This window comes from Pristiophorus japonicus, unplaced genomic scaffold (genome assembly GCF_044704955.1).
Source record: "Pristiophorus japonicus isolate sPriJap1 unplaced genomic scaffold, sPriJap1.hap1 HAP1_SCAFFOLD_630, whole genome shotgun sequence".
NCBI classification, from domain to species: Eukaryota; Metazoa; Chordata; class Chondrichthyes; family Pristiophoridae; genus Pristiophorus; species Pristiophorus japonicus.
The window spans coordinates 3,327-147,505 of NW_027254542.1; the positions used below are offsets into that span (position 1 = coordinate 3,327).

Sequence of the window (144,179 nt, forward strand, 5' to 3'; positions counted from 1 at the left end):
TTTTGATTTCTAGGTCTAAACCTTTAATATAAATTGTGAACAACAGTGGTCCCAGATCCGATCCTTGTGGAACACCACTACCCGCCTTCTGTGGCTAAGAAACGCTAACTTTTGATTTCTTTGATTTCTGTCTTGAAGCCAGCTAGCTAACCATTCTGCTAGTTGTCACCTGACTCCGCATTCTCTGACCTGTCTTGAGGCTCTTCTTGTTCCTATGTAACAATCTATTTTTTTTAATTTTATTCATTCCAGAATGTCGACATCGCTAGCAAGGGCACGATTTGTTGCCCATCTCCATCTGCCCTTGTGAAGTTGGTGGTGAGTCACTTTACGCAACCGACTGGCTCGCCAGGCCATTTCAGAGGTCAGTTAAGAGCCAACGGCATTGCTTTGGGTTTGGAGTCACATGTAGGCCCAGACTGGTAAGGACGGCAGAATTCTTTCCCGAAAGGAGACAAGTGAACCAGATGAGGAGTTTGTTACAATGGTCATCATTATTGACAGTTTTAAAATTCCAGATAAATTCATTGAATTTAAATTTCCCCACTCTCGTGGTGGGCTATGAATTCTTCTCTCTGGATTATTAGTCCAGTGACATAACCATCATGCTACTATGATTGACCTCCATCTGTGTAATGCGCTCAAGGGGCTGAATGACACCTCCTATTCTTTTGCAACAGGTTGAGGGAAGAAATGGTGTACCCTGTTCCTACGCAACAGGATCGGGAGATTGATTAGCCTCCTCCTGTTCCTGTACAACAGGTTCGTGAGTCGCAAATACCTCATCCTCAACCTATGTAGCAGTTTCGAATGGCTAAATGGACTTCTAGTCTTCTTATAGATAAGTCTCAAGAAGCTGAATGGCTTCCGCCAGTCCTGTGTCTCAGGCTCGAGGGGTTAATGGCCTTCACCTGTCCTTGTGCAACAGACTGGAGAGGCTCAATGGCATCCTTCTAATTCTGCTCCACAGCTTCGTTAGTTTGGCATTGCCTTCTGGTCAACTATGTGAAAGGTTCGAGCGACCGAATGGAGTTCAACATTTCTTGTAAAACAGGCGCACACAGCTGAATGTTTCCTCCTGCCCTTTGCAATTGGTTTGAGGGGTTAAGGGACTCTATGGCCTCCACCTGTCCCTGTGTAACAGGCTCGATTGCTTGCATCTTTTACAGTGCGAAATGTTCAGATGATAATTCGGAAGGACTATAGCCACTTGTGCAACAGAAATTGCAGGGACCACAGTTAGCCTTCTCTGAAGTATTGCTTTGATGCAAATTTCACTGTGCGGCCCAGGCTCAAATGTTGACTCTGGTGGGAGTCGAGCACAAAAACTTTGAATGTTTAATATGCCAAGAATTAAAAATCTAACGTGCTATCCATTGCGGCACAGAGTCGCCAAATTTTGCATCAATACAAAAGTAAAATAGTATTGATGCGTAATCTGAGCCAAAAACAAAATCTGGAAACACTCAGCAGATGAGGCAGAATGCGCGGAGAGAGAAACAGAGTGAACGTTTCAGGTCGATGAACTTTCATCGCCACTGGATCAACCTCCGCCATCTAAAACGGATGCTCTGTCAGACCCGAATCATCATGTTTCTGTTTGAAAGGGATATTTTGTCATAGTCTCATAGCACCTTTCACCATGGAAGGAGGCCTCTTCGGCCCAGCGTGTCCACACCATACAAAAATTGCTATCCCGCCTAATCCCACTTTCCAACTCTTCTTGTATCCATGTAACAATCTATTTTTTTTATTTTATTCATTCAAGCATATTGACATCGCGAGCAAGCCGTTAATGGACTTCTCCTGATCTTATGTAACAGACTGGAGAGGTTCAATTGCCTCCTACTATTTCTGTGCAACAGGTTCTTTGGTTTGGCATTGCCTTCTCGTCATCTATGCAACAGGTTCGCGCGACCGAATTTGTTGCAGTCATCCTCAGTATTGAATATCCATCTAATTTGGCGTCATCCGCAAATTGAGAAATTGTGTTTTTGATTCCGAGGTAGAAGTCATTAATATAAATTGTAAACAAAAGTGGTCCCAGCACCGATTCTTGTGGAACAGCACTAACCACCTTCTGCAACTCTAAAAAATTAGCTTTGACCCCTACTCTCTGCTTTCCGTATTAAAGCCAGCTAGCTATGCATTTGTCTAGTTGTCTCCAGACTCCACATTCTCTGACCGCACTTGCGGTTCTTCTTTTTCCTGTGGAGCAATCTATAGATCCTATTGTTTCTTTTATTCATTCTATTATGTGAAGGTGATGGTTAGCCACCTTATGAAAATGAGTTTCTCGCTCGGCCTTTTCAGAGGGCAGTAAAGAAACAACCACGTTGCTCTGGATCTGGAGCCACATTTGGGCCCAGACCAGTAAGGACGGCAGATTTCCTTCACTAAAGGAGATTATTGAACTAGATGGGTGTGTTGCGTCAATGGTCAACATTATTAATACTTTTAAAATTCTAGATGTATTTAATTGAATTTAAATTGTCCTACTCTCTTGGTGGACTGTGATTTTCTCTCACTGGATTACTAGTCCAGTGCCACAGGCCTCCGGCTGTGTAATGTGCTAGAGGGACGGAATGTCATCCCCCGCGTCCTATGTAACAGGTTCTAGGGGTTAATTAGTCTCAACCTGTTCCTGTGTAACAGGTCGGTGTGTCTGAAATGCCTCGTCCTGATCCTATGCAACATCTTCTATTGAGGGGAGAGCGGAGTGGGGGAGGGGAGGCGGTGGGGAGGACGGTCGCAATCCAGAGAAATCTAGAATGCTAAAGAGAAATGAAAATGAAGCAATGCCGGTAAATGATTGTTGTAATGTAACCACATTATGTCAAGAAGGGACAGAGTATACAAACAAAAGAGTGCACTAAAAAATAGGATCCTGATAAGAAAAAAAGCGATAAGATAAATCGGGCAATAGAGCAAAATAATGTTACGATCTCTAATAATGTTAAAAAGACAAATCCAAAAGCATTTTATCTGAATGGACGAAGCATCTGTAATAAGATAGAAGAATTAACAGCGCAAATAGATGTGAACAGATACAATATCGTTGCCATTACAGATATATGGTTGCACCGTGACCAGGGTTGGGAATTGAATATCAAATGATATTCCGTATTTAGGAAGGACAGGCAAAAAGGAAGAGCGGGTTGTGTTGTGTTGTAGGTAAGGAATGATATCAGCGCAATAATGAGAAAGTTATTCGGCTCAGAAAGACAAGATGTAGATTCAGTTGGATGGCGCTAAGGAGAATGAAGGACCAGAAAAGATTGGTGTGAATTGTCCATAGGCCTCCAAACATTTGTGATAGAGTAGAGGATAACATCAACAGGAAATTAGAGTTGGATGTAACAATGGTACTACCATCATCGAAGGTGACTTTAAAGTACATGTAAATTAAAGTAATAATAATGTGGCCGATGAATTCCTGTCGTTTGTACGAGATGTTTTTTTAGCACAGTATTTTGCGGTGCCTACTAGGGAACAGAATATCCTAGATTGGGTCTTGTGTAATGAGAAGGGGTTAATTAACAGTTTAGTTGTCTGTGGTCCTTTAGCGAAGAGTGGCAATAACACGATTAAAGTCGTTATTAAGATGGAAAGTGAAGCAGCCCAATCCGAATCTATGGCCCTAAATCTAAGCAAAGGAAGCTACGAATGCATGGGGAATGAATTGGCTATGATAGACTGGGAAGAGTCAATAAACGTTATGTTGGTGGATGGGCAAGGACTAACATTTCAGGAACGAATGCATCAATTGCGGCAGTTATACTTTCCTTTCTGGTGTAAAAAATCAAAACAGGATGCTGGCCCACCATGGTTAACAAAATAAATTAAGGATAGTATTAGATTCAAAGAAGAGTTATACAAAGTTGCCAGAAAAAGTACAAGCCTGAAGATGGGGAACAATTTAGAATTCAGCAAAAATGTGCCAAGAGATTGATTGAGAGGCGGGAAATAGAGTATAAGAGTGAACTTGCAATGAACATAAAAACCGGCTGCAGTGGATTCTACAAGTTCGTAAAAAGGAAAAGATTAGTGAAGACAAATGTAGGCCCTTTACAGACAGAAACGGGGGAATTTATAATGTGGAACAAGGAAATGGCAGGACAATTAAATAAATACTTCGGTTCTGTCTTCACGGAGGACATAAATAACATCCCATAAATGCTTGTGAACCTAAGGTCGAGTGAGCAAGAGGAATTAACGGACATGATTATTAGTAAGAAAATAGTGCTGAGGAAACTAATGGGAATGAAGGCCGATAAATCCCGAGGACCTGATGATCTGCATCCCAGAGTACTAAAAGAAGTTGCAATGGAAATAGTGCATGCATTAGTTGACAACTTCCAAATATCTATAGATTATGGAACAGTTCCTGCAGTTTGCACGGTGGCAAATGTAACCCCACTGTTTTAGAAATGGAGAGAGAGAGAAAACAAGGAACTACAGTCCGGTTAGCCGAACAACAGTTGCAGGGAAAATGCGAGAATCTATAGTAAAGGATATTATAACGGAACACTTAGATAATACCAAAGGGATTAGACAAAGTCAACATGAATTGATGAAAAGAAAATCATGTTTGACAAACCTACTCGAGTTTTTGAGGATGTAACTGATAGAAAAGTTAAGGGAGAACCAGTGGATATAATGTATTTGGATTTTCAGAAGGCCTCTGATAAAGTCCCACGTAAGATGTAGTGTGCAAAATTAAAGCATACATGATTGGGGGTAATGTACTAGCATGGATTGAATATTGGTTAATGGACAGGAAACAGGATCGATGGGCAGAGGGAACTGGTGTCCTTCTAAAATAGTCTATTGAAAGCATACATGCAGGTGCAGCAAGCAGTTAGGAAGGCAGATGTTATGTTGGCCTTCATTCCAAGAGGATGTGAGTAAATGAGTAAAGATGTGTTACTTCAGTTCTACAGGGCCTTGGTGAGACCGCACCTGTAGTATTGTGTGCAGTGTTGCTTTCGTTACCCAAGAAAGTATATACTTGCCATAGAGGGAGTGCAGCGAAGGTTCAACAGATGGATTATTGGGATAGCAGGACTGTCGTATGAGCAGAGATTGGGTCGACGCGGCCTGTATTCTGCAGAGTTCAGAAGAATGAGAGAGGATCTCATTGAAACGTATACCATTCTGAAAGGTTTGAATAGACTGGATGCAGGGAAGATGATTCACCTGACTGGGAAGGTTATAACAAGGGGTCACAGTCTCAGGATCCGGGGGTAGGAAATTTAGGAAGGAGAAGGTGAGATTTTTTTTTCATTCACAGAGTGGTGCAGCTGTGGAATTCTCTTCCACAGAAGGCTGTGACGGCCGAGTCACTGAATATATTTAAGAGGGAGATAGATTTCCAGACACAAAAGACATCAAGTTATATGGGGGAAAAGCGTGAATATGGTGTTGAGATAGAGCATTAGGAATGATCATATTAAATGGCGGTGCAGGCTCGAAGGGCCGAATGGATTACTACTGCTCCCGTTTTCTATGTTTCTACGTTCTAGGATCTAAATAGACTTATACTCTTCTTGTAGAGCAAGCTCAAGGAACTGATCGGCTTCTGCCTCTCCTAAGGCTCAGATTTGAGGCGTTAATGGCCTCTTCCTTTCCCTGTGCAACAGTGCAGTGCGGCTGAATGGCTTCCAGCTAATTCTGTGCAACAGGAAAGTGTGCCTCCTCGTCATCTATGCAGCAGGTACGAGCGGCCGAAGGCGTTCTACTATTCTTGTATAAAAAGCCCAAGGATCTGAATTACTTCCTCTTGTCCTTTGCAACTGGCTCGAGGGGCTAATGGAATTCTGCTGTCATTCTGTAACAGGTTCGATGGCTTACTCTTATTCCTGTGTAATAGACTCAGGGTCTAAGAGAACTCAATGGAAAAGTGGGTAGGATTGGAGCCACTTGTGTAGCAGGAATTGCAGGGAACGCAGTTTCCCTTCACTGAAGTATTGATTTGCTGCAAAATGCACTGAGCTGCCGAAGAAACAGAAGATCATGACCTAAATTCCGACTAAAATCAGACCTATCCAGACTAATGCCACTTTCCAGCTCTTGGTCCATAGCCTTTTAGGTTACTGGAATTGAAGTGCATATTCAAGGACTTTTAAAGGTGGTCAGGACTTCTGCCTCTTAATCACTTTCAGGAGTGAGTTCCAGACTCTCACCACCCCTGGGTGAAAACAGTGTACCTCAAATTCCGGAAAACCTCCTACAATTACTTTAAATTTATGACGCCTGGTTGTTGACCTTTCTGCTAAGGGAAATGGATCCTTTCTATGCACTTGATCTAGGCCACTCATAATTTTATTCACTTCAATACGGACCCCCTTAGCCTCCTCTCTTCCAAAGAAAACAAATCCAGCCGATGTAATATTTACTCAGAGCTAAATTTACGATCCGCCTCAATCGAACATGTATGCTCACGAGTGCTGCCTGATCATTCCTGCAATACGGTGACCAGAGAAACATGCAATAATCTATCTCTGGCCCAACTACAGTTTTACACATTTGAAGCATAACTTCCGCGATCTTATATTCTGTGGCTCATCTAATGAAGGCAAGTATTCCGTGTTGCTTCTCAACATAGAAACATCGAAAATAGATTCAGCAGTACGCCATTCGACACTTTGAGCCTGCATTACCGCTCAATAAGATCATGGCTAATCATTCCCTCAGTACCGCTTTCCTGTTTCCTCCCTACCTCTTGATCCTTTTAGCCATAAGGGTCACAATAACTTCCTGTTGAATATATCCAATGCACTGGCATCAACAACTATTTGCGGCAGGGAATTCCACAGGTTAACAACTCTCTGAGTGAAGTAGTTTCTCCTCATCTTCGTTCTAAATGGCCTACCCCTTATCCTAAGACTGTGTCCCCTGGTTCTGGACTTTCCCAACATTTTGAACATTCTATCCGCATCTAACCTGTCCAGTCCTTCGGAATCTTACATGTTTCTATGAGATCCCCTCTCATCCTTCTAAACTCCAGTGTATAAAGGCCCAGTTGATCCAGTCTCTTTTCATATGTCAATCTAGCCATCCCTGGAATCAGTCTGGTGAAACTTCGCTGCACTCCCTCAATAGCAAGCACTTCCTTTCTCAGATTAGGAGACCAAAACTGAACACAAAATTCCAGGTGAGGTCTCACCAATGCCCTTTACAACTGCAGTAAGACGACCCTGCTCCTATACTCAAATCCCCTAGCTATGAAGGCCAACATACCATTTGCCTTCTTCACAGCCTGCTGTACCTGCATGCCAACTTTCAATGACTGATGAACCATGACACCCAGGTCTCGTTACACCTCACCTTTTCCTAATCTGCCGCCATGCAGATAATATTCTGCCCTCGTTTTTTTGCCATCAAAGTGGATAACCGCACATTTATCAACATTATACTGCATCTGCCATGTATTTGCCGACTCACCTAACCTGTCCAAGTCAACCTGCAGCCGCTTAGCGTCCTCCTCACGGCTCACACCGCCAGCTAATTTAGTTTCATCTGCAAACCTGGAGATATTACACTCAATTCCTTCATCTGAATCATTAATGTATTATGTGAAGAGCTAGGGTGCCAGCATTGAGCCCTGCGGCACTCCACTAGTCACTGCTGGCCATTCTGAAAAGGACCCGTTTATCCCGACTCTCTGCTTCCTGTCTGCCAACCAGTTCTCGACGCTTCGGTTTGTCTTCACAAAGGAAGATACAGATCACCTTCCGAATGTACTCGTGGACAATGGGTCTAGTGACAATGAGGAACTGAAAGATATCCTTATTAGGTGGAAAATTGTGTTGGGGAAGTTGATAGGATTAAAGGCCGATAAATCCCCGAGTCCTGATAGTTTGCATGTCAGAGTACTTAAGGAAGTGGCCCGAAAAATAGTGGACGCATTGGTGATCATTTTTCAACAATCTCTCGAATCTGGATCAGTTCCTATGGACTAGAGGGTAGCTAATGTAACACCACTTTTTAAAAATGGAGGGAGAAACAAAGCGGGTAATTATAGACTGGTTTGCCTGACATCCGTAATGGGGAAAATGTTGGAATCAATCATTATGGAGCCCATTTCGAAAGCAGTGACAGGATCGGACCGAGTCAGCATAGATTTATGAAAGGGAAATCGTGCTTGACGAATTTTCTGGAATTTTTTGAGGATGTAACTAGTAGAGTGCACAAGGAGGTGTATTTGGTTTCAAAAGGCTTTTGACGAAGTCCCGCACAAGAGATTGGTATACAAAATCAAAGCGCATGGTATTGGTGGTAATGTACTGACGTGGATAGAGATCTGGTTGGCAGACAGGAAGCAGAGAGTCGGGCTGAACGGGTCGTTTTCAGAATGGCAGGCAGTGACTGGTGGAGTGCCGCAGGGCTCAGTGCTGGGTCCCAAGCTCTTTACAATATACATTAACGATTTGGATAAAGGGATAGAGTGCAATATCTCCAAGTTTGTGGATGACACTAAACTGGGTGGCGGTGTGAGCTGTGAGGAGGACGCTATGAGGCTGCAGGGTGACGTGGACAGATTAGGTGAGTGGGAAAATACATGGCAGATGCAGTATAATCTGGATAAATGTGAGGTTATCAATTTTGGGGGCAAAAACACGAAGGCAGAATATTATCTGAATGGTGGCAGACTAGAAAAAGGGGAGGTGCAGCGAGACCTGGATGTCATGGTTCATCAGTCACTGAAAGTGGGCACGCAGGTACAGCAGGTGGTAAAGAAGGCAAATGGTATGTTGGCCTTCGTAGCTCGGGGATTTGAATATAGGAGCAGGGAGGTCTTACTGCAGTTGTACAGGGCCTTAATGAGGCCTCACCTGGAATATTGTGTTCAGTTTTGTTCTCCTAGTCTGAGGAAGGACGTTCTTACTATTGAGGGAGTGCAGCGATGGTTCACCAGACTGATTCACGGGATGGCAGTACAGACGTTTGAGGAGCGACTGGATTGACTCGGCCGGTATTCACTGGAGTTTAGAAGGATGAAATGTGATCTCATAGATATATTCAAGAGGGAGTTAAATATGACCCTTACGGTTAAGGGGATCAAGGGGTATGGAGATACAGCAGGACAGCGGTACTGAAGGAATGGGCAGTCATGATCTGATTGACTCCCGGTGCAGGATCGAATGGCCGAATGGCCTACTCCTGCACCTATTTTCTTTGCTTCTCTGTTTCTATCCACGTAAGTACATTACCCCCAATACCATGTGCTTTGATTTTGCACAGAAATCTCTTGTGTGGGACCTTATCGAAAGCCTTTAGAAAGTCCAAATACATTACATCCATTCGTTCTCCCTTGTCCACTCTGCAAGTTAAATATTCAGAAATTTCTGGAAGATTCGTCAAGCTTGATTTTCCCTTCATAAATCGATGCTGACTTGGACCGACCCTATCACTGTTTTCCAAATGCGCTGCGATTTCATCTTTAATTGATTCCAACATTTTCCCCACGACTGATGTCAGGCTAACCGATCTATAATTACCCAATTTCTCTCTCTCTCCTTTTTTAAAAAGTGGTGTTACATTACCAACCCTCCAGTCTATGGGAACTGATTCAGAGTCGATAGACTGTTGGAAAATGATCACGAATGCATCCACTATTTCTCTGGACACTTCCTTACGTACTCTGGGATGCAGACTATCAGGCCCCGGGGATTTATCGGCCTTCAATCCTATCAATTTCACCAACACAATTTCCCATCTAATCAGCATATCCTTCAGTTCCTCCTTCGCACTAGACCCTCAGTCCCCTAGTACATCCAGAAGGTTATTTGTGTCTTCCGTCGTGAAGACAGAACCAAAGTATTTGTTCAATTAGTCTGCCTTTTCTTTGTTCCCCATTATAAATTCACCTGAATCCGACTGCAAGGGACCTACGTTTGTCTTCACTAATTTTTTTCTCTTCACATATATATAGAAGCTTTGGCAGTCATTTTTTATGCTTCTGGCACGCTTCGTCTCGTACTCTTTTTTCCCCTCTTAACGAAACCCTTCGTCCTCCTTGGCTGAATTCTAAATTTCTCCCAGTCCTCAGGATCCCTGATTTTTCTGGCCAATTTATATAACTATTCTTGGATTTAACACTATCCTTAATTTCCCTTGTTAGCCACGGTTGAGCCATCTTCGCCGTTGTATTTTTACTCCAACATGGATGTATAATTGTTGAAGTTCATCCATGTGGTCTTTAAATGTTTGCCATTGCCTATCCACCGTCAATCTCTTCAGCATCATTTGCGAGTCTATTATAGCCAATTCACGCCTCATACCATCGAAATTTCCTTTCCTAAAGTTCAGGTCCCTAGTTTCTGAATTAACTGTGTCACTCTCCATCTTACAAACAATTCTACCATGTTATGGTCACTCTTCCCAAGGGGCCTTGCACAACAAGATTGGCAATTAGTCCCTTCTCATTACACATCACCGAGTCTACGATAGCCAGCTCTCTCGGTGGTTCCTCGACATATTGTTCTGGAAAACCATCCCTATTATACTCCAGGAAATCGTCCTCCACCGCATTGCTACCAGTTTGGTCAGCCCAATCAAAATATAGATTAAAGTCGCCCATGGTAACTGCTGTACCTTTATTGCACACATCCCTTATTTCTTGTTTGATGCTGTCCCCAACCTCACTACTACTGTTTGGAGGTCTGTACACAATTCCCACTAACGTTTTCTGCCATTTGGTATTCTGCAGCTCCCCCCATACCGCTTCCAAATCATCCAAGCTTATGTCCCTCCTTATCATTGCATTAATTTCCTCTTTAACCAGCAACGCCACCCCGCCTCATTTTCCTTTCTGTCTATCCTTCACAAGCATCTTATCTACCTGCCCTGCTACCATCAAGGATTCTGTGGACATTCACTCCAAGGTCATTTTCACCACTACACTTATCAGTGGCCTAACATTTAATGTTTATTCGCTTTCCCAATAAGCACTCCCCAAATGCATTATCTAACACTTCTACGGGTTGAATTACATTAAACCCCTGACCAGTTCTTTGATATCTACCTGCAATGTACAGCTTTCTTCCTCATTATCAAGCATACCTGGTTGGACAAACTTTTAGTCACCTGTGCTAATTTGTATTTAGTGACTCGGTGTCAAATTTGTATCGCATAATACTGTTGTGAAGCGCCTTGGACGTTTCGCTAATTTCAAATTGCTAATTATATATAAGTTGTTGTTGTTTAAAATGAGTGTCACATAACGTTATATAGAGATTGCATCACAGAAAGAGACAATTGTACCTAACTGGTGTTGCTAGAGTTAATGCTGCACACTACCCTACTTCACTTGATCCTATCAGCATATTGTTCTATTGCTATCTCAGTCATGTGCTTTGTTAATTCCCTTTAAAATGAATCTGTGCTATTCGCCTCAACTACTGCTTATGAAGCATCTTCCACATTCAAACCACTCTTTGTAAATAAGTTGCTCTTGAATTGTCTACTGAATTTATCGGTGACCTCCCGTTCAGAACTCCTGCAAAATAGCAAACATTTTCTCCACATCAACTCGATCAAATACCTTCATCATGTAAAAAATATATGCCACTTGTTTTTCGAGAAAGAAGCTCTCCAGACTGTTCAGTTTTTCCCGAAATGTAAATTCTTTCAGTTCTGACCGACATTTTTCCTTCTTTGCTGTAAGATTCTGTGATTCTACGATTTAATGTTCACATCGTCTGGGAGATGCAATAGGGCAAGCATGCAGGCGGACTCTCTGATAAATTTTACCAACAATTCGACTATTAAAGCACCTGTACTGGGGAGCTGCGATGGCCGAGTGGTTAAGGCGTTGGACTCGAAATCCAATGGGGGTTTCCCTGCGCAGGTTCGAACCCTGCTCGCAGCGATTCTGCAAGTGCTCCTTTTTTTATCGACTCACGGGGATCTCATTGGAATCTGATCCCAATTCCCTCCACTGCCCTTTATTACACTGATTGACGCGAAGCTGTTGTTCGAACTGGAAACATTAATAGTTTATCGATATTAATTGTTGGTTTGTTGGACACTATCTCCAAAAATCAGTGAGCAATAAACACAGCATGAACAAATGCCTTTTAATAAAGATAAGTGCATTGTTTGGGAGGAACTCACCTTTCGTTAATGAGTGCGAACGTGGTTTGGTTTTATAAAGATGAACGAGATTTGCCAAAATGACCACGGCAGCGTTTGACTTTGCAATTTTCTGATTACATCAGTGTTTGCATCAAAGTAGATGCCTTATCCATTAAGCGACGTGGCCCCTGCAGTTTCCAGCAGACGAATGTACAGCAAAATTCTAAAGGGTCAAAGTGTAATAAAAAGGCAAGCATGAAATCTCGGTGCCGCAATGCAAGGAGTATTCGGAACCCAGGAGAGGGTTCTGAGCTAGTTAGAGTGGGTGAGAGCTCGGATCACAGGACACCAAGAAAAAATGCAAAAAACAGGAGGCAATCGAGCAGACGAGCACTGGGGTAAGTGGAAACGACAAAGTGTTAGGAAGGGACAATATGTATGAATATAAAGGGGCTGCAGGAGGGGTCAAAACTAAAAATCATGGTTTACAAACTAGTATTAAAACACTCTACCTAACCGCACGCAGCATTCGAAATAAAATAAATGATTTGACGGCACAAATCATCATAAATGGGTATGATTTGGTGGCCATTACAGAAACGTTGCAGGTTGGCCAGGACAGGGAATTAAACATACAGGGGTATCTGACAATTCGGAAAGATATACAAGAAGGGAAAGGAGGTGGGGTAGCTCTGTTAATAAAGGATGATATCACGGCAGTTGTGAGAGACGATATTGGCTCTAATGAACAAAATGTTGAATCAATGTGGGTGGAGATTAGAGATAGTAAGGGGAAAAAGTCACAGTTAGGCATAGTTTATAGGCCCCCAAATAATAGCTTCATGGTGGGGCGGGAAATAAACAAGGGAATAATGGTGGCATGTGAAAAAGGAATGGCAGTGATCATGGTGGATTTAACCGAAATATCGATTGGTCAAATCAAATCGCACTGGGTAGCCTTGAGGAGGAATTCATAGAATGCATACGGGATTGTTTCTTAGAACAGTATGTTACAGAACATGCAAGGGAGCAAGCTATCATAGATCTGGTCCTGTTTAATAAGACAGGAATAATAAACGATCTCCCAGTAAAAGATCCTCTCAGAATGAGTGATCACAGTATGGTTGAATTTGTAATACAGATTGAGGGTGAGGAAGTAGTGTCTCAAACGAGCGTACTATGCTTAACCAAAGGTGACTATAGTGGGATGAGGGCAGAGTTGGCTACAGTAGACTGGAAACACAGGCTAAACGGTGACACAATTGAGGAACAGTGGAGGACCTTTGAGGAGCTCTTTCATAGTGCTCAACAAAAATATATTCCAGTGAAAAAGAAGGGTGGTAAGAGAAGGGATAACCAGCCATGGATAACCAAGGAAATAAAGGAGAGTATCAAAATAAAAACCGATGCCTATAAGGTGGCCAAGGTTAATGGGAAACTAGCAGATTGGGAAAATTTTATACGACAGCAAAGAATGACGAAGAAAGCAATAAAGAAAGGAAAAATAGATTACGAAGGTAAACTTGCACAAAACATAAAAATAGTTAGTAAAAGCTTTTACCGATATATAAAACGGAAAAGAGTGACCAAAGTAAATGTTGGTCGCTAAGAAGATGAGAAGGGGGATTTAATAATGGGAAAATGTGGAAATGGCTCAGACCTCAACCAATTATTTTGCTTCGGTCTTCACAGTGGAACACACAAAAACCATGCCAAAAATTGCTGGTCACGGGAATGTGGGAAGGAAGGACCTTGAGGTAATCACTATCACTCGGAGGGTAGTGCTGGACAGGCTAACAGGACTCAAGGTAGACAATTCCCCTGGTCCTGATGAAATGCATCCCAGGGTATTAAAAGAGATGGCAGACGTTCGAGCAGATGCATTCGTTATAATCTACTAAAATTCTCTGGACTCTGGGGAGGTACCAGCGAATTAAAAAGCAGCAAATGTAACGCCTCTGTTTAAAAAAGGGGGCAGACAAAAGGCAGGTAACTATAAGCCGGTTAGCTTAACATCTGTCGTGGGGAAAATGCTTGAAGCTATTATTAAGGAAAAAATAGCGGGACATCTAGATAGGAATAGTACAATCAAGCAAACGCAACATGGATTCAGGAAGGGGAAAGCATGTTTAAATAATTTACTGGAATACTTTGAGGATCTAACGAGCATGGATGCTAGAGGTGTACCGATGGATGTGGTGTATTTAGATTTCCAAAAGGCTTTTGATAAGGTACCACACAAAAGGTTACTGCAGAAGATAAAAGGTACGCGGAGTCAGAGGAAATGTATTAGCATGGATAGAGAATTGGCTGGCGAACAGAAAGCAGAGAGTAGGGTTTAATGGATCCTTTTCGGGTTGGAAATCGGTGGTTAGTTGTGTGCCGCAGGGATCGGTGCTGGGACCACAACTGTTTACAACATACATAGATGACCTGGAAGAGGGGACTGAGTGTCGTGTAACAAAATTTGCAGATGACACAAAGATTAGTGGGAAAGCGGATTGTGTAGAGGACACAGAGAGGCTGCAAAGAGATTTAGATCGGTGAAGCGAATGGGCTAAGGTTTGGCAGATGGAATACAATTTCGGAAAATGTGAGGTCATCCACCTTGGGGAAAAAAAAAACAGTAAAAAGGAATGTTATTTGAATGGGGAGAAATTACAACATGCTGAGGTGCAGAGGGACCTGGGGGTCCTTGTGCATTAATCCCAAAATGTTAGTTTGCAGTTGCAGCAAGTAATCAGGACGGCGAATGGAATGTTGGCCTTCATTGCGAGAGGGATTGAGTACAAAAGCAGGGAGGTCCTGCTGCAACTGTATAGGGCATTGTTGAGGACGCTCCTGGAGTAATGCGTGCAGTTTTGATCACCTTTCTTTAGGAAGGATATACTAGCTTTGAAGGGGGTACAGAGACAATTCACTAGGCTGATTATTATGATAGATTGCGTAGACTGCGTCTTTACTCGTTGAAGTTCAGAAGGATGAGGGGTGATCTGAAAGCAACATTTAAAATAATGAAAGGGATAGAGAAGATAGAGGAAGAGAGGTTGTTTCCACTGGTCGGGGAGACTAGAACTAGGGGGCATAGCCTCAAAATAAGGGGGAGCCAATTTTATACCGAGTTGAGAAGTAATTTCTCCTCCCAGAGAGTTGTGAATGTGTGGAATTCTCTGCCCAAGGAAGCAGTTGAGGCTAGCTCATTGAATGTATTCAAAACACAGGTAGATACATTTTTAACCAATATAGGAATTAAGGGTTACTGGGAGCGGGCGGGTAAGTGGAGCTGAGTCCACGGCCAGATCAGCCATGATCTTGTTGAGTGGCGGATCAGGCTCGAGGGGCTAGATGGCCGACTCCTGTTCCTAATTCTTATGTTCTTATAATGAGGGATTACGCAGTGGAATTAAATTTAGATCAGTTCCATACTTTGCACTACAAACCAATCAGCGGCATTGAGCCTTTCACTGATTGAAATACGAGAAGTCACAAATCCCCGGAGTATATGGAATTGTTCATTTAATGCTGGAAACACTCGGCAGGGCCACCAGCTCTCGGCAGAAGTAATGTTTTGCAGCATTGCTTCATTGTATTACAGGTTTGGTGTGAGTTTCGTCCCTGAATGTTTAAGCTGCTCTAAAATACTTGCAGCGCAATCGCACCACCAAAAATGAAATAAATGGCCCGTAATGGGTTCGATCTCGCCACTTCCCAAAGCAGTTCAGAGCAAATTAATTACTTTTAAAATGTGATCACTTTGTAGTGCAGGAAATGTACAGCATTTCAGCCAATAGTGCCCGTGGATGCCGATCAAGAGCTTTCCAGCCTAATTCCCACTTCCCAGCTCTAAGTGCGTCCTTTGGGTTACAGCAATTTAAGTGATATCCAAATATTTTTAAAATGTGTCAGGGTTTCTGCCGCTACCACCCATTCAGGCATTGAGTTCGCTACTGCCACGACGCCCACGGTAAAGACATTTATCCTCACAGCTCATCTAACTCTCCCCCGAATTCATCATCATAGGCAGTCCCTCAGAATCGATGAAGACTTGCTTCCACTCTTTGCACCTGTTCTTAGATAGCTGTACAGTTCCATACGGGAACCACAGTCTCTGTCACAGGTCAGACAGACCGTCGTTGAGGGAAAGGATGGGCAGGGAGCCTGGTTTGCCGCAGCTCCTTCCGCTGCCTGCACCTGATTTCTGCATGCTCTCGGCGACGATACTCGAGGAGCTCAGCACACTCCCGCAGTCACTTCCTCCACTTAGGGCGATCTATGGCCAAGGTACTCCCAGGTCACAGTGGGGATGTCACACTTTATCAGGGAGACTTTGAGGGTGTCTTTATAACCTTTCCTCTGTCCGCCTTTGGCTCATTTGCCGTGGCCGAGTTCCGAGAAGAGCGCTTGCTATGGCAGTCTCGTGTCTGGCATATGGCATGCCCAGCGGAGCTGATCAAGTGTGGTAAGTGGTGCAATGCTGGGGATGATGTCCTGGACGAGGACGCGAATGTTTGTGCGTCTGTCCTCCCAGGAGATTTGCAGGATCTTGCGGAGACATCTCTGGTGGCATTTCTCCAGCGGCTTGAGGTGTTTACTGTACATAGTCCACGTCGCTGAGCCATACAGGAGGGTGGGTATTACTACCGCCTTGTAGACCACGAGCTTGGTGAAAGTTTTGAGGGACTCATCTTCAAACACTCTTTTCCTCAGGCGGCCGAAGGCTGCACTGGCGTACTGGAGGCGGTGTTGGATCTCATCATCAATGCCTGCTCTTGTTGATAGGAGGCGCCTGAGATAGGGGAATTGGTCCAACCCGAAATTAGTTTAAATCGATTCCTCCTGTTTTTTGACCACTCTGCAAAGGGAAATAGGACCTTCCTACCAAATCTATCTAGAGCCTCATAAAGTTATGCACCTCAATATAGTCTCCCCTCAGCCTCCACTGGTCCAAAGAAAACAGACTCAGTATTTGCAATCTTTCCTCATCACAAAAATGCTCCAGTCCAGGCAACTTTTTTTGTAAATCTCCTCAGTACCCTTTCCAGCGCAATCGGATCTTTTTTTTTTGAAATGTGGTGACCAGAACTGCACACAGTACTCCAGCTGCGGCCTAACCAATGTTGTATACAGTCAAGTACAATGTCCTTGCTGTAATCAGCAGAGTTACAGACCGAGAGCTGGTAAGTGGGATTAGGCTGGATAGCCTCATGTTGGCTGGCGCAGATACGATGGTAAGTACTGCAGGGATTCCAATTCGACCAAGTTGATTTCTTGGACTAATTTTGATCGCGTAGATGGAGCGGAATTTTATCAGATTTTTTTTCCCACAATTAGCCTGGTTTTTTTCTGTTTTTTGCTTCTCCCATGAATTTGCATGGCTCGGGTTGGGGTGGTGTGTATAATTTTTCGGTGCAAGGTGTGTAGAAGTTGTCTGGGGCGGACTTATTGGTCTGGGCGTTCTTTATCTTTCCGCCATTGTCATACTTCACAGGTTCATATATAGCCTTCAGGGTTGTTGATCAAAGGGCCCTGTGGTTCTTTGTCGGCTGGCATGTATACTATGGGCTGAAGTGGCCTCCTTCAGCGCTGTGGATTTCTAGATTTCTATTTTCTTTCACAGCCCCAGACTATTCCTTCACAGACCCAGAAAGCTGCAACACATATTCAGACGGCTCTTTCACAGTCCCAGACTCTACATTCACAGATTCACAATCTTCCTACACAGTCCCAGACTCTACCTTCACAGATCCAGGCTTTTCCTGCACCGACCCAGACAGCAGCTAAACAGACCCAGGCAGCTCCCGTACATAGGAGTACTGATCCTACACTGAGCCAGACATTACTGCACAGATCCATACACTCCAGTGCAGACAGGCAAAGCGCATACACCGCATCAAAATGCTTGTGTACAGACTCAGACAGTTCCTTTCACAGACCCAGCGTCACATACACAGGAGCAAACATGTCCTCATCAGCCGCAGACAACACCAACACATTTCCAGAGAGCATCGACAGAGACACTGACATTTCCTTCGCGAAACAGGCAGCTCCTGTACAGAACCAGACAGGTGCTACACTGAAGCACGGATTAACAGCACAGGCACAAAGTTTAAAACACAGCCCCACACAGCTCCTATCAGAGACATAGGGATCTCCAAGACAGATTAATTCCCTCCTACATAGACATAGACAGCTCTACTCTGGCCAAGGCATCACCAACACAGATCCAAGAGCTCCTACACAGAGATAAGCAGTTCTTACACGGGCGCAGACTGTTCCAGCAAAAGACCAGACTGCTCCTACACCGAGCCAGACAGCTCGCTTCGGAGATGCAGACATCTCATTTAAAGATCAAATGGTAATGAATCAAAAATCTCAATACAGAACCACACTGACCCAGGGAGATCAACCACAGACCGACACACTCCAACACAGACTCAGGCTCTCCGGCACAAACACAGACAACTCTTGCACAGACCCAGTCAGCTCCAAACCGAAAACATGGAGCTGCAATACAAACCCCGACGCTCCTACACAAACCCGGACAACATTTAAACAGACACAGTCAGCTCAAAACCTGACACAGGCAGCTGCAACACAGACCCAGACTGCACCTAAAGAGACCCAGAATCTATTACACAGAAACAGAAAGCTCTTACATTGACCCAGACACTCCTACCTATACTCAGAGAGCTTATCATTGAATCCAATGCATAATCCTGCAGATAACTGAATTAAATAGGCTTACAAAGGACAGCATAGCGTATACTGCCTTTCTGGCTATTCTGAGCATGCCAGCGTTTATGTTCCACCCGAATATTCTGGAGTCTTTCTTGATTTAAATCTTTCAGCATAGCCATCTATTCCTTTCTACCTCATATGCTTATCTAGCCTCTCCTTAAATGTATCTATACTATTCGCTTGAACCACTCCTACGCTTTTCAGTTCCACATTCTCATCACTCTTTCCAGAAAGAAGTTGCTTCTGATATCTCTGTTTGATTCCTGGATTTCTTGATGACAATATTATATTGGTGGCCTCCAGTTATGCTCTTCCCCACATGTGAAAACATTCTCTCTGTAAACACTCGATCAAAATCTTTCATAATTTTAAATAAGTCTATTAGGTCAACCCTATAGATCAATCTTCAAGAGAAAAGAGACCCAGCTTGTTCATTATTTCCACTTATGAATAACCTCCCATTTCTGGTAGCATCCAGTAAATCTTCTCTGCACACTCCCAAGTGCCTCTATATCTTCTTTATAATAGGATGACCAGAACTGCATGCAGTACTCTAAGTGTGGTCTAACCGAGGTTCGATACAGGTTTAGCATAACCTTCCTATTTTGCAATTCTATACCACTAGAAATAACCTTCACTGCTTAGTTACCTTTATTTTGCCTTGCTAAACTCTGTCACAATTTTTGTGATTTGTGTATTTGTACTCAGAGATCCTATTATTCCTCTACCCGACCTAGAGTCGTTTGTACCAAGTAATAAGTGACCTCCATATTCTTCCCACCAAAATGTAATACCTCACATGTATGTGTGTGGAACTTAATTGAAAATTATATGCCCATTCTGCGTGTTTATTAATGTTGTCCTTAATTTGTTGCAGTCCTCCTCAGTATAAATTTCCTCCAATTTGGTATCATTGGCAAATGTGGAAAATCTGTTTTTAGTTCCAAATTCTAAATCGTTAATATAAATTGTGAACAATAGTGGTTCCGGCATTGATACTTTTGCAACACCTCTACCCATCTTCTGCCAATGTGAATATCTGCCTTTTATCTCCAATCTCTGATTTCAGTGTTGAAGCTAGCTCGCTATTCATTCTGCTGCTTATCCCCTGACGTTGCTGAGCAGACTATTATTGGGTTTCATAGCGAAGGTCTTTTGAAAATCTAGATACCTTACACGTATTGCATGATCAAATGTGTACCCACTCTATAACCTCTTCAAAAATTATGAGTTTGGTCCAGCAGGACTTTCCCTTTTGAAATCCATGCTGATTATTCATTTTTATACTTTTGGTTTCTAGATGTTCTTCTATTTTCTCCATTAGTAAGGGTTCCATTATTTTCCTATATAAGTGACAATCATACCCCTTGACCAACGAGCTGATTAGCTGAGATAAGCAGGGAGTACATCATTTAATTCCCGCTGAAAGCGATTCAGCCATTCCCGCTTTCTATTGTGTAATACAGCGACATCAAGTTGTTGTACTGTCAGTCTCGGATCAGTCTTTGTCTGTTTAAAAGTTTTGCGCTCTCAGTGCTGCTTCATTCGGTGTGTGTTTAAACAAATGCGACGTGCTAGCTGCCGTGGCTGGGTGGTTAAATCGTTGGATTAGGAATGTAATCGAATTGCTTCTGATTAAAACGAGCCCTGTTCACAGTAAATCAGTAGGTGTAGGCATTGGCACGTAATCCGCTCTGTTTTGAGGTCATTTGAGGTGTAATTGTTCTGAATTATTTTGCAGCACCTTTTAGGCCACCTGTTCCGTCACGCTCAGCCAATCATCGACTCGTGTGAGTCCAGAGGATTGGGACATTTTTAAAATCCAGCAAAGAACGACGAAAAATATGATTAAAAGAGGGTAGATTATGAATGTTAACTTGAACGAAATATAAAAACAGATAGTAAGAGTTTCTACAGGTATGTAAAAAGGAACATAGTGGCTAAAGTAAATGTTAGTCTCCTGGAGGATGAGACTGGGGAATTAATAATCGAGAACAGGGAAATGGCAGAGACTTTGAACAAATATTTTGTTTCAGTTCTCACGGTAGAAGTCATTAAAAACATCCAAATAGTGGATAATCCAAGTGCTATATGGAGGGAGGAACTTAATACTATCATTATCACTAATGAAGCAGTATGAGGTAAAATAATGGGACTAAAGGCGGACAAGTCCCTGGACCTGATGGCTCTTATCCTATGGATGCATTGGTTGTATCCACAGGATATAAGCCATCAGGTCCAGGGGTCCTATGGAGGACTTGCTTCCACTCCCAAAGTGAATTCTTTGATGGCTGAGCAGTCTGATACGAGAGCCACAGACCCTTTCACAGGTGGGACCGACATTCGTCAGGGGAAGTGGTCGGTAGGGCTGGTTTGACGCGCGCTCCTTCTGCTGAGTGCACCTGGGCTCTTCATGCTCCTTGCATCGAGCCTCAAAGAGCTCAGCGCCCTCCCCGATGGATTTTCTCCACCTCGGGCGATCTGCGGCCAGGGAACCCCAGATGTCAGTGGTGATGTCACAGTTTTCCAGCGAGACTTTGAGGGTGTCCTTATAACATTTATGCTGTCCTCCTTTGGCTCGTTTAGCATGAAGGAGTTCCGCATAAAGCATTTGCTTCGGGAGTCTCGCATCTGGCATGCGTGCTATGTGGCCTGCCCAGCGAAGCTGATCGAGTGTGGACAGTGCTTAAATACTGGCGATGTTACCCTGGTCGAGGACACTGATGTTGATGCGCCTGTCCTGCCAGGAGATTGGCAGGATCTTGCGGAGATATTGTTGGTGATATATCTCCAGCGACCTGAGGTGCCTTCTGCACATCGTCCATGCCTCAGACCCATACAGGAGGGCGGGTATAACCACAGCCCTGTAGACCATGAGTCAGGTGGTAGATTTGGGGGCCTGGTCTTCAAACAGTCTTTTCCGCAGGCGGCCGAAGGCTGCACTGGAGCACTGGAGGCGATGCTGAATCTCCACATCAATTTCTGCCTTTGTTGATAAAAGGCACCCTCTCATTTCCAATGAAATTCTTCCAGTCACACAGCCTTCGTTCAATCAAAAAATATCTAAATTATGAACCATTTATTTATTTATTTAAAACAAATCAAATTCAATTTTTTTTAAATAAAAATTAAATGTATTTATTTTCTTAAAATGTTTAATATATATATATTTGTAAATTGGCTTTCAGTCTGGGCTGGTTTTACGTCCCTCCCTCCTTCCTGCCTGTCTATCACCTGTGGTTTCAATAACCGTCTCTGCCCCGCGTGGTCATGAGCCACACTGCACAATTGCCTTCAGTGATGATAGAAATCTCACTTTATTCTTTTAAAAGGGAACTGAGGTCAGTCAAGCGTCATTCTGCATCTGGGTAAAAGGGATGTCCTTGCAGTCCCCGATCATTCTGTATCTCTTTAAAAGGGCAGGTTGTCAGTTCCGGTTCATAATCTTTCCCTTTAAAACGGATGTTCTCATAAACCCGGGTCATCTTGTATAGTTTGAGAAGGAGTATGATTTCAGCTGCAATGACCGAATTGTTAAACTGTTGTGTTCCAAGATGCATTGGGGTTGCCTGCCCCGAGTGCGCACCCAGATCGCAGTGCATCTGTATACTCAATCGAAATATGCTCATCTTTTCCTCAATCCACTCCTTGATTTTTCTCGCAATATACACAACAACACATTGAATGACGATGGCAGCGGCCGCTTGGTCTAATGGATACGGCGTCTGACTTCGATTATAACCGCGAATTTATCACACTGTTGCAGATTCGTATCTTGCCGCGGTCAATTAACTCGCTACGTGAAATTTTATATTTGTTGCGATTCTGCCGAACATCCAACCGTCTCTTCTCGTCACTCACCTGAAGTAAAGGAAGGCTGTTTGCTTTAAGAACATTGTCGATCTGCATGCACGGGCAGAGTATGCTGTGAAGTGGACTTTCTTTCACATTATTTATGTTGGGTTACAAAAAGCAGGAGATTGGAAGGCTGAGCCTTGGCTGAATAAGCGACGAGGTGGCCGAAAAGTTAAGGCAATGGACTACTAATCAATTTTGTTCTGCACGCATGGGTTCGAATCCCATCCTCGTCGCAGTTTATTCAGTTTTGACTCCCCTGGTCACTTTGTCAATCACATTCACCTCATCGCCGAATTTCCCTTTCACTGACAAGGATGCTGCACTTTGATCATGTCATGTCTCAAATTAATAATATATTCGTCAAAAGGATAACATTTGTAGGACTATGGAGAGGGGGACTAATTCGATCGGTCTCTGAGGGACAGCACAAGCACGATGGGCCTAATATCTTTTCTCATTACCGTCAGAATCTGAGAGCTGCGCTTTTCACTGTCGGCGGCTCGTTGGTCTCGGGGTATGATTCTCGCTTTGGAATGATCACATTTGAAATGCGAGAGGTCTCGGGCCAAATCCTGAACGAGCCCCGCCATTTTTTACTCAAATTTCCGCTCCTCACAGCCGCTTGGCATGTGAGAAAACAGACATATTTCACATTAAAACGTGTGATTTTGCGCCGATTGTTCCCACAGCGTCCAAATCCCAGAGCAAAGTGAAACTCACACAACTGAGTAAAGTTAAAGTATCTCAGAGGTACTCGGCTCTGTGATTCGTTGGATAACCTAAACCCGTGTTTAGTTCCGGCCAATAATTGATCAGTATATCTTCCTGTCTGTCCGCATAAGCTCATCTCAATGGGGATAAGCATACATTCAGCGTCAATCTCCACCTCTGCCCTGAATATGAGTGCGTCTTGTTTCTCTAGAGCTGAAATGATGTGAGAAGCTGGCTTTTGAATTAGTCTCTTGGCTGCCGAATTGAGAGCGGACAGGAAATCAATCCGGGCTGGTAAAGCTTCCTGGTCTGATTAAAAGGCGGTGACACCTTATATTGTAGGCACGTTATAGTCTTCTGGCCTCAACATTAGGTTCAACATATCGGGTGATAAGCACCGCTCCCATTGTCTGGTAATGATTCTGCTATTCCCACTAACACGTCCTCTGGACCATCCTTTGTTACGTTATCGCCCGATTAACACCCACTTTGCCTTTCTCCATTGTGCCATTTATTATTTAATCACTCCTGCGTTCCACTGTATCACAGATGTTCCCATTTGACCTTTCTCGCTGCGTATTATTTCCAGGCGCTATTTTTGTTGAAAAAATCTGTAATCTTGAACTTTTTCCTAAAATATAGGAATGATTATCCGACAGAACGTGAAACCGGGTTCTTAATCCACAGAATCTGCACGACCTGCTGAGTTTTGCATATTTATCTGTTTTTATTCATTCTGTTTCCGTGTCCCTTTTAAGGTGATGTGCTGTCTGTCCAGGATCATTCTCTGTCTATTTAAAATGGTGTGCTATCAGCTCTGCATCATTCTGTGTCTGTTTAAAAGCGATGTGCTGTCTGTCCCGGAGTTCAAATTTCAAATTTCAAAAACTGCCTTTTGAGGGTGCAGGAATTTTAGTTTGTTTGTGTGTTTGTGTAAGCCAGTGTGTGTGCTAACGTGCTGTGCGATCTTACTGTCATGTGAGAAGAATGCATTACATGCAGCTTGAAACCGTACTGATTTGATTGAACACTCCTTCGTAGACTCTCTGACGGTAGAAGAATTTGCTGTGGGATTTTGCTATTCCACATCTGAAAGAAGGGAAAATGCACAAGTTAGAAATATAGAGATTTTATCGAGGGCTTGCGTGTGTGCTGTGTGATATGATGACATCGTCCACCCTTATTTTCAAAATCAAATCAAATAAAATAAAATCAAGACAAGACATGACTGACTGACTGACTTTGTTATATATAAATATGTATATTTATATCCAATCCAACATTTTTAACTTCCAAAATAAATGTACTTTTTCTGTTGTGCCTGCACGGGGCTCTATTACATTTGACCTCTTTCACATCACAAGCAGCTGCTGTCAGATCCAACAGAAAGACACGCGCGACTTTAAAAGATCGCCTTTGTAGCCCACAGCTTCCCTCGTGGCTTGTCTTCCGCCATGGGCTTACTGTGTTTGGGTATTTATTGACTGCACCCCCTCATTTCGAATCGAATTCTTCCAGTAACACAGCCTTCGTTCATCAAAGATATATGGATTGTGAATCAATTATTTATTTATTTAAAACAAATCAAATTCAATGAAAAAATTTAAATGTATTTCTTTTGTTAAAATGTTAAATATATGTTTATTTAAAAATTGGCATTCAGTCTGGGCTGGTTTTACGTCCCTCCCTCCTTCCTGCCTGCCTGTCTATCACCTGCAGCTTCAATAACCGTCTCTGCCCTGCGGTCCTGAGCCCCACTGCCCAATTGCCTTCAGTGATGATAGAAATCTCACTTTATTCTTTTAAAAGGGAAGTGCTGTCAGTCCAGGCTCATTCTGCATCCTGGTACAAGGGATGTCCTTGCTGTCCCGGACCATTCTGTGTTTGCTTAAACGGGCAGGTTGTCAGTTCCGGTTCATAATCTTTCCCTTTAAAACGGATTGTCTCATCAACCCGGGTCATCCTGTATAGTTTGAGAAGGAGTATGATTTCAGCTGCAATGACCGAATTGTTAAACTGTTGTGTTCCCACTTACATAGGGGTTGCCTGCGCCGGTGCACACCCAAATCGCAGGGCATCTGTTCATTTACTCGAAATATGCTCATCTTTTCCGAAATCCACGCTTTGATTTAGCAGTTGCCCCGTATTTGCACTCGATATACACAACAACACATTGACAGCTGATGGCAGAGGCCGCGTGGCCTAATGGTTAAACCGTTTGATTTCGATTGTAACCACGAAGTTATCAGATTACAGATTCGAGCCCTGCCTCGGTCAATTCGCTTGCTGCCTGAAATTTTATATTCTTTGTTGTGATTCTGCCAAAAAACCAACCATCTCTTCCAGTCACTCAGCTGAAGGAAACGAAGGCTGTTTGCTTTAAGAATCTAATCGCACGTTTCCATCACTGTCGATCTGCATGCACGGGCAGAGCAATCTGTGAAGTGGACTTTCTTGCACATTATTTATGTTTGGATACAAAAAGCAGGAGATTGAACGGCTGAGGCTGCGCTGAGTGAGAAATGAAATGGCCGAGAGGTGAAGGCGATGGATTGCTAATCCACTGTGCTCTGGCACGCATGGTTCCGAATTCCATCCTCGTAGGTGTTGTGTTGCAGCTTTGACCCCCCGAGTTGTTTTGTCAATCACATTTAACCTCATCGCCAAATTTCCCTTTTACTGACAAGGATGCTGCACTTTGCTCATGTCATGTCTCAAATTAATAATATATTCGTCAAAGAAATAACATTTGTAGGACTATGGAGAGGGGGACTAATTCGATAGTTCTCTGAGCGACAGCACAAGCACGATGGGCCCAATATGTTTTCTCACGACCGTCAGAATCTGAGAGCTACGCTCTTTACTATCGGTGGCTCGTTTGTCTCGGGGTATGATTCTTGCTTTGGGATGATCACATTTGATATGCGAGAGGTCTCGGGTACAAATCGCGGACGAGTCCCTCCAGTCTTTCCTCATAGTTCCGTTTCTCACAGTCGCTCGACATGTGAGAAAACAGACATATTTCACATTAAAACGTGTGATTTTGCGCCAATGTTCCCACAGCTTCCAAATCGCAGAGAAAAGATTTAATACCCTTCCCACTGAACACTGCGGGCAGACGGTCATCTTGGTAGCGGATTGGTCATTGTGACTTCACTTTCTAAACAACAGTACAAAAGACAATGGGTTATCAATAAATGGTAAATGAATTAAACACTCTGCAATTACATTGTAAATAATAGGAAATAAAATGCTGGGTAATAACTGGTGCAGTTAATAGCTTATCTCTATCAAACATTAAGAATGATGTGCTTTGTTTGCACACAAACACACACAAAGCATCGACTCTGTGTGCATTCTTTTCAGTTGTTGCACTTAACCTGATGCAATTTTATTTCTTCGGACTTTAGGAACCCGCCGGAAGCCATCCAGCGGTGTTTGCTGTTTCAGTGTCTCAAGAGACAGCGCACCGTGGCTCCTCCCACTGCCCTTGGGAATGGGGCAGCTATTTAAAGGGACAGAGACTCTCTTTTCTCTGCCGATTTATATTTAAAGGAACAGTCCAGTTTATCTGAGAGTGTCGGCAGACTTCACGAACCGAGCTGCCATTACCATTCGCTCCCTTCTGTACTGTGCTGTGATTGTAAAGCTGTCTATTTCAATGACTTGAGCCTTTCTAAAATGTAACATTGTTTTTATAATCCATTTGACTTGCTTGTCTAATTTGTCAAAATTTCAGAATTGTGCAGTGTGACGAAGTTTTTGTTTAAAGTTGGAGTAAAATATGTTTCAAAATATTCTTTCCAACTCTCCCTCACCGCCCCCCGACAAAAAAAAATATGTAGAACACTCTGCAATACTGACTGGGAAGGTGCCATGGTCGGTCCGTGATCTGAGCTGTTAGTTGATCTCAGCCAAGGCTGCAGTTCAGGGGTTATAATTGTCCTCAGTAGCACTGGGCTAAATATGAGTAAAAATTAGCCACTGCAATTGCTCTTAATACTGATCCAGTGACATCAATTTGGAGTGTATGGATGTCATTTGAGGGTAGGATTGGACTTGGCTCTGATGCCTACCACAGTGGAAATCCTGCTGACACTCACTGAGTCGACTGATGGTGAGGCACCCGAGGTTAACAAATGTCTGTGGAATTGCACCCAGCCAGATTCAGCACTACCTGGAGAAAGTAACTCGTCGTTGATTTTAGACAGTAAGGATGGAGGGAGAATGTCTAGAATAAGGCATTTACAACTTTGGAGGGACAGGAGGGGACAGAATGTCCTAAAGAATCTCGACTTGTCTGTTCTGAATTTCTATCCTGTACTTAAAGTAACAAATTTTGTAACCTCAATTTGCAGGGTATTAGAAGGGGAGGATCTGCAGCTTGGTAACTCAAACCAAACATCACGTCAAGATTTGAGAGATTCACCGGATTCATCAGGATCACCTTCTCATCATCCTATGGAAAAACACCAAACTCAGCGGGGAGAAATAGGACAAATGTTCTGTGTGTGGATGCACCTTCAACCAATCGTCGAGCATGTGAGACTCGTGTGCCCAGCTGACTGAACACTGTAAATGTGGGGACAGTGGAAATGGATGCAGATGCGCGTCAGGTGGAAACACATAAGGGAGAGAGCGTTTACCAGCTGAGTGTGGAAAGAGATTCAGTCTCTCATCTCACCAACTGACATTCGAGGCCTTAGATAACAGACTTTCTCCTGTGAATATAGAGCTGTGTTATTGGGCCATGATGTTTTTACTTGTTCATCTAGTTGACTGTAAACCTTTGCCAATTAGTTGATGTGATCGCTTTACTTGTAGATATTATTAAAAATACATTTACTGAGTGGCTTCAAATTTAAATTGAAACCAGCTTTGCAGGTGTGATACTCTATTCAGAAATTGAAGGTGACAGAGATGCTGTGGACACACGAACATTCCAGTATGTGTAAGTGAGTAACAGACTGGATTTTGTGTTTAGTGATCCCGGGCATGTTAGCTATCCCTACCCTGGACATCAAGGCACTCTGGACGGTATGTGGAACTGCCACTTGTCCTGAGAGTAACCAAAGTTCTGAGAACTGAAACAATCTAGAGTTAGAAAGTAGTAATGGCGCAAAATAAAGCAGTCAATAACAAGACATCAATTCGTCTCCCCTTATCATGGAGACATCAAGTATCGACACATTGTTATTTGAAATATCAAAATAGTAAACTCCAGCCCAGTTTTATTGGTGATTAACATCAGCAGAAACAATACCAACTCACCGAATGAACACTATTCCGTCAGGATGGGAATAACAGCAGTAATAATAGGAGAACCCAACCCCTGCAGTCACTTGCGAAATCGCAATTCAAATGACTGAGTAAATCCCTACCCACACTTCCCCAGCGTGAACTCGATGGAGTTTCAGCAAGTTGGATGACTGAGTGAAATCTTGGCCACACACAGAGCAGGTGAATGGTCTCTCCCCAGTGTGACTGCGATGATGGATTTCTAGATCGGACGGGGAATCCCTTCCCACAGTCTCCCCATTTCCATGATTTCTCCATGGAGCAGGTGTCCTTGTGTCTCTCCAGCTTGGACGATCAGTTGAAGTTTCGTCCACACACAGAACACGTGTAGTTTCTCACCGCTGTGAATGGTGCGATGCTTTTCAGGCTGTGTAACTGGTTGATGCTCTTTCCACAGTAAGTGCACTGGAACATTCTCACTCGGATAGGATATGTGTGTCTCGGTTCTTTTCCAGTCACACTGATGTTTGTAATATCTTCTCACATACAGAATAGAAAAGTGTTTCTCCTTCCACATTCAAAGGCCGATGGTATTCATCATTTCCAGCTAAAATGGTTGGGTACAATTCGGTGAGTGAGAATAAAATCAATGAGTTGCTGATTTGCTCTGCTGGTCACTGGGCCTTTTGTGCTGGCCCAATTGGGTGAGCCCGGTCTGGCCCAATAGTGTGAGCCCGGGCTGACCCAATGGGGTGAGACTGTGCTGGCCCAATAGGATGAGCCTGTCTGGCCCAATAGTGTGAGCCCGGGCTGACCCAATGGGGTGAGACTGTGCTGGTCCAATAGGGTGAGCCTGGGCTGTTCCAATAGGGTTTGCTTGGGCTGGGCTGACCCAATAGGGTGAGGCGTGCTGCCCCAGGGTCACCAGACAACCATCAGAACAACAAAGCTCCCTTTCAGGGGCCACTGAGCTGGACATAAACATGTGGCCAATCAAACTGACAGACACCCTGAAGCCCCGCCCACCCTTTGTCCCTGCACAACCGCCCTGACCAATATGGCGGCCGCTGAGCAAGCTCCCACCACCGGGGAAAACAGTTACTGCCAAGAAAGGCACCAGGAAAACGGTCACTAACACAACACCGAAGAGCGGCAAGAAGCGCAGAAAGTCGAGGAAGGAGAGTTACTTCATTTACATCTACAGGTTCACCCTGACACTGGCATCTCCTCCAAGGCCATGGGCATCATGAACTCGGTTGTGAACGATATTTTGTAGCACACCGTGGGTGAGGCTTCCCGCCTGGCCCATTACAACAAGCGCCGCACCATCAGCTCGCGGGAGATCCAGACCGCCGTGCGCCTGCTGCTGCCCGCACGCCGTCTCAGAAGGAACAAAGGCGGTGACAAGTACACCAGCTCCAAGTAAAACTGTGCGCTATCCTGAGAGGTCAATCCCAAACACAACGGCTCTTTTAAGAGCCACCCACAACTTCTCTGAAAGAGGTGCACAAACGCATCTCCCTTTAAACTTATATCACTAATTATTTCCTGAACAAGTGTGTGACATCCTTTGGAGTTCCAACTGTAGATTGAGTTTTTAATTATCAGAGAAGCAGCTTCACTCTCAGACCTGTTCATTTACACCGCCTGCTGAATTAAAAGCATGTTCAGGTGCTGAGACACAGATTTCAGTCACACATTCTCTCTCACAAGTACTTATCAAGTTTAATTTTCAATTCCTGTTGCGTCAGTCCGTTTATTAACCTACACTCCCGCAGTGGAACAATCCAGAATGGGAGTTCTTACAGAGACCAGAACCGGGGCCGTTTGAACATTCTGTCTAATATGTCCTTACTGTACAGTATAAATGCACACGAGGCCCATACTTGAGAGAAGGTCACTCTGTGACCAGTAGCATTTATTAGCCAGCACTGAAGTGATGAAGGTGGGTGGAACTTCCCCTTTTATACCTGAAAATCCAGGTTAGGAGTGTCTCCCACAAGTTCACCCCCTTGTGGTCAATGTTCTCACGGTGTACAACTTAGGTCAGTTTATACATGGGTTACAATGACAGTTGAATATATGACATCACCTCTCCCCAAAGTCTTATTGCGATCACAGGTTAAGTCTCGCTGGTGGTTTACGCTCCCTTGTAGAGCGCCTGAGTTGGGGCTCCAATTTTGTGTGTTAGCCTGAGTGTCTGCTGTTTGCGATGCCTCGGCCTGTCCGGACTGCCCACAGTGATTGGGCTCTCCTCCGCTTGATTCCGATGTTCGGTCACCTGTGGAGTAGTGAACTCGATATCGTGTTCTTCCTTTGCTTCTTCTATGGGGTTGTTGAACCTCTTTTTTGTTTGATCCATGTGTTTGCGGCAGATTTGTCCATTGGTAAGTTTAACGTTCAGAATCCTATTCCCCTCTTCGGCAATCACAGTGCCTGCGAAACAATTGGGCCCTGCAGCGTAGTTGAGGACAAAGACAGAGTCATTGACATCAATACATCGCGCCCTCGCATTCCCGTCATGGTAGTCACATTGTGACTGGCGCGTGCTCTCAACAATTTCGTTCATGGTGGGGTGTATAAGGGATAACATGGTTTTGAGCGTCCTTTTCCTTAGCAGCTCTGCGGGTGGAAGCCCTGTGAGCGAGTGTGGTCGGGATCTATTGGCCAACAGGAGGCATCATAAGCGGCTTTGTAGGGAACCCCCTTTGATTCTGGAAATCCCCTGTTTGATTATCTGCACTGCTCCTTCCAACTGACCATTTGAGGCCGGCTTGAACGGTGCCGTTCTGACAAGGTTGATACCATTTCCTGTCATGAAGGCCTGGAATTCAATGCTTGCAAAGCACGGGCCATTGACCAAGACGTCCGGTAGACCATGGGCGGCGTACATTGCACGTCGTCTTTCTACCATGGTAGAGGATGTGCTTGAATTGACAATGTCACACTCGATCCATTTTGAGTAGGCGTTTAATACAACCAAAAACATTTTTCTCATGAAAGGACCTGCGTAGTCCACATGAATGCGTGACCATGGTTTGGCGGGCCAGGACCAGTGGCTAAGGGGGACTTCCCTGGGCACATTGCCCAGCGGGGTACACGTATTGCATCTGTGAACACAAAGGTCCAGGTCTGCATCTATCCCTGGCCACCAAACGTGTGAGCTGGCAATTGCCTTCATTATGACAATGCCCGGGTTCTCATTGTGGAGTTCTCTGATGAACATCTCTCTGCCCATCTGGGGCATGACTGCACGGTTTCCCCATAGTAGGCAATTGGCCTCAATCGAGAGTTCATCCTTGCGCCTGTGAAATGGTTTGAATTCCTCAGGGAATGCCCCGTACGTGGCTGCCCAGTCCCCATTCAGGACACAGGACTGCTAACCCATTGTGCTCTGCACACATGGGTTCGTATCCCATCGTCGTCGTCGCTTTGTTGCAGCTTTGACTTCCCTTGTCGTGTTTCAATCACATTTAACCTCTTCGCCAAATTTCCCTTTTACAGACAAGGATGCTGAACTTTGTTCATGTCATGTCTCAAATTAATAATATATTCATCAAGAGGACAACAGCTGCAGGACTCTGGAGAGGGCGACTAATTAGATAGGTCTCTAAGGGACAGCACAAGCACGATGGGCCTAATACCTTTTCTCACAACCGTCAGAATCTGAGAGCTTCGCTCTTCACCGCCTTAGGTCTAGGGTTATGATTCTCGCTTGGAGATAATCACATTTGAAATGCGAGAGATCTCGGGCCAAATCCCGGACGAACCCCGCCATTTTTTACTCAAAGTTGCGTTTCTCAAAGCCGCTCGACATGTGAGAAAACAGACATATTTCACATTAAAACGTGTGATTTTGCGCCGATGTTCCACAGCGTCCAAGTCCCAGAGCAAAGTGAAAGTCACCCAACTGAGTAAAGTTAATGTATCTCAGAGGTACTCGGCTCTGTGACTCGTTGGATAAGCTGAACCCTTGTTTTGTTCCGGCCAAGACTTGATCAGGAGATCTACCTGTCTGTACGCATAAGCTCACCTCAATTGGGATAAGCATACATTCAGCGTCAATCCCACCTCTGCCCTGAATATGAGTGCGTCCTGTTTCTCAAGAGCTGAAAAGATGAGAGAAGCTGGCTTTTGAATTAGACACTTGGCTGCCGAATTCAAAGCGGACAAGAAATCAATCCGGGCTGACCAAGCTGCCTGGTCTGATTAAAAAGCGGTGACATCTTATATTGTAGGCATCTTCTCGTCTTCAGGCCTCAACATTAGGTTCAACGTATCGGGTGATAAGCACCGCTCCCATTGTCTGGTAATGGTTCTGCTATTCCCAGTAACACCTCCTCTGGACCATCCTTTGTTACGTTATTGCCCGATTACCACCCACTTTGCCTTTTTCCATTGTGCCATTTATTATTTAATCACTCCTGCGTTCCACTGTATCACACACGTTCCCATTTGACCTTGCTCGCTGCGTAATTTTTCCAGGCGTTATTCTTGTTGATAAAATCTGTAGTGTTTAACTTTTTCCGAAAATATTGGAATGATTATCCGACAGAACGTGAAACCGGATTCTTCCTCCACAGAATGTGGATGCCTGCCGAGTTTTACATATTTATCTGATTTAATTCATTCCATTTCCGTGTCCCTTTTAAGGGGATGTGCTGTCTGTCCGAGATCATTCTCTGTCTGTTTAAAATGGCGTGCTATCAGACCCGCATCATTCTGTGTCTGTTTCAAAGCGATGTGCTGTCTGTCCCGGATTTACAATTTCAAATTTGAAAAACTGCCTTTGGAGGGTGCTGGAATTTTAGTTTGTTTGTGTGTTTGTGTAAGTTTGAGTGTGTGCAAACGTGCTGTGCGATCTTACTGTCATGTGAGAAAAGTGCATTACATGCAACTTGAAACCGTACTGGTTTGATTGAACACTCCTTCGTGGATTCTCTGACGGTAGATGACTCTGCTGTTGGATTTTGCGATTCCACATCTGAAAGAAGGGAAAATACACAAGTTAGAAATATAGCGATTTTAGCCAGGGCTGTGTGACATGATGACATCCTCCATCCTTATTTACTAATTATATCAAATCAAATCAAGACAAGACAATACATGACTGACTGACTGACTTTGTTAATACATGTACATATATGTGTATATTTAAATATAATCTTTAATTTTTAACTTCCAAAATAAATATACTTTTTCTGTTCTGCCTGCACCGAGCTCTATTACATTTGCCCTCTTTCACAGCACAAGCAGCTGCTGTCAGATCCAGCAGAAGGATACACGTGACTTTAAAAGATCGCCTTTGTCGCCCACATCTTCCCTCGTGGCTTGTCTTCCACCATGGGCTTAATGTGTTTTGGTATTTATTGACTGCACCCTTCATTTCCAATGAAATTCTTGCTGTCACACAGCCTTCGTTCAATCAAAAAATATATAGATTATGAATCAATTATTTATTAATTTAAAACAAAATTAATTCAATTTAAAAAAAATAAATGCAAATGCATTTATTTTCTTAAATGTTAAATATATATATATTTCAGTCTGGGCTGGTTTTACGTCCCTCCCTCCTTCCTGCCTGTCTATCACCTGTGTCTTCAATAACCGTCTCTGCCCCGCATGATCCTGAGCCCCACTACTCAATTGATAGAAATCTCACTTTATTCTTTTAAAAGGGAACTGCTGTCAGTCAACGGTCATTCTGCATCTGGGTAAAAGGGTTGTCCTTGCAGTCCCGGATCATTCTGTGTCTGTTTAAACGGGCTGGTTGTCAGTTCCGGTTCATAATCTTTCCTTTTAAAATGGATTTTCTCCTTAACCCGGGTCATCCTGTATAGTTTGAGAAGGAGTATGATTTCAGCTGCAATGACCGAATTGTTAAACTGTTGTGTTCCAATTTGCATTGGGGTTGCCTGCGCCTGTGCGCACCCAGATCGCAGTGCATCTGGATAATCACTCGAAATATACTCATCTTTTCTTAAATCCACTCCGTGATATTGCAGTTGCCCCGAATTTGCGCCCAATATACACAACGTACAACAGACCATGCTCGCAGAGGCCGCGTGTCCGAATGGATAAGGCGTCTGACTTCGATCACAAATCGCGCAATTATCAGAAGATTGCAGGTTCGAATCCTGCCGCGGTCGACTTCCATCACTGTGTGAAATTTTATATTCTTTGTTGCGATACTGCCGAGAAACCACCCATCTCTTCCAGTCACTCACCTGAAGTAAAGGAAGTCTGTTTGCTTAAAGATTCTAATGCCACGTTTTCATCGTTGTTGATCTGCATGCACGTGCAGAGCAAGCTGTGAAGTGGACTTTCTTGCACATTATTTCTGTTTGGATACAAAAAGCAGGAGATTGAATGGCTGACGATTGGCTACAGAAGAAATCTCAATATATTCTTTTAAAAGAGAACGGATATCAGTCAAGGGTCATTCTGCAAATGGGTAAAAGCGATGTCCTTGCAGTCCCGAATCATTCTGCGTCTGTTTAAACGGGCTGGTTGTCAGTTCCGGTTCATAATCTTTCCCTTTGAAACGGATTTTCTCATAAACCCGGGTCATCCTGTCTAGTTTGAGAAGGAGTATGATTTCAGCTGCAATGACCGAATTGTTAAACTGTTGTGTTTCAATATACATTGGGCTTGCCTGCGCCGGTTCTCAACCAGATCGCAGTGCATCTATATATTCACTCGAAATATGTTCATCTTTTCTTGAATCATTCCTTGATATTGCAGTTGCCCCGAATCTGTTCGCAATATACACAATAACACAATGGTTGGCGTTGGCAGAGGCCGCGTGGCCTAATGGATTAAGGCGTCTGACTTCGATTTTAACCGCAAAATTATCAGAAGATTGCAGGTTCGAGTCCTGCCGCGGTCAACTTAGCTTGCTGCGTGAAATTTTACATTTTTTGTTGTGATTCTGCCGAGAAACCAACCATCTCTTCCAGTCACTCACCTGAAGTAAAGGAAGGCTGTTTGCTTAAAGAATCTCATGACACGTTTTCATCATTGTCGATCTACATGCACGGGCAGAGCAAGCTGTGAAGTGGACTTTCTTGCACATTATTTTTGTTTGGATATAAAAAGCAGGAGCTTCAATGGCTGACAATGCGCTGCATAAGTGACAAGGTGGCCGAGAGGTTAATGCGATGGACTGCTAATGGGCTCTGCGTAATGGGTTTGAATCCCATTCTCGTCGTCATTGTCTTACAGTTTTGACCTTCCTGGTCGTTTTGTCATTCACATTTAACCTCTCCGTCAAATTCCCCTTTTATTTGCAAGGATGCTGTACTTTGCTCATGTCATGTCTCAAATTAATAATATATTCGTCAAAAGGATAACATTTGTAGGACTATGGAGAGGGGGACGAATTAGATAGTTAACTGAGGGACAGCACAAGCACGATGGGCCTAATATCTTTTCTCACTGCCGTCAGAATCTGAGAGCTACACTCCTTGCTGTCGGCGACTCGTTGGTCTAGAGCTATGATATTTTGCTTAGGGATGATCACATTTGATATGTGAGAGGTTCGCGGACGTTCCCCACCATTTGTTACTCAAAGTTCCATTTATCACAGCCGGTCGACATGTGAGAAAACAGACATATTTCACATTAAAACGTGTGATTTTGCGCCGATGTTCCCACAGCGTCCAAATCCTAGAGCAAAGATTTAATCCCCTTACCACTGAATACTGCGGACAGACATGGTCACCTTGGTAACGGAATGGTCATTCTGTCATCACTTTCTAAACAATAGCACACAAGACAATGGGTCATCAATAAATGGTAACTGAATTAAACACTCTGCAATTACATTGTAAATAATAGGAAATAAAATGCTGGATAATAGCTTGTGCAGAAAGTATCTTATCTCTCGCAAAGATTAACAATGATGTGTTTTGTTTACACACACACACACGCACATAGCAACGACTCTGTGTGCATTTTTTTCAGTTGTTCTACTGAACCTGATGCAATTTATTTCTTCGGACTTTAGGAACCTGCGGGAACCCATCCGGTGGTGTTTGCTGTGTCAGTATCTCAAGAGGTTGCGCACCGTTGCTCCTCCCACTGCCCGGGGGAATGGGGCAGCTATTTAAAGTGACAGGGACTCTCTTTTCTCTGCCTATTTATACTTAAAGGATCAGTCCAGTTTATCTGAGAGTGTTGGCGGACTTCACAAACCGAGCTCCCATTAACATTCGCTCCCTTCTGTATTGTCCTGTGATTGTAAAGCTGTCTATTCGAGTGACTTGAGCCTTTCTAAATTGGCACATTGTTTTTATAATCCATTTGACTTGCTTGTTTAATTTGGAAAAATTTCAGAATTGTACAGTGTGACGAAGGTTTTGTTTAAAGGTGGAGCAAAATGTGTTTCAAAATATTCTTTCCAACCCTCCCTCAACCCCCCAAATTTTAGAACACTCTACAATACTGACTGGGAAGTTCCCAATGTCGGTCCTTGGTCTGGGCTGTTAGTTGATCTCAGCCAAGGCAGCAGTTCAGGGGTTATAATTGTCCTCAGTACCACTGGGCTAAATATGAGTAAAAATTAGCCACTACCCTTGCTCTTGATACTGATCCAGTGACATCAATTTGGAGGTTTGTGGATGTCATTTGGAGGTAGGATTGGATTCGGCTCTGATGTCTACCACAGTGGAAATCTTGCTGACACTCACTGAGTCGACTGTTGGTGAAGCACCAGAGGTTGACAAATTTCTGTGGATTTGCACCTAGCCAGATTTAGCACTTCCTGGAGAAAGTAACTCGCAGTTGATTTTAGACCGTGAGGATGGAGGGAGAGTGTCTAGAATAAGGCTTTTACAACTTTGGAGGGACAGGAGGGGACAGAATGTCCGATAGAATCTAGAATTGTCTATTCTGAATTTATATCCTGTACTTTAGTAACAACTTTTGTAACCTCCATTTGCAGGTTATTAGAATGGGAGGATCTGCAGCTTGGTAACTCAAACCAAACATCACATCAAGATTTGAGAAATTCACCAGATTCATCAGGATCACCTTATCATCAGCCTTTGGAAAAACACCAATCACAGCGGTGACAAACAGTACACATGTTGTGTGTGGATGGAACTTCAATCATCCCTCAACCTCTGAGACTTGTGTGCCCAGCTGACTGAACACTTTAAATGTGGGGACAATGGGAATGGATGCAGATGTGTGTTGGGTGGAAACACATCAGGGAGAGACCGTTTACCAGCTGAGTGTGGAAAGAGATTCAGTCTCTCATCTCACCAACTGACATTCGAGGACTGAGATAACAGACTTTCTCCTGTGAATATAGAGCTGTGTTATTGGACCATGATGTTTTTACTTATTCATCTAGTTGACTGTAAACCTTTGCCAATTAGTTGTTGTGATCGGTTTACTTGTAGATATTTTAAAAAATACATTTACTGAGTGGATTCTAATTTAAATTGAAACCAGCTTTCCAGGGGTGATACTCTACTCACACATTGAAGGTGAGAGAGATGCTGTGGACACACGAAAATTCCAGTATGTGTAAGTGATTAACAGACTGGATTTTCTGTTTAATGATCCTGGGCGTGTTAGCTATCCCTACCCTGGACATCAAGACACTCTGGACGGTATGGGGAACTGTGACTTGTCCTGAGAGAAACCAAAGGTCTGAGAACTGATACAATCTAGAGTTAGAAAGGAGTAAAGGCGCAAAATGAAGCAGTCAATAACAAGACATCAATTTGTCTCCTCTTATCATGGAGACATCACTTATCGACATACTGTGTTATTTGAAATATCAAAATAGTAAACTCCAGCCCAGTTTTATGGGTGATTAACATCAGCAGAAACAAATCCCAACTCACAGAATGAACACGATTCAGTCAGGATGTGATTAACAGCAGTAATGAGAGTAGAACACAACCCCTGCAGTGAATTGCGAACTCGCAATTCAAATGACTGAGTAAATCCCTCCCACACTTCCCCAGTGTGAACTCGCTGGAGTTTCAGCAGATCAGATGACTGAGTGAAACCTTGGCCACACACAGAGCAGGTGAATGGTCTCTCCCCAGTGTGACTGCGATGATGGATTTCTAGATCTGACTGGGAACTGGATCCCTTCCCACAGTCCCCACATTTCCATGATTTCTCCATGGAGCAGGTGTCCTTGTGTCTCTCCAGGTTGGACGATCAGTTGAAGTTTCGTCCACACAAAGAACACATGTAGTTTCTCACCGCTGTGAATGGTGCGATGTTTTTCAGGCTATGTAACTGGTCGAAGCTCTTCCCACAGTCAGTACACTGGAACATTTTCATGCAGAAAGGGTATGTGTGTATCCGTGCTTTTCCAGTCACACTGATCTTTGAAATGTTTTCCCACAGACAGAACAGAAAAAACTTTCTCGTTCCACATTCCAAAGCCGATGATATTTTTCAATTCCAGCTTACATGGTTGGGTAAGTACGCAAAGTGAGAATATAATAAATGAGCTGCTGATTTTCTCTGCTGATCACTGGGCCTTTTGTGCTGGCCCAATAGGGTGAACCCGGGCTGGCCGAATAGGATGAGCCTGGGTGGCCCAATAGGGTGAGCCCGGTGTGGCCCAATAATGTGAGCCCGGGCTGCTCCAATGGGGTAAGACAGTGTTGGCCCAATAGGGTGAGCCTGGGTTGGCCCATTAAGGTTAGCTTGGGCTGGGCTGACCCAATAGGGTGAGCCGTGCTGGCCCAGGTTCACCAGACAACTATCAGAACAACAAGGCTCCCTTTCAAGGGCCACTGAGCTGGACATAAACATGTGACCAATCAAACTGACAGATATCCTGAAGCCCCGCCCACCCGTTGTCCCTGCACAAAAGACCGTGCATGCGCCGTGAGACCGCCCTGAGCAATATGACGACCGCTGAGCACGCTCCCTCCACCGGGGGAAACAGTTTTACTCGTTGGAGTTCAGAAGGATGAGTGATGATCTTATAGAAACATTTATAATAATGACAGGGATAGACAAGATAGAGGCAGAGAGGTTGTTTCCACTGGTCGCGGAGACTAGAACTAGGGGGCACAGACTCAAAATACAGGGGAACCAATTTAAAACCGTGTTGAGAAGTAATTTCTTCTCCCAGAGGGTTGTGAATCTGTGGAATTCTCTGCCCAAGGAAGCAGTTGAGGCTAGCTCATTGAATGTATTCAAGTCACAGATAGATAGATTTTTAAACCATAAGGAAATTAAGGGTTATGGGGAGCGGGCGGGTAAGTGGAGCTGAGTCCACGGCCAGATCAGACATGATCCTGTTGAATGACGGAGCAGGCTCGAGTGGCTAGATGGCCTACTCGTGTTCATAATACTTATGTTGTTATGTTCTTATTAGTTACTGCCAAGAAAGGCGCCAAGAAAACGGTCAGTAAAACACCACAAAAGAGCGGCAAGAAGCGAAGAAAGTCGAGGAACAAGAGTTACCCCATTTACATCTACAAAGTGATGAAGCAGGTCAGCCCGACACCGGCATATCCTCCAAGGCCATGGGCATCATGAACTCGGTTGTGAACGATACTTTGGAGTGCAGCACTGGTGAGGCTTCCCACCTGGCCCTTTACAACAAGCGCTGCACCATCAGCTCCCGGGAGATCCAGACCACCGTGCACCTGCTGCTGCCCGGGGAGCTGGCCAAGCACGCCATGTCGGAAGGGACAAAGGCGGTGACCAAGTACACCAGCTCCTAGTAAAACTGCGCGCTGTCCTGAGAGTTCAAACCCAAACACAACGGCTCTTTTAAGAGCCACCCACAACTTCTCTGAAAGAGCTGCACAAACGCATCTCCCTTTAAACTTAAATCACTAATTATTTCCTGAACAACTGTTTGCGAACCTTTGGAGTTCCAGCTGTAGATTTAGTTTTGAATTCTCAGATAAGCAGCTTCACTCTCAGACCTGTTCATTTACACCGCCTGCTGAATTAAAAGCATGTTTCGGGGCTATGACTCAGATTTCAGTCACACATTCTCTCTCGCAATTACTGATCAAATTTATTTTTCAATTCCTGTTGCTTCAGTCCCTGCAGTATAACAATCTAGAATGGGAGTTCTTACAGTGAACCGGGGCAGTTTGAACACTCTGTTTAATATGTCCAAACTATACAGTAGAAATGCACACGAGGCCCATACTTTGGAGAAGGTCACTCTGTGGCCAGTAACATTTATTAGCCAGCACTGAAGTGATGATGATGGGTGGAGCTTCCCGTTTTATACCTGAAAGTCCAGGTTAGGAGTGTCTCCCACAAGTTCACCCCCTTGTGGTCAATGTTCTTACGGTGCACAACTTAGGTCAGTTTATACATGTGTTAAAATGACAGTTGAATACATGACATCACCTCTCCCCAAAGTCTTTTTTGGATCATTGGTTAAGTCTCTCTGGTGGTTTACGCTCTCTTGTAGAGCGCCTAAGTTGAGGCTCTAGTTGTTGGGCGTTGGCCTGAGTGTCTGCTGTTTGCGGTGCTTCAGGACTGTCCGGACTGCCCACAGTGACTTGGCTCTCCTCCGCTTGGTTCCGATGTTCGGTGACCTGTGGAGTAGTGAACTCGATATCGTGTTCTTCCTCTGCTTCTTCTATGGGGTTGCTGAACCCCCATTTTGTTTTATCCACGTATTTGTGGCAGATTTGTCAATTGGTAAGTTTAACTATCAGAATCCTATTCCCCTCTTTGGGCAAGCACAGTGCCTGCGAGTTATATAAGCCCTGCAGCGTAGTTAAGGACAAAGACAGAGTCATTGACATGAATACATCGCGCCCTCGCATTCCCGTCATGGTAGTCACATTGTGACTGGCGCCTGCTCTCAACAATTTCTTTCATGGTGGGGTGTATAATGGATAACTTGGTTTTGAGTGTCCTTTTCATTAGCAGCTCTGCGGGTGGAACCCCTGTGAGCGAGTATGGTCGGGATCTATTGGCCAACAGGAGGCATGATATGCGGCTTTGTAGGGAACCACCTTGGATTCTGAGCCTCCCCTGTTTGATTATCTGCACTGCTCGTTCCACCTGACCATTTGAGGCCGGCTTGAACGGTGCCGTTCTGAGATGGTTGATAACATTTCCTGCCATGAAGTCCTGCAATTCAATGCCTGTAAAGCACGGGCCATTGTCGCTGACCAAGGCGTCCGGTCGACCATGGGCAGTGAACATTGCACGTTGACTTTCTACCTTGGCGGAGGATGTGCTTGAATTGAGAATGTCACACTCGATCCATTTGAAGTAGGCGTCTACTACAACCAAAAACATTTTTCTCATGAAAGGACCTGCGTAGTCCACATGGATACATGACCATGGTTTGGCGTGCCAGGACCAGGGGCTAAGGGAGGGCTTCACTGGGCGCATTGCCCAGCTGGGCACACGTGTTGCATCTGTGAACACAAAATTCAAGGTCTGCATCTATCTCTGTCCAACTAACTTGTGACATGGCAATTGCCTTCATCGTGACAATGCCCGGGTGCTCATTGTGGAGTTCTCTGTTGAACATCTCTCTGCCCATCTGGGGCATGACTACACGATTTCCCCATAGTAGACAATCTGCCTGAATCGAGAGTTCATCTTTGCGTCAGTGAAATGGTTTTGATTCCTAAGGGAATGCCCCGTACGTTGCTGCCCAGTCCCCATTTAGGACACATTTCTTGACTAAAGACAGTACTGGGTCTCTATTTGTCCACATTTTGATCTGACGGGCTGTCACAGGTGAGCCTTCGCTTTTGAAAACTTCAACAGCCATGACCATCTCAGCAGCATGCTCGGTTGGCCTCTCGGTGGTGGCTAGTGGGAGCCTGCTGAGTGCATCGGTGCAGTTTAAAGTGCCCAGTCTGCGCTGAATTGTATAGTCATAGGCGACCAAGGTGAGTGCCCCTTCTGTATGGCGGTCAATGCATTTGCATTTATGGCCTTGTTGTCGGCCAAAAGGGACGTTCGGGGTTTGTGATGTGTCTCCAGCTCAAACTTCCTGCCAAACAGGTACTGGTGCATTTCTTTACATCATATATCCATGCAAGCGCTTACTTTTCTACCATCATTCTGCCTGGGACAGACATCTGGAGGCATAAGCTACCGGCTGTAACTGACCATTGGCATTCACATGCTGCAACACACAACTGACCCCATAGGACGACGCATCGCATGTTCAAACAAGTTTCTTACATGGGTCATATAGCGTTAACATATTGTTGGAGGATAACAAATGTTGTGCTCAAACTTAAGCCCTTTCCTGGCTATCCCCCCCAGATCCATTCACGATCTTTGTGCAGGAGCACGTGTAGCGGCTCTAACAGCCTGCTCAATTTGGGAAGAATGTGACCAAATTAATTAAGGAGCCCCAGGAATGAATGCTACTCCGTCGTGTTACGGTGTCTGGGTGCTCTCTGGATCGCTTCCGTTTTGGGCACAGTAGGTCTGATCCCGTCTGCTGCTACCCTCATCCACAGGAATTCTACCTCAGGAGCTAGGAAGATGCACTTCACCTTTTTCAGTCACAGACCTACCCGGCCATCGCAAGTAGGGTAGGTTTACCGCCTCGCAGGCCAGAAATGATTTATGGTACCTTACAGCAGGATTTTATAACAGCAAACCTGTTGCACTGTCTGTCGGCGGTGACCAGTTTATAAGCGACAATGTCTGAGGATCATTTCCGATCAGGAAACTAACCACGTAATTGCAGAGATTCAATGTATATTTCGATCTGGGACAATTGTGATCCATAGAGCATTAACCTGCCCTTACACTGATACTGTGGGTGGCTGAGAAAAGATCCTTTGTTTTATTAGATTAAATCCTGTCCGCTTTACTTGCTCTTGGACACACTGGTGGTTTTCTTGGGCAGCAGCACAGCCTGCATATCAGGCAGCATCCCGCCCGGAGCGATGGCCACCTTTCCCAGCAGCTTGTTGAGCTTCTAGTCGTTGCGGATGGACAACTGCAGGTGTCTGGGGATGGTGCGGGTCTTCTTGTTGCCGCGGGCCGGGTGGCCGGCCAGCTCAGGATTTCAGCGGTCAGATACTCGAGCACAGCAGCCATGTAGACCGGGGCTCTGGCACCCACACGCACAGCTTAGTTCCCCTTTCGCAGGAGCCTGTGAACACGGCCCACAGGAAACTGCAGTCCGGCCAGGGAGGAGCGAGACTTGGCCTTGGCCCGAGCTTTCCCGCTCGTTTTTCCTCTTCTAGACATTTCCACAATCTACACATTCATGGAAAGAATGAGAAACTCGTCCCACATCTGCGTTATACCTTCTGGAGGAATGCAGGGAGCGAACTTGTGATTCTGCGGTGAATTGCATTGGTCCTTTCCGCTGACCAATCGCAGTTTGTTTAGCCCACCAAATAAAGCTGGGCGGAAATAAATGTTCTGATCACTCAGTCTTCGAAGGATTTAGAAATTCAAAAATCCCGCCAATAATTGTTAAAATTGCGGATTATGTTCGTAACTTCCCCATTAGCCAAATATTTCCAAACACTTTTTGTTTCCCTTTGGCTTCATTCACATTTCACTTGCAAATTCCAGGCTGTTACAATCAGGACTAAATTCGGGTTCAGTTTCAAACTATATGTAATGGGAGGGAATCACTCCCCACTCATTCTGTAACGGGACACATTCCAGCTCAATCTTTGTAAAAGTTGGATTACATAGATTATCGATCGATCCGCCGCACAGGCAGCAGTGAGACCAGAACTGGGAGTCCTTCTGTGAAAAGGGAAGAGGGTCAGAGTGTTCAAACTGCCCCGGTACTGGTCTCTGTAAGAACTCCCATTCTGGGTTGTTACACTCGGACTCGAAGGTTAATAAACGGTTTGACTCCTAAGTAGAATGTTCTTTTGAATTGAAGAAGGCGTGAGAGAGAACGAGGTGGCTAAAGTCTGAGTATCGCCCTAAAACAAGTTTCTAATTCTTTGTCAGGCGCTGCAAATGAACGGGTCTGAGAGCAAAGGAAAAGGGCGACCAGGGACCGTGTTTGTAGAATAGGGCGGGAAAAGCAAGAACCGGAAGTAAAATCAGTTATCTGAGAACTTAAAACTAAATCTACAGCTGTAACTGCAAAGGGCCCCACACACTTGTTCAGGAAATAATTACAGCAAATTGAGTCGAAAGGGAGATGGGTTTGTGCAGCTCTTTCAGAAAGGTTGTGGGTGGCTCTTAAAAGAGCCGTTGTGTTTGGGTTTGATCTCTCAGGACAGCGTGCAGTTTAACTTGGAGCTGGTGTACTTGGTCACCACCTTTGTCACTTCCGACACGGCGTGCTTGGCCAGCTCCCCGGGCAGCAGCAGGGGCACGGCGGTCTGGATCTCCCGGGAGCTGATGGTGCGGCGCTTGTTGTAATGGGCCAGGAGTGAAGCCTCACTCGTGCTGCGCTCCAAAATATCGTTCACAACCGAGTTCATGATGTCCATGGCCTTGGAGGAGATGCCGTTGTCGGGGTGAACTTTGTAGATGTAGATGGAGTAACCCTCCGTCCTCCACCTTCTGCTCTCGTTGACGCCCTTCGGTGATGTTTTCTTGATTACTTTCTTGGTGGTAACTGTTTTCTGGGCGGGGAGTGGGCTCAGCGGCCGCCATCTTGGTCAGGGCGGATCTCACGGCGCAGGTGTGGTCCTTCATGCAGGGACAACGTGTGGGCGGGGCTTCAGGGTGTATATCAGCTTGATTGATCACATGTTTGTGCCCAGGTCAATGGCCCCAGAAAGAGAGCCTTGTTGTCTGGTGAACTTGGGCCTGGGCTCATTCTATTGATCCAACTCTCGCTCACCCTATTGGGCCATCCCATGCTCACCCTATTGGGCCAGCAGAGGCTCACCCTATTGGGCCATCAAAAGCTCACCCTATTCATCATCATCATAGACAGTCGCTCGAAATCGAGGATATCTTTATCCAACTCTAAAAGTGAGTTCTCAGGTGACTGAACAGTCCAATACGGGAATTACACTCTCTGTCCCAGTTGGGATAGACGGAGGTTGAAGGAAAGGGTGTGCGGGACTGGTTTGCTGCACACTCCTTCCACTGCCTGTGCTAGATTTCGGTTTGCTCTCCGCGATGAGACTCGAGGTGCTCAATGCCCTCCCGGATGCACTTCCTCCACTTAGGGTGGTCTTTTGCCAGGAACTCCCAGATGCCGGTGGGGATGTTGCACTTTATCAGACAGGCTTTGAGGGTGACCTTGAAACGTTTCCTCTGCCCACCTTAGGATCGCATGCCATGTAGGAGTTCCGACGAGAGCATTTGCTTTGTGAGTCTTGTGTCAGGCTTGTGAACTATGCAGCCCGCCCAGCGGACCTGGTCGAGTGTGGTCAGTGCTTCAATTTTGGGGATGTTGGCCTGGTCAAGGACGTCAACGTTGGTGCATCTGTCCTCCAAGGGGATTTGCAGGATTTTGTGAAGACATCGTTGATGGTATTTCTCCAGCAATTTGAGTTCAAAGCTTTCAGCAAGCATATGTTGTGCAGGGCTGTGTAATTCGCCCCCTCTGTATGGCTCAGAGATGTGGACGCTATACAGCAGACATCGCACCCTATTGGGCCAGCACTGATACAGCCTATTGGGGCAACCGGGCCTCACCCTCTCGGGCCAGCCCTGGCTCACCCCATTGAGCCAGCACAGGCTCACCCTATTGGGCTAGCCCAGCCTCACCCTATCGAGCCAATCCAGGCTCGCACTATCGGGCAAGCACAGATTCACACTTTCGGGCCAGCACAGTCTCACAATATTGGGCCAGCACAGGCTCAGCCTATCGGGTCATCACTGTCTCACACTATTGGCCCAGCACAGGCTCACCCGATCGGCCCAGCACAGTTTTGCACTATTGGGCCAGCACAGTCTCACCCTCGCGGGCAGCACAGGCTCACACTTTTGGGCCAACACAACCTCATCCTATTGGGCCAACCCAGGCTTAACATATCGGGCAACACAGTCTCACCCTATTGGGCCAGCACAAAAGACCCAGTGGCCAGCAGAGAAAATCAGCATCTCATTGATTTTATTCTCACTTTGCACACAGCTGCTGCAGGTCTGAACCCAACCATGTGAGGTGGAAATGATCAACATCCTCGGCCTTTGAATGTGGAAGCAGGAATGTTTGTCTGTTCTCTCTGAGGCAAAATATTTCAAACATCTGGGAAAGCACCTCGACACACAAACATCCGAGTGAGATTGTTCCAGTGCACTAGAAAGAGCTTCAACCAGTTACACAACCTGAAAAAACTTCGCACCATTCACAGCAGAGAGAAGCTACACGTGTTGTGTGTGTGGACGAATCTTCAACTGATCGTCCAACCTGGAGAGACACAAGGACACCCACACCATGGAGAAACCGTGGATATGTGGAGACTGTGGAGAGGGATTCAGCTCCCCGTCTGATCCAGAAATTCATTGTCACAGTCACACCAGGAAGGCCATTCACCTGCTCCGTGTGTGGGTAGGGTTTCACTCCATCATCTGCTGAAACCCCAGCGAGTTCACACTGGTGAAGTGTGGGAAGAGCTTAATTCAGTCATCTGAATTGTGAGTTCTCAAGTGACTGCTGGGGTTGGGTTCTACTGTCATTACTGCTGTTAATCACATTCTGACTGAATCATGTTTGTCCTGTCAGTTGGGATTTGTTTCTGTTGATGTTAATCATTCTGAAAACTGGGCTGGAGTTTAATATTTTGACATTGCAAATTACACAATGTGTCATTATTTGATATCTCTATTATAAGAGGCGACTATTGATGTCCTGTTACCGAATGCTCCATTTGGGGCCTTTTCTCCTTTCTAATTCTCGATTATTTCAGTTCTCAAGCCTTTGGTTACTCTCAGGGACAAGTCCCATATCCCCACACCTTCCAGAGTGCCTCTCTTTGTCTTGATGTCCAGGTTCGTGATAGCTAACACGCCCGGGATCACTGAACACAAAATCCAGTCTGTTAATCACTTTCAGTGACAGGACTTAGCATGTGCCTACAGCAGTTGTTGAGATAAGCGACTGCATCTCTTTCCACACTCAGCTGGTAAACGGCCTCTCCCTGATGTGTTTTCACGTGACGTGCATCTGCATCCATTCCCACTGTCCCCACATTTGCAGTGTTGAGTCAGCTCGGCACACGAGTCTCACAGGCTCGACGATTGGTTGAAGGTGCATCCACACACAGATCATGTGTCCTGTTTCTCCCCGCTGTCATTGGTGTTTTTCCAAAGGCTGATGATAAGGTGCTCCTGATGAAACTGATAATTCCCTCAAATCTTGACGTGATGGTTGATTTGAGTTTCCAAGCTGCAGATCCTCCCCTTCTAATAACCTGCAAATGGAGGTTACAAAAGTTGTTACTTTAAATACAGGATAGAAATTTCCACTGTGATAGGCATCAGAGCCGAGTTCAATCCTGCCCTCAAGTGACATCCACTCACTTCCCAGTTGATGTCACTGGATCGGTATCAAGAGCAAGGGCACTGGATAATTCTTACTTATATTTAGCCCAGTGGTAGTGAGGACAATTCGAACCCCTGAAATGCTGCCTTGACTGAGAACAACTAACAGCCCAGATCAAGGACCGAAATTGGGAGCTTCCCAGTCAGTATTGCAGAGTGTTCTAAAATTTGTGGGGTTGGGGGAGGGTTAGAAAGAATATTTTCAAAGAAAATTAAATCCACCTTTAAACAAATCCTTCGTCACAATGCACAATTCTGAAATCCTTTCAAATTAGAAAATCAATTCAAATGGATCATCAAAAACAACTGAGACATTATAGAAAGGCTCAAATCACTGAAAATAAACAGCTTTACAATCACTGCACAATACAGAAGGGAGCGACTGTTAATGGGAGCTCGGCTTGTGAAGTCCTCCGACACTCCGAGATAAACTGGACTGTTCTTTTATGTATAACTAGGCAGAGAAAAGGGAGTCCCTATCCCTTTAAATATCTGCTCCATTCCTCCAGGAGCAATAGAGTACGGTATCTTTATATCCTGACGCAGCAATACCTAATAAAACATATTGGATCAGCTTAAGCACAACAACTAAAAAGTGTGCACACAAAGTCTTTGCTACATATATATGTATAAGTATGTGTGTGTGTAAACTAAACACATCATTCTTATTGTTTGCTAGTGAATTCCACAAAGATAAGCTATTATCTTCGCCAGTTATTTTTCAGCATTTATTTCCTATTATTTACAATGTAATTGCAGAGTGTTTAATCCCTTTACCATTTATTGATGACCCATTGTCCTGTGTGCCCTTGTTTATAATGTGATGTCACAATGTACATTCCGTTACCAAGGTGACCATCTGTGCGCAGTATTCAGTGGTAAGGGGATTAAATCTCACCGAGGGTAATGAGCAGCCTCCCATCAGTCTCTGCACTTTATTGTCCAGTGATCACCTCACCAACACACAGAAGCTCCTCATATTTACCTCCAGTGTGGATGACTTGTGTAAGTGATGTTGAAAATGAAATTGTAGGGGTTGAAACAGAAGTTGGGGGAGGTGGGTTTAGAGAGAAGGGTGAAAGAGCAGTTGGTGTGAGGGTTTGAAAGAAATGGGGTGATAGAGGAGTTGGGGTGAAGGGTTTGGAGAGTAGGGGCGAAAGAGTAGTTGGGGAGAAATAGTTGGAGAGTAGAGGTGAAGGAGGTGTATCAGTGAGGAGTATTTACTGCCCATTAATTGCCTTTGTTGAACTATCATCGGGTTTATTTTCCCTTTAAAATGTTTTGTATTTTGTGTTCCACCGAAGTTAGACATGGGACTGCAGTTCCTTGCAGGCACTGGGCTGTTTCTGGTGAATTAATGTGGGTAGTGATAATTGGGAATATATTTTAGCGGGATAATTCTGTGCTGAATGCATTGCTGGGCTGCGGGATTGTCCACAGTCCCAATGATGAGGTGCGGTTGACAACAAATCCAGGATTCCCTTACATAGTGACACCAAATCCAGGGACCACTTACATTGTGACACCAAATCTCACATGTCCTTACTATACCGTATAAATGCACACGAGGCCCATACTTGAGAGAAGGTCACTCTGTCACCAGTTACCTTTATTACCAAGACCTCAAGTGATGAAGGTGGGTGGAGCTATCCCTTTTATACTTGAAAGTCCAGGTTAGGAGTGTCTCCCACAAGTTTACCCCTTGTGTTCAATGTTCTCAAGGTGTAGAACTTCGGTCAGATTATACATGGATTACATTGATAGTTGAACACATGACATCACCTCCCGGCAAAGTCTTATCGAGATCACAGGTTAAGTCTCTCTGGTGGTTTACACTCCCTTGTAGAGCGCCTGAGTTGGGGCTCCGGTTGTTGGGCGCTTGCCTGAGTGTCTGCTGTTTGCGGTGCCTCAGGCCTGTCTGGACTGCCCACAGTGACTGGGCTCTCCTCCACTTGGTTCCGGTGTTCAGTCACCTGTGGTGGAGTAAACTCTACGTCGTGTTCTTCCTCTGCTTTTGCTATGGGGTTGCTGAACCTCCTTTTAGTTTGATCCACATATTTGCGGAAGATTTGTCCATTGGTAAGTTTAACTACCAAAACCCTAATTCCTCTCTTTGGCAATCAGAGGGTTTGGAAACCATTTGGGCCCTGCAGCTTAATTAAGGACAAAAACAGTGTATTGACATCAATAATGGCGCCCTCGCATTCCTCTCATGATAGTCACATTGTGACTGGCGGTTGCTCTCAACAATTTCTTTCATAGCAGGGTGTATAAGGGATAACCTGGTTTTGAGCGTCCTTTTCATTAGCAGCTCTGCGGGCGGAATCCCTGTGAGCGAGTGTGGTCGGGATCTATTGGCCTACAGGAGGCGTGATAAAACAGCTTTAAAGGGAACGCCCTTGGATTCTGAGCATCCCCTGTTTGATGATCTGCACTGCTCGTTCCGCCTGGCCATTTGAGGCCGGCTTGAACGGTGCCGTTCTGACATGGTTGATTCCATTGCCTGCCATGAAGTCTTGGAAATCAATGCTTGTGAAGCACGGGCCATTGCAGCTGACCATGACATCCGGTAGACCATGGGCGGCGAATATTGCCCGTAGACTATCGACCGTGGCAGCCACATATATGAAAGTGACAGTAACAGAATAAAATCCCCACTTGCATAACAGAGAGTGACAGGTAAAGTGTAAATCCCATGGGCACATATCGGAAAACTGAAAGGCAGTAAGTAAAATTGTTACTTGCATCGCAGAAATTGATAGGGGCAGAGTAAAACCCACAGCTACATCAGAAAAAATGACAGGTAGAAGGCAACATCTTCACTCACATATCAGAGAAATACAGGTAAAATGTAAAATTGATTCTCAAGTTCATATACCAGAGACTGCCAAATATAGATGAGACTCAGACTAACATAGCAGAAACTGAGAGGCACAGATTAAACCTGAACATACACCAAAACCTGACAGTGACTGAAAAATACACACACTTGTATATCAGAGACTGAGAGATACAGTATAAAACCCACACTCACATATCAGAGACTGACATGTTAAAATCCATAATCCCACAACATAAATTGACAGATACAGTGACATGCCCATACTCATTCACTAGTATTCAGTACAGGTTAAAGACCTCTTTTCCATACCAGAAACTGACAGATACAAATGAAAGCCCACTCTCAATTAAGCAGAAAAAGGCAGCAATAGAGGAAGGCCCATAATCACCTCTCAGAACTTGACAGGTACAGAATAAAACCGAGACTCCCATAACAGAAATGGAGATACTGAGAAAGGCCCACACTCACATATCTGAGACAGAGTAAAACTCAGACTCATTTACCAGAGACTGACAGATTCAGCATAACCACTCACCTCCACAACAAAAATTGACAGTGAAAAATTAAAATGAATACTCTATCAGGAATTGGTGGTACACAGTAAAATAATACTAACACACTGGAGAATGATGGGTGTGGAGTCGAGCTCACATTCAGATAACGGAGATGGACAGGTACAGCACAAACCACACACTCATACACCAGGAATGGAAAGGTACAGAATGAAACCCACAGTCAATGACCAGAAATTGACAGGTACAAGATAAAACGCACGATCTTGTATCAGAAACTGACATACAGAGTAAAACACTCATTCACATAGCAGATATGGGCAGATACAGATTCAAATCCACCATAGCAGACACCCACAATATTAATTCTGTATTTACCTTTCAATGGATCAGAGAGTGAAAGTGTCAGTATCTATCCTATAATCACCGGTCAGCACCACACTGACACTGCACCGGAGATTGAAAGTGGCAGTGTCCAGCTTACACTCATCTGTCAATCAGAATCTGTCACATAGTGTCTGAGAATGAGAGAGGCAGAATCTATCCAACACTCACCTGTCACATAGTGTCAGAGAATAGGAGGGGCAGTATCTATCCAACACTCACCTGTCACATAGTGTTGGAGAATGAAAGAGCCAGTATCTATCCAACACTCACCTGTCACATAGTGTCAGAGAATGGGAGGGGAAATATCTATCCAACACTCACCTGTCACACAGTGTCAGAGAATGAGAGAGGCAATATCTATCCAACACTCACGTGTCACATAGTGTCAGAGAATGAGAAGCAGTATCTATCCAAAACTCTCCTGTCACATCGCGTCAGAGAATGAGACAGGCAGTATCTATCCAAAACTCACCTGTCTCATAGTGTCAGAGAATGAGAGGCAGTATCTATCCAACACTAACCTGTCACATAGTGTCAGAGAATGAGAGAGGCAGTATCTATCCAACACTCACCTGTCACACAGTGTCAGAGAATGAGAGATGCACTAATCTATCCAACACTCACCTGTCATATAGTTTCAGTGAAAGAGAGAGGCAGTTTCTTTCCAACACTTACCTGTCACACAGTGTCAGAGAATTAGAGAGGCACGAATCTATCCCACTCATCTCCCATATTGTCAGAGAATGAGAGAGGCAGTTTCTATCCAACACTTACCTGTCACATAGTGTCAGAGAAAGAGAGATGCACGATACTATCCAACACTCACCTGTCACATAGTGTCAGTGAATGAGAGAGGCAGTATCTATCCAACACTTATCTGTCACATAGTGTCAGAGAATGAGAGAGGCAGTGTCTATCCAACACTCACCTGTCACATAATGTCAGAGAATGAGAGAGGCAGTACCTATCCAAAACTCACCTGTCACATAATGTCAGAGAATGAGAGAGGCAGAATCTATCCAACACTGATCTGTCTCATAGTGTCAGAGAATGAGAGAGCCAGTATCTATCCAACACTCACCTGTCACATAGTGTCAGAGAATGAGAGAGGCAGTATCTATCCCCCACTCACCTGTCTCGGAGTGTCAGAGAATGTGAAAGGCAGTATCGATCCAATACTCACCTGTCACATAGTGTCAGAGAATGAGAGAGGCAGTATCTATCCAACACTCAACTGTCACACTCTCTCAGAGAATGAGAAAGGCAGTGTCTATCCAACACTCACCTGTCACATAGTGTCAGAGAATGAGAGAGGCAGTATCTATCTAACACTTATCTGTCTCATAGTGTCAGAGAATGAGAGAGCCAGTACCTATCCAACACTCACCTGTCACATAGTGTCAGAGAATGAGAGAGACAGTATCTAACCAACACTCACCTGTCACATTGTTTGAAAGAATGACAGAGACAGTATCTATCCTCCACTCACCTGTCACATAGTGTCAGAGAATGTGAGAGGCAGTATCTATCCAACACTCACCTGTCACATAGTGTCAGAAAACGAGAGAGGCATTATCTATCCAACACTCACCTGTCACATTGTGTGAATGATTGACATAGACAGTATATATCCTCCACTCACCTGTCACATATTGTCAGAGAATGAGTGAGGCAGTATCTATCCCACACTCACAGGTCACATAGTCTCAGAGAATGAGAGAGGCAGTATCTATCCAAAACTCACTTGTCACACAGTGTCAGACAATGAGAGCGGCTATATCGATGCAACGCTCACGTGTCACATAGTGTCAGAGAATGAGAGAGGCAGTGTCTATCCAACACTCACCTGTCACATAATCTCAGAGAATGAGAGAGGCAGTATCTCTCCAACACTCACCTGTCACATCGTGTCAGAGAATGAGAGAGGCAGTATCTATCCCCCACTCACCTGTCTCGGAGTGTCAGAGAATGTGAAAGGCAGTATCGATCCAATACTCACCTGTCACATAGTGTCAGAGAATGAGAGAGGCAGTATCTATCCAACACTCACCTGTCACACTCTCTCAGAGAATGAGAAAGACAGTGTCTATCCAACACTCACCTGTCACATAGTGTCAGAGAATGAGAGAGGCAGTATCTATCCAACACTCACCTGTCACATAGTGTCAGAGAAAAAGAGAGGCAGTATCTATCCAACACTCACCTGTCACATCGTGTCAGAGAAAGAGAGGCAGTAACGTTTAAAATTCTGACGGCTTTGGACAGGTTGGATGCAGGAAGAATGTTCCCAATGTTGGGGAAGTCCAGAACCAGGGGTCACAGTCTAAGGATAAGGGGTAAGCCATTTAGGACCGAGATAAGGAGAACCCTCTTCACACAGAGAGTGGTGAACCTGTGGAATTCTCTACCACAGAAAGTAGTTGAGGCCAATTCACGAAATATATTCAAAAGGGAGTTAGATGAAGTCCTTACTACTCGGGGGATCAAGGGGTATGGCGTGAAAGCAGGAAAGGGGTACTGACGTTTCATGTTCAGCCATGAACTCATTGAATGGCGGTGCAGGCTAGAAGGGCTGAATGGCCTGCTCCTGCACCTATTTTCTATGTTTCTATGTTTAGTATCCATCCAACACTTACCTGTGAGATAGTGTCAGTGAATGAGAGATGCACAAATCTATCCAACACTCACCTGTCACATAGTGTCAGAGAATTACAGAGGCAGTATCTATCCAAAACTCATCTGTCACATAGTGTCAGAGAATGAGAGTGGCAGTATCTATCCAACACTCACCTGTCACATAGTCTCAGAGAATGAGATAGTCAGTATCTATCCAACACTCACCTGTCACTTCGTGTCAGAGAAAGAGAGAGGCAGTATCTATCCAACACTTACCTGTCACATAGTCTCAGAGAATGAGAGAGGCAGTATCTATCCAACACTCTTCTGTTACATACTGTCAGAGAATGAGTGAGGCAGTATCTGTCCCACATTCACATGTCACATAATCTCAGAGAATGAGAGAGGCAGTATCTATCCAACACTCACCTGTCACATAGTCTGAGAGAATGAGAGAGGCAGTATCTATCCAAAAATGACTTGTCAAACAGTGTCAGAGAATGAGAGAGGCAGTATCTATCCAACGCTCACCTGTCACATAGTGTCAGAGAATGAGAGAGGCAGTATCTATCCAACACTCTCCTGTTACATAGAGTTAGAGAATGAGAGAGACAGTATCTATGCAACACTCACCTGTCACATAGTGTCAGAGAATGAGTGAGGCAGTATCTATCCCACACTCACATGTCACATCGTCTCAGAGAAAGAGAGAGGCAGTATCTCTCCAAAACTCACTTGTCACACACTGTCATACAATGTGAGAGGCAGTATCTATCCAGCACTCACCTGTCACATCGTGTCAGAGAATGAGAGAACAGTATCTATCCAACACTCACCTGTCACATAGTCTCAGAGAATGAGAGAGACAGTATCTATCCAACACTCACCTGTCTCGGAATGTCAGTGAATGAGAGAGGCAGTATCTTTGCAACCCGCAACTGTCACATCGTGTCAGAGATTGAGAGAGGCTGTATCTAACTAACACACACCAGTCACATCGTGTGAAAAAATGACAGAGACGTTATCTCTCCAACACTCACCTGTCACATCGTGTCAGAGAATGAGAGAGGCAGTATCTATCCCCCACTCACCTGTCACACTGTCTCAGAGAATGAGAAAGGCAGTGTCTATCCAACACTCACCTGTCACATAGTGTCAGAGAATGAGAGAGGCAGTATCTATACAACACTCACCTGTCACATAGTGTCAGAGAAAAAGAGAGGCAGTATCTATCCAACACTATCCTGTCACATAGTGTCAGAGAAAGAGAGGCAGTAACGTTAAAAAATTCTGACGGGTTTCGACAGGTTGGATGCAGGAAGAATGTTCCCAATGTTGGGGAAGTCAAGAACCAGGGGTCACAGTCTAAGGATAAGGGGGTAAGCCATTTAGGACCGAGATAAGGAGAAACTTCTTCACCCAGAGAGTGGTGAACCTGTGGAATTCTCTACCACAGAAAGTAGTTGAGGCCAATTCACGAAATACATTCAAAAGGGAGTTAGATGAAGTCCTTACCACTCGGGGGATCAAGGGGTATGGCGTGAAAGCAGGAAGGGGGTACTGAAGTTTCATGTTCAGCCATGAATTCATTGAATGGCGGTGCAGGCTAGAAGGTCTGAATGGCCTGCTCCTGCACCGATTTTATATGTTTCTATGTTTAGTATCCATCCAACACTTACCTGTGAGATAGTGTCAGAGAATGAGAGATGCACTAATCTATCCAACACTCACCTGTCACATAGTGTCAGGGAATTACACAGGCAGTATCTATCCAACACTCACCTGTCACATAGTGTCAGAGAATGAGAGTGGCAGTATCTATCCAACACTCACCTGTTACATAGTGTCAGAGAAAGAAAGAGCCAGTATCTGTCCAACACTCACCTGTCACATAGTATCAGAGAATGAGAGAGGCAGTATCTATCCAACACTCACCTGTCACACAGTGTCAGAGATTGTGAGAGACAGAATCTATCCTCCACTCACCTGTCACATAGTGTCAGAGAATGACAGAGGCAGTATCTAACCAACATTCACCTGTCACATAGTGTCAGAGAATGAGAGAGGCAGCATCTATCCAAAACTCACCTGTTACATAGAATCAGAGAAACAGAGAGCCAGTATCTGTCCAACACTCACCTGTCACATAGTGTCAGAGAATGAGAGAGGCAGTATCTATCCAACACTCACCTGCCACACAGTGTAAGAGAATGTGAGAGGCAGTATCTATCCAACACACACGTGTCACAGTATCAGAGAATGAGAGAGGCAGTAACTGTCCAACACTCACCTGTCACATAGTCTCAGAGAATGAGATAGTCAGTATCTATCCAACACTCACCTATCACTTCGTGTCAGAGAATGAGAGAGGCAGTATCTAACCAAAACTCACCTGTCACATATTGTTAGAGAATGAGAGAGGCAATATCTATCCAAGACTCTCCTGTTACATACTGTCAGAGAATGAGTGAGGCAGTATCTATCCTTACTCAAATGTCACATAATCTCAGAGAATGAGAGAGGCAGTATCTATCCAAAACTCACCTGTCACATAGTATCAGAGAATGAGAGAGGCAGTATCTATCCAACACTCACCTGTCACAAAGTGTCAGAGAATGAGAGAGACAGTATCTATCCAACACTCACCTGTCACATAGTGTCAGAGATGGAGAAAGGCAGTATCTATATCACACTGAACTGTCATTTCGTGTCAGAGAATGAAAGAGACAGTATCCATCCAACACTTACCTTTCACATAGTACCAGAGAATGAGAGAGGCAGTATCTATCCAACACTCACCTGTCACATATTGTCAGAGAATGACAGAGGCAATATCTATCCAACACTTACCTGTCACATTGTATCAGAGAATGAGAGAGGCAGTATCTATCCAACACTCTCCTGTTACATAGTGTCAGAGAATGAGTGAGGCAGTATCTATCCCACACTCACATGTCACATAATCTCAAAGAATGAGAGAGGCAGTATCTATCCAACACTCTCCTGTTACATAGAGTTAGAGAATGAGAGAGACAGTATCTATGCAACACTCACCTGTCACATAGTGTCAGAGAATGAGTGAGGCAGTATCTATCCCACACTCACATGTCACATCGTCTCAGAGAAAGAGAGAGGCAGTATCTCTCCAAAACGCACTTGTCACACACTTTCATTTAATGTGAGAGGCAGTATCTATCCAGCACTCACCTGTCACATAGTCTCAGAGAATGAGAGAGACAGTATCTATCCAACACTCACCTGTCTCGGAATGTCAGTGAATGAGAGAGGCAGTATCTATGCAACCCGCAACTGTCACATAGTGTCTGAGATTGAGAGAGGCCGTACCTAACTAACACACACCAGCCACATCGTGTGAAAAAATGACAGAGACGTTATCTCTCCTACACTCACCTGTCACATCGTGTCAGAGAATGAGAGAGGCAGTATCTATCCCCCACTCACCTGTCACACTCTCTCAGAGAATGAGAAAGGCAGTGTCTATCCAACACTCACCTGTCACATAGTGTCAGAGAACGAGAGAGGCAGTATCTATACAACACTCACCTGTCACATAGTGTCAGCGAAAAAGAGAGGCAGTATCTATCCAACACTCACCTGTCACATAGTGTCAGAGAAAGAGAGGCAGTAACGTTTAAAATTCTGACGGGTTTGGGCAGGTTGGATGCAGGAAGAATGTTCCCAATGTTGGGGAAGTCCAGAACCAGGGGTCGCAGTCTAAGGATAAAGGGTAAGCCATTTAGGACCGAGATAAGGAGAAACTTCTTCACCCAGATAGTGGTGAACCTATGGAATTCTCTACCACAGAAAGTAGTTGAGGTCAATTCACGAAATATATTCAAAAGGGAGTTAGATGAAGTACTCACTACTCGGGGGATCAAGGGGTATGGCGTAAAAGCAGGAATATGGTACTGAAGTTTCCTGTTCAGCCATGAACTCATTGAATGGCGGTGCAGGCTAGAAGGTCTGAATGGCCTGCTCCTGCACCTATTTTATATGTTTCTATGTTTAGTATCCATCCAACACTTACCTGTGAGATAGTGTCAGAGAATGAGAGATGCACTAATCTATCCAACACTCACCTGTCACATAGTGTCAGAGAATTACACAGGCAGTATCTATCCAACACTCACCTGTCACACAGTGTCAGAGAATGAGAGTGGAAGTATCTATCCAACACTCACCTGTTACATAGTGTCAGAGAAAGAAAGAGCCAGTATCTGTCCAACACTCACCTGTCACATAGTATCAGAGAATGAGAGAGGTAATCTATCCAACACTCACCTGTCAACAGTGTCAGAGATTGTGAGAGACAGTATCTATCCTCCACTCACCTGTCACATAGTGTCAGAGAATGACAGAGGCAGTATCTATCCAACATTCACCTGTCACATAGTGTCAGTGAATGAGAGAGGCAGCATCTATCCAACATTCACCTGTTACATTGTGTCAGAGAAACAGAGAGCCAGTATCTGTCCAACACTCACCAGTCACATAGTGTCAGAGAATGAGAGAGGCAGTATCTATCCAACACTCACCTGCCACACAGTGTCAGAGAATGTGAGAGGCAGTATCTATCCAACACACACGTGTCACAGCATTAAAGAATGAGAGAGGCAGTAACTGTCCAACACTCACCTGTCACATAGTCTCAGAGAATGAGATAGTCAGTATCCATCCAACACTCACCTGTCACTTCGTGTCAGAGAATGAGAGAGGCAGTATCTATCCAAAGCTCACCTGTCACATATGGTCAGAGAATGAGAGAGGCAATATCTATCCAACACTTACCTGTCACATAGTCTCAGAGAATGAGAGAGGCAGTATCTATCCAACACTCTCCTGTTACATATTGTCAGAGAATGAGTGAGGCAGTATCTATCCTTACTCACATGTCACATAATCTCAGAGAATGAGAGAGGCAGTATCTATCCAAAACTCACCTGTCACATAGTATCAGAGAATGAGAGAGGCAGTATCTATCCAACACTCACCTGTCACATATTGTACGAGAATGTGAGAGGCAGTATCTCTCCAGCACTCACCTGTCACATATTCTCAGAGAATGAGAGAGGCAGTATCTATCCAACACTCACCTGTCACAAAGTGTCAGAGAATGAGAGAGACAGTATCTATCCAACACTCACCTGTCACAAAGTGTCAGAGAATGAGAGAGGCAGTATCTATCCAACACTCACCTGTCACATAGTGTCAGAGATGGAGAAAGACAGTATCTATATCACACTGAACTGACATTTCGTGTCAGAGAATGAAAGAGACAGTATCCATCCAACATTTACCTGTCACATAGTGTCAGAAAATGAGAGAGGCTGTATCTATCCAACAGTCACCTGTCACAAAGTGTCAGAGAATGAGAGATGCACTAATCTATCAAACACTCACCTGTCACATAGTGTCAGAGAATGAGAGAGGCAGTATCTATCCAACACTTACCTGTCACATAGTGTCAGAGAATGAGAGAGACAGTATCTATCCAACACTTACCTGACACATAGTATCAGAGAATGAGAGAGGCAGTATCTATCCAACACTCACCTGTCACATATTGTCAGAGAATGAGAGAGGCAAAATCGATCCAACACTTACCTGTCACATTGTATCATAGAATGAGAGAGGTAGTTTCTATCCAACACTCTCCTGTTACATCGTGTCAGAGAATGAGTGAGGCAGTATCTATCCCACACTCACATGTCACATAATCTCAGAGAATGAGAAGGCAGTATCGATCCAACACTCACCTGTCAAATCGTGTCAGAGAATGAGAGAGGCAGTATCTATCCAACACTCACCTGTCATATATTGTCAGGGAATGAGAGAGGCAGTATCGATCCAACACTCACCTGTCACATAGTGTCAGAGAAAGAGAGAGGCAGTATCTATCCAACACTTACCTGTCACATAGTCTCAGAGAATGAGAGAGGCAGTTTCTATCCAACACTCTCCTGTTACATAGTGTCAGAGAATGAGTGAGGCAGTATCTATCCCACACACGCATGTCACATAATCTCAGAGAATGAGAGAGGCAGTATCTATCCAAAACTCACTTGTCACACAGTGTCAGACAATGAGAGAGGCTGTATCGATCCAACGCTCACCTGTCACATAGTGTCAGAGAATGAGAGAGGCAGTATCTATCCAACACTTACCTGTCACTTAGTGTCAGAGAATGGGAGAGGCTGCATCTATCCAACACTCACCTGTCACAAGGTTTCAGAGAATGAGAGAGGCAGTATTTATCCAACACTCACCTGTCACATATTGTCAGAGAATGAGAGAGGCAGTATCTATCCAACACTCACCTGTCACATAGTATCAGACAATGAGAGAGGCAGTATCTATCCAACATTCACTTGTCACATTGTATCAGAGAATGAGAGAGGCAGTATCTATCCAACACTCACCTGTCACATATTATCAGAGAATGAGAGAGGCAGTATCTATCCAACACTTACCTGTCACATAGTATCAGACAATGAGAGAGGCAGTATCTATCCAACACTCACTTGTCACATTGTATCAGAGAATGAGAGAGGCAGTATCTATCCAACACTCACCTGTCACATAGTTTCAGAGAATGAAAGAGTCAGTATCTATCCAACACTCACCTGTCACATAGTGTCAGATAATGAGAGAAGCAATATCTATCCAACACTCACCTGTCACATAGCCTCAGATAATGAGAGAGGCAGTATCTATCCAACACTCACCTACCACATCGTGTCAGAGAATTTGAGAGGCAGTATCTATCGAACACTCACCTGTCACATAGTGTCAGAGAATGAGAGAGACAGTATTTATCCAACACTCACCTGTCACATAGTATCAGAGAATGAGAGAGGCAGTATCTATCCAACACTTACCTGTCACATAGTGTCAGAGAATGAGAGAGGCAGTATCTATCAACACTTACCTGTCACATAGTATCAGAGAATGAGAGAGGCAGTATCTATCCAACACTTACCTGTCACATAGTGTCAGAGAATGAGAGAGGCAGTATCTATCCAAAACTCACTTGTCACACAGTGTCAGACAATGAGAGAGGCAGTATCTATCCAACACTCACCTGTCACATATTGTCAGAGAATGAGAGAGGCAGTATCTATCCAACACTCACTTGTCACATTGTATCAGAGAACGAGAGAGGCAGTATCTATCCAACACTCACCTGTCACATAGTGTCAGAGAATGAAAGAGTCAGTATCTATCCAACACTCACCTGTCACATAGTGTCAGAGAATGAGAGAAGCAGTATCTATCCAACACTCACCTGTCACATAGCCTCAGAGAATGAGAGAGGCAGTATCTATCCAACACTCACCTACCACATCGTGTCAGAGAATGAGAGAGGCATTATCTATCCAACACTCACCTGTCACATAGTGTCAGAGAATGAGAGAGACAGTATCTATCCAACACTCACCTGTCACAAAATGTCAGAGAATGATAGAGGCAGCATCTATCCAACACTCACTTGTCACACAGTGTCAGAGATTGAGAAAGACAGTATCTATATCACACTGAACTGTCATTTCGTGTCAGAGAATGAAAGAGACAGTATCCATCCAACACTTACCTGTGAGATAGTGTCAGAGAATGAGCGATGCACTAATCTATCAAACACTCACCTGTCACATAGTGTCAGAGAATGAGCGAGGCAGCATCTATCCAAAACTCACTTGTCACACAGTGTCAGACAATGAGAGAGGCTGTATCTATCAACAGTCACCTGTCACAAAGTGACAGAGAATGAGAGAGGCAGTATCTATCCAACACTCACCTGTCACATAGTATCAGAGAAAGAGAGAGGCAGTATCTATCCAATACTTACCTGTCACATAGTATCAGAGAATGAGAGAGGCAGTATCTATCCAACACTCACCTGTCACAAAGTTTCAGAGAATGAAAGAGGCAGTATCTATCCAACACTCACATGTTACCTAGTGTCAGAGATTGAGAGAGACAGTGTCTATCCAATACACACGTGTCACAGTATCAGAGAATGAGGGAGGCAGTAACTGTCCAACACTCACCTGTCACAAAGTTTCAGAGAATGAAAGAGGTAGTATCTATCCAACACTCACCTGTTACATAGTGTCAGAGAATGAGAGAGACAGTTTCTACCAACACTCACCTGTCACACTGTGTCAGAGAAAGAGAGAGGCAGTATCTATCCAACACTCACCTGTCACATAATATCAGAGAATGAGAGAGGCAGTATCTATCCAACACTTACCTGTCACATAGTTTCAGAGAATGAGAGAGACAGTATCTATCCAACACTCACCTGTCACATAGTGTCAGAGAATGAGAGAGACAGTATCTATCCAACACTCACCTGTCACAAAGTGTCAGTGAATGAGAGAGGCAGTATCTATCCAACACTCACCTGTCACACAGTGTCAGAGATTGAGAAAGACAGTATCTATATCACACTGAACTGTCATTTCGTGTCAGAGAATGAAAGAGACAGTATCCATCCAACACTTACCTGTGAGATAGTGTCAGAGAATGAGCGATGCACTCATCTATCAAACAATCACCTGTCACATAGTGTCATAGAATGAGAGAGGCAGTATCTATCCAACACGTACCTGTCACATAGTGTCAGAGAATGAGAGAGGCTTTATCTATCCAACACTCACCTGTCACATAGTTTCAGAGAATGAAAGAGGCAGTATCTATCCAACACACACGTGTCACAGTATCAGAGAATGAGGGAGGCAGTAACTGTCCAACACTATACTGTCACAAAGTTTCAGAAAATGAAAGAGGCAGTATCTATCCAACACTCACCTGTTACATAGTGTCAGAGAATGAGGGAGACAGGATCTATCCAACACTCACCTGTCACACAGTGTCAGAGAATGTGAGAGGCAGTATCTACCCAACACTCACCTGTCACATTTTATCAGAGAATGAAAGAGGCAGTATCTATCCAACACACACGTGTCACAGTATCGGAGAATGAGGGAGGCAGTTACTATCCAACACTCACCTGTCACATAGTCTCAGAGAATGAGATAGTCAGTATCTGTCCAACACTCACCTGTCACTTCGTGTCAGAGAATGAGAGAGGCAGTACCTCTCCAACACTTACCTGTCACATATTGTCAGAGCAAGATTGATGCACTAATCTATCCAACACTCACATGTCACATTGTGTGAAAGAATGACAGAGGCAGGATCTATCCAACACTGACCTGTGGGATGGTGTCAGTGAATGAGAGATGCACTAATCTATCCAACACTCACCTGTCACATAGTGTGAAAGAATGACAGAGACAGTATCTATGCAAAACTCACCTGTCACATCGTGTCAGAGAATGAGAGAGACAGTATCTATCCAACACTCACCTGTCACATAGTGTCAGAGAATGGGAGAGGCAGTATCTATCCAACACTCACCTGTCACATAGTGTCAGAGAATGAGAGAGACAGTTTCTATCCAACACTCACCTGTCACATAGTGTGAGAATGAGAGAAGCAGTATCTATCCTACACTCACCTGTCTCATAATATCAGAGATGAGAGAGGCAGTATCTATCCAACACTCACCTGTCACAAAATGTCAGAGAATGATAGAGGCAGCATCTATCCAACACTCACCTGTTACATAGTGTCAGAGAATGAGAGAGACAGTATCTACCCAACACTCACCTGTCACACAGTGTCAGAGAATGAGAGAGGCAGTATCTATCCAACACTCACCTGTCACATAATATCAGAGAATGAGAGAGGCAGTACCTATCCAACACTTACCTGTCACATAGTTTCAGAGAATGAGAGAGACAGTATCTATCCAACACTCACCTGTCACATAGTGTCAGAGAATGAGAGAGACAGTATCTATCCAACACTCACCTGTCACAAATTGTCAGTGAATGAGAGAGGCAGTACCTATCCAACACTCACCTGTCACACAGTGTCAGAGAATGAAAGAGGCAGTATCTATCCAACACTCACCTGTCACATAGTATCAGAGAATGAGAGAGGCAGTATCTATCCAACACTTACCTGTCACATAGTTTCAGAGAATGAGAGAGACAGTATCTATCCAACACTCACCTGTCACATAGTGTCAGAGAATGAGAGAGACAGTATCTATCCAACACTCACCTGTCACAAAGTGTCCGTGAATGAGAGAGGCAGTATCTATCCAACACTCACCTGTCACACAGTGTCAGAGATTGAGAAAGACAGTATCTATATCACACTGAACTGTCATTTCGTGTCAGAGAATGAAAGAGACAGTATCCATCGAACACTTACCTGTGAGACAGTGTCAGAGAATGAGCGATGCACTAATCTATCAAACACTCACCTGTCACATAGTGTCAGAGAATGAGCGAGGCAGTATCTATCCAAAACGCACTTGTCACACAGTGTCAGACAATGAGAGAGGCTGTATCTATCCAACACTCACCTGTCACAAAGTGTCAGAGAATGAGAGAGGCAGTATCTATCCAACACTCAGCTGTCACATCGTATCAGAGAAAGAGAGAGGCAGTATCTATCCAATACATACCTGTCACATAGTATCAGAGAATGAGAGAGGCAGTATCTATCCAACACTCACCTGTCACAAAGTTTCAGAGAATGACAGAGGCAGTGTCTATCCAACACTCACCTGTTACATAGTTTCAGAGAAAGGGAGAGACAGTATCTATCCAATACACACGTGTCACAGTATCAGAGAATGAGGGAGGCAGTAACTGTCCAACACTCACCTGTCACAAAGTTTCAGAGAATGAAAGAGGCAGTATCTATTCAACACTCACCATTTCATAGTGTCAGAGAATGAGAGAGACAGTATCTATCCAACACTCACCTGTCACACAGTGTCAGAGAATGTGAGAGGCAGTATCTATCCAACACTCACCTTTCACATTTTAGCAGAGAATGAAAGAGGCAGTATCTATCCAACACTCACCTGTCACATAGTTTCAGAGAATGAAAGAGGCAGTATCTATACAACACACACCTGTCACAGTATCAGAGAATGAGGTAGGCAGTTACTATCCAACACTCACCTGTCACATAGTCTCAGAGAATGAGAGAGGCAGTATCTATCCAACACTCACCTGTCACATAGTGTCAGAGAATGACAGAGGCAGTATCTATCCAACACTCACCTGTCACATAGTGTCAGAGAATGACAGAGGCAGTATCTATCCAACACTCACCTGTCACATAGTGTCAGAGAATGAGAGAGGCTGTATCTATCCAACACTCACCTGTCACAAAGTGTCAGAGATTGAGAAAGACAGTATCTATCCAACACTCAGCTGTCACATAGTGTCAGAGAATGACAGAGGCAGTATCTATCCAACACTTACCTGTCACATAGTGTCAGAGAATGAGAGAGGCTGTATCTATCCAACACTCACCTGTCACAAAGTGTCAGAGATTGAGAAAGACAGTATCTATCCAACACTCAGCTGTCACATAGTGTCAGAGAATGAGAGAGACAGTATCTATCCAACACTCACCTGTCACAAAGTGTCAGTGAATGAGAGAGGCAGTATCTATTCAACACTCACCTGTCACACAGTGTCAGAGATTGAGAAAGACAGTATCTATATCACACCGAACTGTCATTTCGTGTCAGAGAATGAAAGAGACAGTATCCATCCAACACTTACCTGTGAGATAGTGTCAGAGAATGAGCGATGCACTCATCTATCAAACAATCACCTGTCACATAATGTCATAGAATGAGAGAGGCAGTATCTATCCAACACGTACCTGTCACATAGTGTCAGAGAATGAGAGAGGCTTTATCTATCCAACACTCACCTGTCACATATTGTCAGAGAATGAGAGAGGCAGTATCAGAGAATGAGGTAGGCAGTTACTATCCAACACTCACCTGTCACATAGTCTCAGAGAATGAGAGAGGCAGTATCTATCCAACACTCACCTGTCACATAGTGTCAGAGAATGACAGAGGCAGTATCTATCCAACACTCACCTGTCACATAGTGTCAGAGAATGACAGAGGCAGTATCTATCCAACACTTACCTGTCACATAGTGTCAGAGAATGAGAGAGGCTGTATCTATCCAACAATCACCTGTCACAAAGTGTCAGAGATTGAGAAAGACAGTATCTATCCAACACTCAGCTGTCACATAGTGTCAGAGAATGACAGAGGCAGTATCTATCCAACACCTACCTGTCACATAGTGTCAGAGAATGAGAGAGGCTGTATCTATCCAACACTCACCTGTCACAAAGTGTCAGAGATTGAGAAAGACAGTATCTATCCAACACTCAGCTGTCACATAGTGTCAGAGAATGAGAGAGACAGTATCTATCCAACACTCACCTGTCACAAAGTGTCAGTGAATGAGAGAGGCAGTATCTATTCAACACTCACCTGTCACACAGTGTCAGAGATTGAGAAAGACAGTATCTATATCACACCGAACTGTCATTTCGTGTCAGAGAATGAAAGAGACAGTATCCATCCAACACTTACCTGTGAGATAGTGTCAGAGAATGAGCGATGCACTCATCTATCAAACAATCACCTGTCACATAATGTCATAGAATGAGAGAGGCAGTATCTATCCAACACGTACCTGTCACATAGTGTCAGAGAATGAGAGAGGCTTTATCTATCCAACACTCACCTGTCACATATTGTCAGAGAATGAGAGAGGCAGTATCTATCCAACACTCACCTGTCACATAGTTTCAGAGAATGAAAGAGGCAGTATCTATCCAACACTCACCTGTCACATAGTATCAGAGAATGAGAGAGGCAGTATCTATCCAACACTTACCTGTCACATAGTATCAGACAATGAGAGAGGCAGTATCTATCCAACACTCACTTGTCACATTGTATCAGAGAATGAGAGAGGCAGTATCTTTCCAACACTCACCTGTCACATAGTTTCAGAGAATGAAAGAGTCAGTATCTATCCAACACTCACCTGTCACATAGTGTCAGATAATGAGAGAAGCAATATCTATCCAACACTCACCTGTCACATAGCCTCAGAGAATGAGAGAGGCAGTATCTATCCAACACTCACCTACCACATCGTGTCAGAGAATGAGAGAGGCAGTATCTATCCAACACTCACCTGTCACATAGTGTCAGAGAATGAGAGAGACAGTATCTATCCAACACTCACCTGTCACATAGTATCAGAGAATGAGAGAGGCAGTATCTATCCAACACTTACCTGTCACATAGTGTCAGAGAATGAGAGAGGCAGTATCTATCCAACACTTACCTGTCACATAGTATCAGAGAATGAGAGAGGCAGTATCTATCCAACACTTACCTGTCACATAGTGTCAGAGAATGAGAGAGGCAGTATCTATCCAAAACTCACTAGTCACACAGTTTCAGACAATGAGAGAGGCAGTATCTATCCAACACTCACCTGTCACATATTGTCAGAGAATGAGAGAGGCAGTATCTATCCAACACTCACTTGTCACATTGTATCAGAGAATGAGAGAGGCAGTATCTATCCAACACTCACCTGTCACATAGTGTCAGAGAATGAAAGAGTCAGTATCTATCCAACACTCACCTGTCACATAGTGTCAGAGAATGAGAGAAGCAGTATCTATCCAACACTCACCTGTCACATAGCCTCAGAGAATGAGAGAGGCAGTATCTATCCAACACTCACCTACCACATCGTGTCATAGAATGAGAGAGGCATTATCTATCCAACACTCACCTGTCACATAGTGTCAGAGAATGAGAGAGACAGTATCTATCCAACACTCACCTGTCACAAAATGTCAGAGAATGATAGAGGCAGCATCTATCCAACACTCACCTGTCACACAGTGTCAGAGATTGAGAAAGATAATATCTATATCACACTGAACTGTCATTTCGTGTCAGAGAATGAAAGAGACAGTATCCATCCAAAACTTACCTGTGAGATAGTGTCAGAGAATGAGCGATGCACTAATCTATCAAACACTCACCTGTCACATCGTGTCAGAGAATGAGCGAGGCAGCATCTATCCAAAATTCACTTGTCACACAGTGTCAGACAATGAGAGAGGCTGTATCTATCCAACAGTCACCTGTCACAAAGTGACAGAGAATGAGAGAGGCAGTATCTATCCAACACTCACCTGTCACATAGTATCAGAGAAAGAGAGAGGCAGTATCTATCCAATACTTACCTGTCACATAGTATCAGAGAATGAGAGAGGCAGTATCTATCCAAAACTCACCTGTCACAAAGTTTCAGAGAATGACAGAGGCAGTATCTATCCAACACTCACCTGTCACATAGTGTCAGAGAATGATCGAGGCAGCATCTATCCAACACTCACCTGTCACACAGTGTCAGAGATTGAGAAAGACAGATCTATATCACACTGAACTGTCATTTCGTGTCAGAGAATGAAAGAGACAGTATCCATCCAACACTTACCTGTGAGATAGTGTCAGAGATTGAGAGAGACAGTGTCTATCCAATACACACGTGTCACAAATCAGAGAATGAGGGAGGCAGTAACTGTCCAACACTCACCTGTCACAAAGTTTCAGAGAATGAAAGAGGTAGTATCTATCCAACACTCACCTGTTACATAGTGTCAGAGAATGAGAGAGACAGTATCTACCCAACACTCACCTGTCACACAGTGTCAGAGAATGAGAGAGGCAGTATCTATCCAACACTCACCTGTCACATAGTATCAGAGAATGAGAGAGGCAGTATCTATCCAACACTTACCTGTCACATAGTGTCAGAGAATGAGAGAGACAGTATCTATCCAACACTCACCTGTCACATAGTGTCAGAGAATGATCGAGGCAGCATCTATCCAACACTCACCTGTCACACAGTGTCAGAGATTGAGAAAGACAGATCTATATCACACTGAACTGTCATTTCGTGTCAGAGAATGAAAGAGACAGTATCCATCCAACACTTACCTGTGAGATAGTGTCAGAGAATGAGCGATGCACTCATCTATCAAACAATCACCTGTCACATAGTGTCATAGAATGAGAGAGGCTTTATCTATCCAACACTCACCTGTCACATATTGTCAGAGAATGAGAGAGGCAGTATCTATCCAACACTCACCTGTCACATAGTTTCAGAGAATGAAAGAGGCAGTATCTATCCAACACACACGTGTCACAGTATCAGAGAATGAGGGAGGCAGTAACTGTCCAACACTATACTGTCACAAAGTTTCAGAAAATGAAAGAGGCAGTATCTATCCAACACTCACCTGTTACATAGTGTCAGAGAATGAGGGAGACAGGATCTATCCAACACTCACCTGTCACACAGTGTCAGAGAATGTGAGAGGCAGTATCTATCCAACACTCACCTGTCACATTGTATCAGAGAATGAAAGAGGCAGTATCTATCCAACACACACGTGTCACAGTATCGGAGAATGAGGGAGGCAGTTACTATCCAACACTCACCTGTCACATAGTCTCAGAGAATGAGATAGTCAGTATCTGTCCAACACTCACCTGTCACTTCGTGTCAGAGAATGAGAGAGGCAGTACCTCTCCAACACTTACCTGTCACATATTGTCAGAGCAAGATTGATGCACTAATCTATCCAACACTCACATGTCACATTGTGTGAAGGAATGACAGAGGCAGGATCTATCCAACACTGACCTGTGGGATGGTGTCAGTGAATGAGAGATGCACTAATCTATCCAACACTCACCTGTCACATAGTGTGAATGAATGACAGAGACAGTATCTATGCAAAACTCACCTGTCACATCGTGTCAGAGAATGAGAGAGACAGTATCTATCCAACACTCACCTGTCACATAGTGTCAGAGAATGGGAGAGGCGGTATCTATCCAACACTCACCTGTCACATAGTGTCAGAGAATGAGAGAGACAGTTTATATCCAACACTCACCTGTCACATAGTGTGAGAATGAGAGAAGCAGTATCTATCCTACACTCACCTGTCTCATAATGTCAGAGAATGAGAGAGGCAGTATCTATCCAACACTCACCTGTCTCATAATATTAGAGATGAGAGAGGCAGTATCTAACCAACACTCACCTGTCACAAAATGTCAGAGAATGATAGAGGCAGCATCTATCCAACACTCACCTGTCACACAGTGTCAGAGATTGAAAAATACAGTATCTATATCACACTGAACTGACATTTCGTGTCAGAGAATGAAAGAGACAGTATCCATCCAACACTTACCTGTGAGACAGTGTCAGAGAATGAGCGATGCACTAATCTATCAAACACTCACCTGTCACATAGTGTCAGAGAATGAGCGAGGCCGTATCTATCCAAAACGCACTTGTCAAACAGTGTCAGACAATGAGAGAGGCAGTATCTATCCAACACTCAGCTGTCACATAGTATTAGAGAAAGAGTGAGGCAGTATCTATCCAATACTTACCTGTCACATAGTATCAGAGAATGAGAGAGGCAGTATCTATCCAACACTCACCTGTCACAAAGTTTCAGAGAATGAAAGAGGCAGTGTCTATCCAACACTCACCTGTTACATAGTTTCAGAGAATGAGAGAGACAGTATCTATCCAATACACACGTGTCACAGTATCAGAGAATGAGGGAGGCAGTAACTGTCCAACACTCACCTGTCACAAAGTTTCAGAGAATGAAAGAGGCAGTATCTATCCAACACTCACCTGTTACATAGTGTCAGAGAATGAGAGAGACAGTATCTACCCAACACTCACCTGTCACATAGTGTCAGAGAATGAGAGAGACAGTATCTATCCAACACTCACCTGTCACAAAGTGTCCGTGAATGAGAGAGGCAGTATCTATCCAACACTCACCTGTCACACAGTGTCAGAGATTGAGAAAGACAGTATCTATATCACACTGAACTGTCATTTCGTGTCAGAGAATGAAAGAGACAGTATCCATCCAACACTTACCTGTGAGATAGTGTCAGAGAATGAGCGATGCACTCATCTATCAAACACTCACCTGTCACATAGTGTCAGAGAATGTGAGAGGCAGTATCTATCCAACACGTACCTGTCACATAGTGTCAGAGAATGAGAGAGGCTGTATCTATCCAACACTCACCTGTCACATATTGTCAGAGAATGAGAGAGGCAGTATCTATCCAACACTCACCTGTCACATAGTTTCAGAGAATGAAAGAGGCAGTATCTATCCAACACACACGTGTCACAGTATCACAGAATGATGGAGGCAGTAACTGTCCAACACTATACTGTCACAAATCTTTAGAAAATGAAAGAGGCAGTATCTATCCAACACTCACCTGTTACATAGTGTCAGAGAATGAGGGAGACAGGATCTATCCAACACTCACCTGTCACACAGTGTCAGAGAATGTGAGAGGCAGTATCTATCCAACACTCACCTGTCACATTTTAGCAGAGAATGAAAGAGGCAGTATCTATCCAACACTCACCTGTCACATATTTTCAGAGAATGAAAGAGGCTGTATCTATACAACACACACCTGTCACAGTATCAGAGAATGAGGTAGGCAGTTACTATCCAACATTCACCTGTCACATAGTCTCAGAGAATGAGAGAGGCAGTATCTATCCGAAACTTACCTTTTACATAGTATCAGAGAATGAGAGAGGCAGTATCTATCAAACACTCACCTGTCACATAGTGTCAGAGAATGAGAGATGCAGTATCTATCCAACACTCACCTGTCACATAGTGTCAGAGAATGACAGAGGCAGTAGCTATCCAACACTTACCTGTCACATAGTGTCAGAGAATGAGAGAGGCTGTATCTATCCAACACTCACCTGTCACACAGTGTCAGAGATTGAGAAAGACAGTATCTATATCACACTGAACTGTCATTTCGTGTCAGAGAATGAAAGAGACAGTATCCATCCAACACTTACCTGTGTGATAGTGTCAGAGAATGAGCGATGCACTCATCTATCAAACAATCACCTGTCACATAGTGTCATAGAATGAGAGAGGCAGTATCTATCCAACACGTACCTGTCACATAGTGTCAGAGAATGAGAGAGGCTTTATCTATCCAACACTCACCTGTCACATATTGTCAGAGAATGAGAGAGGCAGTATCTATCCAACACTCACCTGTCACATAGTTTCAGAGAATGAAAGAGGCAGTATCTATCCAACACACACGTGTCACAGTATCACAGAATGTGAGAGGCAGTATCTATCCAACACTCACCTGTCACATTTTAGCAGAGAATGAAAGAGGCAGTATCTATCCAACACTCACCTGTCACATAATTTCAGAGAATGAAAGAGGCAGTATCTATACAACACACACCTGTCACAGTATCAGAGAATGAGGTAGGCAGTTACTATCCAACACTCACCTGTCACATAGTGTCATTGAATGAGAGATGCAGTATCTATCCAACAATCACCTGTCACATAGTGTCAGAGAATGACAGAGGCAGTATCTATCCAAAACTTACCTGTCACATAGTGTCAGAGAATGAGAGAGGCTGTATCTATCCAACACTCACCTGTCACAAAGTGTCAGAGATTGAGAAAGACAGTATCTATATCACACTGAACTGTCATTTCGTGTCAGAGAATGAAAGAGACAGTATCCATCCAACACTTACCTGTGAGATAGTGTCAGAGAATGAGAGAGGCAGTATCTATCCAACACTCACCTGTCACATAGTTTCAGAGAATGAAAGAGGCAGTATCTATCCAACACACATGTGTCACAGTATCAGAGAATGAGGGAGGCAGTAACTGTCCAACACTATACTGTCACAAAGTTTCAGAAAATTAAAGAGGCAGTATCTATCCAACACTCACCTGTTACATAGTGTCAGAGAATGAGGGAGACAGGATCTATCCAACACTCAACTGTCACACAGTGTCTGAGAATGTGAGAGGCAGTATCTATCCAACACTCACCTGTCACATTGTATCAGAGAATGAAATACGCAGTATCTATCCAACACACACGTGTCACAGTATCGGAGAATGAGGGAGGCAGTTACTATCCAACACTTACCTGTCACATAGTCTCAGAGAATGAGATAGTCAGTATCTGTCCAACACTCACCTGTCACTTCGTGTCAGAGAATGAGAGAGGCAGTACCTCTCCAACACTTACCTGTCACATATTGTCAGAGCAAGATTGATGCACTAATCTATCCAACACTCACATGTCACATTGTGTGAAAGAATGACAGAGGCAGGATCTATCCAACACTGACCTGTGGGATGGTGTCAGTGAATGAGAGATTCACTAATCTATCCAACACTCACCTGTCACATAGTGTGAAAGAATGACAGAGACAATATCTATGCAATACTCACCTGTCACATCGTGTCAGAGAATGAGAGAGACAGTATCTATCCAACACTCACCTGTCACATAGTGTCAGAGAATGGGAGAGGCAGTATCTATCCAACACTCACCTGTCACATAGTGTCAGAGAATGAGAGAGACAGTTTCTATCCAACACTCATCTGTCACATAATGTCAGAGAATGAGAGAGGCAGCATCTATCCTACACTCACCTGTCTCATAATGTCAGAGAATGAGAGAGGCAGTATCTATCCAACACTCACCTGTCTCATAATATCAGAGATGAGAGAGGCAGTATCTATCCAACACTCACCTGTCACAAAATGTCAGAGAATGATAGAGGCAGCATCTATCCAACACTCACCTGTCACACAGTGTCAGAGATTGAAAAAGACAGTATCTATATCAAACTGAACTGTCATTTCGTGTCAGAGAATGAAAGAGACAGTATCCATCCAACACTTACCTGTGAGACAGTGTCAGAGAATGAGCGATGCACTAATCTATCAAACACTCACCTGTCACATAGTGTCAGAGAATGAGCGAGGTAGTATCTATCCAAAACGCACTTGTCCCACAGTGTCAGACAATGAGAGAGGCTGTATCTATCCAACACTCACCTGTCACAAAGTGTCAGAGAATGAGAGAGGCAGTATCTATCCAACACTCAGCTGTCACATAGTATCAGAGAAAGAGAGAGGCAGTATCTATCCAATACTTACCTGTCACATAGTATCAGAGAATGAGAGAGGCAGTATCTATCCAACACTCACCTGTCACAAAGTTTCAGAGAATGAAAGAGGCAGTATCTATCCAACACTCACCTGTTACATAGTGTGAGAGAATGAGAGAGACAGTATCTATCCAATACACACGTGTCACAGTATCAGAGAATGAGGGAGGCAGTAACTGTCCAACACTCACCTGTCACAAAGTTTCAGAGAATGAAAGAGGCAGTATCTATCCAACACTCACCTGTTACATAGTGTCAGAGAATGAGAGAGACAGTATCTACCCAACACTCACCTGTCACACAGTGTCAGAGAATGAGAGAGGCAGTATCTATCCAACACTCACCTGTCACATAGTATCAGAGAATGAGAGAGGCAGTATCTATCCAACACTTACCTGTCACATAGTGTCAGAGAATGAGAGAGACAGTATCTATCCAACACTCACCTGTCACAAATTGTCAGTGAATGAGAGAGGCAGTATCTATCCAACACTCACCTGTCACACAGTGTCAGAGATTGAGAAAGACAGTATCTATATCACACTGAACTCTCATTTCGTGTCAGAGATTGAAAGAGACAGTATTCATCCAACACTTATCTGTGAGATAGTGTCAGAGAATGAGCGATGCACTCATCTATCAAACACTCACCTGTCACATAGTGTCAGAGAATGAGAGAGGCAGTATCTATCCAACACGTACCTGTCACATAGTTTCAGAGAATAGAGAGGCTGTATCTATCCAACACTCACCTGTCACATATTGTCAGAGAATGAGAGAGGCAGTATCTATCCAACACTCATCTGTCACATATTTTCAGAGAATGAAAGAGGCAGTATCTATCCAACACACACGTGTCACAGTATCACAGAATGATGGAGGCAGTAACTGTCCAACACTATACTGTCACAAATTTTCAGAAAATGAAAGAGGCAATATCTATCCAACACTCACCTGTTACATAGTGTCAGAGAATGAGGGAGACAGGATCTATCCAACACTCACCAGTCACACAGTGTCAGAGAATGTGAGAGGCAGTATATATCCAACACTCACCTGTCACATTTTATCAGAGAATGAAAGAGGCTGTATCTATCCAACACTCACCTGTCACATAGTTTCAGAGAATGAAAGAGGCAGTATCTATACAACACACAGCTGTCACAGTATCAGAGAATGAGGTAGGCAGTTACTATCCAACACTCGCCTGTCACATAGTCTCAGAGAATGAGAGAGGCAGTATGTATTCGAAACTTACCTGTTACATAGTATCAGAGAATGAGAGAGGCAGTATCTATCCAACACTCACCTGTCACATAGTGTCAGAGAATGGGAGAGGCAGTATCTATCCAACACTCACCTGTCACATAGTGTCAGAGAATGACAGAGGCAGTATCTATCCAACACTTACCTGTCACATAGTGTCAGAGAATGAGAGAGGCTGTATCTATCCAACACTCACCTGTCAGAAAGTGTCAGAGAATGACAGAGGCAGTATCTATCCAACACTCACCTGTCACATAGTATCAGAGAATGAGAGAGGCAGTATCTATCCAAAACCTACTTGTCTCATAATACCAGAGAATGAGAGAGGCAGTTTCTATCCAACACTCACCTGTCTCATAATATCAGAGAATGAGAGAGGCAGTATCTATCCAACACTCACCTGTCACATAGTGTCAGAGAATGAGAGAGGCAGTATCTATCAAACACTCACCTGTCACATAGTGTCAGAGAATGAGAGAGGCAGTATCTATCCAACACTCACCTGTCACATAGTTTCAGAGAATGAGAGAGGCAGTATCGATCCAACACTTACATGTTACACTATCTCAGAGAATGAGAGAGGCAGTATCTATCCAACACTCACCTGTCACATAGTGTCAGAGAATGCGAGAGGCAGTATCTTTCCAACACTCACCTGTCACATAGTGTCAGAGAATGAGAGAGGCAGTATCTATCCAACACTCACCTGTCTCATAATATCAGAGAATGAGAGAGGCAGTATCTATCCAACACTCACCTGTCACATAGTGTCAGAGAATGAGAGAGGCAGTATCTATCCAACACTCACCTGTCACATAGTGTCAGAGAATGAGAGAGGCAGTATCTATCCAACACTCACCTGTCACATAGTTTCAGAGAATGAGAGAGGCAGTATCGATCCAACACTTACATGTTACACTATCTCAGAGAATGAGAGAGGCAGTATCTATCCAACACTCACCTGTCACATAGTGTCAGAGAATGCGAAAGGCAGTATCTTTCCAACACTCACCTGTCACATAGTGTCAGAGAATGAGAGAGGCAGTATCTATCCAACACTTACCTGTCACATAGTTTCAGAGAATGAGAGAGGCAGTATCTATCCAACACTCACCTGTCACATAGTGTCAGAGAATGAGAGAGGCAGTATCTATCCAACACTCACCTGTCACATAATGTCAGAGAATGAGAGAGGCAGTATCTATGCAACACTCACCTGTCACATAGTGTCAGAGAATGAGAGAGGCAGTATCTATCCAACACTCACCTGTCACATAGTGTCAGAGAATGAGAGAGGCAGTATCTATCCAACACTCACCTGTCACATAGTGTCAGAGAATGAGAGAGGCAGTATCTCTCCATCACTGACCTGTCACATAATGTCAGAGAATGAGAGAGGCAGTATCTATCCAACACTCACCTGTCACATAGTGTCACAGAATGAGAGAGGCAGTATCTCTCCAAAACTGAGCTGTCATCAGAATTTGTCACGTAGAATGAGCGAAAAACAGGAGAAGTATCTGTAAAAAAAAACTCAACTGGCAATCCAACTCTGCCTCACTGTACCAGAGATTGAGAGATGCAATACCTGTCCTATGTCAACCAAGATATCTGAATGGTGACAGAGTCAGAAAAATGGAGGTGCAACGAGACCTGGGTGTTATGGTACATCAGTCATTGAAGGTTGGCATGCAGGTACTGCAGGCGGTTAAGAAAGCAAATGGCAAGTTGGCCTTCATCGCGAGGGGATTTGAGGACAGGGGAAGGGAGGTTTTACTACAGTTGTACAGTGCATTGATGAGGCCACACCTGGAGTATTGTGTACAGTTTAGGTCTCCTAACTTGAGAAAGGACTTTCTTTTTATTGAGGGAGTGCAGCGAAGGTTCACCAGACTGATTCCCGGGATGGCAGGACTGACATCACAAGAAAGTTGGATCAAATGGGCTTGTATTCACTGGAGTACAGACGAATGAGAGTGGATCTCATAGAAACATTTATCATTCTGACAGTTTTAGACAGGTTAGATGCAGGAGGAATGTTCCCAATGTTGGAGAAGTCCAGAACCAGGGGTCACAGTCTAAGGATAAGGGGTAAGCCATTTAGGACCGAGATGAGGAGAAACTTCTTCACGCAGAGAGTGGTGAACCTGTGGAATTCTCTACCACAGAAAGTAGTTGAGGCCAATTGACTAAATACATTCAAAAGGAGTTAGATGTAGTCCTTCCTATTAGGGGGATCAAGGGGTATGGCGAGAAAGCAGGAATGGGGTACTGAAGTTGCATGTTCAGCCATGAACCCATTGAATTGCGGTGCAGGCTAGAAGGGCCAAATGGCTTACACCTGCATCTATTTTCTATGTTTCTATGTTTCTATGTTTCTATCCCAAACTGATAGCAATGTCACAGAATGAAATGTACAGCGTCTATCCCATGTTCCGCAGTCAATCTCACACTGACACACAGTACCAGAGAGTGAGTGGCAGTGTCTGTCCTATACACACCTGTCAATCTCACACTGACACACAGTACCAGAGAGTGAGTGACAGGGTCTTTCGGAAATTCACCCTCTATCCCACACTGACGCATTTTTTCAGAGAGTAAAACATCGGTCGTTTTTGGAAAAATAATATATTTATCAGTTTGGTCAATCTGTATTGCAGAATGGGAGTTAAAGTATATTCATTTTGCATTCCACTGACAATAAAACACTGGCACACAGTAACAGAGAGTGACAGGTACACTATCTATCCTATAGTCAACAACAATACCTAAACTGATATGTATGACCAGAGAGTGAGTGGCAGCTATTTGTTGTACACAACTGTCAATCCCAGACTGGCACACTCGAGCAGAGAGTGAGTGACAGTGTCTGTCCTATACACACCTGTCAATCTCACACTGACACACAGGAGCAGAGAGTGAGTGGCAGCTATTTGTTGTTCACAACTGTCAATCACACACTGACACACAGTACCAGAAAGTGAGTGATAGTGTCTGTCCTATACACACCTGTCAATCACACACTGACACACAGTACCAGAGAGTGAGTGACAGTGTCTGTCCTATAAACATCTGTCAATCACACACTGACACACACAGGAGCAGAGAGTGAATGACAGTGTCTGTACTATACACACCTGTCAATCACACACTGACACACAGTACCAGAGAGTGAATGACAGTGTCTGTCCTATACACACCTGTCAATCTCACACTGACACACAGTACCAGAGAATGAGTGACAGTGTCTGTCCTAAACACACCTGTCAATCTCACACTGACGCACAGTACCAGAGAGTGAATGACAGTGTCTGTCCTATACACACCTGTCAATCTCACACTGACACACAGGAGCAGAGAGTGAGTGACAGTGTCTGTCCTATACACACCTGTCAATCACACACTGACACACAGTACAAGAGAGTGAGTGACAGTGTCTGTCCTATACACACCTGTCGATCACACACTGACACACAGTACCAGAGAGTGAGTGACAGTGTCTGTCCTATACACACCTGTCAATCACACACTGACACACAGTACCAGAGAGTGATTCATAAAGTATCCAGTCTACCCTAACCAAGCAATTTGAAACTGCCCCATTGTCCCATTGAGTGACAGAAACAATATCACCGGACCAGTGAGTGTAGAACATGGTATTGGGGGTAATGGTTTGACGTGGATAGAGAACTGGTTGGCAGACAGGAAGCAGAGAGTCAGGATAAATGGGTCATTTCAGAATGGCAGGCAGAGACCAGTTAGGTGCCGCAGGGCTCAGTGCTGGGACCCCAGCTATTTACAATATACATCAATGATTAAGAGGAAGGAATCGAGAATAATATCTCCAAATTTGCAGATGGCACTAAAGCTGGGTGGTGGTGTGAGCTGTGAGGAGGATGCGAAGAGGCTGCAGGTTGACTTGGACAGGTTAGGTGAATGGGCAATGCATGGCAGATGCTGTATAATGTGTTTAAATGTGAGCTTATCCAATTCGGTTGCAAAAACATGAAGGCGGAATATTAACTGAACGGCGGCAAATTTGGAAAAGGGGAGGTGCAACGAGAACTGGGTGGCATGGTACATCAGGCATTGAAGGTTGGCATACAGTTTGGCGCAGCTGGTGAAGAAGGGAAAAGGCATGTTGGCCTTCATAGCTAGGGGATTTGTGTATAGGAGCAGGAAAGTCTTACTGCTGTTGTACAGAGTCTTGCTGAGGCCTCACCTGGAATATTGTGTTCAGTTTTGGTCTACTAATCTGAGGAAGGACATTCTTGCTTTGAGGGAGTGCAGCGAAGGTTCACTAGACTGATGCCAGGGATGGCAGGACTGACATATGAGGAGAGATTGGATCAACTGGGTCTGTATTCACTGGAGTTTAGAAGAATGAGAGGGGATCTCAGATAAACATATAACATTCTGACGGGTCTGGACAGGTTAGATGCAGGAAGAATATTCCCGATTATTGGGAGTTCCAGAACCAGGGGACACAGTCTAAGGATAAGGGGTAGGCCATTTAGCAATTAGTTGTGGAGAAACTTCTTCACTCAGAGTTGTGAACCTGTGGCATTCTCTTCTGCAGAGAGTTGTTGATGCCAGCTCATTAGATATATTCAAGAGGGAGTAGAATATGGCCCTTATGGCTAAAGGGATCAAGGGGTATGGAGAGAAAGCAGGAAATGTATACTGAGGTGAATATTCACCCATGATCTTATTGAATGGTGGTGCAGGCTCGAAGGGCCGAATGGCCTACTCCTGCACCTATTTTCTATGTTTCTATGAAACCAGCCAGAGTCAGCACCTTCAGGAGAGGGGAATCAGTGAGTGTAGAACTGAAACCAGCCAGAGTCAGTACATTCAGGGGAGGGGAATCAGTGAGTGTAGAACTGAACCCAGCCAGAGTCAGCACCTTCAGGGGAGGGGAATCAGTGAGTGTAGAACTGAACCCAGCCAGAGTCAGCACCGTCAGGGGAGGGGAACCAGTGAGTGTAGAACTGAACCCAGCCAGAGTCAGCACCTTCAGGAGAGGGGAATCAGTGAGTGTAGTACTGAACCCAGCCAGAGTCAGTACCTTCAGGGGAGGGGAACCAGTGAGTGTAGAACTGTACCCAGCCAGAGTCAGCATCTTCAGGGGAGAAGAACCAGTGAGTGTAGAACTGTACCCAGCCAGAGTCAGTACCTTCAGGGGAGGGGAACCAGTGAGTGGAGAACTGAACCCAGCCAGAGTCAGCACCTTCAGGGGAGGGGAACCAGTGAGTGTAGAACTGTACCCAGCCAGAGTCAGCATCTTCAGGGGAGGGGAACCAGTGAGTGTAGAACTGTACCCAGCCAGAGTCAGTACCTTCAGGGGAGGGGAACCAGTGAGTGTAGAACTGAACCCAGCCAGAGTCAGCACCTTCAGGAGAGGGGAACCAGTGAGTGTAGAACTGTACCCAGCCAGAGTCAGCTTCTTCAGGGGAGGGGAACCAGTGAGTGTAGAACTGTACCCAGCCAAAGTCAGTACCTTCAGGGGAGGGGAACCAATGAGTGTAGATCTGTACCCAGCCAGAGTCAGTACCTTCAGGGGAGGGGAACCAGTGAGTGTAGAACTGTACCCAGCCAGAGTCAGCATCTTCAGGGGAGGGGAACCAGTGAGTGTAGAACTGAACCCAGCCAGAGTCAGTACCTTCAGGGGAGGGGAACCAGTGAGTGTAGAACTGAACCCAGCCAGAGTCAGCACCTTCAGGAGAGGGGAACCAGTGAGTGTAGAACTGAACCCAGCCAGAGTCAGCACCTTCAGGAGAGGGGAACCAGTGAGTGTAGAACTGAACCCAGCCAGAGTCAGCACCTTCAGGAGAGGGGAACCAGTGAGTGTAGAACTGAACCCCGCCAGAGTCAGCACCTTCAGGGGAGGGGAACCAGTGAGTGTAGAACTGAACCCAGCCAGAGTCAGTACCTTCAGGGGAGGGGAACCAGTGAGTGTAGAACTGAACCCAGCCAGAGTTGGTGATGAAAATTGGGAGCAGAGGACAAGCTGAATTTCAGGACAGGAATGGGGAAGAGAGAATGGAGTGTGGATTTACTGCTTTCTGGAACAAGAGAGGAAAGAATGTTCTCTAGAATCTAGAATTGTCTGTTCTGAGTTTCTGTCCTGGACTTGCAGTAATGATTTTTGTAAACTCCTTTTCCAGGTTATTCGAGGGGCAAGATATGCAGATGGGGAACTCAAACCAAACATCACATCAAGATCTGACAGAATCACTCGATTCCTCAGGACCTGAATATCATCGGCGCTTCAATGTGGAAGGAGAAAAGTTTGTCTGTTCTGTCTGTGGGAACAGGTTTCAAACATCGGTGATACTGGAAAAGCACGAGACACACACACCCGAGTGAGAGTGTTCCAGTGCACTGACTGTGGAAAGAACTTTAACCAGTTACACAGACTGACAAAACATCACACCATTGACAGCGGGGAGAACCCGTACAGGTATTCTCTGTGTGGACCAGGCTTCAACTGATCGTCCGACCTGGAGAGACACAAAGACACCCCCACCACAGAGAAACCGTGGGAATGTGAGGACTGTGGGAAGGGATTCAATTACCCATCTAATCTGGAAGTTCATCGGCGCTGCCACACTGGAGAGAGGCCGTTCACCTGCTCTGATTGTGGGAAGGGATTCACTGCCCATTCCAACCTGTTGAAACACCAGCGAGTTCACACTGGGGAGAGACCATTCACCTGCTCCAAGTGTGGAAGGGATTCACTGCCCATTCCAACATGTTGAAACACCAGCGAATTCACACAGGGGAGAAGCCATTCACCTGCTCTCAATGTGGGCAGGGATTCACACAGTCATCCCATCTTCTAACGCACAAGCGAGTTCATACTGGGGAGAGGCCATTCAGCTGCTCTGAGTGTGGGGAGGGATTCACTACATCATCCCACCTGCTGAGACATCAGCGAGTTCACACTGGGGAGAAGCCGGTCACCTGCTCTGACTGTGGGAAGGGATTCACACAGTCCTCCGACCTTGTAGCTCACCAGCGAGTTCACACTGGGGAGAGGCCATTCTTCTGCTTCGAGTGTGGGAAAGCATTCACTCGGTCATCCCACCTGCTAACACACCAGCGAGTTCACACTGGGGAGAGGCCGTTCACCTGCTTCGAGTGTGGGAAGGGATTCACTCCGTCATCCCACCTGCTGATGCACCAGCGAGTTCACACTGGAGAGAGGCCGTTCATCTGTTCTGAGTGTGGGAAGGGATTCACTCGCTCATCCCACCTGCTGATACACCAGCAAGTTCACACCAGGGAGAGGCCGTTCATCTGCTCTGAGTGTGGGAATGGATTCACTACATCATCCAACCTGCTGACACACCAGCGAGTTCACAAGTGACTCCAGGGTTTGGATTCGCTGTTGTTCCAGACTGAATCCTGTCCATTCTGACAGTTGGGCTTTCACTCTGCTGATACTGATTACCCCTATAACTGGACTGGAGTTTAATATTCGGGATATTTGACAAAATAATCAACGGGAAAATGGTCAGATAAAAAAATAACGCTGATTGTGTTTGCATCCATACTTCGTCCTTTAAAAAACATAAGAAATCGGAGCAGGGGTCGGCCATTGTCCACTCGAACCTGTTCTGCCGTATAATAAGATCATAGCTGATCTGATCTTGGCATAGCTCCACTTCCCTACTGATCACCATAACCCTTCAATCCATTATCGCTCTAAAGTCTGGCTATCTCCATTTAAATATTTTCAATGACCCTGGCTCCACAGCTCTCTGGGGTAGGAAACTCCAAAGTTTTACGACACTCCAAGAGAAGAAAATTCTCTTCATCTCAGTTCTAAATCGGCTACCCGTTATTTTAAACTATGTCCCCTAGTTCCAGATTCCCCACGAGTGGAAACATCCATTCTACATCTATCTTGTTGAGCCGCCTCAGTATCATATGGTTCAATAAGATCTTCTCTCATACTTCTAAACTCCAATGAGTACAGGCTCAGCCTATCTTCTGAAGTCAACTCCTTCATCTCAGAAATTAAACCAGTGAATTTTCTCTGAACTGTCTCCAATGCAAGTATATCTCTCCTTAAATAAGGAGATCAAAATTGTACGCAGTACTCCAGGTGTGGTCTCACCAATACTCTGTACAATCATAGCAGGACTTCCCTGCCTTTATACTCCATCCTTCTTGCAATAAAGGCCAACATTTCTTTGCCTTCATAATTATTTCCTGTACCTGATTTTTTTGTTTCATGCACAAGGACCACCAGGTCCCTCTGTACTGCAGCATTTTGTAATATCTCTCCATTTAAATAATAAATTGTATTTTTATTTTTTCTACTAAAGTGGATAACCTCACACTTTCCCACATTACACTCAATTGGTCCACTCAATTAGCCTGTCTGCATACCGTTGCAGATTATTTCTGTCCTCCGTACAATGTGCTTTCACACCCATCTTTGTATCATCAGCAAACTTGGTAACATTACACTCTTTCCCTTCATCCAAGTCATCAATATAGATTGTAAATAGTTGCAGCCCCAGCAGTAATCCCTATGACCCCCAACTAGTTGCCATTTGACAACCGGAAACTGACCCATTTATCCCGACTCTGTCTTCTGTTAGAACATAAGAACATGAGAATTAGGAACAGCCCCTCGAGCCTGCTTTGCCATTAAACAAGATCATGGTTGATCTGGCCGTGGACTCAGCTCCACTTACCCGCCCGCTTCCCATAACCTTAATTCCCTTATTGGTTAAAAATCTATCTATTTGTGATTTGAATACATTCAATGAGCTAGCCTCAACTGCTTCCTTGGGCAGAGTATTCCAGATTCGCAACCCTCTGGGAGAAGAAATTCCTTCACAACTCAGTTTTAAATTGGCTCCCCCGTATTTTGAGGTTGTGCCCCCTAGTTCTTGTCTCCCCGCCCAGTGGAAACAACCTCTCTGCCTCTATCTTGTCTATCCCTTTCATTATTTTAAATATTTCTATAAGATCACCCCTCATCCTTCTGAACTCCAACGATTAAAGACCCAGTCTACTCAATCTATCATCATAAGGTTACCCCCTCATCTCTGGAATCAGCTTAGTGAATCGTCTCTGTACCCTCTCCAAAGCTAACATATTCTTCCATAAGTCAGGTGACCAAAACTGCACGCAGTACTCAAGGTGCGGCCTCACCAATACCCTGTACAGTTGCAGCAGGACCTCCCTGCTTTTGTACTCCATCCCTCGCGCAATGAAGGCCAACATTCCATTCACCTTCCTGATTCCCTGCTGCACCTACAAACTAACTTTTTGAGATTCATGCATGAGGACCCCCAGGTCCCTCTGTGCTGCAGCATGTTGTAATTTCTCCCCATTCAAATAATATTCCCTTTTACTGTTTTTTTTTCCAAGGTGGATGACCTCACATTTTCCGACATTGTATTCCATCTGCCAAAGCTTAGCATATTCGCTTAACCTATCTGAATCTCTTTGCAGCCTCTCTGTGTCTTCTACACAACTCGCTTTCCCACTAATCTTTGTGTCATCTGCAAATTTTGTTACACTACACTCTGTCCCGTCTTCCAGGTCATCTATGTATAATGTAAACAGTTGTAGTCCCAGCACTGATCCCTGTGGCACACCACTAACCACCGATTGCCACCCTTAAAAGGACCCATTTATCCCGACTCTCTGCTTTCTGTTAGTTTGCCAATTTTCTATCCATGCTAAAACATTTCCTCTGACTCCGCATACCTTTATCTTCTGCAGTAATATTTTGTGTGGCACCTTATCGAATGCCTTTTGGAAATCCAAATACACCACATCCATCGGTACACCTCTATCCACCATGCTCGTTATATTCTCAAAGAATTCCAGTAAATTATTAAACATGATTTCCCCTTCATGTATCCATGCTGCGTCTGCTTGATTGCACTATTCCTATCTAGATGTCCCGCTATTTCTTCCTTAATGATAGCTTCAAGCATTTTCCTCACTACAGATGTTAAACTAACTAGCCTATAGTTACCTGACTTTTGTCTGCCCCCTTTTTTAAACAGAGGCATTACATTAGCTGCTTTCCAATCTGATGGTAGCTCCCCAGAGCCCAGAGAATTTTGGTAGATTATAACGAAGGCATCTGCTATAACTTCCTTCATCTCTTTTAATACCCTGGGATGCATTTCATCAGGATCAGGGGACTTGTCTACCTTGCGTCCCAATAGCCTGTCCACCACTACCTCCCGAGTGATAGTGATTATCTCAAGGTCCTCCCTTCCCACGTTCCCGTGACCAGCAATTTTCGGCATGGTTTTTGTGTCTTCCACTTTGAAAAGCGAAGCAAAAGAATGGTTTAAGGTCTCAGCCATTTCCACATGTGACATTATTAAATCCCCCTTCACATCTTCTAAGGGACCAACATTTACTTTAGTCACTCTTCTCCGTTTTATATATCGATAAAAGCTTTTACTATCTGTTTTTATGTTTTGCGCAAGTTTACTTTCATAATCTATCCTTTCTTTATTGCTTTCTTAGTCATTCTTTGCTGTCGTTTAAAATTCTCCCAATCTTCTAGTTTCCCACTAACCTTGGCCACTTTATATGCATTGGTTTTTAATTGTTAGTTAGCCCATCCTCTATCCATGCTAATATATTACCCTCAACCCCATGAAATGTTTTATTGTGCAGTAACCTGTTATGTGGCACCTTATTGGGTACCTGCTGGAAAACCAAATACACTACATTCATTGGTTCCCCCTTATCCACCTTGCACATTACTTCCTCAAAGAACTCCAGCAAATTTGTCAAACATGATTTCTCTTTTTTAAAACCATACTGACTCTGCTTATCTGTATTATACTTTTCCAAATGTCCTGAAAATGCTTCCTTAAAAATGGACTCCAGCTTTTTCCCAATGACAGCATTTAGGTTATTTTCTGTCTCCCTCCTTTTTTAAATATTGTTACATTTGTGGTTTTCCAATCTCCTGGGACCTCCCTAGAATCCAATGAATTTTGGTAGATTACAACCAATACATCCATTATCTCTGCAGACCCTAGGACGTAAGCCATTGGTCCAGGGAACCTGTTCACTTTAGTCCCATTATTTTACCAAATACTACTTGTTTAGCGATAGTGATAGGTTTTAGTTCCTCCCTCTCTATAGCTTCTTGAGTATCTACCATTTGGATGTTTTTAGCATCCTGTACCATGAAGACTGATACAAAATATTTGTTCAAAGTCTCTGCAATTTCCCTGTACCCCACTATTAATTCCTCAGTCTCATCCTCAAAGTGATCAACATTTACCTTAACCAGTCTTTTTCATTTTTTTCCTGGCATTAGTCATAATATAATGAGCTGGATTGGGAGTGGGCTGGCAGTGCGTAGGCAGCAAGCTGTTATGGATGGAGTGGGTTGGTTTGGATACTGGTCAGCAGTGAGCTCCCTGAGGAGTTGGTGTGGGATATGTTGCTCTTTACTATTTTTATTAATGATCTGGTTGTAGGTGATGGGGGCACAATCTATAAATTTGCATAAGGATATCAAGATTTGTGCGAGTCTTAGGGGCCCGTCTGCTTCAGGCAGATCTTACTGTTTTGGGAGATTGGTCTCATGACTGGTAAATGGTGTGTAACTTAGGTAAGTGCACTGTTATGCACGTGGCTAAGGTAAATGCTCAACAGTCATTCATGCGTCAGTGATAAGCACTAAAGAAGGTGGAGACAGGGAGAGATTTGGGCATTCTAGCACATACATCTTTTAAGGTTCGAAGTCTGGGGGCTGTTCAACCATTGGAGCAGGTCGGGAGCAGAAGGAGCAGGCCTGGCCCAGCAGTCTGAGCGGCCCCCAGCCTGTGATCACCATCGGTGCTACAAAGTGGCTTTCTCTGATCCAAATGGAGGATTTCACACTTTGCGAGTTGAATTTCATCTGGCAGTGTTTTCCCCATTTTCATGCATCCAATCCACAGATATTGAAGACCAGGAAGTATAAGCACTATCCCTCGCTGATCTCGAACCACCAATCATTCGCTAAATAGACGAACGTGCTACCCGATTGCACTACAGAGATGTGCTGAATTTTTGGCAACAACATATGAGGTTATCGAGCCAAAACGTCAGATCACAGTGAGCAAGCTAACAACTGTCCACTCTCTGTTCAGTTATCCCAATTAAAGAATGTAGTATTCATTGTGGGAACATGCAAATGTTGATCAAAGAAAACACGTCAAACAAATTGATCAGAAAACCCGCGTCCAGCTATTAGCATGGTTCAGCAACCAATTAACATGGTATCTGGGTTTCTCACAACTTTGGGAATCTTTCCACGAGTTCTTCTGCTATAGTATTCTTCAATGTAGCGATCAGATATACACGTGGTTGTTTCACTGCATGCACTGGGAACCAGGCACTCTAGAGCCGAGGCTAATGCTGGGACCCTGCTCTTTCTGCTCTATATGGGTGTCAGCAGCATGCAAAGTGAAACAACGTACCACAGGTTTGTAATGGAGCCTCTACCCATCCTGCTCTGTGTGGGTCTCAGTACCACACTGGGTGATAGACTAACAAAGCACAGGTGGGGAGTGAGTCTGGACTTTCTCTGCTCTGTGTGGGGCTCAGTACCACACTGGGTGAGATAGAGTATCATACCACAAGTGGGGATGGAGACTGGGCTTTCCCTGCTCTGTGTGAGGCTCAGTACCACACTGGGTGATAGAGTAACATACCACAGGTGGGGATGTAGTCTGGGCTTCCCCTGCTCTGTGTGGGTCTCAGTACCACACTGGGAGATAGAGTAACATACCACAGGTGGGGATGGAGCCTGGGCCTTCTCTGCTCTGTGTGGGTCTCAGTACCACACTGGGTGATAGAGTAACATACCACAGGTGGGGATGGAGCCTGGGCTTTCCCTGCTCTGTGTAGGGCTCAGTCCCACACCATGTGCAATAAATTAAGATGTGGAAGGCGGAGGAAGGAACCTGATCGCATTCGGTTGTGTGGAGCTCAGCACCACACCGGGTGAGATGTGCAAACTCTCCACACAAGCTGAGCCCCTGGGGCAGAGCCAATAGCTGCCTCTCTGCAATGACAGACAGGGAGCAGAGACTGAGGTTGTAGTTTCACATGTTTAAGCTGCTTTATTAGGCGATTCTTCAGCTCTTAAACCCCCAGCAAAGAGTTCATGGAGTGTATAATATAAATGAGATTCAACATCAGCATCAGAAAATCTCTCCTTGATTTGCGACTGTTTTCTCTATGCAGCTTCTCGCAGCTAAAGAGTGAACTTAATATAATTTCACCTTGGCTCGGGGTCAGTGCGGCTCAGTGTATTTTGGGCTGTTTGAAATGCAAGGTAATTGGCCGCCCCTGAACCAATTTACAGCTTGCCCCAGCCATGAACAGCGCATCATTCGTTGCAGTCGTACAAAATACACTTCTATGCCTGTTGTTTTAAAGTCAGCTGTAAATGACTAGACTTCTCTCAACATATGGAACTAGAACTGCCGATTGATACTGTTAATGTTGCAAACATTTAACTGCAAGTGTCAGATCAATCATGGTTATCATGAGGCATCCATGTACCTTTTTGCGCTACACCCTCACTTATCACAGCACGGCTATCAGTCAATGCACTGCCAGTGTGAAAAAATGCAACATTTTAAACTTAGCAACGTGTGCAAGACTGTAATCAGAGAGCGCTTGGGCCATGGTCAGTGATAACCTATCCTGAGCATTAAGATATTCATCAGGCCTGGGCTCCTCCTGTATTTCGCATTGACTCACTGTGTGCCTATGTTTCGGATTCGCAGGCGATTTCCCAGCTCTGAAATCATGCAGTGTTTGATGTAATTCATTGTGTCTTCGACACAGTGAGATCTAGCCTGGTATACAAACTTTGTATCTTTATGAACACTTCATAGCACTAGCCTGGAGTGCAAACTTTGTATCTTTATCAACATTTCAGCAGAACATTAAATCAACAGATGGAACTAGAATTGCTAATTGACACTATAAGTTTTGTCAACATTTAACTGCAGTGTGAGAACAATCACAATTATCATTATGCTTCCATGTACGTTTTGGCTCTGCATCACCCTAACAAACCTAGCCCATCACAGCACAGCTATCAGGTAATTCATAGCCAGTGTGCAAACATGCACAATTTGAACTTAGCAAGGTGGGCAAGACTGGAATCAGAAAGTGCCTGGGCCGTGGGCAGTGACAACTTAATTTGAGAGTTTAGATTTTCATTATCATTATACATTACATTAACACAATCTGATCTCCGAGATCTGTTTGGGACACATCGCCCCGAAGTGTGGACTGAGTCGGCGAGACAATTCCTTCTGGGGTTAGGTTTTCTTTCAAAAAAGTGTGAGAAAATACTGGTTCACTTCCTTGCAGGCCGATATAGCTCAGTTTGGAGAGCGTTAGCTTTAAGACCAAACAGTACCTGCTTCAATTTCGGGTTTTGGCAATTTTTGATTATTTTGTTTAAGGGGAGAGGCTGGTTTTGTATGGGGACAGTGCTTGAGGGATGGGCTGTTCAGCAGTTCCATGATAATTTTCAAAATGAATTTTGTTAGATGTAGCGCTCTTTTTCTCTTACTTTCTATTTACACTCTGCCCAGTTTTGAATATGAACAGTGAAAAATTTTTAAGCGATGTCATGGGTTCAATGTTTATGCAGTAACTCTGTCACCCAGTGTGAGCCGGAAACACAATCCCGTCAGGCTGGGATTTCACACACATTTAGTGCACTTTGTGGTCAGTTAGCTTAGTTGGTTAGAGCATGCTGCTACTAACGCTAAGGTCGCTGGTTTAATCCCTGTATGGGCCATTTGAATGCAATTGGTTTTTTTCGGTTTGTCATTACATTTTAAATCCAATCTTTATAATTAAACAAATCTGTACAAAATCCCAAGGGTTGGGAATTATTTGGAATAACATCCATTGCATCTTTACCGCCGGGGTGGAGAGGCACATCTTTCTGTTTATTTGTGTTCCTTGGTTTGCTGATAAAGATTAAACTGGCGGCCTGCTCCCGTAAATGGTCATCAGCAGGAATGGACAGACAGAACGCTTCTGTCCTCCGAGATAAGCAAAAGGTTTCAGTTCAGGACAAATACACCAAATGAAATGTTTACCCGGCACCGAGAGTGAACAACCCAGAGAAAAAGGACAGAATGAAATAGAATTCAGTGGATGCCTACCCGCACTTAATGCTGTGTTTGCACAGACATGCCTTTCGTGTTCTCAGCAAAATTGCCATTTGCTACGAACGGTTTTACCTGGCACGAATGTGATGTGAATTTCGAAGGAGCAAGGAGGAAAGACTGCGTTTGTCTGCTTGCTGGCAAAGTCACTTGCAGCAGCTTTCCTGGTGGTCTAGTGGCGAGGATTTGCACTTTCACTGTTCGTGCTCAGGGTTTGGTTCCCGGTCAGGGAACAGTGTATTTTGCGCTGTTTGAACTGCAAGGTAAACGGCTGCTCCTGAACAAATTTACAGCTCACCACAGTGCTGCTGTCGCAACCTTCAGCAGCGCATCATTCGTTGTAACAATACAAAATACTTCTGTGCTTGCTGTTTCAAAGTCAGCAGTAAATGACTTGATCTTTCTCAACAAATGGAACTAGAATTGCTGATCGATGCTGTAAATGTTTCTAATCATGGCTATCATTACTCTTTCATGTACCTTTGCACCACATCACCCTCGCTTATCACAGCACGGCTATTAATCAATGCATTGCCAGTGTGGAAAAATCCAACATTGTAATCTTAGTTGCTTCTGCAACACTGTAATCAGAGAATGCCTGGACCATGGGCTTATCCTGAACATTAAGATATTCATTTGACTTGGCCCTTCCTGTATTGCACATTGGCTCACTGTATATCTATGTTTAAGTTTCACAGTCGATTTCCCATATCTGAATTCCCCAGCAGAAGCTTCATGGTGTGTTTGATCTCAAGGAGATTCAACATCAGTATCGTTAACTCTCCTTGTTTCACGACTCTTATCTCTCTTCAGCATCTTACTGCTAAGGACTGAACCTGTTATAATTTCACTTTGGCTCGAATTCAGTGCGGCTCAGTGTGACTTCGGCCCGTCTCCATTTCACAACCCATCAGTGCCATCAAAAGAACGGGGAATTTTACTAAAATTTTATATTCTGAAATTTGAATAAACACATCAGCATATTTCACTGTGTCTTCAACACTGTGAGATGTAGCCTGGTGAGCTTTGCATCGTTATGAACACTTCAGCAGAACATTAAATCAATATATGGAACTAGAATTACTGATTGACACTGTAAGTTTTGCCAACATTTAACTGCAGTCTGAGAACAATCACAATTCTCATTCGGCTTCCATGTACGTTCTGGCGCGGCATCACCCGAACAAACCTAGCTGCTCACAGCACGACGATCAGTGTGGAAAAATACACATTTTGAACTTAGCAACGTGTGCAAGACTGGCATCAGATACTGCCTGGGCCGTGGGCAATGATAACTTAACCTGAACGTTAAGATTTTCATTAACATTATACATTACATTAACACAACCTGAGCTCCGAGATCAGTTTGGGACACATTGCCCCCAAGTGAGGCCTGAGTGGGCGGGGCAATTCCTCCCGGGGTTAGGTTTTCTTTCAAAAAAGTGTGAGAAAATTTTGCTTCATTTGCTTTCGGGCCGAAAAAGCTCAGTTGGGAGAGCGTAAGGCTGAAGATCTAAAGGACCCAAATCTTGGGTTTCGGCAATTTCTGGTTATTTTGTGTTCTCTTCAAATTTAAGGGGAGAGGCTGGTTTTATATGTGGACAATACATGAGGGACAGGCTCTTCAGCGATTGTGCGATAATTTTCAAAATGAATTCTGTTAGATTCAGCGCTCTTTTTCTGTTACATTCTGTTTACACTCTGCCCAGTTTTGTACATGAACAGTGAACAATGTGCACGCGATGTGATTTGTTCAATGTTTGTGATGTAAATCTATCACCCAGTGTGTACCGGAAACACACATTCGTTACACGGTGTGATCGGTTAGCTCAGTTGGTTTCAGCATGGGGCTATTAACACCAAGGTAACGGGTTTGATCCATGTTCGAATGCTGTTCATATTTTTTTCCGGTTTTTCATTACATTTCATCCAATATTTATAATGAAACAAATTCATACACACTCCCAAGGGTTGCGAATTATTTGGAATAACTTCCATTGCTTATTTGACGCTGTGGCGATGAGGCACATCTTTCTGTTTATTTCTATTTCTTAGTCTGCTGATAAACGATGAACTGGCGGCCTGTTCCCGTTAATGGTCACCAGCAGGAACGGTTAGACAGAACGCTCTGTCCCTCAGAGATGGGCAAATGGCTGCAGTTCAGGAAAAATAATACAAATGAAATGTTCACCCGGCACCGATAGTGAACAAACCACAGAAAAGGACAGGGAGAAATAGATTTAAGTGGATGCCTACCCGCACTTAATATTGTAGTTGTGCGGACATGTCTTTCATAAGAACATAAGAACATAAGAATTAGGAACAGGAGTAGGCCATCTAGCCCCTCGAGCCTGCTCCGCCTTTCAACAAGATCATGGCTGATCTGGCCGTGGACTCAGCTCCACTTACCCGCCTGCTCCCCGTAACCCTTAACTCCCTTATTGGTTAAAAATCTATCTATCTTTGATTTGAATACATTCAATGAGCTAGCCTCAACTGCTTCCTTGGGCAGAGATTCACAACTGTCTGGGAGAAGAAATTCCTTCTCAACTCGGTTTTAATTTGGCTCCCCCTAGGCTGTGCCGCCGAGTTCTAGTCTCCCCGACCAGTGGAAACACCCTCTCTCCCTCTACCTTGTCTGTCCCTTTCATTATTTTAAATGTCTCGATAAGATCCCCCCTCATCCTTCCGAACTCCAACGAGTAAAGACCCAGTTTGCTCAATCTATCATCATCAGGTTACCCTCACATCTCCGGAATCAGTTTAGTGAATCGTCTCTCACTCCAAAGCTAGTATATCCTTCCTTAAGTAATGTGACCAAAACTGCACGCAGTATTCCAGGTGCGGCCTCACTAATACGCTGTACAGTTGCAGCAGGACCTCGTTGCTTTTGTACTCCATCCCTCTCGCAATGAAGGCCAACATTCCATTCGCCTTCCTAATTACCTGCTGCACCTGCAAACTAACGTTTTGTGATTCATGCACAAGGACCCCCAGGTCCCTCTGCACCGCAGAATGTTGTAATTTCTCCCCATTCAAATAATATTACCTTTTACTGTTTTATTTCCAAGGTGGATGACATCACATTTTCTGACATTGTATTCCATCTGCCAAACCTTAGCCCATTCGTTTAACCTATCCAAATCTTTTGCAGCCTCTCTGTGTCCTCTGCACAACCCACTTTCCCACTAATCTTTGTGTCATCTGCAAATTCTGTTACACTGCACTCTGTCCCCTCTTCCAGGTCATCTATGTCTGAACAAAAGTACCATTTGCTACAAACAGTTTTACGTGGCACGAATGTGATGGGAATTTCGAAGGAGCAAGGAGGAAAGACTGCATTGGTCTGTATTGTATGTAGACACTCTTTTAATAACTCCAGGAGGCAGTGATATTGTACTTAAACTGTGAAGACTAGTCGTTTATTGCAGCTCCTTGGGAGAGGACACCAAGAGGTGAGCGCACTTTTATACTGGGTTACCTGCAGGGTTCAGGTGACCCTTAGATCTCCAGCAGCAGCACCCTCTGGTGTACAGGTAATGTGTGCAGGGCGAAGGTGGTGATGTGATCGGTAGTGAGCTGTGGGAGCTTTTGGTGAGGGCTGTGTTGGTGCCAGGTGTGATTCCTGTGCATGAAGCTGGCCTTATACATTTCCCCCCTCACGCAGAGACCATTTGGGTGTCACTTTTGTGTGAACCCTCAGTGGGGGTGCCAGTGCAGCAGTGGGTAGGGTACATACTCTGTAGAGTGGGTAAGTGTGTGGTGGTGGGCAGGGATAAGCAGCATTTGTGCGGACTGTAATGCATTAATGCAGGCTGAGCGGCCCGCAGCCTGCGAGTACTTTCGGAGCAGGCCGGGGATCGAAAGGAGCAGTGTGGCACCTGGCCCAGTAGGCTGGGCGGCCCCTGGCCTGAGAGCACCATCGGAGCAGACCGGGGAGCAGAAGGAGCAGTGTGGAGGCCTGGCCCAGTAGGCTGAGCGGCCCCTGGCCTGAGAGCACCATCGGAGCAGGCCGGGGAGCGGAAGGAGCAGTGTGGAGGGGTGGCCCAGTAGGCTGAGCGGCCCCCGGCCTGTGAGCACCAGCGGACCAGGCCGGGGAGCGGGAGGAGCAGTGTGGAGGCGTGGCCCAGTAAGCTGAGCGGCCCCCGGCCTGTGAGCACTAGCGGACCAGGCCGGGGAGCGGAAGGAGCAGTGTGGCGGTATACCACTTCTGGGAGCAGCACTTTCTGGAGCAGGAGAGCAACGGCAGTGCAGAGTGACTTCACCAATGTCCAGGTCGGTGATTGGAGCATTGGCAGTTACTGCAGGACTGGTGAGGTTGGGGCGAAGGAGCGGCGAGAGATTGCAGAGGGATATGATCAGGGCCCAGGAGAGGCGCGGGCCCAGGGGCAGCACGGACCAGCACACACTGCGATTTGTGCAGCAGAACTGGACTCCAGTTAGTCTTGGTTAATCCTTGCCACTGGACCAAGTCCGAGCTCTGTTTAGCCAGTGGGGTTGCTGGAGTGCAACGGCCACCACACGTTAAAAAAATCCACGCACAGGCATCGTTCACATTTCAAGGTTTAGTTCGGACCTGGAATTTTAGGTGCTTCATTGAAACAGCTGTGAACTTTTTACGTGGAAGCAAGTCATCATGGATTCGAGGGACTGCCGATGATGATGGATGAAGATGGTGGTGGGCAGGGCCACAGGGCTGTGTGGGCTCCTTGTCCTCCGTTTGTGATGAAAGTCTGCTCATTCCAGGGTCTGGCAGGAAAGCTGGAGGGTACTTGACTCTCGCTCCTGGTGTTGGCCCTGGTGACCAGGGGATGTAATCCCGATCTGGGGCAGGTTGCCAGTATTGGTGGCTGTGCTGCTCATTGAACGCTGTCCCTGTCCCGGCAGTGGGTCTGTACCCACTTTGTGTGTGTGTGAGCCCATCCTGGGGCATCACATCTGTCCCAAAGTTCCAGGCTACATGGTCAGGGAGCCCTCTGGACCTGGGGGTCTCCCACTGGGGCATTCATCTAGCATAAACATTGTCCCTGTTGAACCCGGTGTCCTTTAACAGTATATTTCTTGTATACATGACACATTGGCTCCTATGATACATAGTCCAATCTACACTGCTTTCTCTCTTTACAATGCCACTTACAGCATTTACATCAATTCTTGTATCTTGGTCTCTCCATACATGGTTGCATTTGGCATTTTTAAATTTCTGTCATCATCATTAAGCGTTTCAAACTTGTTCTCAACATCACTTACACAAGCATTCATTACATTTTCTCATCAGTTACTCCGGAATCACAATTCAATGTTTCATTAGGGGCTGAGTAGCTTCGTCTTCATCTATGTCGGAGCCCAGGTGATCAGACAATTCTTCAGCGACGTGGTGAGTAAAGATGTTTCTGTACATTCTCTGAAGGCGCCCTTTCGTTTTGAAGCCTTTGCATCGAAAGTCTCTGTAGCGGCACTGCTGGGCCCTGTGGCTTCCTCCATAGCGCCAGCATGGGGCTAGCCAATTTGCCCCATGTGGTGGACTCAGGGCTGTGGGACTCGGGGCAGCATTTCTGCCTTTAGAAGTAGCCATTCGGTTCACTGCATTCGTAGGTTTAGAGTTCTGGGTGTGGGTCATTATTCGCTTGGAGTCGCTGACTGAAATCACGTATGCCTGGCTCAATTTAATTGCATTCTGCTGGGTGACTGTGATGTCTGCAGAGAGCAGTGTATGGAGGAGACTCTAGTGGCCGAATCCGATAACAAATATGTCCCTTCGTGCTTCGTTTAGATGGTCGCCTAAATCACATGGTGATCTTCTGAAATGTGCAACATACTTAGCAATATCTTGGCCTTGAGTTCGCCAGTGATTGTAGAACCGGTGCCTGGCTGTGAGGATGCTGTTTTTGGGTTTTAGTTGACAAGTTATTAAGGTGACAAGTTCCCCATAGCTCTTGGTTGTTGTCTTCGCTGGGGCTAGCAAGTCCCTGACAAGGCCCTGGAGAGTGGGCCCACAACTACTAATCAGGACGGCCCTGCGCTTGTGCGGCAGTGTAGCCGGTGTGTCCCCATCCAGATCGTTGGCTATGAAGAAGTGTTCTAACCTTTCCATGAAGGTGTCCATATCTTCCTCATCGGTGAATAGTTGAAAGTTGATGATATTCGAAATGATGTGCGTGTAGTTCATGACCTCGTCGCCAGTTATTGTGTAGGTAGATATTCTGTTAATGACTCCACGAGGCAGGGGTATGATACTTAGTCTGTGAAGAATGTAGTTCTTTATTGCAGCACCTAGAGTGATGACACCAAGAGGTGATCTCCCTTTTATACAGTGTTACCTGCAGTGTGCAGGTGACCCTTATGTCTCCAGCAGCAGCAGCCTCTGGTGTACAGGTAAGTGTGTACAGGGTGAAGGTACATTCAGTGTTACAGTACATCATAATATTACATCATAACATTGTTGGCGTGCATACATAACAGACTGTTTGCTAGCAAAGATATTTGCAGTAGCTTCCCATGTGGACTCGTAGTGAGGATTTGGTGTTTTTACCGCTGCAGCCTGCCTTTGATTTCCAGTCAGTGAACAGTGTATTTTCGGCTCTTAACAGTGGTGCTCCTGAACAAATTTACAGCTCAACACATCAGCAGCGCATCATTTGTTGCAGTGATCCAAAATACACTTCTGTGCCTGCTGTTTTAAAGTCAGCCATCAATGACTAGACCTCTCTCAACAACTGACACTAGAATTGCTGATTGACACTGTAAATGTTGCCAGTCATGTCCATCATTAGTCTTCAATGTACCTTTTGCGTCACATCACCCTTGCTTATCACAGCATGGCTATCTGTCAATGCACTGCCAGTGTGGAAAATTCAACATTTTAAACTTAGTAACGTGTGCAAGATTGGAATCAGATTATGCCTGGCCTATGGGCACTGATAACGCATCCTGAGCATAAATATTTTCATTATCCTTATACATTATATTAGAACAACCTGAACTCTGAGATGGTTTTGGAATCATTGCCCCGAAATGAGGACTCAGTGGGCGGGGCAATTCCACCCGGGGTTAGCTTTTCCTTCAAAAAGCTGTGAGAAAACTTTGCTTTATTTGCTGTCGCGCCGAAAAAGCTCAGTTGGGAGAGCGTTAGACTGAAGATTTAAAGGTCCCGGTTTTCGGCAATTGCTGGTTATTTTGTGTTCCCTTCATTTTATGGGAGAAGCTGGTTTTATATCTGGACAGTGCTTGAGAGATGGGCTGCTCAGCGCTTGCATGATAATAATTTCTACAATGAATTGTTGGATTCATGCGCTGTTTTTCTGTAACTTCTTATTTACACCCTGCCCAGTTATATATGGGAACAGTGAACAATGTTTAAGCGATGTCATGTGTTCAATGTTTTTGCATTAACTCGGTCACCCAGTGTGAGCCGGAAACACAATCCCCTCAGGCTGGGCTGGCACCTACCTTCATCACACTTTGTGGCTGGTTAGCTCAGTTGGTGCTAATAACGCCGATATCCCCTTACGCGTTCAAATATTTCTCATAATTTTTTCGGTTCTTCCTAACATTTAAAATCCAATCTTTCAAAATAAACAAATCCACACAGAATCCCAAGGGTTGGAAATTATTTGAAATAACATCCATTTCTTGTTTGCCGCTGGGGTGGAGAGACAAACCTTCTGTTTATTTGTGTTGCTGGGCTGCTGATAAAAGTTGAAGCAGTGGCCGGGTCCCGTAAATGGTTATAAGCAGGAATAGACAGACAGAACAGCTCTGTCCCCCGAGACAGGCAAACCAAAGCAAATGTTCACCGGCTCCAAGAGTGAAAAATCCAGAGAAAAGGATAGAATGAAATAGATTTCAGTGGATGCCTAGCCGCACTGTGGCTGCTCCTGAACAAACTTGCAGCTCATCACAATGCTGCTGCCCCTACCATCAGCAGCGCATCATTCATTACAGCGATATAAAATACTTCCCCGATTATTGTTTTAAGTTCAGCAGTAAACAATTCGACCTCTCTCAACATTTCTGACTTACACTGTAAGTTTTACCAACATTTAACTGCAGTGTAGAATAATCACAATTATCATTAGTCTTCCATGTATGTTCTGGCGCTGCATCACCCTAGAATAAACAAGCTCATCACAGCACGGCTATCAGGCAATTCATTGCCAGTGTGGACGCATGCATCATTTTGAACTTAGCAACGTGTACAAGACGAGAATCAGAGAGTGCCTGCGCAATAGGCAGTGATAACTTAACCTGAGCAGAGAGATTTTCATTCTCATTTATATTACAGTAACGCAACCTGAGCTCCGAGATTTGTTTGGGGCCCAAAGCCCCGAAGTGAGGATTGAGTGGGCGGGGCAATTCATCCCGGGGTTAGATTTTCTTTCAGAAATGTGTGAGAAAGTTTTGGTGTGGTTGCTGTCGGCCTGTAATAGCTCAGTTGGACAGAGGTAGACTGGATATTTCACAATCCATGGTTCACTCCTGGGTTTTAGCAATTTCTCGTTTTGTGTTCCTTCATTTTAAAGGGAGAGGCTGGATTTATATCCGAACTGTCCTCATCTCTGTTTTAAATGGGTGGCCACTTATTCGAAGATTATGCCCTCTAGTTCTTGTCCCTCCCATCAGTGGAAAGATCCTCTCTACATTCACTTTGTCAAGCTCCCTTATAACCTTATACTTTTCAATATGATCACCTCTCATTGTTCTGAATTCCAAAGTGTAGAGGCCCAGCCAGCTCAACCTTTCCTTATAAGTCAACCCCGTCATCCCCGGAATCAATCCAGTGACGTTTCTCTGAACTGCCTCCAAAGCAAGTATATCCATTCATTAATATGGAAAGCAAAACTGCACGCAATATTCCTGGTGTGGCCTCACAAATAACTTATATAGCTGCAGCAAGACGTCCCTGCTGTTATACCCCATCCCCTTTGCAATAAAGACCAAGATACCATTGCCCTATCTGATCAATTGCTGTACTTGCATACTATCCTTTTGTGTTCCATGCAAGTACCCTCAGGTCCCACTGTACTGCATCACTTTGTAATCTTTCTCCATTTAAATAATAACTTGCACTTGAATTTTCTGCAAAAGTGCATTATCTCACACGTTCAAACATTATACACGATCTGCAAAATTTTTGCCCAATCATTTAGCCTGCCTTTGTCCTTTTGCAGATTTTGTGTGTCCTCCTCACACATTGCTTTTCCTCCCATCGTTGTATCGTCAGCAAACTGGGCTACCGTACACTCAGTTAATTCTTCCCTGTTGCGAATATAGATTGCAAATAGTTGCAATCTTCTGATAACATCACATTTACAATCGAATTCAGACGCCTTATCCATTAGTCCACGCGGCCGCTGCCGTCGGCACAAAATTTGTTGTTTTTTATATTGAGAGCAAATTTGGGACAAGGGTTATATCAAGGAGTGGATATCGGAAAACATGAGCATATTTTGAGTAATGAATAGATGCGCTGCGATATTGATGTGCACGGACACAGGAAACGTCAATGTAGCTTGAAACATAACAGTTCAACAATCGGTTATCGCAGCTGATATCCCACTCTATTTCAAATATACAGGATGATCCGGATTATGAGAAAATACGTCTTAATGGGGCAATTGATGAACCGGAACTGACAAACATCCCGTTTGAACAGACACCGAATGATCCTGGAAAGGAAGCACATCCCTCTTACACAGCTGTAGAATGGGCCTTCACGGACAGCAATTCCCTTTCAAAAGAATAAAGTGGGATTTATATCATTCCTGAAGGCAATTGTGCTGTGCGTGAGTGAGCGCGGGTCTCAGGACCACGCGGGGTTCGGACGGTTGTTGAAGCCACAGGTGATAGACAGGCAGGATGGAGCGGGCGGGGGGGAAGTGAAACCAACCCAGAAAAAAAACAATTTAAAACATACATATATATTTTTCATAATAAGAAAGTAAATACATTTTCAATTTTATTGCAAAAAATTGAATTTGATTTGATTTAAATAAATAAATCATTGTTTCTTAATCTATATATTTATGACTGAACGAAGGCTGTGCGACTGCAAGAAATCCACTGGAAATCAGGTCGTGCAGTCAGTAAATACCCAAACACAGTCAGCCCATGGTGTGAGACAAGCCACGAGGGAAGATGTGGGCAACAAAGGCGATCTTTTAAACTCGCGAGTGCCTTTCTGCAGGATAGACAGAAGCTGCGTGTGCTGTGAAAGAGGTCAAATGTAATAGAGACCATGCAGGCAGAACAGAAAAAGCAGATTTATTGTGAAAGTTAAAACGTAGGGAATGTATGTAAATATACGCATATATAAATATTTATACATATATTTACATAAACAAAGTCAATCAGTCAGTCATGTCTTGTCTTGTCTTGTCTTGATTTGATTTGTATTTGAAAATAAGGGGGAAGGAGCTCATCATGTCACACAGCCCATCCGCAAGCTCTCGCTAAAATCGCTCTGTTTCTAACTTATATAATGTGCCTTCTTTCAGATGTGGAATAGCAAAATCCCACAGCAGATTCTTCTCCTGTCCGGCAGTCCTCGATTGCGTGTTTAATCAAATCAGTGTGGCTTAAAGTTGCATGTAATGCATTATTCCTCCCATTACATGAAATGCACAGTAAGATCGCGCAGAAAGTTCACACGCACTCCCTCGCTTACAAAAACATACCAACAAACTAAAATTCCTGCACCCTCCAAAGGCAGTTTTTGAAATTTGAAATTTGAAATCCGGGACAGAGAGCACATTCCTTAAAAACAGATACATAATGATCCGATACTGATAGCACACCATTTTGGAGAGATTATGAATGACCCCGGGCAAACCAGCACATCACCTTAAAGGGATACAGAAACACAATGAACAAAACCAAAGAATTCTGTAAAACTCAGCAGGTCGTGAACATTCTGTGGATGAAGATCCCGGTCTCACGTTCAGTCAGATGATCATTCCGATATTTTAAGAAAAATGTAAAGTTTACAGGTTTTTTCCACGAAAATAGCACCTGGAAATAATAGGCAGCGAGGAAGGACAAAAGGGAATGTCTGTGATACAGTGGAGCGTAGGAGTGATTGAATAATAAATGGAACAATGCGCAAAGGCAAAGTGGCTGGTAAGCGGGCAATAAAGTTACAAAGGATGGACCAGAGGAGGTGTTAGTGTGAACAGCAGAACCATTAACAGACAATGGGAGCGGTGCTTATGATCCGATACGATGAACCGAATGTTGAGGCCAGAACACTATAACATGACTGGAATGTAGGGTTTGAACGCCTTTTAATTAGACCAGGCAGCTTGGCCACTCCGGATTTATTTCCGCTATGGTTTAAATTTGGCAGCCAAGGGATTAAAACCAAAGCCAGCTTCTCACATCTTTTCAGCGATAGAGAAACAGGACGCAATCATATTCAGGGCAGAGACTGTTTCACGCTGAAGTGGAGATTGACGCTGAATGTATGCTTATCCCAATGGAGGTGAGCTCATGCATGCAGAAAGGAAGGTATCCTGATCAAGTATTGGCCGGAATCAAACACGGGTTTAGGTTTTCCAATGAGACACAGAGCCGAGTACATCTGAGATACCTGAACGTTACTCAGTTCGGTGAGTTTCACTTTGCTCCTGGGAATCTCCAGGATTTTTGGACGCTGTGGGAACAACGGAGCGCAATCACACGTTTTAATTTGAAACATGTCAGTTTTCTCACATGTCGACCGGCTGAAAAGTTGTTTTTTGACTAAAAGTTGACAGGGCTCGTCCGCGATGTGAACCCGGGACCTGTCGTTTTTCAATTATTTAAATCCCGATGAAGAATCATACACCTCGACCAACAAGCCGCCGACAATGATGGAAGTAGCTCTCAGATTCTGACGTTAGTTTGCTATTTATGCCCATTGTGCCTGTGCTGACTCTCAGAGACCTATCCCATGAGTCTCCCTCTCCATCGTCCTGCTAATGTTTTACCTTTGATGAATAGATTATTTTTTGAGACATTACTTCACCAACGAGCTGCATCCTTGTCAGTAAAAGGTGAATTTGGCAAGGAGGTTAAATGTGATTGACGAAAAAAAACGATGGGATAATGTTTAACACAATAACGACGAAGCTTGCGGCATACTGGATCAGCAGTCCATTGCATGGATCTCTCAGTCAACTTGTCTCATATTTACTGCAACGTCAGACATCCATCCCCTAATTTTTGCTTTCAAAGAGAAATTATGTACACGAATGTCTACTTCCCCGCTTGTTCTGCCCGTGCAACCAGATCGACAGTGATGAAAATGTGCCATTCGTTTCTGAAAGCAAACAGCCTTCCTTTATTTCACGTGAGTGACTGTGCGAGATGGTTGGTTTTGAGGCAGAATCAAAACAAAGAATATAAAATTTCGCGCGGCGAGTTAGCTGACCGTGGCAGAACTCGACATGCAATCTTCGGATAACATCACAGTTACAATCGAATTCAGACACCTTATCCATTAGGCTACGCGGCCGGTGCCTTCAGCATAAAATTTGTTGTTTTTTTATATTGAGAGCAAATTTGGGACAAGGGTTATATCAAGGAGAGGATGTAGGAAAACATGGGCATATTTTGAGTAATGAAGCGATGCGCTGCGATATGGATGTGCACGGACACAGGCAACGTCAATGTAGCTTGAAACACAACAGTTTAACAATCGGTTATCTCTACTGGAATCACACTGCTTTTAAAATATGCAGGATGATCCGGATTATGAGAAAATACGTCTTAAAGGGGCAATTGATGTACCGGACCTGACAACCATCCCGTTTGAACAGACACCGAATGATCCTGGACCGGAAGCACATCCCTCTTACACAGCTGTAGAATGGCCTTCACGGACAGCAGTTCCCTTTAAAAGAATAGAGTGGGATGTCTATCATTCCTGTAGGCAATTGTGCTGTGCGTGAGTGAGGAAGAGTCTCAGGACCACGCGGGGCTGGGACGGTTGTTGAAGCCACAGGTGATAGACAGGCAGGAAGGAGGGAAGGAAGTAAAACCAACCCAGATAAAAAGACAATTTAAAACATATATATATTTATCATAATAAGAAATTAAATAAATTTGCAATTTTATTGCAAAAAATTTAATTTGATTTGATTTAAATAAATAAATAATTGTTTCTTAATCTATATATTTTTGATTGAACGAAGTCTGTGCGACTGCATGAAATCCACTGGAAATCAGGGCGTGCAGTCAGTAAATACCCAAACACAGTTAGCCCATGGTGTAAGAAAGCTACGAGGGAAGATGTGGACAACAAAGGCGAACTTTTAAAGTTCGCGAGTGCCTTTCTGCAGGATCTGACAGCAGCAGCGTGTGCTGTGAAAGAGGTCAAATGTAACAGAGCCAATGCAGGCAGAACAGAAAAAGCACATTTATTGTGAAAGTTAAAAAGTAGGGAATGTATGTAAATATACGCATATATAAATATTTATACATATATTTAAATAAACAAAGTCAGTTCGTCAGTCATGTCGTGTCTTGTCTTGATTTGATTTGTATTTGGAAATAAGGGGGAAGGAGCTCATCATGACACACAGCCCATCCGCAAGTTCTCGCTAAAATCGCTATATTTCTAACTTGTATAATGTGACTTCTTTCAGATGTGGAATAGCAAAATACCACAGCAGATTCTTTTCTGTCAGGCAGTCCTCGAATGCATGTTGAATCAAATCAGTATGGCTTCAAGTTGCATGTAATGCACTTTTCCTCCCATGACATGAAATGCACAGTAAGATCGCGCAGAACGTTTGCACGCACTCTCTCGATTACACAAACACTCCAACAAACTAAAATTCCTACACCCTCCAAAGGCAGTTTTTGAAATTTGAAATTTGAAATCCGGGACAGACAGCACATTCCTTCAAAACAGATACATAATGATCCGATACTGATAGCGCACCATTTTGGAGAGACTGAGGATGACCCCGGGCAGACCAGCACATCACCTTAAAAGGCATACAGAAACACAATGAACAAAAACAAAGAATTCTGTAAAACTCAGCAGGTCGTGAACATTCTGTGGATGAAGATCCCGGGCTCACGTTCAATCAGATGATCATTCCGATATTTTAGGAAAAATGTAAAGTTTACAGATTTTTTTCACGAAAATAGCACCTGGAAAAAATAGTCAGCGAGGAAGGACAAAAGGGAATGTCGGTGATACAGTGGAGCGTAGGAGTGATTGAATAATAAGTGGAACAATGCGAAAAGGCAAAGTGGGTGGTAAGCGGGCAATAAAGTAACAAAGGATGGACCAGAGGAGGTGTTAGTGTGAACAGCAGAACCATTAACAGACAATGGGAGTGGTGCTTATGATCCGATACGATGAACCGAATGTTGAGGCCAGAACAATATAACATGACTGGAATGTAGGGTTTGAACGCCTTTTAATCAGACCAGGCAGCTTGGCCACCCCGGATTGATTTCCGCTACGGTTTAAGTTTGGCAGCCAAGGGATTAAAACCAAAGCCAGCTTCTCACAGCTTTTCAGCGCTGGGGAAACAGGACGCACTCATATTCAGGGCAGAGACTGTTTCACGTTGAAGTGGAGATTGACGCTGAATGTATGCTTATCCCAATGGAGGTGAGCTCATGCGTGCAGAAAGGAAGGTATACTGATCAAGTATTGGCCGCAATCAAACACGGGTTTAGGTTTTCCAATGAGACACAGAGCCGAGTTCATCTGAGATACCTGAACGTTACTCAGTTCGGTGAGTTTCACTTTGCTGCTGGGAATCTCCAGGATTTTTGGACGCTGTGGGAACAACGGAGCGCAATCACACGTTTTAATTTGAAACATGTCAGTTTTCTCACATGTCGACCGGCTGAAAAGTTGTTTTTTGACTAAAAGTTGACAGGGCTCGTCCGCGATGTGAAACCGGGACCTCTCGTTTTTCAATTATTTAAATCCCGATGAAGAATCAAACACCTAGACCAACAAGCCGTCGACAATGATGGACGTAGCTCTCAGATTCTGATGGTAGTTTGCTATTTATGCCCATTGTGCCTGTGCTGACTATCAGAGACCTATCCCATGAGTCTCCCTCTCCATCGTCCTGCTAATGTTTTACCTTTGATGAATAGATAATTTTTTGAGACATTACTTCACCAACGAGCTGCATCCTTGTCAGTAAAAGGTGAATTTGGCAATGAGGTTAAATGTGATTGACGAAAAAAAACGAGTGGATAATGTTTAACACAATACCGACGAAGCTTGCGGCACACTGGATCAGCAGTCCATTGCCTGAACCTCTCAGTCACCTTGTCTCCTATTTACTGCAACGTCAGACATCCATCCCCTAATTTTTGCTTTAAAGAGAAATAATGTGCACGAAAGTCTACTTCCCCGCTTGTTCTGCCCGTGCAACCAGATCGACAGTGATGAAAATGTGCCATTCGTTTCTGAAAGCAAACAGCCTTCCTTTACTTCATGTGAGTGACTGTGCGAGATGGTTGGTTTTGAGGCAGAATCAAAACAAAGAATATAAAATTTCGCGCGGCGAGTTAGCTGACCGCGGCAGAACTCGACATGCAATCTTCAGATATCATCACAGTTACAATCGAATTCAGACGCATTTTCCATTAGGCAACGCGGCCGCTGCTTTCAGCATAAAATGTGTTGTTTTTTTATATTAATAGCAAATTTGGGACAAGGGTTATATCAAGGAGTGGATTTCGGAAAACATGGGCATATTTTGAGTAATGAAGCGATGCGCTGCGATATGGGTGTGCACGGACACAGGCAACGTCAATGTAGTTTGAAAAACAACAGTTTAACAATCGGTTATCGCAACTGAAATCACACTGCTTTTAAAATATACAGGATGATCCGGATTATGAGAAAGTACGTCTTAAAGGGGCAATTGATGTACCGGACCTGACAACCATGCCGTTTGAACAGACACCGAATGATCCTGGACCGGAAGCACATCTCTCTTACACAGCTGTAGAATGGGCCTTCACCGACAGCAGTTCCCTTTCAAAAGAATAAAGTGGGATGTCTATCATTCCTGTAGGCAATCGTTCTGTGCGTGAGTGAGGAAGGGTCTCAGGACCACGCGGGGCTGGGACGGTTGTTGAAGCCACAGGTGATAGACAGGCAGGAAGGAGGTAGGGAAGTAAAACCAACCCAGATAAAAAGACAATTTAAAACATATATATATTTATCATAATAAGAAATTAAATAAATTTGCAATTTTATTGCAAAAAATTAAATTTGATTTTATTTAAATAAATAAATAATTGTTTCATAATCTATATATTTTTGATTGAACGAAGTCTGTGCGACTGCATGAAATCCACTGGAAATCAGGGCGTGCAGTCAGTAAATACCCAAACACAGTAAGCCCATGGTGTAAGAAAGCTACGAGGGAAGATGTGGGCAATAAAGGCGAACTTTTAAAGTCGCGAGTGCCTTTCTGCAGGATCTGACAGCAGCTGCGTGTGCTGTGAAAGAGGTCAAATGTTATAGAGCCAATGCAGGCAGAACAGAAAAAGCACATTTATTGTGAAAGTTAAAAAGTAGGGAATGCATGTAAATATACGCATATATAAATATTTATACATATATTTAAATAAACAAAGTCAGTCAGGCATTCATGTCGTGTCTTGTCTTGATTTGATTTGTATTTGGAAATAAGGGGGAAGGAGCTCATCATATCACACAGTCCATCCGCAAGCTCTCGATAAAATCGCTATATTTCTAACTTGTATAATGTGCCTTCTTTCAGATGTGGAATAGCAAAATCCCACAGCAGATTCTTTTCTGTCCGGCAGTCCTCGAATGCATGTTGAATCAAATCAGTATGGCTTCAAGTTGCAGGTAATGCACTTTTCCTCCCATGACATAAAATGCACAGTAAAATCGCGCAGAACGTTTGCACGCACTCTCTCGCTTACACAAACACACCAACAAACTAAAATTCCTGCACCCTCCAAAGGCAGTTTTTGAAATTTGAAATTTGAAATCCGGGACAGACAGCACATTCCTTAAAAACAGATACATAATGATCCGATACTGATAGCACACCATTTTGGAGAGACTGTGAATGACCCCGGGCAGACCAGCACATCACCTTAAAAGGCAAACAGAAACACAATGAACAAAAATAAAGAATTCTGTAAAACTCAGCAGGTCGTGAACATTCTGTGGATGAAGATCCCGGGCTCACGTTCAGTCAGATGATCATTCCGATATTTTAAGAAAAATGTAACGTTTACAGATTTTTTCCACGAAAATAGGACCTGGAAAAAATAGGCAGCGAGGAAGGACAAAAGGGAATGTCGTTGATACAGTGGAGCATAGGAGTGATTGAATAATAAGTGGAACAATGTGAAAAGGCAAAGTGGGTCGTAAGCGGGCAATAAAGTAACAAAGGATGGACCAGAGGAGGTGTTAGTGTGAACAGCAGAACCATTAACAGACAATGGGAGCGGTGCTTATGATCCGATACGTTGAACCGAATGTTGAGGCCAGAACACTATAACATGCCTGGAATGCAGGCTGTGAACTCCTTTTAATCAGACCAGGCAGCTCGGATTGATTTCCGCTACGGTTTAAATTTGGCAGCCAAGGGATTAAATCCAAAGCCAGCTTCTCATATCTTTTCAGCGCTCGAGAAACAGGACGCACTCATATTCAGGGCAGAGTCTGTTTCACGTTGAAGTGGAGATTGACGCTGAATGTATGCTTATCCCAATGGAGGTGAGCTCATGCATGCAGAAAGGAAGGTATACTGATCAAGTATTGGCCGCCATCAAACACGGGTTTAGGTTTTAAATGAGACACAGAGCCGAGTACATCTGAGATACCTGAACTTTACTCAGTTCGGTGAGTTTCACTTTGCTCCTGGGAATATCCAGGATTTTGGACGCTGTGGGAACAATGGAGCGCAATCACACGTTTTAATTTGAAACATGTCACTTTTCTCACATGTCGACAGGCTGAAAAGTTGTTTTTTGACTAACAGTTGACAGGGCTCGTCCGCGATGTGAACCCGGGACCTCTCGTTTTTCAATTATTAAAATCCCGATGAAGAATTATACACCTAGACCAACAAGCCGCCGACAATGATGGACGTAGCTCTCAGATTCTGACGTTAATTTGCTATTTATGCCCATCGTGCCTGTGCTGACTATCAGAGACCTATCCCATGAGTCCCCCTCTCCATCGTCCTGCTAATGTTTTACCTTTGATGAATAGATTATTTTTTGAGACATTACTTCACCAACGAGCTGTATCCTTTTCAGTAAAAAATGAATTTGGCAATGAGGTTAAATGTGATTGACGAAAGAAAAGATTGGAAAATGTCCTAGGGGGAGTGTTTGCTAGTGCTGTTGGGGAGGATTTAAAATGATATGGCAGGGGGATGTGAACCAATGCAGGGAGACAGATGGAAACAAAAAAGAGGCAAAAGCAAAAGACAGAAAGGAGATGAGGAAAAGTGGAGGGCAGAGAAACCAAAGGCAAAGAACAAAAAGGGCCACTCTACAGCAAAATTCTAAAAGGACAAAGGGTGTTAAAAGAACAAGCCTGAAGACTTTGTGTCTTAATGCAAGGAGTATCCGCAATAAAGTGGATGAATTAACTGTGCAAATAGATGTTAACAAATATGATGTGATTGGGATTACGGAGACGTTGCTCCAGGTTGATCAGGGCTGGGAACTCAACATCCAGGGGTATTCAACATTCAGGAAAGATAGAATAAAAAGAAAAGGAGGTGTGGTAGCATTGCTGGTTAAGGAGCAAATTAAGCCAATAGTTCGGAAGGACATTAGCTTGGATGATATGGAATCTATATGCGTAGAGCTGCAGAATACCAAAGGACAAAAAACGTTAGTGGGAGTTGTGTACAGACCTCCAAACAGTAGTAGTGATGTTGGGGAGGGCATCAAACAGGAAATTAGGGGTGCGTGCAATAAAGGTGCAGCAGTTATAATGGGTGACTTTAATATGCACATAGATTGGGTTAACCAAACTGGAAGCAATACGGTAGAGGAGGATTTCCTGGAGTGCACAAGGGATGGTTTTTTAGACCAATATGTCGAGGAACCAACTAGGGGGGAGGCCATCGTAGACTGGGTGTTGTGTAATGAGAGAGGATTAATTAGCAATCTCTTTGTGCGAGGCCCCTTGGGGAAGACTGACCATAATATGGTGGAATTCTGCATTAGGATAGAGAATGAAACAGTTAATTCAGAGACCATGGTCCAGAACCTAAGAAGGCTAACTTTGAAGGTATGAGGCGTGAATTGGCTAGGAATAGATTGGCGAATGATACTGAAGGGGTTGACTGTGGATGGGCAATGGCAGACATTTAGAGACCGCATGGATGAACTACAACAATTGTACATTTCTGTCTGTCGTGAAAGAGAAAAGGGAAGGTGGGTCAACCGTGGCTATCAAGGGAAATCAGGGATAGCATTAAAGCCAAGGAAGTGGCATACAAATTGGCCAGCAATAGCAGAGAACCCGGGGACTGGTAGAAATTTAGAACTCAGCAGAGGAGGACAAAAGGTTTGATTAGGGCAGGGAAAATGGAGTACGAGAAGAAGCTTGCAGGGAACATTAAGACGGATTGCAAAAGTTTCTATAGATATGTAAAGAGAAAAAGGTTAGTAAAGACAAACGTAGGTCCCCTGCAGTCAGAATCAGGGGAAGTCATAACGGGGAACAAAGAAATGGCGGACCAATTGAACAACTACTTTGGTTCGGTATTCACTGAGGAGGACACAAACAACCTTCCGGATATAAAAGGGGTCGGAGGGTCTAGTAAGGAGGAGGAACTGAGGGAAATCCTTATTAGTCGGGAAATTGTGTTGGGGAAATTGATGGGATTGAAGGCCGAAAAATCCCCAGGGCCTGATGGACTGCATCCCAGAGTACTTAAGGAGGTGTCCTTGGAAATAGTGGATGCATTGACAGTCATTTTCCAACATTCCATTGTCTCTAGATCAGTTCCTATGGAGTGGAGGGTAGCCAATGTAACCCCACTTTTTAAAAAAGGAGGGAGCGAGAAAACAGGGAAATACAGACGGGTCTGCCTGACATCGGTAGTGGGTAAAATGATGGAATCAATTATTAAGGATGTCACCGCAGTGCATTTGGAAAAAGGTAATATGATAGGTCCAAGTCAGCATGGATGTGTGAAAGGGAAATCATGCTTGACAAATCTTCTGGAATTTTTTGAGGATGTTTCCAGTAGAGTGGACAAGGGAGAACCAGTTGATGTGGTATATTTGGACTTTCAGAAGGCTTTCGACAAGGTCCCACACAAGAGATTAATGTGCAAAGTTAAAGCACATGGGATTGGGGGTAGTGTGCTGACATGGATTGAGAACTGGTTGTCAGACAGGAAGCAAAGAGTAGGAGTAAATGGGGACTTTTCAGAATGGCAGGCAGTGACTAGTGGGGTACCGCAAGGTTCTGTGCTGGGGCCCCAGTTGTTTACACTGTACATTAATGATTTAGACGAGGGGATTAAATGTAGTATCTCCAAATTTGCGGATGACACTAAGTTGGGTGGCAGTGTGAGCTGCAAGGAGCATTCTATGAGGCTGCAGAGCGACTTGGATAGGTTAGGTGAGTGGGCAAATGCATGGCAGATGAAGTATAATGTGGATAAATGTGAGGTTATCCACTTTGGTGGTAAAAACAGAGAGACAGACTATTATCTGAATGGTGACAGATTAGGAAAAGGGCAGGTGCAAAGAGACCTGGGTGTCATGGTACATCAGTCATTGAAGGTTGGCATGCAGGTACAGCAGGCGGTTAAGAAAGCAAATGGCATGTTGGCCTTCATAGCGAGGGGATTTGAGTACAAGGGCAGGGAGGTGTTGCTACAATTGTACAGGGCCTTGGTGAGGCCACACCTGGAGTATTGTGTACAGTTTTTGTTTCCTAACCTGAGGAAGGACATTCTTTCTATTGAGGGAGTGCAGCGAAGGTTCACCAGACTGATTCCCGGGATGGCGGGACTGACCTATCAAGAAAGATTGGATCAACTGGGCTTGTATTCACTGGAGTTCAGAAGAATGAGAGGGTACCTCATAGAAACATTTAAAATTCTGACGGGGTTAGACAGGTTAGATGCAGAAAGAATGTTCCCAATGTTGGGGAAGTCCAGAACCAGGAGAAACAGTCTAAGGATAATGGGGAAGCCATTTAGGACCGAGATGAGGAGGAATTTCTTCACCCAGAGAGTGGTGAACCTGTGGAATTCTCTACCACAACAAGTTGTTGAGGCCAATTCACTAAATATATTCAAAAAGGAGTTAGATGAAGTCCTTACTACTAGGGGAATCAAGGGGTATGGTGAGAAAGCAGGAATGGGGTACTGAAGTTGCATGTTCAGCCATGAACTCATTGAATGGCGGTGCAGGCTAGAAGGACCGAATGGCCTACTCCTGCACCTATTTTCTATGTTTCTATGTTTCTATGTTTCTATGTTTAACACAATAACGACGAAGCTGGTGGCATACTGGACCAGCAGTCCATTGCATGGATCTCCAAATCAACAGGTCTCCTATTTACTGCAACGTCAGACATCAATCGCTTATTTTTTCCTTCAAACAGAAATAATGTGCAAGAAAGTCTACTTCCCCGCTTGTTCTGCCCGTGCAACCAGATCGACAGTGATGAAAATGTGCCATTAGCTTCTTGAAGCAAACAACCTTCCTTTACTTCAGGTGAGTGTCTGTGCGAGATGGTTGGTTTTGAGGCAGAATCAAAACAAAGAATATAAAATTTCGCTCGGCGAGTTAGCTGACTGCGGCAGGACTCGAACCTGCAATCTTCTGATAACATCACAGTCACAATCGAAGTCAGGCACCTTATCCATTAGTCCACGCGGCCGCTGCCGACCGCACAAAATTTGTTGTTTTTTATATTGAGATCAAATTTGGGACAAGGGTTCTTTCAAGGAGTGGATGTCGGAAAACATGAGCATATTTTGAGCAATGAATAAATGCGCTGCGATATGGATGTGCGCGGACACAGGCAACGTCAATGTAGCTTGAAACACAACAGTTTAACAAGTCGGTTATCGCAGCTGAAATCCCACTCCTTTTGAAATATACAGGGTGATCCGGATTACGAGAAAATACGTCTTAATGGGGCAATTGATGAACCGGAACTGACAACCATCCCGTTGAAACAGACACCGAATGAGTCTGGACGGGAAGCACAACCCTCTTACACATCTGTAGAATGGGCCTTCACGGACAGCAGTTCCCTTTCAAAAGAATAAAGTGGGATTTCTATCATTCCTGAAGGCAATTGTGCTGTGCGTGAGTGAGCGCGGGTCTCAGGACCACGCGGGGCTGGGACGGTTGTTGAAGCCACAGGTGATGGACAGGCAGGAAGGGGAGGGGGGGAAGTAAAACCAACCCAGACAAAAAGACAATTTAAAATATATATATATTTATCATAATAAGAAAATAAATAAATTTACAATCTTATTGAAAAAAATTAAATTTGATTTGATTTAAATAAATAAATAATTGTTTCTTAATCTATATATTTTTGATTGAACGAAGCCTGTGAGACTGCATGAAATCCACTGGAAATCAGGGCGTGCAGTCAGTAAATACCCAAACACAGTCAGCCCATGGTGGAAGACAAGCCACGAGGGAAGATGTGGACAACAAAAGCCATCTTTTAAAGTCGCAAGTGCCTTTCTGCAGGTTCAGACAGAAGCCGCGTGTGCTGTGAAAAAGTCAAATGTAATAGAGCCAATGTAGGCAGAACAGAAAAAGCACATTTATTGTGAAAGTTAAAAAGTAGGGAATGTATGTAAATATACGCATATGTAAATATTTATACATATACTTATATAAACAATGTCAGTCAGTCAGTCATGTCTTGTCTTATCTTGTGTTGATTTGATTTGTATTTGAAAATAAGGGGGAATGATCTCATCATGTCACACTGCCCATCCGCAAGCTCTCGCTAAAATCGCTATGTTTCTTACTTTTGTAAAGTGCCTTCTTTCAGATGTGGAATAGCAAAATCCCACAGCAGATTCTTCTCTGTCAGGCAGTCCTCGAATGTATGTTGATTCAAATTAGTGTGGCTTCAAGTTGCATGTATTGCATTTTTTCTCCCATGACATGAAATGCACAGTAAGATCGTGCAGAACGTTCGCACACACTCCCTCGCTTACGCAAACACACCAACAAACTAAAATTCCTCCACCGTCCAAAGGCAGTTTTTGAAATTTGAAATTTGAAATTTGAAATTTGGAACAGACGGCGCATCCCTTTAAAACTGATACATAATGATCCGGTACTGAAAGCACACCATTTTGGAGAGACAGAGAATGACCCCGGACAGACGAGCACATCACCTTAAAAGGGATACAGAAACACAATGGACAAAAACAAAGAATTCTGTAAAACTCAGCAGGTCGTGAACATTCTGTGGATGAAGATCCCGGGCTCATGTTCAGTCAGATGATCATTCCGATATTTTATGAAAAATGTAAATGTTACTGATTTTTTCCACGAAAATAGCACCTGGAAAAAAATAGGCAGCGAGGAAGGACAAAAGGGAATGTCGGTGATACAGTGGAGCATAGGAGTGATTGAATAATAAATGGAACAATGCGAAAAGGGAAAGTAGGTGGTAAGCGGGCAATAAAATAACAAAGGATGGACCAGAGGAGGTGTTAGTGTGAACAGCAGAACCATTAGCAGACAATGGGAGCGGTGCTTATGATCCGATACGTTGAACCGAATGTTGAGGCCAGAACACTGTAACATTGCTGGAATGTAGGATTTGAACGCCTTTTAATCAGACCAGGCAGCTTGGCCACCCCGGATTGATTTCCACAACGGTTTAAGTTTGGCAGCCAAGGGATTACATCCAAAGCCAGCTTCTCACATCTTTTCAGCGCTGGAGAAAGAGGACGCACTCATATTCAGGGCAGAGTCTGTTTCACGTTGAAGTGGATATTGACGCTGAATGTATGCTTATCCGAATGGCGGTGAGCTCATGCGTGCAGAAAGGAAGATGTACTGATCAAGTATTGGCCGGAATCAAACACGGGTTTAGGTTTTCCAATGAGACACAGAGCCGAGTGCTTCTGAGAAACATGAACTTTACTCAGTTCGGTGAGTTTCACTTTGCTCCTGGGAATCTCCAGGAATTTGGACGCTGCGGGAACAACGGAGTGCAATCACACGTTTTAATTTGAAACATGTCAGTTTTCTCACATGTCGACCGGATGAAAAGTGATTTTTTTGTCTAAAAGTTGACAGGGCTCGTCCGCGATGTGTATGTGAACCCGGGACCTCTCGTTTTTAAATTAAAAATTCCCTATACGAGAATCATACCCCTAGACCAACGAACCGCCGACAATGAGGGCGGTAGCTCTCAGAATCTGACGTTAGTTTGCTATTTATGCCCATCGTGCCTGTGCTGACTCTCAGAGACCTATCTCATGCGTCCCCCTCTCCATCGTCCTGCTAATGTTTTCCCTTTGATGAATAGATTATTTTTTGAGACATTACTTCACCAACGAGCTGCATCCTTGTCAGTAATAGGTGAATTTGGCAATGAGGTTAAATGTGATTGACGAAAGAAAACGAGGGGAAAATGTTCAACACAATAATGACGAAGCTTGCGGCATACTGGATCAGCAGTCCATTGCATGGACCTCTCAGTCACCTTGTCTCCTATTTACTGCAACGTCAGACATTCATCCCCTACTTTTTGCATTCAAACAGAAATAATGTGCATGAAAGTCTACTTCACCCGTGCAACCAGATCGACAGTGATGAAAATGTGCCATTAGCTTCTTAAAGCAAACAGCCTTCCTTTAATTCAGGTGAGTGACTGTACGAGATGGTTGGTTTTGAGTCAGAATCAAAACGAAGAATATAAAATTTCATGCAGCGAGTTAGCTGACCGCGGCAGGACTCGAACCTGCAATCTTCTGATAACATCACAGTTGCAATCGAAGTCAGACGCCTTATCCATGAGTCCACGCGGCCGCTGCCGTCGGCACAAAATTTGTTCTTTTTTTATACTGAGAGCAAATTTGGGATAAGGGTTATATCAAGGAGTGGATTTAGGAAAATATGAGCATTTTTTAGTCATGAATAGATGCGCTGCGATATGGATGTGCACGGATAAAGGCAACGTCAATGTCGCTTGAAACACAATTCGGTTATCGCAACTGAAATCACACTTCTTTTAACATATACAGGATGATCCGGATTATGAGAAAATACGTCTCAAAGGGGCAATTGATGAACCGGAACTGACAACCATCCCGTTTGAACAGACACCGAATGATCCTGGACAGGAAGCACATCCCTCTTACACAGCTGTAGAATGGGCCTTCCCGGACAGCAGTTCCATTTCAAAAGAATAAAGTGGGATTTCTATCATTCCTGAAGGCAATTGTGATGTGCGTGAGTGAGCGCGGGTCTGAGGACCACGCGGGGCTGGGACCGTTGTTGAAGCCACAGGTGATCGACAGGCAGGAAGGAGGGAGGGAAGTAAATCCAAGCCAGAAAAAAAGACAATTTATAACATATATATATTTATCATAATAAGAAAATAAATACATTTACAATTTTATTGCAAAAAATTGAATTTGATGTGATTTAAATAATTGTTTCTTAATCTATATATTTTTGATTGAACGAAGGCTGTGCGACTGCATGAAATCCACTGGAATGGCAACATTGGTGCATTAAGAAAGGAATTCTCACCTGCAACACAGACGACCCATGTGCGATTCTCAGCCGATGCAGCTTTTCATTTTTACTTATCCATTTCAAACAACAATTTACAAATGAGTGAAAGCATTATGTGAAACATTAATAAGAACGTCAATTTCGTGGTGATGCTTTAAATAATTAATGTAATGTAAATACATTTGATGAATGCACATGTAATTGGCAAATGGATGTGAACCCAAATAAATATGAGGTATTACATTTTGTTGACAAAAATAGGGCGGTCACATGTTACTCGGTAAATAGGAGGCTCAGTGGGATAGAAGAGAAAATGGATCTCAGAATACAAATATACAAATCACTGAATGTAGCGACGCAGGTTAACAAGGCAATAAAAAGCCAACAAAGCACGACGGTTTATTTCTGACGGGATAGAATTGAAAAGTTATGAAAAAGTTTTAGAGCGCAGTTGGAAATCTGCGTACAATTCTGGTCACGTTGTTATTTAATAGGTAGAGAGGCACTGGAGAGGGCGGAAAAAAGATGATGATACCAGAAATGCAAGGAAATGATGAACATGCTGGGTCTCTTTTCTCCTGAAAAGACAAGGCTTGAGGTTGACCTAATAGAATTCTTTAAAATTATGAAAGACTTTGGTAGAGTAATTTCCACTTGTGTGAAAGAGCAAAACTAAAAGGTAATCAATATAAGATAAACAACAAAAATTTAAATATAAACTCATTTACCCAGATAGTGGTGAGAATGTGGAAGTCACTGCACCAAAGAGTAGTTGACTAAAATAGTGTAGATACTTTTATGGGGTTGTTAGTTCAGCATATGAGGGAGAAGGGAATAGAGCATTATGCGGATAGAGTTGAGGAGGAAAGACAGGATAACAGCATGTAAATTCCAGATGTATTTAATGAACTCAATTTAAATTCCCCACCTGCCATGGTTGGATGTATATAATGCCTCTGAGTTACTAAACCAGTAGCATAACCACTGTACTACCGTACTCTTAACTTCATCCTTTACCTGTGCAACTGGGTCAAGGGTGTAAATAGCCTCCTTCAGCTCCGATGTAATAGACTTGAGTGGCTGAATGGCGTGCTCTGTTTCCTAAATACAAGGGTCAAGGGTTTGAATCACTTCCTCCTGAATCGACGAGGCTTATTTTAACCGGAATTTAGAAGAATGAGAGGGGATGTCACAGAAACATATAAAATTCTGACGGGATTGGACAGGTTAGATGCAGGAAGTCCCGATGTTGGGGAAGTCCACAACAAGGGGTCACAGCCTAAGGATAAAGGATAAGCCATTTAGGACCGTGATGAATAGAAACCTCTTCACTCAGAGAATTGTGAACCTGTGAAATTCTCTACCACAGAAAGTTCTTGTGGCCAGTTCGTTGGATATATTCAAAAGGGAGTTAGATGTGCCCCTAAAGGAATCAAGTGGTATGGAGAGAAAGCAGGAATGGGGTACTGATTTTGCATGATAAGCCATCAGCATATGATTGGTGGTGCAGGCTCGGAGGGCCAAAGGGCCTAGTCCTGCGCCTATTTTCTATGTTTCTCTGTTTCTATGTTTCCTGTTGCTGTCTAATAGGCTGCACGGCATTTAATCAGCCCCTTCTATTCCTATGTAGGTGTTTTGAGGGGCTGAATAGTGTACTTCTGTGTAACAATTTATAGGGGCTGAATGACGTCCTCTTGTTCCACTGCGACAGGCTCGAAGGATTGAGTCGTATCTACCCGTTCCAGTGTAACAGGCTCAAGTGGTTGAATGGCCTCCTCCCATTCTTATGTAACAAGCTCGAGTGGCTGAATGTCCTCCTCCTGTTCTTGTGTAACAAGCTTGAGGGAAGATTAAACTAATTCTGTTCCTGTATAACCAGCCTCAATAGGTTGAATATTCTTGTCCTGTTCCTATGTAATAGGCTCTGGAGATTGAATGTCCTCTTCCTATTCCAGTGTAACATAGAAACATAGAGACATAGAACATAGGTGCAGGAGTAGGCTATTCGGCTCTTCGAGCCAGCACCACCATTCAATAAGATGATGGCTGATCATTCCCTCAGTACCCCGTTCCTGCTTTCTCTCCATACTCTTTGATACCTTTAGCCGTGAGGGCCATATCTACCTCCCTATTCAATATATCCAATGAACTGGCATGAACAATTCTCTGCAGTAGAGAATTCCACAGGTTAACAACGCTCTGAGTGAAGAACTTTCTCCTCAGCTCCGTCCTAAATGGCCTACCCCTTATCCGAAGACTTTATCTCCTGGTTCTGGACATCCCCATCATTGGGAACATTGTACGCGCATTTAACCTGTCCAGTCCTGTCGGAATCTTGTAAGTCTCGATGAGATCCCGTCTCATCCTTCTAAACTCCAGTGAATACAGGCCCAGTTGTTGCAATCTCTCCTCATATGTCAGTCCTGCCATCCCAGGAATCCATCAGGTGAACCTTCGCTGCACTCCCTCAATATCAAAAACGTCCTTCCTCAGATGAGGAGACCAAAACTGAACACAGTAAGAGCATCTATGGGCTTAATGGCCTCCTACTGTTCCTATAGAACAGATTCGAGGGGCAGAATTGCCTTTTCCAATTCCTATAAAACTGTCTGGAAAGTGATGAATAACCCGCCTCCTCTTCTTTTGTAAGACGCTTGAAAAGCTGACTGGCCGCCACCTGTTACTATTTAACATGTTTGAGGGGATGAATAGCCTGCTCCTGTGTAAAAGGTTCAACGGACTGAAAGGATTCTTCCTGTGCAATAGGCTAACGTTATCATCATCATCATCATCGGCAATCCCTCTTAATCGAGGAAGACGTGCTTCCTCTTTTAGCATGAGTTGTTCGGTGGCTGTACGAGAACCACAGTCTCTGTCACAAGTGGGACAGACAGTGGTTGAAGTAAAGGGTAGGTTGGGAGTCTGGTATGCCGTACGCTCCTTCCGCTGCCTGCGCTTGAATTCTGCTTGCTCTCGGGGACGAGCCTCGAGCAGCTCAGTGCCCTCCCGGATGCACTTCTTCTACTTCGGGCGGTCCATGGCCAGGGACTCCCAGGTGTCAGTGGCAATGTCTCACTTTATCAGGGAGCCTTTGAGGGTGTCCTTGTAACGTTTCCACTCTCCAATTTTGGATCGTTTGCCGTGGACGAGTTCCAAGTAGAGTGTTTGCTTTGGGAGTCTCGTGTCTGGCATGCAAACTATGTGGCCTGCCCAGCGGAGCTGATCAAGTGTGGTCAGTGCTTCAATGCTCGGGATGTTGGCCTGCACGAGGACGCTAACTTTGTTGCGTCTGTCCTCCCAGGGAATTTGCAGGATCTTGCAGAGAAATCGTTGGTGGTAGTTCTCCAGCGACTTGAGGTGTCTACTTTAAATGTTCCACATGTTTGAGCAAAAGAGGAGCGCTGTTATTAATACGGCCCTGCAGACCATGATCTTGGTGAAAGTATTGAGGAACTGATCTTCAAACACTCTTTACCACAGGTGGCCAAAGGCTGCACTGGCGCACTGGAGGCGTTATTGGATCCTGTCTTCAATGCCAGCTCTTGTTGAAAGTAGGCTCCCGAGATAAGGGAATTGGTCCACGTTGTCCGTAGCCGTATTGTGTATCTTGATGACTGGGGGGCAGTGCTGTGCAGCGAGGAAAGGTTGATGGAGGAACTTTGTCTTACTGATGTTTTCGCAAGGCCCATGCTTTCGTGCGCCTCAGTAAATACCTCGACTGTTTCCTGGAGTTCAGCTTCTGTGTGTGCACAGACGCAGGCGTCATCCCCATACGGTAGCTCGATGACAGAGGTTGGGATGGTCTTCGACTTGGCCTGGTGACGGCGAATGTTGAACAGGTTCCCACTGGTTCTGTAGTTTAGTTCCACTCCAGCGGGGAGTTAGTCCACCGTGAGGTGGACTACGGCATCGAGGAAATTGAGAAGAGGGTTGGAGCATTGAAGCAGCTCTGCTTGACTCCGGTTCGGACGTGGATTCTGTCTTTCATGGATCCGTTGATAAGGATCACGGCCTGCATGTCGTCGTGTAGCAGGCGGAGGAAGGTGGCCTGCTTTTGGTGGCGTCCCCAAAGGAGGAGGACGCTCCTTACGCTTTCGTGGTTGAGAGTGTGAAAGGCATTTGTAAGGTTGAAGAAAGCCATGTTCCCTGCATTTTTCCTGCAGCTGTCGCGCTGCAAAGAATCATGTCCGTTGTGCCCCGGAGGGGACGAAATCCGCTCTGCAACTCCGTGAGGAGCTCCTCGGCAACAGGGTGAAGTCGGTTGTGAAGGAGGCTAGCGCCGACTTTCCCAGTGGCTGATAGCCGGGAGATTCCCCTGTAGTTACCGCAGTCGGACTTGTCCCCTTTCTAAAAGATGTTCACGATCACTGCTTCTCTAAGATCTCCCCGCATGTTCTCCTCCCGCCAGATGAGATAGAGGAGGTGATGTCTTCGCACCAGAAGTTCCTCTCCACCAAAGTTCAGTGCCTCAGCAGGGATTCCGTCCGCCCCCCGTAGCCTTGTTATATCTTTAGATTTCTTGTGGCGTTTTTTATCTGGTGAAGTGTTGGGATCTCATTGAGGTGGTGGCGGGTAGCATTGTGCGGAATGGAGTCAACTTCACTCGTGTCAAACATTGGATTACATAGTGTATACTGCACATAAACAGTCCATTCGTCCCAGGCAGTCTTTTATGTTCCAAGGTAACCTCTGCTCAACTTTCCTCAACAGCCTAACGCTCGATTTCCTTCGTTCTCATATGCCTGTCTGGCCCCACCTTAAATAGTTCAATACTATTCTCTTCAATCACTACCTGTGGTACCGATTTCAACAATCTCACCATTCTTTGGGTAAATATGCTTCTTCTGCATTGCCGATGTTGATTTCATGGTGACTATCTTATATTGAAAGCGTCTGGTTATTCTCTTCCACACCAGTGGAAACGTTCTCACTGCATCCACTTCATCAAAATCTTTCATAATTTGAAATGCCTCTATCAGGTCACGCCTCAGCCTTCTTGTTTCAAGCGAAAAGGGACACTGCCTGATCATCCTTTCCTGATTTGTATACGCTGGTTGTTCTTGTAACATCCTTGTAAATCTTCTCTGCATCCTGTGAAATGCATCTATGTCCTTTTTATAATATGGCGACCAGAACTGTGCATTGTGCTCTAAGCGTGATCTAATGAAGGTGAAATACAGGTTTAGCATAATGTGACTAATTTTCAATTCTGTATGTCTCGAAATAAATCAGCGTGTTTGCTTTGCTTTTTTATGGCATTGCTAACCTATGTCGTTATTTTTTAGTGTTTTGTATTTGTACTCCGAGATCTCTTTGTTCGTGAACACCACCCAGACTGGAAATTTCCAGAAATAAGTGACCTCCCTAAGTTTACGACCTAAACGTTTAACACCTCATATTTATATGGTTTGAAATTCATTTGTCAATTATATGCCCATTCTGCAAGTTTATTAATGTCCTCCGGTAAGTTGTTTCAGCGTTCCTCAGTATTGACTATCCTCCTAATTTGGTGTCACCCGCACATTTAGAAATTTTGTTTTTGCTTCATAGATGTAAATCTTTAATATAAATTGTGAACAGCAGCGGTCCCAGCACCGATCGTTGTGGAACAACAGTACCCGCCTCCTGCGACTAAGAAAAGCTACTCTCTGATTTCTGTCTCGAAGTCAGCTATCTCTCTATTCTGCTAGTTGTCTCCTGAATCTGCATTCTCTGACCTGGCTTGAGGCTTTTCTTGTTCATATGCAACAAACTACTTTTTGCAATTGTATTCATTCAAGCATATCGACATCATTAGCAAGGGCAGCATGTGTTGCCCATCTCTATCTGCCCTTGTGAAGTTGGCGGTGAATCACATTTTCGCAACTCGCCAGGCAATTTCAGAGGTCAGTTACGAGCCAACGACATTGCTGTGGGTTTGGAGTCACATATAGGCCCAGACCGATAAGGACGGCAGATTTCCCTCCCTAAAGGTGACAAGTGAACCAGATGGGGAGTTTGTTACAATGGTCACCATTACTGATACATTTAAAATTCAAGTTTTAATTAATTGAATTTAAGTTTCCCCACTCTCGTGTTGGGCTGTGATTTCCTCTCTCTGGATTATTAGTCCAGTTATATAACCATCATGCCACTGAGATTGACCTCCGTCTGTGTAATGCGCTCAAGAGGCTTAATGACTCCTCCAATTCCTGTGCAACAGGTTGAGGGAAGGAATGGCATGCTCCTGTTCCTATGTAACACGATCGAGAGGTTGATTAGCTTCCTCCTGTTCCTGGTTCGTCAGTCCAAAATAACTCATCCTCAGCCTCTGCTGCGGTTTCGAATGGTTAAATGGGCTTCTAGTCTTCTTATAGATAAGTCTCAAGGAGCTGAATGGCTTCCGCCAGTCCTATGCCTCAGGCACGAGGGGTTAATGGCCTTCCCCTATCCTTGAGCAACAGACTGGAGAGGCTCAATGGCATCCTCCTATTTCTGCTCAACAGCTTCGTTGGTTTGGCATTACATTCTCGTTATCTATGCAACAGTTTCGAGCGACCGAATGGAGTTCGACATTTCTTGTAAAACAGGCGCAAGAAGCTGAATGGCTTCCTCCTGCCCTTTGCAATTGGTTTGAGGGGTTAATGGACACAATTGCCTCCACCTATCCGTGTGTAACAGGCTCGATTTCTTGCCTCTGCTAGTGTGCAAAATACTCAGATGATAATTGGGAAGGACTGCAGCCACTTGTGCAACAGAAAGAGCAGGTACCGCAGCTAGCCTTCTTTGAAGTATTGTTTTGCTGCAAAATTGACTGTGCAGCCCAAGCCCAAATCCTGACTTTGGTGTGAGTGGAAGCCACAAATGTTTAATATGCCATGGATTAGAAATGTCACCGTGCTATCCAGTGCACCACAGAGCCGCCAAATGTTCCATCAATACAAAATTAAAAGAGTGTTGATGCATAATCTGAGTTAAAATCAGAAAAATCTGCAAACACTCAGCAGATGCGGCAAAAACCTGCAGATAGAGAAACAGAGTGAACGTGTCAGGTCGATGAACTTTCATCGCAACTGGATCAAGCTCTGCCGTCCGAAACGGATGCTTATTCAGAACCGAATCATCATGTTTCTGTTTGAAAGGGATGTTTTGTTATTGACTGATGGAACTTTTCAGCACGGAAGGAGGCCCCATTGTGTCCGCAATGTCCAACAAATAGCTATCCCACCTAATCCCACTTTCCAGCTCTTCTTTTTCCCATGTAACAATCTATGGCTTCATTTTATTCATTCAAGCATGTGGACATCGCTAGCAAGGAGTTAATTGCCTTCTCCTGTTATTGTGTAACAGACTGGACGGGCTCAATTGATTTCTACTACTTCTGTGCAACAGGTTCGTTGGTTTGGCATTGCCTTCTCGTCATCTATGCAACAGGTTAGCGCGACCGAATTTGTTGCAGTCATCCTCAGTATTGAATATCCAACTAATTTGGCGTCATCCACAAAGTTAAAAATTATGTTTTTGATTCCGAGGTCTAAATCTTTAATATAAATTGAAAACAACAGTGGTCCCAGCATAGATCCTTGTGGAAAAGCAATAGCCACTATCTGCCACTATGAAAAGCTAATTTTACCCCTACTCTCTGCTTTCTGTCTGGAAGCCAGATAGCTAGGCATTTATCTAGTTGTCTCCTTATTCCACATTCTCTGACTTGTCTTATGGTTCTTCTTTTTCCTGTTTAACATTCTAGCAATCCTATTATTTCTTTTATTCATTCTAGCATGTGGATAATGCTAGCAAGGGCAACCGTTGTTGCCTTTCCCTAATTGCCCTTGTGAAGGTAATGGTTAGCCATCTTATGCAACTTAGTTTCTTGCTCGGCCATTTTAGAATGCAGTTAAGAGTCAACCACGTTGCTCGGGATCTGGAGCCACATTTGGGACCAGAACAGAAAGGACGGCAGATTTCCTTCACTAAAGGAGACTATCGAACGAGATAGGTGTGTTGCATCAATGGTCAACATTACTAATACTTTTAAAATTCCTGATATATTTAATTGCATTTAAATTGCCCTACTCTCGCGGTGGGCTATGATTTTCTCTCACTGGATTACTAGTCCAGTGCCATAACCATTATTCTATTATGATTGTCCTCCGCCTGTGCAAAAGGTTGAGGGGTGGAATGTCATCCTCCGAGTCCTGTGTAGCAGGTTCGAGGGGGTGATTAGTCTCAACCTGTTCCTGTATAACAGGTCGGTTGGTCTGAAATGCCTCGTCCTAATCCTATGCAACGTGTTCTATTAAGGGGAGAGCGGAGTGGGGTTCGGGATGTTGTGCCGGCGGGGGGTGGGGGGTGGGGAGGAGCGGAGGTCGTGGTGCAGAGAAATCTAGAAAGCTAAAATGAAATGAAAAGGAAGCAATGCCGGAAAATGATTGTTGTAATGTAACCACATTATGTCAAGAAGGGACAGAGCATAGAAACAAAAGGGGGCACTAACAAAAAGGATTCTGATAAGAAAAAAAGCGATAAGATAAATAGGGCTATAATACAAAATAATGTTACGATTTCTAATAATGTTAAAACGACAAATCTAAAAGCATTGTATCTGAATGAACGAAGCATCTGTAATAAGGTAGAAGAATTGACAGCTCAAATAGAAGTAAACGGATACAATATCGTTGCAATTACAGAGATATGGTTGCGCGGTGACCAGGTTTGGGAACTGAATATCAAACATTATCTGGTATTTAGGAAGGAAAGGCAGAAAGAATGAGCGGGTTGTATGGCATTGTTAATAAAGGATGAAATCAGCGCAATAATGAGAAATACGGCACATAAAGTCAAGCTGTTTTTCAGTCTGGGTGGCGCAAAGGAGAACGAAGGGGCAGAAAAGATTGGTGGGAGTTGTCTATAGGCCTCCAAACAGTTGTGGTAATATAGTGGACAACATTTACAGGACATTAAAACTGCATGTAGCAAGGGTACTACCATAATCGAAGATGACTTTAAACTACATATCGATTAAAGTAATAATAATATGGCCGATTGATTCCTGGCATCTGTATGAGATGTTTTTTTTTAGCCCAGTATTGTCGGAGCCCACTAGGGAACAGAATATCCTAGATTGGGTATTATGTAATGAGAAAGGCTTATTTAACAGTCTTGTTGTCCGGGGTCCTTTCGGGAAGAGTGGCAATAATATGATTGCATTCTTTATTAAGATGGAAAGTGAAGTATTCCAATCCGAATCTATGGTCCTAAATCCAAGCAAAGGAAACTACGAATGTATGGGGAATGAATTGGCTGTGATGGATTGGGAAGAGTCAATAAACGTCATGTTGGTGGATGAGTAATGGCTAACATTTCAGGAACGAATGCATGAATTGCGACAGTTATACTTTCCTTTCTGGTGTAAAAACACAAAAAAGGGTACTGGCCCAACCATGACTAACACAATAAATTAAGGATAGTATTAGATTCAAAGAAGAGTTATACAAAGTTGCTCGAAAAAGTAGCAAGCCTAAGGATGGGGTACAATTTAGAATTCAGCAAAAATGTGCCAAGAGATTGATTAAGAGGCGAGACATAGAATATGAGAGTGAACTTGCAAGGAACATAAACACCGACTGTAGTAGATTCTACATGTTCATAAAAAGGAAAAGATTAGTGAAGACAAATGTAGGCCCTTTACATACAGAAACGGGGGAATTTATAATGTGGGAACAATGAAATGGCAGGACAATTAAATAAATACTTCGGTTTTGTCTTCAAGGACGAGGACACAAATAACATCCCAGAAATGCTTGCGAACCAAAGGTCGAGTGTGCAAGCAGAATTAAAGGAAATTATTATTTGTAAGAAAATATTGCCGAGGAAACAAATGGGAATGAAGGCCGATTAATCCCCAGGGCCTGATGATCTGCATCCCAGAGTACTAAAAGAGGTTGCAATGGAAAGAGTGCATGCATTGGTTGACAACTTCCAAAAATCTGTAGTTTATGGAGCAGTTCCTGCAGACTGGACGGTGGCAAATGTAACCCTACCGTTTAAAAATGGATGGAGAGAGAAAACAAGGAACTTCAGACCGGTTAGCCTAACATCAGCTGTAGGGAAAATGCGAGAGCCTATAATAAAGGATCTTATAATGGCACACTTAAATAATATCAAAGGGATTAGAAAAAGTAAACATGAATTCATGAAAAGAAAATCAAGTTTGACAAAGCTACTGGCGTTTTTTGTGTATGTAACTGATAGAAAACATAAGGTAGAACCAGTGGATATAGTGTATTTGGATTTTCAGAAGGCCTCTGATAAAGTCCCACGGAAGATGTAGTGTGCAAAATTAAAGTACATCGGATTGGGGGTAAGTTACGAGCATGAATTGAAAATTGCTTAACGGACAGGAAACAGGTTCGATGGGCAGAGGGACCGGTGTCCAAGTAAAGCTGACATGTGAAAGCATACATGCAGGTGCAGCAAGCAGTTCGGTATGCAGATGGTATGTTGGCCTTCATTGCAAAAGGATTTGAGTAAAGGAGCAACGATGTGTTAATAGTTATACAGAGCCTTGGTGAGATCGCAGCTGGAGTATTGTGTGCAGTTTTGTTTTCGTAAATCAAGAAAGGATATACTTGCCATAGAGGGAGTGCAGCGAAGGTTCACCAGACGGATTATTGGGATGGCAGGACTGTCTTATGCGGAGAGATTGGGTCGACTCGGCCTGTATTCAGTAGATTTTATAAGAATGAGAGAAGATCTCATTGAAACTTATACCATTGTGACCGGGGTGAATAGACTGGATGCGGGGAAGATGATTCACCTGATTGGGAAGGTTATAACAAGGCGTCACAGTCTCAGGATAAGGGCTAGGAAGTTTAGAAAGGAGAAGAGGAGGGTTTTTTTCACTCAGAGAGTGGTGCAGCTGTGGAATTCTCTACCACAGAAGGCTGTGAAGGCTGAGTCACTGAATATATTTAAGAGGGAGATAGATTTCGCGACACAAAAGACATCAAGTGATATGGGGGAAAAGCGTGAATATGGTGTTGAGATAGAGGATTAGGAATGATCATATTAGATGGCGGTGCAGACTCGAAGGGCCGAATGGACCACTACTGCTCCCGTTTTCTATGTTTGTATGTTGTAGGATTTAAATGGACTTTTGCTCTTCTTGTAGAGCAAGCTCAAGGAACTGATCGGCTTCTACCTCTCCTAAGGCTCAGATTTGAGGCGTTAATGACCTCCTCATTTCCCTGTGCAACAGTGCAGTGTGGCTGAGTGTCCTCCAGCTAATTCTGTGTAACAGGAAAGTGTGCCTCCTCGTCAGCTATGCAGCAGGTACGAGCGGCCGAATGGCGTTCTACTATTCTTGAATAAAAAGCCGAAGTATCTGAACTACTTCCTCTTGTCCTTTGCAACTGGCTCCAGGGGTTAATGGAATTCTACTGTCCTTCTGTAACACGCTTGATGGCTTGCTCCTGTCGCTGTGTAACAGACTCAGTGTGCTAAGAGAACTCAACAGAAAAGTGGGTGGGATTGGAGCCACTTGTGTAGCAGGAATTGCAGGCGCCGCAGTTTCCCTTCTCGGAAGTATTGATTTGCTGCAAAATGCATTGAGCGGCCGAGGAAACACCAGCTCATGATCGAATTTACGACTTAAATCCGAGCTATCCAGACTAATGCCACTTTCCGGCTCTTGGTCCGTAGCCTTTCAGTTTACTGGAATTCAAGTGCACATTCAAGGACTTTTTAAAAGTGGTGAGGACTTCGCCCTCTAAATTCCTTTCAGGCAGTGATTTCCAGACTCTCACCACTCCCTGGGTGAAAGCATTGCACCTCAACTCCCTTTTAACCTCCTACCAATTACTTTAAATCTATGCCGCCTGGTTGTTGACAACTCTGCTAAGGGAAATCGATCCTTTCTATGCACTCTATCTCGGCTCGTTATGATTTTATTCTCTTCAATACGGACACCTCTTAGCCTCCTCTGTTCCAAAGAAAACAAACCCAGTCTATGCAATATTTACTCAGAGCTAAATTCACCATCCGCCTAAGTCTACCCTGTATCTTCACGAGTGCAGTGAGATCCTTCCCGTAGTACGGTGACCAGAACTGTATGTAATACTCTAGCTGTGGCCTAACTAGAGTTTTACACATTTGAAGCATAATTTCCCCGTTCTTATAATCTATGGCTCATCTAATGAAGGCAACTATTCCGTATTGATTCTTAACATAGAAATATAGAAAATAGGCGCAGCATACGCCATTTGATGCTTCGAGTCTGCACCACCACTCAATAAGATCATGGCTGATCATTCGCTCAGTACCCCGTTCCTGTTTCTCTCCATACCCCTGATCCATTTAGCCGTAAGGCCATACCTAACTACCTGTTGAATATATCCAATGAACTGGCATCAACAAGTCTCTGCGGCAGTGAATTCCACAGGTTAACAACTCTATGAGTGAAGAAGTTTCCCCTCATCTTATCCTAAATGGTCTGTCCCTTATCCTAAGAATGTGTCCCCTGGTTCTGGGCTTTCGCAACATCAGGAACATTCTTCCCGCATTAACCTGTCCAGTCCCGTCAGAATCGTATATGTTTCTATGAAATCCCCTTTCATCCTTCTAAACTCCAGTGTATAAAGGCCCAGTTGATCCTGTCTCTCCTCATATGTCAGTCCAGCCATCCCTGGGATCAGTCTGGTGAACCTCCGCAGCGCTCCCTCAATAGCAAGAATGTCCTTCCTCGGATTAGGAGATCAAAACTGACCAGAATATTCCAGGTGAGGTCTCACCAAGGCCCTGTAGAACAGCAGTAAGACCACCCTGCTCCTATACTCAAATCCCCAAGCTATGAAGGCCAACATACCATTTGCCCTGTTCACCGCCTGCTGTACCTGCATGCCAACTTTCAATGACTGCTGAACCATGACACCCAGGTCGCGTTGCACCCACACTTTTCCTAATCTGCCGCCATTCAGATAATATTCTGCCTTCATGTTTTTGCCACCAAAGTGGATAACCTCACATTTATCAACAGTATACTGCATCTGCCATGTATTTGCCCACTCACCGAACCTGCCCAAGTCATCCTGCAGCCTCTTAGCGTCCTCCTAACGGCGTACACCGCCACCCAATTTAGTTTCATCTGCTAACCTGGAGATATTACACTCAATTCCTTCATCCAAATAATTAATGTATACTGTGAAGAGCTGGGATCACAGCACTGAGCCCTGCAGCACTCCACTAATCTCTGCCTGCAAATTCTTAAAAGGATCAGTTTATCCCGACTCTCTGCTTCCTGTCTGCCAACCAGTTCTCTTTCCACGTCGGTACATTACCCCCAATACCATGTGCTTATGTGAGACCTTGTCAACAGCCTTTTGAAAGTCCAAATAGACAACATCCACTGATTCTCCCTTGTCCACTCTGGTAGTTATATCGTCAAAAAGTCCAGAAGATTTGTCAAGCATGATTTTCCCTTCATAAATCCATGCTGACTTGGACCGACCCTATCACAGCTTTCCAAATGCGCTGCTATATCATACTTAATTATTGATTACAACATTTTCCCCACTACTGATATCAGGCTAACCATTCTATAATTAACCATTTTCTCTCTCCCTCCTTTTTAAAAAAGTGATATTACATTAGCTACCCTCCAGTCCATGAAAATTGATCCAGAATAGATAGACTGTTGGAAAATGATCACCAATTCATCCACTATTTCTAGGGCCACTTCGTTAAGTACTCTGGGATGCAGACTATCAGGCCCCGGGGATTTATCCTCCTCTAAGCCCATCAATTTCTCTAAGACAATTTCCCATCTAATAAGGATATCCTTCAGTTCCTCCTTCTCACGAGACCCTCGGTCCATTAATACACCCGGAAGGTTATTTGTCTCTTCCATCGTGAAGACAGAAGCAAAGTATTTGTTCAATTACTCGACTATGTCTTTGTTCCCCATTATAAATTCACCTGAATCCGACTGCAAGCGACCTACATTTGTCTTCGCTAATCTTTTTCACTTCACATATCGACATAAGCTTTTGCACTCATTTTTTATGTGTCCGGCAAGCTTCCTCTCGTGCTCTATTTTCCCCCTCTTAAGTAAACCCTTAATCCTGCTCTGCTGAATTGTATATTTCTCCCAGTCCTTAGGTTTATTGCTTTTTCTGGCCAATTTATATGACTCTTCCTTGGATTTAACACTATCCTTAACGTCCCTTGTTCGCCACGGTTAAGCCAACTGCCCCGTTTATTTTTACTCCAGACAGAAATGTAAATTGTTAAAGTTGATCCATGTGGTCTTTAAATGTTTGCCATTGCCTATCCACCGTCATCCCTTTAAGTATCATTTGCCAGACTATTCTTGCCAATTCACGCTTCATTCCATCGTAATTACCTTTCCTTAAGTTCAGGTCCCGAGTTTCTGAATTAATTGTTTCACTCGCCATCTTAATAAAGAATTCGACCATGGTATGGTCACGCTTACCCTAGGGGCCTCGCACAACAAGATTGCCAATTAGCCCCCTCTCATTACACATCACCCAGTCCAGGATGGCCAGTTGATCCCTCGATATATTGATCTAGAAAACCATCCCTAATACTCGCCATGAAATCGTCCTCCACCGCAGTGCTACCATGTTGTTCAGCCCAATCAATATGTAGATTATAGTCGCCCATGGTAACTGCTGTACCATTATTGCACACATCCCTTATTTCTTGTTTGATGCAGTCCCCAACCTCACTACTAGTGTTTGGAGGTCTGCACACAACTCCCACGAGCGTTTTCTGCCATTTGGTATTCCGCAGCTCGAGCCATACCGCTTCCATATCATCCAAGCTAATGTCCTCTTTCCTAGTGCATTAATTTCCTCTTTAACCAACAACGTCACCCCTCCTTCTTTTTCTTTCTGTCTAGCCTTCCCAAGCATCTTATCTACTGGTCCTGCTACCGTCAAGGATTCTGTGGACATGCACTCCAAGGTCATTTGCACCTCTACACTTAGCAGTGGCCTAACATTTAATGTTTATTCGCTTTCCCTATAAGCACTCCTCAAAAGCATTATCTCACACTTCTCCGTGTTAAATTCCATTAAACTCCTGACTAGTTCTTTGATATCTTCCTGCAATGTACAGCTTTCTTCCTCATTGTCAACCATACCTGGTTCACCAATCTTTTAGTCACCTGCACTAACTTGTATTTAGCGGCTAGGTGTCAAATTTGTATCGCATAATACTCTTGTGAAGCACCATGGACGTTTCTCTAATTTCAAGGCGCTAATTGTATATAGGTTGTTGTTTAAAATGTGTGTTACATAACGTTATACAGAGTTTGCACCACAGAAAGAGACAATTGTACCTAACTGGTGTTTCTGAAGTTAATGCTCCACACTACCCTACTTCACCTGATCCTAGCAGCATCTTGTCATTTTGCTTTCTCAGTCATGTGCTTAGGGAGTCCCTCTAAAATAAATCTGTGCTATTCGCCTCAACTACTGCTTGTGTAGCATCTTCCACATTCTAACCACTCTTTGTTAAATAAGTTACTGTTGAATTGCCAACTGAATTTAGCGGTGACCTCCGTTCTGAAATCCTGCACTATATCAAACATTTTCTCCACATCAACCCGATCAAATACCTTCATAATGTTAAAAATATATCTCCCTTGTTTTTCTAGAAAGAAGCTCCCCAGTATGTTCATTTACATTTCCCGAAATGTAAATTTTTTCAGTTCTGACCGAAATGTTTCCTTTTTTGCTGTGAAATTCTATGATTCTCCGATTTAATTTTCACATCGTCTGGGAAAGGCTACATGGCAAGCATGCAGGCGGTATCTCTGATCATTTGCACCAACCATTGGACTATTAAAACAGCTTTATCGTGTAACTGCGATGGCCGAGTGGTTAAGGCGTTGGATTTAAAATCTAATGGGGTTTCTCTGCGAAAGTTTGAACCCTCCTCGCAGTGATTCAAAAGGTGACTTTTTTTTTTACTCGACTCCCTGTGGATATCACTGGAATCTGACCACAATTCCCTCCACTGCCCTTTATTACACTTATAGACGCGAAGCTGTTGTTCGAACTGGAAACAGTAATAATTTATCGGTATTAATTCGTGATTGTTGGTTTGTTAGAAACTATCTGCAAACATCAGTGAGAAATATACACCGCATGAAAAAATGCCTTTTAATAAAGATCCCTGCATTGTTAGGGAGGAAATTACCTTCAGTTAATGAGTGGGAACGGGGTTTGGTTTTATAAAGTTGAACAAGATTTGACAAAATAACAGCGGCAGCATTTGACGTTGCGATTTTCTGATAACATCAGCGTTTGCATCAAACTGAGATGCCTTATCCATTAAGCGACGTGGCCCCTGCCGTTAGCAGCAGGCTAATGATGAGAACGAAGGATTACACAGCGCAATTGCATTTTGATGAGTTCAATACTTTGCACTGCAAACCAATCAGTGGCAGTGAGCCTTTCATTGATTGAAATACGAGAAGTCACAAAGCCCCGGAGGATATGGAATTATTCATTAAGCTTTCGGCAGAACTAATGTTTTGCAGCGTTACTTCAATATACTATAGTTCCGGTGTGATTTTCGTTCCTGAATGTTTAAGCTGTTCTAAAATACTTGCAGCCCAACCGCAACACCAAAAATAAAATAAATGGCCCGGAATGAGTTCGAACCCGCGAATTTTGCGTTATTAGTACGACGCTCTCACCAACTGAGCTAACCTGCATAAATGCTGCGTCCTTTCTTAAGTCACTTTAACATTAAAATGCTAGCATTTCTACAGCGACATTCACCTCAGCACTTCACAAGGCGGTTCTGAGCAAATTAATTACTTTTAATTAACTGTTGTTATGTAGGAGACGCAAAAATGTATAGCATGGAAGGAGGCCATTTCAACCAATCGTGCCCACGCAGGCCGACCAAGAGCTTTCCAGCCTAATTCTCACTTCCCAGCTCTAAATAAGTTACAGCACTTTAAGTGGCATCCAAGTATTTTTAAAATGTGTGAGGATTTCTGCCGCTACCGCCCATCCAGGCAATGAGTTCCCGACTACCATGACCCCCTTGGTAAAGATATCTACCCTCATAGCTCGTCTAACACTCCCCCTAATTCATCATCATAGGCAGTCCCTCGGGATCGAGGAAGACTTGATTCCATTCGTAGCATGTGTTCTTAGGTGGCTGTACAGTCTAATACGAGAACTACAGTCTCTGTCACAGGTCGGACAGATATTCGTTGAGGGAAAGGATGGAAAGGGAGCCTGGTTTGCCGCACGCTCCTTCCGCGCTTCATTTTTGCATGCTCTCGGCGACGATACTCGAGGAGCTCAGGACACTCTCGAATGCACTTCCTCCACTTCACGCAGTCTATGGCCAAGGTCTCCCAGGTGTCATTGGGGGTGTCACACTTTATCAGGGAGGCTTTGAGCGTGTCCTTGTAACGTTCACTCTGCCCGCCTTTGGCTCACTTCCCGTGGACGAGTTCCTCGAAGAGCGCTTGCTTTTGCAATCTCGTGTCTGGCATGTGGCCTGCCCAGCGGAGCTGATCAAGTGTGGTAAGTGCTTCAATGCTGGGGATGCTGTCCTGGACGAGGACGATAATGTTTGTGCGTCTGTCCTGCCAGGGGATTTGCAGGATCTTGCGGAGACATCGCTGGTGGTTTTCTCCAGCGACTTGAGGTGTTTACTGTACATGGTCCAGGTCTCTGAGCCATACAGGAGGCGGGTATTACTACGGCCTTGTAGACCATGAGTTGGTGACAGTTTTAAGGGACTGATCTTCAAACACTTTTTTCCTCAGGCGGCCGAAGGCTGCACTGGCGCACTGGAGGCGGTGTTGCCTCTCATCATCAATGCCTGCTCTTGTTGATAGGAGGCTCCCGAGAGAGCGGAAATGGTCCACCCCGCAATTACTTTAAAACCATTCCCCCTGGTTGTTGACCACTCTGTAAAGGGAAACAAGTCCTTCCTACCAACTCTCTCTAGGGTCCTCATAAAGTTATGCACCTGAATATAGTCTCCCTTCAGCCGCCTCTGTTGCAAAGAAAACAGACTCAGGATTTCCAATCTTTCCTCACCACCAAAATTCTCCAGTCCAGGCAACTATTTTTGTAAATCTCATCAGTACCCTTTCCAGCGGATTTCCATCTTTTTTCTGAAATGTGCTGACGAGAACGGCACACAGTATTCCAGCTGCTGCCTGACCAATGCTTTATAAAGTCAATTATAATGTCCTTGCTGTAACCTGCAGAGTTACGGACTGAGAGCTGGTAAGTGGGAATAGGCTTGATAACCTCTTGTTGGCGAGCGCAGATATAATGGTAAGTACTGCAGGGAATCCAATACGCCCAAGGTGATCTCCTGGACTAATTTCAATCGACAAGATGGAGAGAAAATTACACAGATTTTTTTTCCCACATTAGCTTGCGTTTTTATTCTGTTTTTTGCTTCACACATGATATCACATGGCTCCAGTTATGGTGGTGTGTATAAGATTTCGGTGCAAGGGGTGTAGCAGTTGTGTGGGGCGGACTTATTAGGCTGGGCATTCTTTATCTTTCCGCCATTGTCAATCTTCACAAGTTCATATATAGCCTTCAGGGTTGTTGATCAAAGGGCCTTGTGGCTCATTGTCAGCCGGCACGTATACTATGGGCCGAAGTGGTCTCCGTCAGCGCTGTGGATTTCCAAGTTTCTATGTTCCTTCACAGATCCAAACTATTCCTTCACAGACCCAGACAGCTGCAACACTGATTCAGACTGCTCGTTCACATTCCCAGACTCTACCTTCACAGATTCAGAATCTTCCTACACAGTCCCACACTCTACCTTCACAGATCCAAACTTTTCTTGCACCGACCCAGACAGCGGCTAAACAGACCCAGGCAGCTCCCGCACAGAGGGGTAGTGATCCTACACCGAGACAGACATTACTGCACATTTCCAGACACTCCTGTGCAGACAGGCAAACCTCATACACAGCATCAAAATGCTTGTTTACAGATTCAGACAGTTCCTTTCACAGACCCAGCATCACCTACACAGGAGCAAACATGTCCTCATCAGTCGGAAACAACACCAACACCTTTCAAGAGAGCTTCGACAGAGACACTGACATTTCCTATGTGAAAGTAGGCAGCTCCTGTACATAACCAGGCAGGTGCTACACTGAAGCAGTGATCAACAGCACAGGCACAAACTTTCCGACACAGCCCCATACAGCTCCTTTCAGAGACATAGGGATCTCCGAGACAGATTAATTCCCTTCTACATAGACATAGACAGCTCTACCCTGGCCAAGGCATCACCAAACAGATCCAAGAGAGCTCTTACACAGAGATAAGCAGTTCTTACACGGGCGCAGACTGTTCCAGCAAAGGACCAGACTGCTGCGACACCAAGCCAGACAGCTCGCTTCGGAGACCCAGACACCTCATTTGAAGATCAAGTCAGTATCGGCAATGAATCAAAAACGGCAATACAGAGCAACACTGACCCAGGGAGATCAACCACAGACCGACACACTCCAACACGGACGCAGACTCTCCAACACAAACAGAGACAACTCTTGCACAGACCCAGTCAGCTCCAAACCTGACACATGGAGCTGCAATACAAACCACGACGCTCCTCCACAATCATGGACAACACTTAGACAGACACAGTAAGCTCAAAATCTGACACAGCCAGCTGCAACACAGACCCAGACAGCATCTAACGAGATCCAGAAACTACTACACAGAAACTGAAAGTTTTTATCGTGACCCAGACACTCCCACATATACCCAGAGAGCTTGTCATTGAATCCAATGCCTAATGCTGCAGATAACGGAAATGTATGGGCTTACAAAGGACAGCATATCCTACGCTGCATTTCTGCCTAATCCAACCATCCCAGCTTTTATGTTCTAATCGAATCTTCTCGAGTCTTTCCTGATTTAAATCTATCAGCATAGCCGTCTATTGCTTTCTCCCTCATATGCTTGTATAGCCTCTCCTTAAACTTATCTATACTATTTGCTTAAACCACTCCTGCATATTGAGTTCCACATTCTCATCACTCTTTCCAGAAAGAAGTTGCTTCTGAATTCCCTAGCTTGTTCATTATTTCCTCTTATGAATAACCTCCCGTTTCCGGTATTGTCCATGTAAATCCTCTCTGCACCCTCCCAAGAGCCTCTATATCATCTTTATAACAGAACTGCATGCAGTACTCTAAGTGTGGTCTAACCGAGGTTCAATACTTCCTACTTTGCAATTCTATAACACTAGAATAATCTCCACTCTTAGTTACCTTTATTTTGCCTTGCTAAACCCTGTCACAATATAAGTGAGTTGTTGTACTGAGAGATCCTATTGTTCCTCTTGCCCCCCCCCCGAGAGTCATTTGCACCAAGCAATAAGTGACCTCCATATTCTTCCCACCAAAATGTATTAACTCACATTTATGTGTGTGGAACTTCATTGACAATGATGTGCCTATTCTGCATGTTTATTAGTGTTGTCCTTAATTTTCTGCAGTCCTTCTTAGTATAAATTTCCTCCAATTTGGTATCATTAACATATTTGGAAATTCTGTTTTTAGTTCCAAATCTAAATCGTTATTATAAATTATGGACAATAATGGTCCCAGAATTGATCCTTTTGGAAAACCACTGCCGACCTTCTGCCAATGTGAATAGCTACCGTTTATGTCCAATCTCTGATTGCAGTCTTGAAGCGAGCTCGCTATCCATTCTGCTACTTATCCCCTGACCGTGTTCAGTATGCTATTATTTGGTATCAAAGCGAAGATCTTTTGAAAATCTCGATACATCACACTTATTGCCTTATCAATGTCTACTCTCTCTATTACCTCTTCAAAAAGTATGTGAGGTTGGTCCAGCAGGACTTTCCCTGTTGAAGTCAATGCTGATAATTCATGTTTATACGTTTGGTTTCTTGATGTTCTTCTATTAGGAAGGGTTCCATTATTTTCCTATCAAAGAGACAATCATGCGCCTTGACCACCGAGCTGATTAGCTGAGACAAGCAGGGATGCACATTTTATTTTCCGCCGAAAGTGATTCAGCCTATCCCGCTTTCTACTGCGTAATACAGCAACTTCAACTTGTACGATCAGACTCGGATTAGTCTTTGTCTGTTTAAAATGGTTGTGCTGTCAGTGCTGCTTCACTCGGTGTGTGTTTAAAAATGTAACGTGCTAACTGCAGCGATAATGTGCTTAAATCGTTGGATTCGGAATTTTATGGAATTGTTCCCGAGTAGGTTCGAGCCCTACTCGTAGTGAATCAGTGGGTGGAGGCATTTGCTCGTAATCCGCTCTGATTGGAGTTCATTTCAGCTGAAATTCTTCTGAATTATTTTGCAGCAACTTTTAGGCCACCTGTTACATCACGCTCCCCCAATTATCCACTCGTTCGAGTCCAGAGGTTTGTGACATTTTTAAAATCTAGCCAAGAACGTCTAAAAATATGATTAAAAGAGGATAGATTATGAATATTAACTTGCACGAAATATAAAAAACAGATAATAAGAGTTTATACAGGTATATAAAAAAGAAAAGAGTGGCTAAAGTAAATGTTGGTCTCCTGGAGGATGAGAATGTGGAATTAATAATGGAGAACAGGGAAGTGGCAGAGACTTTGACCAAATATTTTGCATCAGTTCTCACGGTAGAAGTCACTAAAAACATCCCAATAGTGGATTATCCATGGGCTATAGGGAGGGAGGCACTTAATACTATCATTATCACGAATGAAGTATTAAGAGGTAAAATAATGGGTCTAAAGACGGACAAGTCACCTGAATCTGATGGCTTTTATCCTAGGCTCTTAAGAGAAAAGGCAGCAGAGATACTGGATGGTTTGCTTGTAATGTACCAAATTCCCTAGATTCTAGCTTCGTCCCAGCGGATTGGAATACCGCAAACGTAAAGCCCCTATTTAAATAAAAAGGCAGACGCAAGCTGGAAACTATAAACGAGTTAGACTAACATCTGTCGTTGGGAAAAAGCTGGAGTCCATTGTTAAGGATGCAGTAGCAGGACATTTGATCAAACATGATTGAATCAAGCAGACTCAACATGGTTTTATGAAAGGGAGTAATGTTTGACAAATATCCTGCAAATCTTTGAGGATATATCGAACAGAGTGAATAAGGGGTAACAAGTGGATGTGGTGCATTTCCAGAAGGCTTTCGATAAGATGCCACAAAAGAGGTTACTACACAAGATAAACGCTCACGGGGTTGGCGGTAATATATTAGCATGGATAGAGGACTGGCTAACTAACAGAAATCAGAGAGTCAGGATAAACGGGTCATTTTCTGGATGGGAAACAGTGACTAATGGGGTGCCGCAGAGATTTGTGCTGGGTCCTCAACTATTTAAAATCTATATTAATTACTTGGATGAAAGGACCGAGTGTAATGTAGCCAAGTTTGCTGATGATACAAAGATGGGTGGGAAAGCAAATCGTGAGCAGCACAAAACAAATCTTCAAAGGGATATAGACAGGCTAAGTGACTGGGCAATTATTAGGCAGATTGATTATAATAGGGGAACATGTGAGGTTATCAACATTTGCAGAAATAATAGAAAAGCAAATATTGGCCCTGAAATTCCGGCTTCCCCGGGTCTGCATGGCGTTCCTATGGAGCCGGGAAGGCATCGGAAATGCCGGTTTTCAGTGTGCAAGTTTCTGACTTGACAGCTGTCCGTATCTCTGGAGCAAGGACACTTGTAGGTGGAAATTTCCGATAATTATTCTTACTAATGTCCTCAAAAATCTTGCGCCTGAAAAAGCAGGCACATAGCCGAATTTTACAGGCGCAAGTGTTTTAAAAAGCAAAAAACATATTAAAATAAAGTTATTGAAACATATTTTATCATTAAAAACCCTCCCCACAACGGTAAGTTTGTTAAAGAAAATGTTAAAAAATCGTGAATTTTTTAAAGACATTATTAACTTTAATTTAAATGGAAGTATTGTAATTATTTTTTAATAAATGTTTTAGCTGTTTGGGGCTGTGTTTTTAGTGTTTCAGGCTCTATTACAATCATAGTAACAGGAGTATAGGATCCTGCGGAACTCCTATGAATACGATACCTCACATGATTGGCTGCCCAAAGCCATGTGACTCCAGCTCAAGGCCGTGCACACGCTGCGAAGCGCAGTCGAAGGAGTCCTCAAGAAAGTCGAACGTGGTCAACAGCTTAATGTAGATGCGTATTTTATCTCTAAAATGCCCGCGGGAAGGCGGAAACGGCATTTCATGGCCCACAATTTAAATGGAGAAACGTTGAAACGTGATGCAATAAAAGGAGACATGGGGGTCCTTGTGCATTAAACACAAAAACGTTATTATTCAGTTACAGTAAGTAATCAGGAAGGCATATAGCTTGTTGGCATTTATTGCAAGGGAGATAGAGTTTAAAAACAATGAAGTCCTGCTACAACTGTACAGGTCACCACGTGGAGTACTGCGTACAGTTTTGGTCTCCATATTTAATGAAGGTTATAATTGCATTGGAGGCGGCTCAGAGAATGTTCACTAGGTTCATTCCGGAGATGAGGACGTTGATTTGAGGATAGGTTTGGTAGGTTGGCGCTATACACATTGGAGTTCTGAAGAATGCGAGGTGATCTGATTGAAACGTATAAGATCGTTAGGGAGCTCGTCTAGGTGGATGCAGAGAGGATATTTCCACTCATAGGAGAAAATAGAACAAGGGGATATAGTCTTCATATAATGTGCTGCCTATTTAAAACTGAGATGAGGAAACATTTCCTCTCTCAGAGTTTTGTTAAACAATGCCCCAGAGCGCTGTGGTCTGAATATATTTAAAGCGGAGATAGATAGCTTTTTGAGCAATAATTGGGTAAAGGGTCATGGAGTGCGGACAGGGAAGTGGAGCTAATTCCATTATCAGATCAGCCATCATCTTATTGAATAGCCGAGCAGGGACAAATAGCCGACTCCTGCACCTATTTCTTATGTTCTTATGTACCAAATATAACACATCTTCTGACAACGGCAGAGGGATGTGGCCCAATGGATCAGGCGTCTGACTTCGGTGCTAACCACGTCCTGTCGGGGCTGTATAACTCACCGGGTAATAACCTTTCTATTCTGCTGTGAAACTGTCTCAAAACTGGCCATTTCTGATACTCCCTCACCTGAAGTATTGGAAGGGCTTTTGCTTACAGAAGCTGATTGTAGACTTTGAACTTTGTGGACCTGGATGCTCGGGCCATACAAGTGGTGAACTGGACTTTGTCGCAGGGTATATATGTTTGGATGCGAAAAACAAGAAACCGAAGGGCAGATCACACTTTAGGCCTCAGACGAGGTGGCCGTGTGTTTAAGTAGATGTGCTGCTACTCCCTTATATACTGCACGTGTTGGTTCGGATCCCATTCTCGTAATATTTTTGTGGAATGTTTCATGCCTCTTTTTTTTTTCCATTGTACTTTTACCTTGAAGCTCATGTCCAGATTCATATTTTTCTACCAAGCATGTTACACTCAGCTCATGAAATTTCTCAAATTAATAAGCGAGCCTCGCTGTCTTTTAGATAAAAGTAAATATAAACTTATGAATTTGCTCCATTTTCCCCACATTTTCCTAAATCTCAGAGCTTCACATGAGCAACTAATGCAAACTCATCAACTGAGTAAAGTTAAATGTTTCCCGGTGTAGCGGCGCTTTGTCGACTTGACGTCTGACACCCGTGTTCCATTCAGCACGCAGGAACTCGCCTGAATTTGGATACATTTAAATTCAGCGTCCAGCTCAAAATAATCTTGAAAAATCCTCAGCACTGTATTTTAGTTAGTGCCCATACTCTAGTGCTGAAGGTTTTAAGGAGCTGGCCTTTGAATTACTATCATGTGTGCTGAATGCATACGATTATATAGGATATACAGAGCAGGAGCAGACCATTGGACCCAACCAGTCGATTCCCACCTTTATGGTCCACTGGACATCCTCTCATCAGAATAACGCTGTATTCATTTGTCGCACATGTACTTATCTAACTGTCCCTTAAATGATTATATCCTACTTGCTTCAACAAATTCCTGTGATAGTGAGTTCCACATTCTCAATCTCTGATAAATAAGTTTCTTGTGAATTCTTTATTGGATTTGTTGGTGACGATCTTATATTGATACCCTCCAGTGACGGTCCTCCCCACATGTGTAAACTCTCTCTGTGCATTTAACGTATCAAACCCTTTCATGTCTAGCAGACCTCTATTAGGTCACTCTCAGACTTCTCTTTTCAAGTGAAAAGAGACGCGGCCTGTTCATCCTTTCCTGATATATATCCTCGCATTTCATGTATCCTCCTTGTAAATCCTCTCTTTACCCTCTCCAGTTGCATTATATCAATTTTATAAATAATATGGCGACCAGATTTGAACACAGTACGCCAAATGTGGTCTATCTGTAGAGAATTCTGTAATGACTGGGAATGAACCGGGCGTCGCCAGGCTGTCTGATCAGAGTAAAGGGCTTCATTCGATGAGGTAGTTTAGAGCATTTCTGAAGGCATTTTGCTTGCAGAATCTGATTCTACATTTTGAACTTTGTCAATCTGGGTGCACGAGCAGGACTTTGAAGGTGAGGGGGACATTCTAGCAGAGTATTTCTGGTTGGAGACTAACAGCACCAGATTGAATGGTTGAGTTGTCTTAGACAGTAGACGGGACGTTAAGGCAACTGCCGCCTCAACCGTTGTGTTTATTTATTGTAAATTTTGATGCTGATGAATCATCCCAGAATTTGACTGAAACTTACATACAATAGGCATTGAATCCAAATCTCCTTGAAACCGCTGGTCTCTGCCCCAGCATCGTTCACGTCTTGTTAAAATGAACACTGACTATTGGAAATCTTCCCTTCTTGAATGAAGGTGGAACAGAGATCCGGATCGGAGATGGAAATTTTCCTCACTTCTTCCTTCAGATCATTCGTCTGGAGTGAACTGACAAAGATTTTTTAAGAAATGACATTTAAAGAGAAAATGTGCACGACAGTTCTCTTTACCACAAGACCTGCCCGTGCACCCCGATCAATAATGTTAAAAACTGACAGTCAGCTTCTGTGAGCAAAATTAATTTCGCTAAGTCGGTTACATAAGGTCAGAGACTGTTAGAAATGTTCGGGTACAAACAGTTCCTTTCCACGTTGGAAGCCACTGGGCAAACCGACCTCAACAGACTCGAAACCGCAATGTTATGTTCCATCAGGAGAGGTTGTGTATACTCGGCCTATATTCTACAGAGTTTAGAAGAATAGGAGGAGATTTCATTGCGGAGCAGGCTCGAAGGGCAGAATGGCCGACCCTTTCTACCAATGCTTATTTTCTTATGTTCGTCGCATGCCTTGCATGTGCCCACAGATCGGCAATGTGGAAAACGCAGAATCAGTCTCTGTAAGCAGGCGTTTCCATAACTTCAGTTGAGTAACTGTCAGAATTGGTCGCTTTTAGGGGAGATTCGGAACACAGAAGAATAAGTTTTGCCCGGTGAGTTAAACAACCGGAGCACAAGCCGAACGTGCAATCTTCTGACAACATCACGATTAAAAATGAACGCGGATGCCTTATCCATTCGGCAATGTGTCCACAGCTGGTCACTTTGTTGTGGAGAGAATTGGTAGGTTTTTCAGGGCTTCAGCTATGATTAGCGAAAGGGTTTTACTCAAATATAAATACAATTTGAATTATTCAACAGACGCGCTGTCAAATGGGTTCACTCCTACGCAAGGAAACCCATTTTGCTTTCAAATATATCACCTTAGAAATTCGGTCTTCACAGCTGTAATCAGACTAATATTAAGCAGACACACGCACAAAATGATCCTGGTCAGACAGCACATCCCTTTTCATACTGACAAAGAATGAACTGAACTGACAGCATATCCATTTAAAGAGACACAGAATGATCCGGGACTGACAGCACAGACATATTTAACCATATATTGGTCTATTTTGCTAAATCCTAAAATTCCCCCATCATCATAGGCAGCCCCTCGGAATTGAGGAGGAGTTGCTTCCACTCCCAAAGTGAGTTCTTTCATGGCTGAACATTCCGATACGAGATCCACAGACTCTGTCACAGTTGGGACAGACATCCGACGGGGGAAGGGGTCGGTTGAGCTGGAATGTCTCGCGATCCTTCCGCTGCGTGCGCCTGGGCTCTTCATGCAGCTTGCGTCAAGCCTTAAAGAGCTCAACGCCGTCCCGGATGGAATTTCTCCACCTCGGGCGATTGGCGGCCAGGGTCTCCCAGTTGTCAGTGGTGATGTCGCACTTTACCAGGGAGGCTTTGAGGGTGTCCTTATAACGTTTATGTTGTCCTCCTTTGGCTCGGTTGCCATGAAGGAGCTCCGCCGAAAGCATTCACTTCGGGAGTCTCGTGTCTGGCATGCGTACTATGTGGTCTGCACAGCGAAGCTGATCGAGTGTGGGCAGTGCTTCAATACAGTGAATTTTAGCCTGGTCGAGGGCACTGATGTTG

At 44.0% G+C, this 144,179-nt stretch overlaps 3 non-coding genes and 1 pseudogene across 3 annotated transcripts; all 4 read left to right on the forward strand.

The window, feature by feature from the left end:
- The first annotated feature begins 11,792 nt into the window (after positions 1 to 11,792).
- Positions 11,793 to 11,875, forward strand: trnas-cga (transfer RNA serine (anticodon CGA)). The gene has a single exon. It is a non-coding gene; the product is annotated as a tRNA-Ser (tRNA).
- Positions 11,876 to 34,685: 22,810 nt separating this feature from the next.
- On the forward strand, positions 34,686 to 34,775 carry trnar-ucg (transfer RNA arginine (anticodon UCG)). Its single transcript is given in 2 exon segments — positions 34,686 to 34,722; positions 34,740 to 34,775. It is a non-coding gene; the product is annotated as a tRNA-Arg (tRNA).
- A 220-nt stretch (positions 34,776 to 34,995) lies between these two features.
- LOC139255782 (zinc finger protein 436-like) lies at positions 34,996 to 83,103 on the forward strand (annotated as a pseudogene).
- Positions 35,426 to 35,515, forward strand: trnar-ucg (transfer RNA arginine (anticodon UCG)). The gene is given in 2 exon segments: positions 35,426 to 35,463; positions 35,480 to 35,515. It is a non-coding gene; the product is annotated as a tRNA-Arg (tRNA).
- Positions 83,104 to 144,179: the final 61,076 nt, after the last annotated feature.